The 113,834-nt window shown below is 41.8% G+C and overlaps 1 protein-coding gene across 5 annotated transcripts; it reads left to right on the forward strand.

The window, feature by feature from the left end:
- Positions 1-14,625: 14,625 nt before the first annotated feature.
- On the forward strand, positions 14,626-63,454 carry LOC135522615 (E3 ubiquitin-protein ligase RNF152-like). Of its 5 annotated transcripts, none has more exons than XM_064949048.1 (2): positions 14,626-14,825; positions 61,001-63,454. In XM_064949048.1, the coding sequence occupies exon 2, from the start codon at positions 61,415-61,417 to the stop codon at positions 62,048-62,050; it is 636 nt and encodes a 211-aa protein (XP_064805120.1). In that variant the 5' UTR covers positions 14,626-14,825; positions 61,001-61,414; the 3' UTR covers positions 62,051-63,454. The 5 variants fall into 5 exon arrangements, with proteins under 5 accessions (XP_064805120.1, XP_064805122.1, XP_064805121.1 ...); XM_064949050.1 differs by having other exon boundaries at positions 14,626-14,726; XM_064949049.1 differs by lacking the exon at positions 14,626-14,825 and adding an exon at positions 17,389-17,863.
- The last annotated feature ends 50,380 nt before the right edge of the window (positions 63,455-113,834 follow it).

Below are 113,834 nucleotides of genomic sequence, written 5' to 3' on the forward strand. Positions count from 1 at the left end.
CTGAGCGGAGGGAACGCAGGACTCGGCGAGCTGAGATGAGAACAGCGGAGGCTGGTACCCGAGGCTACACTGAAAAGGGGATAGACCGGTAGCAGACGAGGGAAGCGAGTTGTGGGCGTACTCTGCCCAGGGGAGCTGTTCTGACCAAGACGCAGGGTTACGAAAAGAAAGACTGCGTAAAATGCGACCAACAGTCTGATTGGCCCGTTCGGCTTGACCGTTAGACTGGGGATGAAAGCCGGACGAGAGACTGACGGAAGCCCCAATCAAACGGCAAAACTCCCTCCAAAATTGAGACGTGAACTGCGGGCCTCTGTCGGAAACGACGTCAGACGGAAGGCCATGAATTCGGAAAACATTCTCGATAATGATCTGAGCCGTCTCCTTAGCAGAAGGGAGCTTATCGAGAGGAATGAAATGAGCCGCCTTAGAGAATCTATCGACAACCGTAAGGATAACTGTCTTCCCCGCTGATGAAGGCAGTCCGGTGATAAAATCTAAAGCGATGTGAGACCACGGTCGAGAGGGAATGGGAAGCGGTCTGAGACGGCCGGCAGGAGGAGAGTTCCCAGATTTAGTCTGCGCGCAGACCGAACAAGCGGCGACAAATCGACGCGCGTCACGTTCCCGAGTGGGCCACCAGAAACGCTGGCGAATGGAAGCGAGCGTACCCCGAACGCCGGGGTGGCCGGCTAACTTGGCAGAGTGGGCCCACTGAAGAACGGCCGGACGAGTAGGAACGGGAACGAACAGAAGGTTCCTAGGACAAGCTCGCGGCGACGGAGTGTGAGCGAGTGCTTGCTTTACCTGCCTCTCAATTCCCCAGACAGTCAACCCGACAACACGCCCGTCAGGGAGAATCCCCTCGGGGTCGGTGGAGACCTCAGAAGAACTGAAGAGACGAGATAAAGCATCAGGCTTGGTGTTTTTGAGCCCGGACGATAAGAAATAACAAACTCGAAACGAGCGAAAAACAGAGCCCAACGAGCCTGACGCGCATTAAGTCGTTTGGCTGAACGGATGTACTCAAGGTTCCTATGGTCAGTCCAAACGACAAAAGGAACGGTCGCCCCCTCCAACCACTGTCGCCATTCGCCTAGGGCTAAGCGGATGGCGAGCAGTTCGCGATTACCAACATCATAGTTACGTTCTGACGGCGATAAGCGATGAGAGAAAAACGCGCAAGGATGGACCTTGCCGTCAGAGAGAGAGCGCTGAGAAAGAATGGCTCCCACGCCCACATCTGACGCGTCAACCTCAACAACAAACTGACTAGAGATGTCAGGTGTAACAAGAATAGGTGCGGATGTAAAACGATTCTTAAGAAGATCAAAAGCTCCCTGGGCGGAAACGGACCACTTAAAGCACGTCTTAACAGAAGTAAGGGCTGTGAGGGGAGCTGCCACCTGACCGAAATTACGGATGAAACGACGATAGAAATTAGCGAAGCCCAGAAAGCGCTGCAGCTCGACGCGTGACTTAGGAACGGGCCAATCAATGACAGCCTGGACCTTAGCGGGATCCATCTTAATGCCCTCAGCGGAAATAACGGAACCGAGAAAAGGGACAGAGGCGGCATGAAAAATGCACTTCTCAGCCTTCACATAAAGACAGTTCTCCAAAAGGCGCTGGAGGACGCGTCGCACGTGCTGAACATGAATCGAGAGAGACGGAGAAAAAATCAGGATATCGTCCATGTAAACGAAAACAAAAATGTTCAGCATGTCTCTCAGGACGTCGTTAACTAGTGCCTGAAAGACAGCTGGAGCGTTAACGAGGCCGAAAGGAAGAACCCGGTATTCAAAGTGCCCTAATGGAGTGTTAAACGCCGTCTTCCACTCGTCCCCCTCCCTGATGCGCACGAGATGGTAGGCGTTACGAAGGTCCAATTTGGTGAAAAACCTGGCTCCCTGCAGGATCTCGAAGGCTGAAGACATAAGAGGAAGCGGATAACGATTCTTAACTGTTATGTCATTCAGCCCTCGATAATCCACGCATGGGCGCAGGGACCCGTCCTTCTTCTGAACAAAAAAACCCCGCTCCGGCGGGGGAGGAGGAGGAGACTATGGTACCGGCGTCGAGCGAAACCGACAAATAATCCTCGAGAGCCTTACGTTCGGGAGCCGACAGAGAGTATAATCTACCCCGGGGGGAGTAGTTCCCGGAAGGAGATCAATACTACAGTCATACGACCGGTGTGGAGGGAGAGAAGTGGCCTTGGAACGACTGAACACCGTGCGCAGATCGTGATACTCCTCCGGCACCCCTGTCAAATCGCCAGGCTCCTCCTGTGAAGAAGAGACAGAGGAAACAGGAGGGATAGCAGACATTAAACAGGTTACATGACAAGAAACATTCCAGGATAGGATAGTATTACTAGACCAATTAATAGAAGGGTTATGGCGCACTAGCCAGGGATGACCCAAAACAACAGGTGTAAAAGGTGAACGAAAAATTAAAAAAGAAATGGTTTCGCTATGATTACCAGAGACAGTGAGGGTTAAAGGCAGCGTCTCACGCTGAATCTTGGGGAGAGAACTACCATCTAAAGCGAACAAGGCCCTGGGCTCCCCTAACTGTCTGAGAGGAATGTCATGTTCCCGAGCCCAGGTCTCGTCCATAAAACAGCCCTCCGCCCCAGAGTCTATCAAGGCACTGCAGGAAGCAGATGAACCGGGCCAGCGGAGATGGACCGGAAAGGTAGTGCGTGATCCAGAAGGAGAGGCCTGAGTAGTCACGCTCACCAGTAGCCCTCCTCTTACTGATGAGCTCTGGCTTTTACTGGACATGAGGTGACAAAATGACCAGCGGAGCCGCAGTAGAGACAGAGGCGATTGGTGATTCTCCGTTCCCTCTCCTTGGCCGAGATGCGAATACCCCCCAGCTGCATAGGCTCAGCATCCGAGACGGCGGAGGAGGGTGGCAGTGATGCGGCAGGTGGCAGTGATGTGGAGAGGGGAGCAACGGAGAACGTGAGCTCCTTTCCACGAGCTCGGCGACGAAGATCAAACCGTCGCTCTATGCGAATAGCGAGAGCTATTAAGGAGTCCAGACTGGAAGGAACCTCCCGGGAGAGGATCTCATCCTTAACCTCGACGTGGAGACCCTCCAGAAAACGAGCGAGCAAAGCCGGCTCGTTCCAGTCACTAGAGGCAGCGAGAGTGCGAAACTCAATAGAATAATCCGTTATGGATCTATTCCCCTGACATAGGGAAGACAGGGCCCTGGAAGCCTCCTCGCCAAAAACAGAACGGTCAAAAACCCGTATCATCTCCTCCTTAAAGTCCTGATACTGGTTAATACACTCAGCCCTCGCCTCCCAGACTGCCGTGCCCCACTCACGCGCCCGTCCGGTAAGGAGAGAAATGACGTAGGCGATGCGGGCTGCGCTCCTGGAGTAAGTGTTGGGCTGGAGAGAGAACACCACATCACACTAAGTGAGGAATGAGCGGCACTCAGTGGGCTCCCCAGAGTAACACGGCGGGTTGTTGATCCTGGGCTCCGGAGACTCGGAAACCCTGGAAGTGGGCGGTGGATCGAGGTGGAGTTGGTGAACCCGTCTTGTGAGGTCGGAGACTTGGACGGCCAGGGTCTCAACGGCATGCAGCAGACAATTCCTCCTCGTGTCTGCCTAGCATCGCTCCCTGGATCTCGACGGCGGAGTGAAAAGGGTCCGGAGCCGCTGGGTCCATTCTTGGTCTGATTCTTCTGTTATGAACTTGAGTGAAGACCCAAAAGCGGTTTTAACAGAAAACAGAGTTCTTTAATGAAAATACAGGAATGGCATAAATCCTCTTCCAACGTTGTCAGCGGAACAAAAAGAACGTTAGTATAGTGCAGGATGCTCCTGCCAGGCAGACTCCGACAGGACAGGACAAGGTGGAAGCAAACGAGACGACAGCTTGCTTCTGGCATCAAAAAACACAAACAAGAATCAGACACTGAAAGTAGCAGGAACAGAGAGAGAAATAGAGACCTAATCAGAGGGGGAAGAGAGAACAGGTGGGGAAGAGTGAAAGAGCTAGTTAGGGCAGATGTAGAACAGCTGAGGAATGAGAGACAGAGAAGGTAACCTAAAAAGACCAGCAGAGAGAGAGAATGAAGAGAAAGGACAGGAACAGACATAACAAGACATGACATTTACGTTCACTAGTTCCAAAAACATTTTACAGAAATACTCATTACAAACGTTGATAAATACAATTGTTAGACATGGAAATATAGATATACCTCTCCTTAATGCAAACGCTGTGTCAGATTTAAAAAAAAACTTTACGGAAAAAGATGGCGCTCAGAAAATAAATAAAATTATACGCCATGTTGGGGTCAGCAGAAATCAGAAATCACATTATAAATATTCCCTTACGTACTTTGGTGCGAAAAGTGCATATCAATCCCAGAACAAAAGCAAAAGACCCTGTGAAGATGCTGGAGGAAACAGATACTTTTGTATCTATATCCACAGAAAATTGAGTCCTATATTGACATAACCTGAAAGGCCACTCAGCAAGGGAGAAGCCACTGCTCCAAAACCGCCACAAAAAAGACAGATTTTGGTTTGCAACTGCACATGGGGACAAAGATCATACTTTTTGGGGAAATGTCCTCTGGTCTGATGAAACAAAAATAGAACTGTTTGGCCATAATGCCCATCATTATGTTTGGAAGAAAAAGGGGGAGGCTTGCAAGCCAAAGAACACCATCCCAACCGTGAAGCACGGGGGTGGCAGCATCATGTTGTGGGGGTACTTTGCTGCAGGAGGGCCTGGTGCAATTCACAAAATAAATGGCATCATGAGGACAGAAAATTACGTGGATATATTGAAGCAACATCTCAAGACATCAGTCATGAAGTTAAAACCTGGTCGCAAATGGGTCTTCCAAATGGACAATGACCCCAAGCTTACTTTCAAGGTTGTGGCAAAATGGCTTAAGGGCAACAATGTCAAGGTATTGGAGTGGCCATCACAAAGCCCTGACCTAAAACCCATAGAACATTTGTGGGCAGAACTGAAAAAGTGTGTGCGAGCAAGGAGGACTACAAACCTGACTCTGTTACACCAGGTCTGTCACGATGGGCCAAAATTCACCCAACTTATTGTGGGAGGTTTATGGAAGGCTACACGAAATGTTTGACCCAAGTTAACTGGGAATGTGATGAAAGACATAAAAGCTGAAATAAATCATTCTCTCCACTATTATTCTGACATTTCACATTCTTAAAATAAAGTGGTGATCCGAACTGACCTAAGACAGGGCATTTTTACTTAGACTAAATATGGTGTATGTAAACTTCCGACTTCAACTGTATATATATTTATGAAAAAAGTGAATCACAGTTTTATTTGGCATACCCGGCGGCATTTCACTTTCCCCAGTTTGGGAATACCTGGTGTAGATGAATAGGGGGAGACTCATTTTTAAGCCTTGAGGCAATTGAAACCTGAATTGTGTGTGTGTCATTCAGAGGGTGAATGGGCAAGACAAAATATTGAAGTGCCTTTGAACGGGTATGGTAGTAGGTGCCAGGTGCACAGATTTGAGTGTTTCACCTTCAACAGTTTCCTGTGTGTATCATTAATGGTCCACCACCCAAAAGACAAATTGGCACTGTGGAATGCTTTCGACACCTTGTGGAATGCTTTCGACACCAATGGATTGAGGCTGTTCTGAGGGCAAAAGGGGGTGCAACTCAAAATTAGGAAAGTGTTCCTGATGTGTTGTACCCTCAGTGTATATGTTTTTTCAGCGTTGAATCCAATTTATTTTGCCTGAATTTGGACTTTTACATTTTTACATCAACAAATAACCTTAATTTCATTTCAAGAAACCTATAAATACATTTACTCAATACCCCCCCAAAAAATGTAAATAATGTTTCTCAGAAACATTTGTATATTGTCCCATACAATATTTTTTACTAAATGTTTTGTTCCTAAAATAAGTTGTTAAAATAAGTTATTTTAATTGTATTTGTTATATTTTGGCCGCTTTGAATACCACTGATATACTGTAGGGGATAGGGAGCCATTTACAATACACACCAGGGACATTCTCACAAAATGACTATGATATTACAGTTTGACAAATGTGCTTTTCAAGTGTGAATTACATGGAACTCAACATTACAGCGCAATAAGACAGATAACCATGAATGAAAATGGGTGAAATTTCTATCTATAATAGTCGTAGGCCAAATGGTACCCTATTCTTTGGGCCCTAACCAAAAGTAGTGCACTAAATATGGAATTGGCCGGTGTGAGGGCCACGAAGGAAAAAGAGGAAGAGTGAGAGATTTACAGAGAGAGAGAGAGAGATGGAAAGAGAAAGAGAGAACGAATCCTCAGAATGCCAACTAAGCCTGCAATGGCTCGATAATTGTCACGATCTTGGACTGGGCTGGAGACTGGCATGTCAGACTATCTGACTGGAATGTCACAGTGCATGTGGTTGTTTTAATTCACCACCATCGGCACAACTCGAGCATGTTGGTGGATGAGGAGGGCTGCGTCCTAAATGGCACCATATTCCCTATGTAGTGCACTACTTTTTACCAGGGCCCAAAGTGCAATATACAGGGAATAGGGTGCCATTTAGGATGCAAACAAGGATGGGGTTGTGTGGATGAACCTGAACACATTTGTGGTTGCTTGCATATCAACGTTGTTGTGTTATTTTGTGGTACAGACAGGGGAGACAAAGGAAGAGAGATTGGAATAAAGAATTGCTTCAGTGCTTGCAGTTATTTGCGGAAAAATTAAGTTGATTTATATAGATGGTGCCACGAGTCTCTGTAGCGAAATTTGAGTGTAAAAGATGGAACTGAATCGTGAAAATTACTGCTAGCACATATAGATTTGAGTCATTTAACAGACACTCTTATCCAGAGTGACATACAGTTAGTGCATTCATCTTAAGAAAGATAGGTGGGACATTCACATATCTCAGTTATAAACCACGTTTTCATCCACAGTTTTTATGCGAGTGCGCCAACAGGAAAATCGCGTCAGTGACTCAACCCACTCTAGTGGGCCTCCTATAGATGGCATGAAAGAGCACCAGTAAGCCCCTGACTCAGCCCCTGTAATAGGGTTAGAGGCAGAGAATCCCAGTGGAGAGAGGGGAACCGGCCAGGCAGAGACAGCAAGGGCGGTTCGTTGCACCTTCACACGCCTGGGTCAGACTACACACAATCAAACACAATCAAACACAATCAAATGTCCCACTGAAGAGGTGAGTCTTTAGTAAAGACTTAAAGGTTGAGACCGAGTCTGCGTCTCTCACATGGGTAGGCAGACCATTCCATAAAAATGAAGCTGTATAGGAGAAAGCCCTGCCTCCAGCTGTTTGCTTAGAAATTCTAGGGCCAGTTAGGAGGCCTGCATATTGTTACCGTAGCGTACGTGTAGGTATGTACGGCAGGACCAAATCAGAAAGATAGGTAGGAGCAAGCCCATGTAAGGCTTTAGTTCTAGTCAGGATTCTAGCAGCCATATTTAGCACTAACTAAAGTTTATTTAGTGCTTTATCCGGGTTAGCAGGAAAGTAAATCATTGCATAGTCTAACCTAGAAATAAGAAAAGCATGGAATAATTTTTCTGCATCATTTTTGGACAGAAAGTTTCTGATTTCTGCAATGTTACGTAGATAGAAAAAAGCTGTCCTTGAAACAGTCTTGATTTGTTCGTCTAAAGAGAGAATAGGGGGAAGACGAACGCCGAGAGGTCCTTCACAGTTTTATTTGAGATGACTGTACAACCATCAAGATTAATTGTCAGATTCAACTGAAGATCTCTTTGTTTCTTGGGACCTAAAACAAGCATCTCTGTTTTGTCCGAGTTTAAAAGTAGAAAGTTTGCAGCCATCCACTTCCTTATGTCTGAACCACAGGCTTCGGGCGAGGGCAATTTTGGTGCTTCACCATGTTTCATTAAAATGTACAGCTGTGTGTCATCCGCATACCAGTGAAAGTTAACATTATGTTTTCGAATAACATCCCCAAGAGGTAAAATATATCGTGAAAACAATAGTGGTCGTAAAACGTAACCTTGAGGAACACCAAAATTTACAGTTGATTTGTCAGAGGACAAACCATTTACAGAGACAAACTGATATCTTTCCGACAGATAAGATCTAAACCAGGCTGCGACTTGTCCGTGTAGACCAATTTGGGTTTCCAATCACTCCAAAAGAATGTGGTGATTGATGGTATCAAAAGCAGCACTACGGTCTAGGAGTACGAGGACAGATGCAGAGCCTCGGTCTGACGCCATTAAAAGGTAATTTACCACCTTCACAAGCGCAGTCTCAGTGCTATGATGGGGTCTAAAACCAGACTGAAGCATTTTGTATACATTGTTTGTCTTCAGGAAGGCAGTAAGTTGCTGGACAACAGCTTTTTCTAACATTTTTGAGAGGAATGAAAGATTCAATATAGGCCGATAGTTCTATATATTTTCTGGGTCAAGGTTTGGGTTTTTCAAGAGAGGCTTTATAACTGCCACTTTTAGTGAGTTTGGTACAGATCCGGTGGATAGAGAGACGTTTATTATGTTCAAAATAGGAGGGCCAAGCACAGGAAGCAACTATTTCAGTAGTTGAGTTTGAATAGGGTCCAGTATGCAGCTTGAAGGTTTAGAGGCCATGATTATTTTCATCATTGCGTCAAGACATATAGTACTAAAACACTTGAGTGTCTCTCTTGATCCCAGGTCCAGGCAGAGTTGTGCAGACTCAGGACAACTGAGCTTTGGAGGAATACGCAGATTTAAAGAGGAGTCCGTAATTTGCTTTCTAATGATCATGATCTTTTCCTCAAAGAAGTTCATGAATGTATTACTGCTGAAGTGAAAGCCATCCTCACATAGGGAATGCTGCTTTTTAGTTAGCTTTGCGACAGTATCAAAAATAATTTCCAATTAAGCTGGAAAAATAGAATGATCAAGCAGCAGTGAGGGCTCTTCGATACTGCACGGTACTGTCTTTCCAAGCTAGTCGGAAGACTTCCAGTTTGGTGTGGCGCCATTTCCGTTCCAATTTTCTGGAAGCTTGCTTCAGAGCTCGTATATTTTCTGTATACCAGGGAGATAGTTTCTTGTGACAAATGTTTTTCGTTTTTAGGGGTGCAACTGCATCTAGGGTATTGTGCAAGGTTAAATTGAGTGCCTCAGTTAGGTGGTTAACTGATTTTTGTCCTCTGACGTCCTTGGGCAGGCAGAGGGAGTCTGGAAGGGCATCAAGGAATCTTTGTGTTGTCTGAGAATTTATAGAACGACTTTTGATGCTCCTTCGTTGGGGTCTGAGCAGTTTATTTGTTGCGATTGCAAATTGATGGATTGTAATAAAATGGTGGTCAGATAGTCCAGGATTATGAGGAAAAACATTGAGATCCACAACATTTATTCCATGGCACAAAACTAGGTCCAGAGTATGACTGTGACAGTGAGTAGGTCCAGAGACATGTTGGACAAAACCCACTGAGTCGATGATGGCTCCGAAAGCCTTTTGGAGTGGGTCTGTGAACTTTTCCATGTGAATATTAAAGTCACCAAAAATGTGAATATTATCTGCTATGACTACAAGGTCCGATAGGAATTCAGGGAACTCAGTAACGCTGTATATGACCCAGGAGGGCTGTAAACTGTAGCTATAAAAAGTGATTGACTGGAAGCTCAAAAGACGAAAATGTCTGTTTTTTTTTTTTTTTGAAATTTGCTATTGTAAATGTTAGCAACACCTCCGCCTTTGCGGGATGCATGAGGGATATGGTCACTAGTGTAACAAGGAGGTGAGGCCTCATTTAACACAGTAAATTCATCAGGCTTAAGCCATGTTTCAGTCAGGCCAATCACATCAAGATTAGGATCAGTGATTAGTTAATTGACTATAACTGCCTTTGAAGTGAGAGATCTAACATTAAGTAACCCTATGTTGAGATGTGAGGTATCACGATCTCTTTCAATAATGGCAGGAATGGAGGAGGTCTTTATCATAGTGAGATCGCTAAGGCGAACACCGCCATGTTTAGTTTTGCCCAACCTAGGTCGAGGCACAGACACGGTCTCAATGGGGATAGCTGAGCTGACTACACTGACTGTGCTCGTGGCAGACTCCACTAAGCTGGCAAGCTGGCTAACAGCCTGCTGCCTGGCCTGCACCCCATTTCATTGTGGAGCAAGAGGAGTTGGAGCCCTGTCTATGTTGGTAGATAAGATGAGAGCACCCCTCCAGCTACGATGGATGATCACTTTGCTCATTGTATATGTAATTGCTTCTTGCAACTATCTACTCACTCTCCTCCTCTCACATTTTCCCTTCACTTGTGGACTTTAGTGCACAACACGTCACCTGTCTGTGACCAGGCAAAAATCCTTTCCAAGCCAAACCTTCATATCATGACAATAACTGCTACACACATCCTACATTGCGGACTCGTCATAGTCAACATAGCTACTAGAACTAACATGTTAGTAAACCCACTACAGTCATGCAGTACAGTGTACAGTCAGAAAGCAGTTTAGCAGTTACACCGGAAGGTCCCGGTGGCAATAAATTAATAAAACCAAAAGGTTACCTTGATTTGGAAGAGTTCTGGTGTTAGATAGCCATAGATAGTTAGCTAACTTAGCATCCCTCTCTGTTTGACCCGGGTGTTTGAGTAGGCTGAACTAGCTAGCACATTCACTAGCTAAGTGAAAGTAAAAAAATATATACAACCAAATATATGTCTTAATTTTTGAATAAATTAACTATTGCCTTTCTCTCTCTTTCTGTCAACTTCTCACCACATTTTATACACTACAGTGCTAGCTAGCTGTAGCTTACGCTTTCAGTACTAAAATCATTCTCTGATCTTTTGATTGGGTGGACAACATATCAGCTCATTCTGCAAGAGCTCTGATAGGTTGGAGGACGTCCTCCGAAATTTGTTTTAATTACTTTGTAAGTCTGTGGAAGGGGGTGAGAACCATGAGCCTCCTACGTTTTATATTAAAGTCAATGTACCCAGAGGAGAACAGAAGGTAGCTGTCCTCTGGCTACATCATTGTGCTACCCTACAGAGTGCTTCTGAAGCTACTGTAGACCTTCATTGCAAAACATTGTGTTTTAATCAAACGTGATTTTTTTGTATAGTTTTATCTAAAACTTATAACTTTTTTAATTCACTGAGGAGGATGGTCCTCCCCTTCCACAACTGAGGAGCCTCCACTGACACACACACACACCTTCTCATGCCCTATCCAAGCCAAGTATGTAATCTAGTGAACCACTGCTTCTAGGTATCCCTATGGAGCCACTAAATTTGAGTAACAAAGTCAATATTATCATTTCAGAGCACTATCCATTTTCATTCACTCAATCTTCCATAAGCGTCGCATCCCAAATGGTACCCTATTTCCTTTATAGTGCACTAGTTTTAACCAGGGACCATTGGACTGAAAATAATGCACTAAATAAGGCATAAGATACCATTTGGGACACAAGCCAATCTTCCATTATATGTCCCAAACTCCCTTAGCCCCTTCAACAACATCACTCATTTACAGGCTCCAGGGTAGATGGCCATTACATAGCCTTGATTGATGCACAATGCATTAAAATTAGATTATCCTTCATCATTTTAAGCAAATATATCAAACAACAGCTTTCCACTGCAGGGTTAAGAAGAGAAAGGTCCAGAGGAAGTGATGTCATGGGTTCACCAGTGGACCTCACAGAGATGTTTGTTGGTTAATTTCCCAGACATCAGGCATTTATTCCCACAGCTGTAATGTTTTTTATTAACAATGAATACCAATTAAAACCATTTTCCCCACTCAACCAAGTGTAACAGTGTTTCACTACTAGGAATGTAATGTATGCCTATGCAGGAAATATATCATAAACTCTGACTAAACCATTGTCTCACTTAGATGAAGGTCGTATTATAATTTTAAAATAAAAAAGTGAAGTCAAGAATAAAGAAATTAATTGTAAACAAGAAACTGACAAATGGGAAGAATAAAGGACCAAAGGACCACCTACCTTGTGTCACACAAGGTGGCTCTCGCTACACACCGGAAGTGCTGAACTAAAATTGTATTTTTTTCACATTACCTAAGAATTAAACAGAACGGTATTGGTCATAAAGTAGAACGAGTAGCAGTAATTGGCTATCAGAGGGCGTATCAATCTTTCAGAAGATTGATCATCTATTAAAACTGAGAATAGTGGGGTGGGAGGGTCTGCATTTGGTTTAGTAGGAAGACTACAGTCACATTGTTCCCAGCTAGCACATAACGTTCTGAGAACAATATGTTTCTTAGAGCTTGGTGAGAGAGTGGTTGACCTATGGTTATTTTACATCAGTGGAAGCTGGTGGGAGGGGCTACAGGAGGATGGGCTTATTGTAATTGCTGGAATGGAATTAATGGAATGTTTGACTCTGTTCCATTTATTGCAGCCTGTCCTCTTATAGCTCCTGCACACCAGCAGCAACTGTTTTGTATACAAGCTTCCTACAGCATTCTGGGAATGCTTTGGAACATTCTCAGCACATTTAAGGAATTTGAAATATTTTCTTTGTATTTCATTACTTTCACATAACGTTTCCTAAAAGTTCAAACATGGATACATGTATTTATCATTTGGTAAGGATCTAGGAACGTTTTGCATCTGGTTTGGCATTGGGAATGGTCTCAAATAGTTCAGAGAACATTAAGAAACAAGGTTCTTCTGTGGAAATTTCAGTAGGGTACTTCCGTATACCATTTCCCATATGTTTTCTTCATGGTTCTGTGTAAAGTCATGTTCTCAAATTGCTCCAAGAACATTAACTTCTTGTCTTGAGCAATCCCGTATCCGGGACCGTAATCATAGCCTCAAGCTCATTACCATAACGCAACGTTAACTATTCATGAAAAACGCAAATGAAATGAAATTAATATATTGGCTCACAAGCTTAGCCTTTTGTTAACAACACTGTCATCTCAGATTTTAAAAATATGCTTTTCAACCATAGCTACACAAGCATTTGTGTAAGAGTATTGATAGCTAGCATAGCATTAAGCCTAGCATTCAGCAGGCAACATTTTCACAAAAATAAGAAAAGCATTCAAATAAAATAATTTACCTTTGAAGAACTTCGGATGTTTTCAATGAGGAGACTCTCAGTTAGATAGCAAATGTTCAGTTTTTCCAAAAAGATTATTTGTGTAGGAGAAATCGCTCTGTTTTGTTCATCACGTTTGGCTAAGAAAAAAAACAGAAAATTCAGTCATTACAACGGCAAACTTTTTTCCAAATTAACTCCATAATATCGACAGAAACATGGCAAACGTTGTTTAGAATCAATCCTCAAGGTGTTTTTCACATATCTATTCGATGATAAATCATTCGTGGCAGTTACCTTTCTCCTCTGAACCAAATGGAAAAATGCACGCAGCTGGAGATAGCGCAATAATTTCGACGGAGGACACCAAGCGGACACCTGGTAAATGTAGTCTCTTATGGTCAATCTTCCAATGATATGCCTACAAATAGGTCACAATGCTGCAGACACCTTGGGGAAACGACAGAAAGTGTAGGCTCATTCCTGGCGCATTCACAGCCATACAAGGAGACATTGGAACACAGCACATTCAAAATCTGGGGCACTTCCTGTATGAAATTTCATCTTGGTTTCGCCTGTACCATTAGTTCTGTGGCACTCACAGACAACATCTTTGCAGTTTTGGAAACATCAGAGTGTTTTCTTTCCAAAGCTGTCAATTATATGTATAGTAATAATTTCAGTACTTTAGCAAAATGTTGCCTACAGCTTCCTCATGGTTCTATATAAAGACAAGTCATCAACCTGTTCTGAGAAAGTTAAGAAAAGTTTCTATAAAAACCACAAGAAAAATGTAGTAATGTTTAAAGAATATTCTAAAAATGTTATTTAAAAACATACATTCTGTTCTCAGTATGAACAAAACTCTCTCTGTCATCTATTTTGTTGTGTGTTCAGGTATGTTTGCCACGCCCACTAATTGGCCACACCTGAGTGCATGTTTCCTCTGAAATGGGGTCTGTTTGAATAGGGTTAGACTAAACTTACATGGCACGCTAGCTCTATCCTGGTGGATCGGTGGACTAATTCCATTGCTAGAAAACAGAAGATTATAGGTTTGAATCTCACAGATACTGTGTCAAAACAAATGTGTTAGGCATTATTAATGCATAAGAAAATTTAATTGCATGTGTTCAATCTATGCTTGAATTTAAAAAGAGTTAACTCAAAATAAGCTAGCAGTGTTTTTCAACGTTTTTTTGAAACATTCAATTAAAGTTTTATGGAAGTATTTAAAAAACTTCCAAATAGCTTATAATTTCCGTTCTCAAACCTCCCAGGAAAACGCTCAAGGAATCACCCTGTATCCTAAAAAGAAACATTCCCAGAAAAGGTGAATTTTTCACTTCTGTTCCCAGAACATAAGAAAATTATAAGTTAAAAAAATATTCAGTTTTACCGGTCAGGAAACATATGGCTTCGTTCCCACAAACAATGTAAGACCAAAAACATACGTTCCCACAACTTCTAAGGAACCAAATCTGCTAGCTGGGTAACCACATACTAAACGGTCTTTGCTGTCACCACTCCGTGAAGTCGCCTAGTCCACCTTGATCAGGGGGGAACGCGGAGCCAGAATTCGCAATCGCTGCCAGTCCAGTCTAGTCTATGCTCGTTCGGAGGAGACAGAGCCCAGGTACAGACAGAAAAAAACTACCAAACAGACACTGAAGCCGAATGTGGATTGCTGCTGTAGGCTACTAAATGCATACATGACAAACAGCGGATATTAAAGGTGAGATTGAGATTATATTGTTGTCGTGCAAATTGTAATGTATGGTAGGCTATATTGATTCTAGATGAGAGAATGTTAGGAAGAAATATCATACGCTCTGTCTCGAGCCTGCAGCGCTCTGTTGGCTTGGTGCGTTGTCCTTTCTCCGATAATCATGTTAAAGGAAATGTTAACCATGCGTTATCAGACCGATTGCGAAAATAAAACATTGATTGCTCTCTGATGGACAGACATCTTTATTTTTTACACAAATAACTTAGCCTAGACTTCAAACTTTACGTGTTTTTGCCTATATTTCAATTTTGTTTACAAATACATTTATAATGCAATGCATTGATAGGTGAGGTCAAAATGAAACTAAATCAATAGTTTTTTTAGAACGCTAACAACTAATTCGAATGTTCTACCCTGTTCATAATTTGATGTAATAATTGTGTTATTCAGTTGATTTACAGTCTTTTTGTACTTGCGTGTAGGCTATTTGACTTCAGTGCCCACTCCGCTCTATATCCTCATTTCGCAGACAGAGAAAAGAGAAAGAATGTTGTCCCTTGCAATGTGTAGGCCTATGTGTTTCTAACTTGTATCTAGTCTTTGGAGGGCAAAGAGCTTACACTCCTTTCTTTACACACACAGACACACTAATGGTGCGCGGGTCAGCTGTTTGTTCACCCGCACCCACCCGCAATTGCTAATAACCCATCTGCAACCGCCTGACTAGGCCTATACAGTGTATTTGAAAAGTATTCAGAACCCATTGACTTCCACATATTGTTATGTTACAGCCTTCTTCTAAAATGTATTAAATCGTTTTTTTCTCATCAATCTACACACAATACCCATAATACCAAAGCGAAAGAAGGTTTTTAGAAATGTTGAAAGGCAAACTGAAAATAAACATTTCCAGTTCCCTTTACTCAGTACTTCTTGAAGCACTGTTGGGAGCGATTACAGCCTTGAGTCTTCTTGAGTATGACCCTACAAGCTTGGCACACCAGTATTTGGGGAGTTTCTCCCATTCTTCTCTGCAGATCCTCTCAAGCTCTGCCAGGTTGGATGGGGAGCGTCGCTGCACAGCTATGTTCAGGTCTCTCCAGAAATGTCCAAGTCCGGGTCCAAGTCCGGGCTCTGGTTGGGCCACTCAAGGACATTCAGAGACTTGTCCCAAAGCCACTCATGCGTGTGTGGCCGTGTGCTTAGGGTCATTGTTCTGTTGGAAGGTGAACCTTCGCCCCAGTCTGAGGTCCTGAGTGCTCAGGAGCATGTTTTCATCAAGGAACTCTCTGTACTTTGCTCTGTTCATCTGTCCCCTAATCCTAACTAGTCTCCCAATCCCTGCCACTGAAAAACATCCCCACATCCCCACAACATGATGCTGCGACCACCATGCTTCACCATAGGGATGGTGCCAGGTTTCCTCCAGATGTGACGCTTGGCATTCAGGCTAAAGAGTTAAATCTTGGTTTCATCAGACCAGAGAATCTTGTTTATCATGGTCTGAGAGTCCTTTAGGTGCCTTTTGGCAAACTCCAAGTGTGCTGTCATGTGCCTTTTACTGAGGAGTGGCTTCCGTCTGGCCACTCTACTATAAATGCCTGATTGGTGGAGTGCTGCAGAGATGGTTGTCCTTCTGGAAGGTTCTCCCATCTCCACGGATTAACTCTGGAGCTCTGTTAGAGTGACCATTGGGTTTTTGTTCCCCTCCCTGACAAAGGCCCTCCTCCCCCGATTGCTCAGTTTGGCCGGGTGGCCAGCTCTAGGAAGAGTCTTGGTGGTTCCAAACTTCTTCAATTTAAGAATTATGGAGGCCACTGTGTTATTGGGGACCTTCAATGCTGCAGAACATTTTTAGTACCCTACATTTCTAATACCCTCGACACAAGCCTGTCTCCGAGCTCTACGGACAATTCCTTTGACCTCATGCCTTCGTTTTGCTATGACATGCACTGTCAACTGTTAGACCTTATATATACATACACGTGTGCCTTTCCAAATCATGGCCAATCAATTGAATTTAACACAGATGGACTGCAATCAAGTTGTAGAAACATCTCAATGATGTTCAATGGAAACGGGTAACTACGCTCAGTTTCGAGTCTCATAGCAAAGTGTTTGAATACTATTTCTGGTATTTCTGTGTTTTTTCTTTTTAAGAAATGTGCTAAAATGCCTAAAAACCTGTTTTTGATTTGTCATTATGGGGTCTTGTGTGTAGATTAGATTGATTATATATATTTTTTGTTAATACATTTTAGAGTAAGGCTGCATCGTAAAAAATATACTTTCTGAATGCACTGTATGTGATAAAGTGAAAATTGGAGGATTTTCCCTAATTTAGATGTTTCTGTTTATAATCTCTGACATTTTTGGAGACTATTTGTTCGTCAACTTGTCTACAATTATATACATACTACTTCTCTTCTGTCATATGTTGCCATAGAAAACTAAATGAACCCTTGTTCACCAGAATAATGTCATAAATTATAGAATTAATGCTTCAATTTAGTTGACATCAGTTAAGTTTTCTCTGTGGTCTGCTTATTTCGGGGAGCAAAGACGTTTAGGGATTGGAGAGAAAATGCAATAGGTTATAGACCTACAGTCAGTTTCCATTTAACCCATCTGAACAGTAGGCTACAGTTCACTTGACATGCCATAGGCCTATTTGAAGTCCTGTCTTGTGACTGTCTAATTTGCATAATGCCTCACAATCATCACACATAACATACACTCTTAGAATTTGGATGACATTTTTTTAACACATCCTTGTGTCTAACTTTGGACGGCATGTGTTACTTTAAACACAATCACTGTGATTTGTGTCAATTCCTGCAAATAATGTGTTAAAAGCTGAAAAACATACAACACACCCTAGATGTTATATTATTGACCAATCGAATTGTGGATCCGAAGTCACCATGCATCTACGCTGTGGCCTCACACCCTGGCCTTCACACATCTTGAAAAGTGAAGTGACAACTGACAACCTGCAGTGAGCCTCAGCCTGCCAGCAGAAGGAATATGAAACATGAAACAAGGTAAATGTACTCTTTATCTGAATAAGGTGTACATTTGAGGCTAATGCAGAGCGTACACGGCAACTTTTTAGCCTTGATTTCTAAAAATGTAAGGTGTCTCAGATGAGTTTTCAAGAAGTTAGGACATTTAGGCAAATTTCTACCATAACCGTTATCATTATCATATTTCCCAGCATGTTCTATTGCAGGTTGATTTAGAAAAATCGTTTTTTATATCTGTGCTTTTGCATGTACATTGTTTGCGTCATTAATCGTATGCTACACTAAGATAAATAAAATACATTTTTCTAAACTAATCCAATCAGTTAGTTTTTGCATTTGTTACTGAAATCATTGTTCCAGTCTAAATGGAATGCGTAGTCTCCTCCCAGTGTTCCTAACCCTGGCAGTCATTCTGAATCCAGGTTGCAGGGGAATAAAAATCCCAATTGTTGGCTGTTCTAATGCTGGCTGGATTCCAATAGGAATTACACATCACTTTGCATAATGCGACTTGCAGGCAGGTTTGCAAAAAATCTGGTAATGTTCCCAAAGTTCCCAGGATTTTCAGCTATCCCACTTGAAAGCTTCATGGAAACTGGAGAGAATATTCAGGAAGACTGGACTCCTTTAACCACATTTCCCATGAAAGATACTCGAGTTTTCCAATGCTACTTGCAGACCAGATGCGGCCTGTAAAACCAATAGTTTCAGGCCACTATGTAAACTAATCTTGTTTTCAAAGTAAGGCCTTACAAGATTTGAATGAAACCACTCACCTAGAATCTCAATTGGTGATAACCACAGGCTTGATCAGAAACAAATTCAATAACCATGTCTGTATCACTAACAAATACAGTCATGGGTGGTAATACTACAATTCCCTCGAAAAGGCAAGGCACACTGGGAAATTATATTGGAGGCATGGCTTAGTGGGGGCTTGGCTTTCAGTTATCGCCTCTTGGCCACCTTTGAGTACCAGTTTAACTGGTCTATGGAGGTTTATTCAGTTGGAGGTGTGGCTTAGTGGTGGCGTGGCTTTCAGTTGGATATTTTTGGCCACCTGTCAGTGGAAGTGTTTTACCATTTTACCTGGTGTATGATAGATTTTTAATGTTTACCTCCTGACAAAGAATAAATGGCTACCTTATCGAGTCTGTTCTCCTGTATCTCCTGTATCTCATCATCATATCTGTTTTGTTATCCTTTTGGAGACAAACATTTATTCTCATTAAAAATCCTATTTACCATAACCCCTAACCCTTAACCTAACCTTAACTCCAAACCCCTAATGCTAGTTGTAACCACTTCTTTAGGACCTCTGGTACCCGCAAGGATAGTAAAACCACACCCGCACACACAGAGTTTTTATTTTCCTATCATTTATTGATATGCATACTGAGTGATATGTGCATTTTGAGGTAAAAGATACTTTAACATTACATTGTAAATAGCAGGAAATACTGTGGTTTGGGATTGGTTGTATTCTAGCCTTCTGTATGGACCAGAGGGAATGTCCCATTCCCTATTTAGGCAGCCTTGAGCTTGGCTTTCATGGCTTTTAGTCTGAACTGCTTTAAAAAAAATAGTACTGAATAATTGAAAGCCTGTTTAAGCTAGAGATATCTGTATTTTTATATGGGCTCAATCCACCACATCCGCCTAAGTTGGCCTTCCACATCTGCGGTGGAAAGTGGCAGAGCTACAGGGCTGTTAGTCAGACCAGGAGACATCCTGAAAATCTGTCTTTAACGAAAACGTCAGTAGAGTCCGAACTAATATGAACCCTCTATGGAAAGATGAGACTCACACGAACACGATGGTGTTCTCCGTTTTCTTCTACGACTTGTCTGAAGGTAACTCAGTACAGGTTAAAAAAATGAATGGAAGTATGGAAGTCGTTTTGTGCCCCCCCCCCAAAAAGGGGGTTAAATATGTGTAATATCTCTGGATATAGGACAGACACTTCAAAACCTTATGTGTTTCTGCCATTTATGAACGTGTTATTCAATGTGTTTCTATATTTCATCAAATAATTTTTTTATATATTCTTTGGATACCTAAAAGGGTTCTAAAATAGAGGTTAAACAGTAAAGGATACTCCTACAAACTGTATATAAGAGCCATGGAGGGAATTGACTTGTAAGCATAATCAGAAGTGACAGGGACAGCAGAACAAGAGGTGGTTTTCAAAACCAGATGTCTTAGAGACCCATACATGGCAGAGAGAGGCCACATGTTTGTGGAGAATTTCAGTTTCAACATTTATTTAGCCTCAACCCTCCGCTGTTTATCAAAACAAGGGGTGTGATGACCATTTTGTTGTATTTTGAATTGCAGATTGCCCATCTAAAGATCCACTCCAGTTAGGTATTAGGTGAAGATACAGTATATGTTTCTTTAAGACACTTCCTTTCATGTAAACCACAGTTTTCTGTGAATGATCACCCAGTAGCTTGGTTAAGCTTCAACAAATGTAGCTATAGTTGTGTTTATGTTGTGTTTTATTTCATCTGATTTGTCAATGTTCTACTATTTTAAGTAAGGTTTTGTGTCGCTTTCGGAGAATGATTCTGGGGATAGCAGCAAAGTAAATACAGCCTTGAAGTTGAGAGAGAGAGAGAGGAAGGGAAAATAAGAAGAGACAGAGGACGAGAGAAGAGAGCTTTTGACCGATCTGAGGCTTTGGAAATAGTCATTTGGAGTTTAATGCTCTGTGGCAGGTTATTTTGGGGAGGCTTTCTACCTGCTTTTAAGGTGAGTGGGAGAGACATTTGAAATCAGTCTGAGAGCTGTGATTGTGGCGTCAGGAAAGGTTCAAGCTTTCCTCTAGAGGTGACAAGCTGGATCCACCTGACAGGTGTTTGAGGATCCAGTTCTGGAGGTGTCGCTGAAAATGCAAGGATGTGGAATTTTAGTTCAACCTACTTTCTTTAGGTCAACCATGAATAGGCATGCATCTTTCTTAACTGTGTTTGCAAGTATTTTCCAATGAAACATTTCAAGGCTGTGAGGCAAGAGGGATGCTGGTCTGTGTTTGTGTATGTTCACAAAAGTGGACATGGCAATTTGGTCAATGTTTTTGCCTAGTGGCCTTTCTAAAGGCAAGATGCAGCTATACGTTTTGCGTGAAAACATGACAATACATAGTAGCTGAGTACTTTTTTTGTATTTTTTTATAAATGATTGGTCAGTGATTGACACCCACACTAATTTAATCAATGGGTCGGAAGGAGAAAATATGACAATTATAGAATACTAACTACATATGGGTTTCAAAATGAATACGCCTCTGTTGATTTTACAGTTGGATAATCTTATGAATAAATAGAGAAAGATTCAATGCCGGGAGTTATTACAATCATACATCCTTCTACATTCACACCCTTCAGGTGTGTGTTTGTCTAAGATCTCCTGGGATCCATCCATCCTCACTTTCTCTCCTCTTCTTGCTTCTCCTCTCCTGTCTTCAATACAACACTTTCACCTCTCTTTCTCATCACCCACCTCTCTCTCGCTCTATTTCTCTTTGTTACGTTTTCCAAAACTGCTCCTCCACCTCTGCTGTCCCCCTAATTAATTTCTACTTTCCCAAGATGGCAGGTCCTCTCTTTCCTCCTCCCTTCATACCCTCCCCCCTCTATTCATTTGCATCCTGGCTCTACGCTCCATGTGGCTGGCTGCCCAAGTATTTCTCCTGGAGTCAGCTGGCTAATTGGGTCCCATCTGTTGGGAGAGAGAGAGGTCTGTGCCGAATCCAGGCTAATTTGTGTCTGGATTTTTACCATATTGACTGAGTTCTGCTGGGCCAATGGCACCATGTTCACCGTTTCGGTGGTCTTAGACTCACAGAAACACCTAATTGTTTTTTTTTGTAGTTGCTCATGGACTCTGCCATATACTGACTGGGCATAAATGTTCCGAATAATGCTCCTTCCATCTCCCATTCTGTACGCTAATATTTTGAAGGTGTAACGATGAGTGGTGTTGGTAACCTAAACCTGGGTAAGACATTGTCAAGAAGGCGGTGATGTGTGTTTGCGAGGCAGAAGACGCAAGATCAATCCCAATAGTGTTTGTGATTGAGGGAAGCTATACTGTTATTTTAAACAAGCAACATGAGCCACGTTACATAAGGACTAGGCTGAGGCGCATACAGATAAAGGCTTCATCACGGCTGTGTTCTTGCTAAGTTATTGTTCCTGTTCTGTTCTGACCAAGTAAAAAACAAATATACAGTACTTCCTCCTACATGCTCTCTGCACTGCCTTTAATCTCACACTGATTGCATCAAGCCTCAGCAGCTCAGAAGCAGGATGCAAACTACCCGCAGTACCGAGGAAGTGGTAAGGTCTTCAGCTTGGTGATCTGCAGTTGGCATGCTAGCACCCTTAAAAACAAGAACTTAAAGAGGAGCCCAAAAGACACAACACAAAGGTGCCTGTTCACAAGAGCATGAGAGAAATGCCTGTCTATTTTAACCAAAGCGTTAACACTTCTAACAGGTAAAATAGAGGGGATAGCCTGTGTCCAAAAGGGCCCTGGTCAAAAGTAGTGGACTATAAAGGGAATAGGGTGACATTTGGGATGCAGTGAAGTTGGTGCTACAGGCTACCTACCTACGGGTATTATATTGGTAGTTTACTCAGTGCAGAGGCAGTCTATTGGATATTTGACACTGTGCACAACTTATCACACTGCAACTCTTGAATGTTCAATAAGACCATGTGCTGTGTTTGGCTTTCATTTATGTTCTGTTCTTATTAATGCATATTATGACTCCCTCGGGTTCTCTTGTAAAATCAAACAAATGCAACCTGTTTGAAAATGTGTTTGTACCAGTCATCTGTGAATCTGCAAGATAGATAGTTTGTGTGTTCTGCTTTTTTCATGCTATAATTGTATTTAGCCTGGGATACTATGGACCGTTACCAGTCTAGATGTCGGAGTTGACAGATAAAACCCTGTCACTTTATCTTCCACATCATGCGGACCCATCTCTCTCTCATATCTCTATTTTGCTCTCCCTCTCTTTTCATTCTCTCTCCCCCCTCCTTCTCTCTTTCTCTCTCTATGCCTGATGACTTTGATTCATCATGGTTCTCATCTCCTTCCCCTCTGTGGGAGCTGTTTGTAATAAATGTGTTTTATGAATATAAAAAAAAAATCTGACAATTGATGGGGTGCCAGCAATGACCTTCTATAATGATGGAACGTCTTTGTATCTTCCCTCTGAAAAATGAGTGAAATGTATGTTGCCGAGGTAGGGTGAACAGGCGGAATGAAACAGGGTGTAAGATATTTGGCCCTGTTATGTTACATCTCCTTTCTCAGCACAAAATTAATAAAGAGAGAAGTGAAGATTTCAATTGTGATATTGAGATGGTGAGAGAGTGAGGGAGAACTTTCAAAGTAAGAGACCACAAGGTTACCCGGCCGGTTTTGAGAATCGAGACATAAATTGAGGCAGAATGGCCCAGGGGACTGTACTGGTGTCGTTTGATGTTTTCCTTCATGTACTTTTTGGCACTTATTTGAATTGAGGTGATATTGAGGAATTTAGGCACCTTTTTAGAAGTGATATTCCAAGTCCACAACCTGTTAGTGAGCAGATATTGATGTGTATGTGTTTGATTCTTTGGGTCTCTCCCCGACATTCATTTTGTTTTCCCGCCCATTCTAAAATGAGCTTTCCATGCATACAAACACACAAGCATATTGCTACACCGGTTGCATCCCAAATGGCACCCTATTCCCTATATAGTGCACTACTTTTAACCAGATCCCAGGCTCTAGTCACATACACCAGATAAGTGCAGTGAAATGTGTTGTTTATCAGGGTCAGCCATTGTAGCACGGCACACTTGGAACAAATTAGGGTTAAGTGCATGGCTCAAGGGCACATTGATAGATTTTTCTTCCGAACCAACAACCCTTTAGTTACTAGCATTTACCCACTGACTTGGCCATCTATCCTTAATGACAGTTTTTAATACGTTTCTGAGGCCTTCCTTGATCTCCAGTATTTAATTGCTGTTTTTCTTTTGTTCACCTACTAGTTTTGCTGCAATGTCTTCAAATTAGATCACTCACCATCTTCCAGGTGTTCTTGTTTTAGATAACATCTCTTCCTGTTGATAAATTATGTTATTTCTAGCTTCCTGGATGTATTCTAAATCGGGGCTGTGTTTGAAATATATTCCCTACATGGTGCACTACTTTTGTCTAGAGCCCTATGTGGACCTGATCAAATGTAGTGCACTACATTGGGAATATGGTGCAATTTGGGATGTAGACAGTGTCTAATGGCGACGGTGAATGCATCCTTTTTTGTCAGATGAAAGTGATTTACTATGCTTCAAACCAGCCATTAAAGTTACACTATGCAGAAATGGCTCTGCCATTTCCTGGTTGCTAGAAAGCTAATAGTTTGCCTAATTTCAGTTTACGTGACAAAATAAGCAAGTATAGTGTAGAGAATCATTGTACCATCTAATCCGCTGTGAAATATATTTTCCATTACCAAAAATATTGTTGTTTCAGCTGTTTGAAGCTGGTGTAAAAAAAACGAAGGTAAAAGATGAAAAATCAAAACCTGAGAACGTGAAGCATAGAAATAGCGCGCATAGAACAGATCTACCAATTCTTAGACTTGCTTTCAAGTAGAATGATAGATCTATAACTCACATATCTAGGAGAATTTGTTCAAGTCTCCCAAAACGTTACATATTGCCACTTTAAGACAATGAGAGAAGGTAGATGTAGCATCGTCAGGGGTGGTAGTGATTATTTTAGCATTTAGCTGCAGCTAACCCATTACAACATTAAAAGGTGAAAGAACGCATAACCACAATCACGGTTGTTTTCCTAGAAAAGTTTCAGCACAGAGCACAGCATGGCCTCACAGCACTGTTACATTTTGGTTTGTATTGAACAGACCTTGTTGTTTTCAGAGTGTGTAAGTCGCTCTGGATAAGAGCGTCTGCTAAATGACTTAAATGTAAATGTAAATGTATGACCCCCCAGAATCAAGCCACCTAATAGACCTGTGAAGAAGAGATCATCTTCGACCTTGAGGGATTGCTGATGAGTGGGTAGTTAGCCAGTGTGTGTGAGAGAAAATGTGGTGGCAGTTGTGGCTGGTGAATGAATGGAATGGTTTGATAGCATTCCATTAATTTCACTTCAGCCACTACTAGGGGCCATCTCCCCCTTACCAGCCTCTACTGTGTGTTTGGTAGATTAATGGTGATCCCCAACTGAGTGTGTAGAGGGTACAGAGGTGAACAGTGTGTGTGGTGAAATGAGTGGTTCCCTGGAGCTCTCCAGGCTCTTTCAGGGGTGACTTATTTTCCTCCTTCGTTAGACCAGTCAGTCAGGCAGTCAGTAAGTCTGGCCACTGACACAGCTCATCGTTCTTATCAATACTCAAACGCCTCAGGATGGTGTTTCCTGCTTGTTTTAACACATACTCAGAAAAGTCCGGACAACTCTCAGGGCAGACAGTGGTAGAAATCAATGCTGTCCTGTCATCCACATCTGTATTTGGGCCATATGGGAAAATCTGTGTGTACCATCATGCCAACCCATTGTCACTTCTTTTCATGCCAAACAATGGAGTTGGCAAGAGAACAAACATATCTGGGACCGGGGTCGGAAACCAGTATAAAGGTCTCAAAATGTAAGGACTTTGGAGTTGATTGGGTTGCTTTCATGATCATCATCATTACCTAGAAGGAAGAGGCTTTTATTTTTATGTTGGAAACATTGTTTTTCAAATGATCCAGTAATGATTGATGGATGGAGTGTATGATGTAAGGAGGACGGTTAACATACAACGGTTGGAGAAACAGACCTTGAAGCTAGTACATGGCTGTCAATGAGGAATTTGTCATATGATAATTGAATGTTCATGTTGACTGGAAAATATTTCACTGTTGATTACAGTATATGCCAAAGAGAAACTGAAAAGTAAGAAGAGATATTTGAAGCACAGAGAGAGAGAGAGAGAGATGAGCGAGAGAAATGAGAAAGACAGAGAGAGGGTGATAAATGCCTGTCAGAGTAAGATTGATGGTTACAGTGTAATATCTCTAGAGCATCAAACTATAGAATGATGTTGTGACAGAGAAGAGAGATATGACCCCTCAGAGAGCATAATTTATTGCTTCCCAAATAGCACCCTAATTCCATTATAGGTCACTATTTTTTACCAGGACTCATAGGGCTCTGGTCAAAACTAGTGCACGATAAAGGTAATAGGACGGCATTTGGCACTCATACAGTGTCGTTTACTAGGTACAGTCGTTAATGTGACACTGCACACGTCAACCCATGACCTTTTTATTGACCAGATGATGAACTGCAGCCAATAGACTCATCAACCATAGTTCACAATGGCTTATTTTTTTCACCCTTGCTCTCTCTCCTTCTTTCTTTCTCTCTTTCTAGTGCACTAGGTAGGGAGTAGGGTGCCATTTTGGATGCAAGCTCAGTCTGCCTGACAGGCACTCACTCTCACATCAAATCAAATGTTATTTGTCACTTGCTTCATAGCAGTGGTGTGTTTGAGACCACCTAAACCAAGACAGATTCAAGACCAAGACAGGAACATATCGAGTCCGAGTCAAGACCAAGACCTGGATGGCGGACAAGGGGTCCGAGACAGAGTCAAGACCGAGACCAGAAAAATGCAAGTCCAATTCAAGACATGATTGTAATTTTGTAAAATCCCCACCATTAAAAAAGTAAAAACTGTCCACATTTCAGGACAACTTATGGATTCTTTAGACATTTAGAAAAAAATAAAAAATAATTCATGCTAAGGTAAATATAGAGCACAGTGGAGAACAATGGGCCTCCTACACATTCAGAGAAGAGCTAAGGATTTATATCAATTATGATTATATTCTTATTTAATTTTAAATGATGTTCTGATTTAAAAACTGTCTTCAGTTTTTGTTGGAAAGGGTTAACACAAAATATAAAAATTGTAACCAATCAGGATTTTTCATTGCTGGTCTCAAGGGAGATAAATCTGGCTAGCAATGTCAGCCATTGGCTAGGCCATCAGAAGCCAGATAAAGGCATCTGCCATTCAACTGTATTAGGGCAACATTTTGGGAGGGACAGTGGAATCAACCAATCACATTTTGACTTAATGAGTGGGACCATTTTAACAAAATTCTGCCTTCTTGAAGGCCAACAGGTCACTGCGCAAGAGCGAGCCGTAGTTTTTCCACGGTCTAACTAGCTAGCTTTTGTTGTCGGCTAGTTTGCAGTTTGAACCTTCACACCGGAGTTCCTCAAAAGCCTTTTCTGGGGGGTTACTCAAGGATCCTTTTCAATTGGAAAGGTTATGCCGGTGTGGCAACCCAAAAGGTTATTCCAGGCACCTTTACTTCTAAGAGTGCACAGTACATTTAGCATATAATCTCCTGGAGGTTAGTAGCCCTTCCAAAAATGCACACTATTCCCTATTAAGTGCTCTGGTTTTAACCAGAGCAAGTGCACTGCTTTTGACAAAAGAAAACAAATAGGAAATAGGGTGCCAGTTGGGATGTCAACAAACTTATGCATGAAGGAGGAATTTATAAATTGGTATGTAAGTGGGGTCCTGTTTTGTTTCTCCCTCCTGCCCTCTGTTCACTGGCCAGGTAGCTAGATATTTTATTCTCCCTCGCTTTCATCCTCTGCCTGCCAAGCCATAGGCATCTCATTTTACTTTCAGATTTGACTCGGGGAATGAATCTGAAAGCTATTTCCCCTACCGAAGAATTGTCTTGCTGTGGTGGTGGCATGGTTGAGCTGGAGTCAAACAGGGTAGGGTTTCTTGCTGGGTAGGACTGACTGAGTCTGTGGAGCTAGAAACGAGGGGTGGGGTTAGGGGAGTTGTGAACAGGTTGTTATCCCGAGAGGGAAGTGTGTGCCTGTGTGTGTGTATGCATGCATGTGTACATGTGTCCAAACTTTTGAGTGGTACTGTACACCTAGTCAATCAAAGGGTTTTTCTTTATTTTGACTATTGTCTACATTGTACAATTTTTGTGAAGACATCAACCGTATGAAATAGCACATATGGAATCATGTAGTAACCCAACTCAGAAAGATTTTAGATTTTTCAAAGTAGCCACCCTTTGCCTTGATGACAGCTTTGCACACCCTTGGTATTCTCTGTGTCCAAACTTTTAACTGGTACTGTTTGTGAATTTGTCCCAATACTGGTGCTCCCCTAAAATGGGGGGATTATATATAAAAAGTGTTGTAATTTCTAAACGGTTAACCTGATATGGATGAAAATACCCTCATTAAAGCTGACAATCTGCTCTTAAACCTCATAGTCATTCTTGAATTTAAAATCCAAACTTTTGAAGTATAGAGTCAAAAGAAGAAAAAATGAGGGCACTGTATTTTGAGCACACAAAGGCTTCATAATTCCTAAAGGATGTTAACTGATGGATAATATGTCAAAGAATAAAACATATGAGATATCCCAAGCCTGTGTTAACCTCAGACCTTATTTTCGGTATATATCTCAAAACCCATTTATTTTCCCCATTTAATATCTCCAATAGGAATGTTTTATTTGACCTGTATTTAATGAGGCAAGTCAGTTAAGAACAAATTCTTATTTTCAATGACGGTCTGCAAACCGCCTGCTCAGGGACAGAACGATAACTGTAGAATATTTTCCAAGCAACATTGAAGCTGCTCTGGCAACCAAACGCTCTATGAAGAGACAGGTTAGCGTTTTTCGTCATAAATCTTGCTCTGGAGGCAGCTCGGCACAGTGGTCACTCTCTGGCACGGCCACAAAGTCCTAATTTTTTTAAACCTAACCCTAACCTTAACCTTAAACTAAGCCACACTTCTAGTCATAATGCCTTACTCTGACCTTCAATAAAGACCAAAAAGTACATTTTTGTTTTCATGAATTTTACAATATAGCTAATTTTGACTTTGCAGCCAACCTAGTCGAGCGGAAATCACTCAGTTCTGCCTCCAGACAAAGACTCATGACAATAAAAGTTGACATTTTGATTGTTTTTAGTTTCTTTGGGCAGTTACCTGTACGTCGTTAATTTTTATGTAAGGCTTGTGAACCATGTACAAATGCATTTATAATGATTTGGAATGGAATCTAATACCTACCACAGTGTATTTTAGAGTTTTCCAGCACCATCATCAAAATACCAAATTATGAAATATCTGGTGGAAGAATGATGTATCATCCTTCCAATAGAATTCCAGACACATGTACAATGCCTTTGGAAAGTATTCAGACCACTTGACTTTTCCCTAATTTTGGTAGGTTGCAGCCTTATTCTAAAATGTCATTAAAAAAACGTATCCCTCATCAATCTACACACAAGACCCCATAATGACAAAGCAAAAACAGGTAAAAGATTTATAAAAATATAGCATTTACAGATGAAGTTGGAAGTTTACATACTCTTAGGTTGGAGTCATAAAAACTATTTTTTTCAACCACTCCACAAATGTGTTCATGTTAACTCTTGATACTACCCATCCCGGATCCGGGAGCGAAATCATCGCCTAATTAGCATAACGCATAACTAATTAGCATAACGCAGCGGACATATATAGCCCTAGAAAATGTTCCTATTCATGAAAATCATAAATGAAATATATTGAGACACAGCTTAGCCTTTTGTTAATCACACTGTCATCTCAGATTTTCAAAATATGCTTTACAACCAACGCTAGACATGCATTAGTTTATCATAGCCTAGCATAGCATTATGCCCTGCTAGCAGCAGGCAACATTTTCACGAAGATAAGAAAAGCAATCAAATTAAATCATTTAGCTTTGAAGAACTTCGGATGTTTTCACTCACGAGACTCCCAGTTAGATAGCTTTTTTTCCAAAAATATTATTTTTGTAGGCGAAATAGCTCCGTTTGTTCTTCACGTTTGGCTGAGAAATCGACCGGAAAATGCGGTCACTACAATGCCGAAATTAGCTCCATAATATCGACAGAAACATGGCAAACGTTGTTTAGAATCAAGCCTCAAGGTGTTTTTCGCATATCTATTCAATAATATATCCACTGGGACAATTGGTTTCTCATTAGAAGCGATTGGAATAATGGCTACCTCTGTACTTTACGCAAGATTTTCTGCGGGAACCATCATGTGACCACTTGCTCAATGTGGTCCCTTACGGCTATTCTTCAACATAAATGAGTAAAAATACGTCACAATGCTGTAGACACCTTGGGGAATACGTAGAAAGCGTAAGCTCATTCGTAGCCCATTCTCAGCCATATAAGGAGTCATTGGCATGCAGCGCTTTCAAAATATGGGGCACTTCCTCATTGGATTTTTATCTGGGTTTCGCCTGAAACATCAGTTCTGTTGCACTCACAGACAATATCTTTGCAGTTTTGGAAACGTTAGAGTGTATTCTATCCAAAGCTGTTAATTATATGCATAGTCGAGCATCTTGTCGTGACAAAATATCCTGTTTAAAACGGGAACGTTTTTTCATCCAAAAATGCAATACTGCCCCCAGAGTTTCAGAGTTTCAACTATAGTTTTGGTTCAGTTAGGACATCTACTTTGTGCAAGTAATTTTTCCAACAACTGTTTACAGACAGAATATTTCACTTATAATTCACTGTATCCAGTGGGTCAGAAGCTTACATACACTAAGAGCGACTGTGCCTTTAAACAGCTTGGAAAATTCCAGAAAATTATGTCATGGCTTTAGAAGCTTCTGATAGGCTAATGGACATCATTTGAGTCAGTTGGAGTTGTACCTGTGGATGTATTTTAAGGCCTACCTTCAAACTCAGTGCCTCTTTGCTTGACATCATGGGAAAATCAAAAGAAATCAGCCAAGACCTCAGAAAACAAATGGTAGACCTCCACAAATCTGGTTCATTCCTGGGAGCAATTTCCAAATGTCTGAAGGTACCACGTTCATCTGTACAAACAATAGTACACAAGTATAAACACCATGGGACCACGCAGCCGCCATACCGCTCAGGAAGGAGACGCGTTCTGTCTCCTAGAGATTAACGTACTTTGGTGTGAAAAGTGCAAATCAATCCCAGAGCAACAGCAAAGGAACATGTGAAGATGCTGGAGAAAACAGGTACAAAAGTATCTATATCCACAGTAAAACGAGTCCTATAGCGACATAACCTGAAAGGCTGCTCAGCAAGGAAGAAGCCACTGCTCCAAAACCGCCATAAAAAAGACAGACTACGGTTTGCAACTGCACATGAAGACAAAGATCGTACTTTTTGGAGAAATCACGGATGAAACAAAAATAGAAATGTTTGGACATAATGACCATCGTTATATTTGGAGGAAAAAGGGGGAGGCTTTCAAGCCAAAGAACATCATCCTAACCGTGAAGCACGGTGGTGGCAGCATCATGTTGTGTGGGTGCTTTGCTGCAGGAGAGACTGTTGCACTTCACAAAATAGATGGCATCACGAGCCCTGACCTCAATCCTATAAAACATTTGTGGGCAGAACTGAAAAAGTGTGTGAGCAAGGAGTCCTACACCAGCACTCAGGAGGAAAGTTGTGGGGGTGCTTTGCTGCAGGAGGGTCTGGTGCACTTCACAACATTGATGGCATCATGAGGACAGAAATTGATGTGGATATATTGAAGTAACATCTCAAGCCATCAGTCAGGAAGTTAAAGCTTGGTAGCAAATGTTTTTTCCAAATGGATAATGACCCCAAGCATTCTTCAATAATTGTGGCAAAATGGCTTAAGGTACAACAAAGTCAAGGTTCTGGAGTGGCCATCACAAAGCCCTGACCTCAACCCTATGGAAAATATGTGGGCAGAACTGAAAAAGCATGAGCGAGCAAAGAGGCCTACAAACCTGACTCAGTTACTCCAACTCTGTCATGAGGAATGGGCCAAAATTCATCCAATTTATTGTGGGAAGCTTGTGGTAGGCTACCGATAATGTTTGACCCAAGTTAAACAATTTAAAGGCAATGCTACCAAATACGAACTGAGTGTATGTAACCTTCTGACCCACTGGGAATGTGAAATAAAAGCTGAAATAAATCATTCTCTCTCCTATAATGTGACATTTCACCTTCTTAAAATAAAGTGGTGATCCTAACTGACCTAAAACAGAGATTTTTTACAAGGAATAAATGTCAGGAATGATGAAAAACTGAGTTTCGACTTCAACTGTGCATAAGCATTCAGACACTTACTTTGTTGAAGCACCTTTGGCAGAGATTACAGCCTCGTCTTCTGCTTGGCACACCTGTATTCTTCTCTGCAGATTCTCGTAAGCTCTGTCAGGTTAGCTGGGCAGTGTCGCTGCACAGCTATTTTCAGGTCTCTCTAGAGATGTTCAATTGGGTTCAAGTCCGGGCTTTGGCTGGACCACTCAAGGACATTTAGAGACTTGTTCCAAAGCCACTGCGTTGTCTTGGTAGTGTGCTTAAGGTCGTTGTCCTGTTGGAAGGTGATTCTTCTTCACAGTCTGAGGTCCTGAGCGCTCTAGAGCAAGTATTCATCAAGGATCACTTGCTGTACTTTGGTCTGTTCATCTTTCCTTCATTCCTAACTAGTTTCCCAGTCCCTGCAGCTGAAAAACATCCCCACAGCATGATGCTGCCACCACCATGCTTCACCGTAGGGATGGTGCCAGGTTTTATCCAGAAGTGACGCTTGGCATTCAGGCCAAAGAGTTCAATCTCGGTTTCATTAGACCAGAGAATCTTGTTTATCATGGTCTGAGAGTCCTTTAGTTGCCTTTTGGCAAACTCCAAGCGGGCTGTCATCTGCCTTTTACTGAGTAGTGGCTTCCATCTGGCCATTGTACCATAAAGGCCTGATTTGTGGATTGCTGCAGAGATGGTTGTCCTTCTGGAAGATTCTCCCATCTCAACACAGCAATTCTGGAGAGTCTTAGAAGTTACATACTTCTTCCATTTAATCAATGGAGGTCACTGTGTTCTTGGGGATCTTAAATGCTGCAGAAATGTTTTGGTACACTTCCCAGATCTGTGCCTCTTCACAATCGTGTCTCAAAGCTCTACAGACAATTGACCTCATGGCTTGGTTTTTGCTCTGACATGCAAAGTCATCTGTGGGATCTTGTATAGAGGGGTGTGTGCCTTTCCAAATCATGTCCAGTCAATAGAATTTACCACAGGTGGATGCAATCATGTTGTAGAAACATCTCAAGCATGGTCAATGGAAACAGGATGCACCTCAGCTCAATTTTGAGTCTCAGAGCAAAGGTTCTGAATACATATGTAAATAAGGTTTTTCTGTTTTTTTAAAATACATTTGCAAAGAAAATGGCTTCATCATTATGAGGTATTGTGTGATTAGGATAAGGCTGTAACGTAACAAAATGTGGGAAAAATCGAGGGGTCTGAAAACTTTCCCAATGCGCTGTATAATCTATGCCAAGGCGCATTGAAGCTATTCTGTTCTGTTGGCTCGTGGTGGACCAACGCCTGGTAGACCAACGCCCTTTAAGATACTTTATGGTGTTTTTTCCTTTATTTGTATGTGCACTCTTGGAAAGATATTGCCATCTAAAAGAGTTCTCCGGCTATCCTCTTAGGAGAAGCCTTGGAAGATGCCTTTATTGGCTCGAGGTAGAACCCTTTTGGGTTCTTTGGAAAATAATCTTTCCCCAGAGGGTTCTACATGGAACCCAAGAGTTCTATCTGGAACCAAAAAGGAACCCTTTTGGAAACCCTTTTCTAAGAGCGTGCAGTAAAGCATGCAGTAAAGAGCCATGCACACACACAATTAGAATTAAGTGGACTGTAATCTAATACCTAGCACATATCTCTATCCCAAATGGCACTACATTCCCTATATTCTGCAGTATATAGTGAGTAGGGTGTCATTTGAGACACAACCCCTGTCATTCTGGCTACAGCTGCATATAAATTTATATAGCAGTTTAATCTGAATACTAAATGTTATTATTAAAAGCTTTTCCTTCCCTCCTTGGTACAGGACAGGGACTGTGTCCCAAATGGCACCTTATTCTCTACATAGTACCCTACTTTTGACCATAGTACTATGGGCCCGGTGAAAAATAATGCACTACATAGGAAATAGGGTGCCATTTGGGACACATCCTGGGAAAGTGTATACCTGGTAATGAGGAGAGCACCCCAGGGCCTATTGCATTCATTGTGCAGCAGGCAGCAACTAGAGTGGTATAATTCAGTAATGAATTGCTTTAGTGCCTGGACAGCACTGTAATGGTTTTGGAGATTAACAATTAGGCTTACCTGTATGTACAAGGTGTGTGTGCGGTGTCCTTTTTCTATCTCTCTCTGTCTCGCTCTTTTTCTCTCTTTCTCTCTATTTATCTACCCCCCCCCCTTCTCTATTTACCTACTTCCAGAGAGACGATCAGTAGGGGATGACAAAATGTAAAAAATCCATCTGCACTTCACAGAAGCTTTGGTGAAATCGTTGAGCTCTAGGTAACAAGAGCCGGGAAACGTTAGATTGAGGCTAGCCAGACCTGTCTGGCTGTGTCTAGACTTGACAGTTCATGAAGCTTTAGTAATCTGATCAGAGAGTTCTGATCATGGAATTCTGAATGCGTCATGCATCTACATCTACACCTACTGTTGAAGTCAGAAGTTTACATACACTTAGGTTGTAGTCATTAAAACTAGTTTTCAACCACTCCACAAATATCTTGTTAATTAACAAACTATAGTTTTAGCAAGTCGTTTAGGACATCTACTTAGTGCATGACACAAGTAAGTTTCCAACAATTGTTTACAGACAGATTATTTCAGTTATCATTCATTGTAACACAATTCCAGTGGGTCAGACGTTTACGTACACTTAGTTGACTGTGCCTTGACACAGCTTGGAAAAGCCTAGAAAATGATGTCATGGCTTTAGAAGCTTCTGATTGGCTAATTGACATCATCTGAGGTGCACCTGTTGATGTATTTCAAGGCCTACCCTCAGAATCAGTGCCATTTTGCTTGACATCATGGGAAAATCAAAAGAAATCAGCCAAGACCTCAGAAAACAATTGTAGACTTCCACAAGTCTGGTTCATCCTTGGGAGCAATTTCCAAATAACTTAAGGTACCACATGTACTATTGTTTGTACAGATGAACAAGTATTAACACCATGGGACCACACAGCCATCATACCGCTCAGGAAGAAGACGTGTTCTGTCTGCTAGAGATGAACGTACTTTGGTGCGAAAAGTCAAATAAATCCAAGAACAAGGACCTTGTGAAGATGCTGGAGGAAACAGGTACAAAAGTGTCTATATCCACAGTAAAACGAGACCTATATCAACATAACCTGAAAGGCTGCTCAGCAAGGGAGAAGCTCCTGCTCCAAAACTGCCATAAAGGCCAGACTACGGTTTGCTGTCTGCACATGGGGACAGAGATTGTACTATTTGGAGAAATGTCCTCTGGTCTGGTGAAACAAAAATAGAACTGTTTGGTCATAATGACCATCGTTAGGTTCGGAGGAAAAAGGGGGAGGGTTGCAAGCCGAAGAACACCATCCCAACCATGAAGCACAGGGGTGGCAGCATCATGTTGTGGGGGTGCTTTGCTGCAGGAGGGTCTGTTGCACTTCACAAAATAGATGGCATCATGAGGACGGAAATTCATGTAGATATATTGAAGCAACATCTCAAGACATCAGTCAGGAAGTTAAAGCTTGGTAGCAAATGGGTCTTCCAAATGGACAATGACCCCAAGCATACTTCCAAAGTTGGAGCAAAATGGCTTAAGGAAAACAAAGTATTGGAGTGGCCGTCACAATGCCCTGACATCAGTCCTATAGACATTTTGTGGGCAGAACTGAAAAAGAGTGTGCGAGCCAGGAGAGGAGGCCTGCAAACTTGACTCCGTTACACCAGGGGTCAGGGGGAATGAGCCACAATTCACCCAACTTATTGTGGGAAGCTTGTGGAAGGCTACCCGTAATGTTTGACTCAAGTTAAACAATTTAAAGGCAATGCTACCAAATACGAATTGAGTGTATGTAAACTTCTGACCCACTGGGAATGTGATGAAAGAAATAAAAGCTGAAATAAATCATTCTCTCTACTATTATTCTGACATTTCACCTTCCTAAAATACATTTTTGATCCTAACTGACCTAAGACAAGTAATTTTTACTATGATTAAATGTCAGGAATGGTGAAAAACTGAGTTTAAATGTATTTGGCTAAGGTGTATGTAAACTTCCGACTTCCGACTTCAACTGTACATTTAGATGTGTCTACCGTGTCCACAGTGTGTCCGGATTCCCTTTTCCCGTGTTGTATTCAAATGCCAGTATACATTCTGCAAACGGTGGAAGAGGTAAAATATAATAATAACACAACAACAATTGATGGCAGTAGCTAACTGCTGTAGCTTACAAGACCGCAAACGTCTGTAGCTTGCCAGCAAGCTAACAAGCAACGCTAAAGGGATTGCAAATGGGTTAGCATAACGCTAGCCAATCCCCAAATTATTTTTCTAAATATTAGCTAGCTGGCTAGAGTTTGAGGCCAGCAAACATGTTCCTCACACACTTGGATTGTATTACCTCCAATGTTATAATGAAAAGGTGCCTCTCAGTCCTAAAACACAAGTTTTCTGGAGACTTGTGGGAGGAGTGCTGAAGATGTCGTCCACTGTATGATCTTTCCTATCTGTGCCCCAGCCTGTTAGCATCCAGACTGAGGAGAAATCCTCACACACAGCACCCCCGAACATGTCCTGAAGAGGTCAGCCAGATCTGAACGCAATCAGACCACAAACGGACTGTTGTGCATCGAGACCCATCTTTTCAATGTGATCTTCTGATTCTGATAGTAGATGTCGCATGTTAGTGTCAAGTGTCGACACGACCTATGTGGGACAGCTAACTCTTCTGGTGTTGATTGTCATTCCGAACATGTAGCCAGAAAGACAAGGACGATTGAGGAGTTGGCTGGGGCACAGATAGGCCTAGATCTAGCAGGATAGGGAAATCAAATGTACCTTGGTTGTGTGATAGAATTCCTTCCCACAGATCCCAAGTCCAATAGTCATTCTGCTACAGGGTCTCTTTCTCTGTCTTCTCTCCCTCCCCTCGCCATTCCCTCTAATCACTACAGACAGCTGGGCTGTAGAACCAAAGCCTATTAGACAATGCAGATGACAAGAAAGAGATGGAGCAAGAGAGAGAGGAAATGAATGAAAGAGAAAGAGAGCAGCAGAAAGGGAGAGCTGAGAGAAAGGGAGAAAATTAGCTGTGGAAAGGAAAAGGCCAGGGACGTAGAATAAGCCATGTCTGGCTTGTCTTAACATATCTGTGTCCCAAATGACACCCCATTCCCTACATACACTGTAAAAGATTTCCTGTAATTTTTACAGCAAATTAATGGCAGCACAGTAGCCTGTAGGTTATTGTAAATTTACAGTAAAATACTTGCAGCACAGAAGCTAGTACATTTCTGTAGATTTACAGGACCTTTACTGAAACACAAATTTACAGCATATTACTGTAACGCCTGACTAATGCAACATACTGTATATCTAGAATTTACAGTGCATTACTGGAAGCACAGTGGTTAATATACTGTTTCAGATTTACATTGTAGGCAGCTAATGCTAACGATGGGCAGTATTTCTGTTACATATATTTGATAGGTAGGTATTTCAATAGTTTCAATACCTATTTTTTAAAATTGTAATTCACTGGCCTGAAGCACAATTCATCTATTTTGTAAATGTTTTATTAGAATACATTTATTTTGTATTTTCTAAGTAGCCCGCTTAACTACACTAACAGTCTTGGTAACAGTAATATGATCTTTTTACTTGCTATGACTGTTATATGTTCTTGTTTATATACCTTAGTTCAATTCACTAACTGTAAGTTGCTTTGAATATGAGCGTCTGTTGAAACAAGGCCAAATTTGATCAAAATACAAGTCATTTGAGGGTGGGGCTCACTAGAATAATACCCAGCAGTGTTCATGTTCACATTTATATTTTGGGCATTTAGCAAAATGTACATTTTGTCCAGAGCTATTTACAGTCAGCATTAATCTAAGGTTGATTAAAAAATATATATCTCACAGTCTCTGTAACCGTTACAGAGGATGTTGTTGTAGTTAAAGCAGGAATCCACAGGTTGTTTGCAGCCCTATGTTGCCATACTTTTTCTGTAGGGTTTTCTAGTGATGGGGAAAGGAAGCTTCCTGAAGCATTGAGGCTTTCCAGCCAATTGTCTTGAAAATTGGTTCATTACTCATGACTTCAATCAACACAGTATACACTAGTGGCACCTGCTGGTCAAAATAATTTTGAGAAGCCAACTTATTATTGATGACGTCCCACACGCTGTAGCGTGTGCGCGGAGTAGCCTTTTTATCCTCTACTAAACCAATACCAAACCAATCAGTTGGTTATTCAACAAAACAAAGCTTCAAACGTCATTGTTAAAGTGATACAGGAATCGCCACACTTCTTCGAAGGAAATTGCTTAGCGACATCGACGCATGCCTCAGAGCTCTGTTATCAAACGTAACATCACTAGTGTTTTCACTTTGAACGAAAACAAGGGGGTTGAGCCCTGAGCCACCTTGAGCTGACCTCCTGGGCAATATATGTCTTTGCGTTAAATCCCACCTAATCGAATGACCCTGCTGCACCGGAGCTGGAGAGGAAGTGAAAGTCACTTTTATGAATCTTAAATGAATCTTACACAAGTGTCTAGGCATGAGTTTAAGGACCTGGGAGTGGGCAATATGTTGATCATATTCCAAAAGCTCACTAGTATCAATGCCATCATGTTCTATGCTGAGAATATCTTTCAGGGAGCACATTTTAAGAACAGCAATGTTGCTACGGTGGTAGTAGCAGCAATCCAGGTAGTGGTCACTGCTGTAGCAGCATTGGTCATGGACTGCGCTGAAAGAAAGCTTCTCATCCTCTCAGGGGTTTCTATGTGCCTCAGCACTGCTGCATTTGGTGTCTACTTCAAGTTGTCCGGTGAAACCCATGGTAACTCCTCAGGACTTTGCCTAGTAGAGTCCCCTAGCAGAGGACCTTGCGGCTGAGCTGTCCTGGCTCGCACTGGCCGGCATGGACTTCTTCATCACCCCCAAAAAATAGCTGGAAAAAAAATTCCTCGAGTAGTTCAGTTCACACATCACACTTGAAGATTCACAAAATATGTGTGCACCAGAGATATCTGTCAATTTGACCTACAATGCTTGCATTTCATTATGTTTATGTATTTTTTGTTGTTGTTTACAGTACAAGAACAGTTTACAACATTTTAAAATTAAGGCTATGTATGTGCATGTAAGTAAGAATTTGGCCCATAATGACAATTAGATAGTTTACTGATTTAATGTTCTCTTTGTACCATGAGGGTATACATTTGTGAGTGTGCACAAATGTCCTGTTGGACTTATTTGTCATGTTTTTCTTCTGAAATAACTCATGTTTTCACTAAAACATTTTAGAAAGGTGGAGAAAAGTAAGAATGGCTGTGTGAATACACATGCAGTGTCAATGCACAGTGTAATATAATGTGGTACACTATTACTGGTGCCAAAACATTCAAACTGAATGTGCAACAGTAGTGAATGGTCATATCATGCTAATAAAAGACTTGTCTATTTAAAAAAAAAATGTCTTGGCATAGCCCAATGTTGGGATAGTTTTAATATTTAAGTGTTACTCATTTTTTGTTAAGAAATTTAATGTGCAGAACTTTTGAAGGAAAATTAAGAGTTGTAGTGAACCAACTTAAGATGATGAACATGAATGACATTTACTCTCACGTTTGGCCAAAAATTAACTATATGAAAGCCACGCCCCCAACAGGTCACGCATTTGGATTATCCAAACAATTGGGGTTTTATTCACTTTCATGCTGGGTTGACCCAGCATATGGATATTTTTTTATATAATCCATAGGTTATTTTCAGGAGGTGTGGTCTATTGGGGGTGTGGCTTTCAGATTGGTCTTTATGGACACATTCTTTGCAGTATTACTTTATTGCCTTGTTGCAAACAGGATGCATGTTTTGGAATATGTTTTATTCTGTATAGGCTTCCTTCTTTTCACTCTGTCAATTAGGTTAGTATTGTGGAGTAACTATAATATTGTGGATCTGTCCTCAGATTTCTCCTATCACAGCCTTTATACTTTGTAACTGTTTTAAAGTCACCATTGCTCTCAATGTTGAAATCCCTGAACAGTTTCCTTCCACTCCGGCAACAGAATTACCAATCTACCAATAGGTGCCCTTCTTTGCAAGGCATTGGAAAACCTCCTTAGTCTTTTTTGGTTGAATCTGTGTTTGATGTTACCTGCTCGACTGAGGAGACCATATAGAATCTCTGGGACCTTACAGGGTCATTCTAAAATCATGTTAAACACTATTATTGCACACAGAGTCCATGCATGTGACTTGTTAAGCAGGTTTTTATTCCTGAACTTATTTTGGCTTGAATACAAATTGACACAAGACATTTCAGCTTTTGTAAACATTTGTCAAACATAATACTGCTTGACATTATGGGGTATAGTGTGTAGGTCAGTGACAAAACATCTCTATTTAATCCATTTTAAATTCAGGCTGTAACACACCAAAGTGTGGAAAAAGTCAGGGGTGTGAATACATTCTGAAGGCATTGTGTAAGACACCAGGGATAGTATAGATCAGGATTTATAGACAGAGAAAGATAGAAAGAGAGAAAAAGGACAGAGGGAGGGGGAGAGCGAAGGGGTGGGAGGGGGAGGTGTAGGGAAAGAGAGAGGGAAAGAGAGAGAGGTTGGGGGACAGAGAAAGGAGAGTGAGAGAGAGAATTGAATTGTACATTGAATTGAGAGAGAATGAGAGAGTGAGAGAGAAAGAGAGAGAGAGGGTGTTTTTTTTGAATCTCTCTATTCCTCCTTCCCGTCCACCAAAGCACTAACCACCATCGTCTCATCGCCTCATATCATACAGCTACAGATGCACCGCTGTCTCACAAAGGATAGCATATCTATCCGGGTGTTCCTTCTTATCATCTTCCTATGTGAGTATATGTTTCTATTACCAATTGCGTTCGAATAAATAGTAAACCAATGTGAGTGAGTCCAATAAGGTTTGTTTGAACAGCCTGCCTGCTCCGCTCCATCTGTGGTGGTAGCTGACCACCCAAAGAATCTGCAGATAACCATCAGCTCTCTATCCAAGTTCGAAAACCCTGTTTGTAACACATACAGAATTTACAACAAAATAACATTAGAGTACATGGGGCTTTTACTAATGAGGATATACATATTTTATTTTGGTTAATAAGTCATAGAATTGATCAATCTTATTTTTTGGGGGGGTCTTGTTACCATGACAATGACTGCTCCAAACGACAGGCGAAATTGAGGTTATCTGGAGTCCTCTGACCCCAGGTTCAGTTTTCAGATTCAACCTTCAATTTTAACATATCTCCTGTGTTATATCCCCAAGAGATACATAGCTAGGATATAATTAGGAGTGTTTCTATTGTGACAGACAGCAGCTGGACTGGGATGTATGGTGTGTGTGTGTGTGTGTGTGTGGGTGTGGGGGGGGGGGGTACCTGACTGACATAGTATGACTTCCCCCTCTCTGATTATGTGTGTGCCGCTGCTCCACATTGATTGGCTTTGCTGACTGTGCATTCTATAGTTCCTCTATGTGTCTTTCATTGACTGTGTGTAGGCTGCGGTGTGTGTTTTATTGACTCCTCTCTTAATGTGTTTTTGCCTGGCTCTTTAAAGACCAGCTCATAGTGTGTCATTCCCACTGATTAGTTCACTAAATGCTTTTGTTACTATGCTGATTTCTGTCTCTCACACTGCGGAAGTGTGTGTGTGTGTGAATGAAGGGTAGCGTACAGTGGAAACAGAACTTTCGCCGTTAGCACTTTCATTAGGGTCCATTCAGACTGATGCTGCTGTGGTTGCTTTCAAAATGGCACTATATTCTCTATATAGTGCACTGCTTTTGAGCAGGGTCCATAGGGGCCTGTGTAAGGCAGGTATTCCCAAACTGGGGTATGCGCAATGCTGTCGGGGGTACGTCAAATAAAAATGTGATTCACGTGTTTTTTTTTGTTGTTTAAAAAAAAGATTCTTCACATTTTCAAACATTCCATATATGTCTTCCAACAGGGCTAACCATTTGGGGGAAGTTTTTGTCTCGCCTGAGTAGCCTTGTTTTACTACCAATAAAAATTAAACCATATATAGTGTTCAGCAAAATAACAATACAATGTAAATACAGGTAGCCTAGTCGAATAATTAACATCCAATCACATTAACCGTTACTCTCTCTCGGGAATTCCACTACCGGTCCGTATGTAGCCAGACGTAGCTGCTGCTCTTTCCGTTTGCTCGTAGATGGATTAATGGTTAAAAAAAGTAAGGCCCGCGTCCATAGACACATAACAGCTCTACTGGTAGTACTGCTACTACCAGCAGCACTACACCTGCACCTATCGACGACACCAGTTGTTCTGCTTCCACGAGCACATCCAATGCTAGCATCAGTAATTTGACATTTGTTGTTAGCCCAGCTGGCATGGACACTGACAGTTGTGAATCTGATGCAGCAGAAGAGCTATTGCCCCCTTGCCCTGGAAAGCACCAAACAACAGACAGGGATGTTGGACCATCGAAGAGGCACAAATATGATTAGAACTACATTGATTTGGGGTTAACTTATATTGGGAGTAGTGCCTTTCCTTAGCCATAGTGTGTCATATGTGCAAAAGTACTATCTCACAACTCGATGAAACCTTCACACTTGCGCAGACATTTAGAAACAATGTATAGAAACAAAAATAAGCCGCTGGAGTTTTTTGAGTGAGAATTAAGACGACTTTCGAGTAGTAAGACATGTATAAAAGCAACAGATACCATTAAAATGAAGGGTCAAGAAGCATCTGATATGGTGAGCTACCGAGTGGCTAAGACAGGCAAGCCGCATACTATTGTGGAGGACTTAATTATTTCTGCTGCCGCAGATATGGCTGGGACAATGCAGGGGGAAAAGGCCCAAAAAACTATACAGACAATGCCTTCATCAAACAACACTGTTTCATGACGCATCAGTGACATAGCAGGATATGTTTTGAAACAATTAATGCTTCACATACAAGCCAGTGAATTCTATGTGTTACAGCTGGATGAGTCAACAGATGTGGTGGGCACAGCTCCCGGTATTTGTCTATTACGTTTATGGGAGGTCAATTAAGGAAGACATCCTCTTCTGCAAACTCACTGGAAACCAGGACAACATGAGAGGATATTTTTAAAGTACTGGACAGCTTTGTGACATCAAATTGAATTTGGTGGTCAAGATGTGTTGGTACCTGTACTGATGGCCATGACATGCAGACATAGTGGAGTGGTAAGGCGCGTGCAAGCAGTTGCTCCCGAAGCTCTTGGTGCTAAGGGAATGCCTGACTTTTTGGATACTACAGTGAAAATGGTTAACTTTGTTAAATCAAGGCCCTTGAACTCTCGTGTATTTTCTGCGCTATGCAATGATATGGCCAGCGACTATGTACCTCTTTTACAACATACAGAAGTGTGCTGGTTATCAAGGTGCAAAGTATTGATACGTTCTTTTGAATTGAGAGACGAGCTTAAAGTTTTTTTGACTGACCATCATTTTCACTCGTCTGACCGCTTGCATGATGCCCGAGTTTCTCACGTGACTTGCCTATCTGGGTGATCTTTTTTCTCGCCTAATGACTCTCCGCAACTATGTTCAATGTGCTGGAAATAATTGAGGCTGTGATTAAGAAGTTGGAGCTGTTCTCTGTCTGCATTAACAAGGACAACAGATAGGTCTTTACATCATTGTATGATTTGTTGTGTGCAAATGAACTCAGGCTTACGGACAATGTCAAATGTGCTATAGCGAAGCACCTGATTGAGATTGCTGCTCAATCACTTAGGTACTTTCCCAAAATGGATTCGTTCTCCCGTTCATGCCCTGCCTCCAGTCCACTTACTGATATCTGAACAAGAGCGCCTCATGAAAATTGCACTAAGCGTTTCTTTGAAAAACATTTTTTTATCACAAGCCACTGCCAGATTTCTGTATTGGGCTGCGCTCAGAGTATCCTGCCTTGGCAAATCACGCTGTTTAGACACTGATGCCCTTTGCAACCATGTACCTACTGTTGAAGTCAGAAGTTTACATACACTTAGGTTGGAGTCATTAAAACTCATTTTTCAAACACTCCACAAATTTCTTGTTAACAAACTATAGTTTTGGCAAGTCGGTTAGGACATCTACTTTGTGCATGACACAAGTAACAATTGAATGGCTTTAGAAGCTTCTGATAGGCTAATTGACATAATTTGAATCAATTGAAGGTGCACCTGTGTATGTATTTCAAGGCCTTCCTCCAAACTCAGTGCCTCTTTGCTTGACATCATGGGAAAATCAAAAGAAATCATGCCAATACCTCAGAAAATAATTGTAGATCCTTGAAAGTCTTGTTCATCCTTGGGAGCAATTTCAAAGTGCCTGAAGGTACCATGTTCATCTGTACAAACAATAGTACGCAAGTATAAACACCATGGGACCACGTAGCTGTCATACCGCTCAGGAAGGAGACACGTTCTGTCTCCTAGAGATGAACGTACTTTTGTGTGAAAAGTGCAAATCAATCCCAGCAAAGGAACATGTGATTATGCTGGAGGAAACAGATACAAAAGTATCTATATCCACAGTAAAACAAGTCCTATATAGACATAACCTGAAAGGCCACTCAGCAAGGAAGAAGCCAGTGCTCCAAAACCATCATAAAAAAGCCAGACTACGGTTTGCCACGGCACAGGGGGACATAGATCATACTAACGAATGTCCTCTGGTCTGATGAAACAAAAATAGAACTGTTTGGCCATAATGCCCATTGTTAGGTTTTGAGGAAAAAGGGGAGGCCTGCAAGCTGAAGAACACCATCCCAACCGTGAAGCACGTGGGTGGCAGCATCATGTTGTGGGGGTGCTTTGCTACAGGAGAGACTGGTGCACTTCACAAAACAGATGTCGTCATAAGGATGGTAAATTATGTGAATATATTGAAGCAACATCTCAAGACATCAGTCAGGAAATTAAAGCTTGGTCGTGAATGGGTCTTCCAAATGGACTATAACCCCAAGCATACTTACAAAGTTGTGGCAAAATGGCTTAAGAACAACAAAGGCAAGGTATTGGATTGGCCATCACGAAGCCGTAACGTCAATCCTGTAGAAAATATGTGGGTAGATCTGTTAAAGCGTATGTGAGCAAGGAGTTCTACAAACCTGATTCAGTTACATCAACTCTGTCAGGAGCTTATTGTGGGAAGCTTGTGGAAGGCTACCCAAGTCAAGCAATTTAAAGGCAATGCTAGCAAATACTAATTGAGTGTAAACTTCTGACCCACTGGGAATGTGATGAAATAAATATTTCTTAATAAAAAGTGGTGATCCTAAAACAAGGATTGTTTACTAGGATTAAATGTAAAGATTTGTGAAAAACTGAGTTTAAATATATTTGGCTTGGGTGTAAACTTCCGACCTCACCTGTAGCTGTACCATGATATTTGCATTGTTACTAAGTAAACCTCCAATTGTTCTCCACCATTCCACCCGCTAAAACCTACACCTATCCCAAGTTGGGTTGTCGTCCCAGTGACCGGCAGACCACCCCGGTCCCCCCCGGATCCCAGGGACCCCAAGAGACCTGGAACCTATCCTTCAAAAATAGCACACAGTGCCACCCACATAACAGAAGCACATTAACTGCCAAAATCATTTCCAACAGCCTCACCTCAATTGTATTATATACAGTTACTTAAAACATATACTCCACCGGTCAAACATTTTATAACAACTACTCAGTCAAGGGTTTTTCTTTATTTGTACTATTTTCTACATTGTTGAATAATTGTGAGGACATCAAAACTATGAAATAACACATAAGGAATCATGAAATAACCCAAAAAGTGTGAAACAAATCAACATATATTTTATATTCTTCAAATTGCCACCCTTTGCCTTGATGACAGCTTTCCACACTCTTGGCATTCTCTCAAACAGCTTCATGAGGTAGTCACCTGGAATGCATTTCAATTAACAGGTGTGCCTTCCTAAAAGTTTATTTGTGGAGTTTATTTCCTTCTTTATGCATTTGAGCCAATCAGTTGTGTTGTGAAATGGTGTTGTGAAATGGTAGGTGTGTATACAGAAGATAGCCCTATTTGGTAAAAGACCAAGTCTATTTTATGGCAAGAACAGCGCAAATAAGCAAAGAGAAACAACAGTCCATCATTACTTTAAGTCGTGAAGGTCAGTCAATACGGAAAATTTCAAGAACTTTGGAAGTTTCTTCAAGTGCAGTCACAAAAACCATCAAGCGCTATGATGAAACTGGCTCTCATGAGGAACGCCACAGGAATGTAAGACCCAGAGTTACCTCTGCTGCAGAAGATAAGTTCATTAGAATTACCAGCCTCAGAAATTGCAGGCTAAATAAATGCTTCACAGAGTTCAATTAACAGACATCTCACATCAACCATTCAGAGGACAAAGTGTGAATCAGGCCTTCATGGTCGAATTGTGCAAAGAAACCACTACTAAAGGACACCAATAATAAGAAGAGACTTGCTTAAGCCAAGAAACACGAGCAATGGACATTAGACCCGGTGGAAATATGTCCTTTTGGTCTGGAGTCCAAATTTGAGACTTTTGGTTCCAACAACTGTGTATTTGTGAGATGCGGTGTGGGTGAACGGATGATCTCTACATGTGTTTTTCCCACCATAAAGCATGGAGGAGGAGGTGTTATGGTGTGGGGGTGCTTTGCTGTTGACACTGTCTATGATTTATTTGGAATTTACACTTAACCTTCATGGCTACCACAGCATTCTGCAGCGATATGCCATCAAATCTGGTTTGGACTTAGTCCCACTATCATTTGTTTGTCAACAGGACAATGACCCAACACACCTCCAGGTTGTGTAAGGGCTATTTTACCAAAAAGGATAGTTTATTTTTATTTTATTGAATCTTTATCAAACTTGGCAATGGAGTGCTGTATCAGATGACCTGGCATCTACAATCCCCCGACCTCAACCAAATTGAGATGGATTGGGATGAGTCGGACAGCAGAGTAAAGGAAAATCAGCCAACAAGTGCTATCAGCCAACAAGCCAACAAGTGCTAAGCATATGTGGGAACTCCTTCAAGACTATTGGAAAAGCGTTCCAGGTGAAGCTGGTTGAAAGAATGCAAAGTGTGTGCAAATCTGTCATCAAGGCAAAGGGTGTCTACTTAGAAGAATCTCAAGTATAAAATATATTTTGATTTGTTTAACACTTGTTTTGGTTACTACATGATTCCATATGTGATATTTCATAGTTTTGATGTCTTCAATATTATTCTACAATTTAGAAAATAGTACAGATCAAGAAAAACCCTTGAATGAGTAGGTGCTCTTAACTTTGACTGCTAGTGTACATAAAAAAAAATCTTGCTATTCTTAATTCCCACAATTAATGAACACTATGCGTAATAATGTAGGCAGGTAATGCGAAGGATTTTTACCTACAACCAGGATTGTCATTACAAAAATGACATTTTTGGCAAGCAATTATTATTTTAGAAAACAATTATTGTGATTCATCCTATATTGTCCCTAACATCTTTACCCCATAGCAACAGGTGTGGGATACACACACACACACTCATACACACTCATACACACTCATACACACTCCCCACCCTTCCTCCACAAACAACCACAAGCTCAGATGTTCAACAGTTGTTCTAACCCCGAGCCTGTAGGAATTGATGTGCAAATGCCTATTCAGTTGTAGCTGTTTGAGAAGGCATGCAAAATTGAGCAAGAATGGGGAGAGTTGATTAACCAATGTCCTATCTGATGGAGCTCCGATACATCCCTTTCCCCTGAAACACACACACGCTGGTCCCCTGTTGTGACCATTTCCCCAAGCATCTCAGTGCAGTCAGACCTTTAATTATGTTGTGCCACCAGGGCCACAATAATTTGCCCCCTTGTCAGAGTGTGACCCCCTCCCCATGGGTTAGTGCAGCTAGTGTTGCCAGCACTGCCACTACCTGGGTTGGGGCACCCCACTGGAATCCCTACCGGCTAGGTTTAAGGTAGTCAAGGTTCTCATTAGCAGCTTTGAGAAATTCCTTGTATATTATGCTCACCCATCTGGGGGCTTTGGCTCTGTTAGAACCAACTCTGCCAGGCAGGCTCAAAATCTTGAGGGTGCGGTGCTGCTTTAGTGAGTCTCTGACCACATTTATCGTTCTGTCTTGGCTGCGTATAGAATACTTCATCTAACAATGAACTTAGCCTTATTATCCTTTTGGGAAACTGGTGGCAGGTGGCAGCTGATGAACCTCTTAGCAGAGAGGACAATCTGCTGCAGTTTGACCTTAGAGCGGGCCTACTCATTCCCTAACGAGGAGGTGAGGATGGACTTGATGATGTTTGTGTAGAACCAAATCACTATTGTTCACAAGAGTTCGAATTTCTTACCTGTTTGGGTTGGTAATTTCTTCAGAGTTTTGCTGGGATATCTGTCAGGATGCTCATTGCTTTGACGTTGTTGCTTTGTGCCCGTTGTCGTGCAGTTTGGAGAAATCACGTACATCACAAAGGCCACCTCATCTGTCAGACGAGAAGAATAGACAGCACTCATTTTTCAGCGTTTGAGTTTGCCAGAAACGAAGGGGGATACGAGATGAGATGAGGGGGTAGAGGAATATTAAAGGCTGTTGATTTGCCAACATCTGGGAACGTTTTCAGTGGGAATGAAAAGGAAGAAAAACGCTTGATAGCTGACTGTCCTCAAAAAGGAATTAATAGCTGCAGGGTCCCAGAGGGTGGAGGATTTAAAGCGCTAGGAAAGCTAATTTATTGTCACTATATATCAATGTTAGCCTTTTTCTACGTTTTCCCATTTCACTTACAGAGGACGTTCCCTCTGGAAAGATAGAAGTGGTTTTAGTAGCTTTCATCACTGTATTTTCATGTGTGTACTAGGGTGGATAGAATGTGTACCCAAGGATCTAGGATGGTGTTAAATAGCATGTGTGTGTTTGATAGTGTTTGTGTGAATTGGCCTACATGATGGTCTTGTTTGAAGTTGATTGAGATGAGAGGGGGGGGGGGATGTGTTTGCATCCCAAAAGGCACCCTATTCCCAAAGGGCTCTGGTCACAAGCAGTGCACTATATAGGGAATATGATGCCATTTGGGACAAATCGTGGAGTGTCTGGGCTGCCCAAGGGCCGGGATTGTCGTATGGTGCCAATCGTCTCATCGATCTGTTTGTGTTTTCACCAGCCAGAGCTGCACGCCAACCAGTCAGATGAAATATCTCTCTCTCTCTCTCTCTCTCTCTCTCTCTCTCTCTCTCTCTCTCTCTCTCTCTCTCTCTCTCTCTCTCTCTCTCTCTCTCTCTCTCGAGAGAGAGAGAGAGAGAGAGAGAGAGAGAGAGAGAGAGAGAGAGAGAGAGAAGAGAGAGAGAGAGAGAGAGAGAGAGAGAGAGAGAGAGAGAGAGAGAGAGAGAGAGAGAGAGAGAGAGAGAGAGAGAGAGAGAGAGAGAGAGAGAGAGAGAGAGAGAGAGAGAGAGAGAGAGAGAGAGAGAGAGAGAGAGAGAGAGAGAGAGAGAGAGAGAGAGAGAGAGAGAGAGAGAGAGAGAGAGAGAGAGAGAGAGAGAGAGAGAGAGAGAGAGAGAGAGAGAGAGAGAGAGAGAGAGAGAGAGAGAGAGAGAGAGAGAGAGAGAGAGAGAGAGAGAGAGAGAGAGAGAGAGAGAGAGAGAGAACTATGATCCACTCATAATTTCATACTGGACATGAATAGATCTATGAGCAGAGAGTTACTGTTATCCAAGCTATTCCATATACAGTAGCAGTGCTCTTTAAATCTATTTTTGTGGGAGCAAGTAAAGGCAGAATGCATGCGCGACAGCTGAACGCTGTTTTCTCATGATTTGATTCATGTTTGTCAAGATAGCCTTACTGAGAAAATTACCCTCTTAAATTAGGGTTTAGAATTGGTTTATACTCAAAGAATGATCGGCTATTTTAACTTAGAATAACAAATATACTCTATAGACACATTGTTTTCCTTGAAATTTAGGACTGTTTAGAATTAATTTGACTGCATGCACACACACAGGGACAAGCTGGGATATTTTCCTACTGAAATAGCCATTTATAATCCACTCAGTGAGCTAACAATCCGGTCTCATTGACTGATTAATGAACAATCAATGCTGCTATTCCGTTGATCCCCATTGGTGTATCTGGGTCCTAAATGGCGCCCTATTCCCTTTATAGTGTAGTACATCTGGTCGGGGCTTAATTTGATCACCCTCTTGCAAGAGAACTTTCCTGCAATGCAGGACATGTAAAACTCGTTGTGTATTTAATGTTTAAAAAGGCTTCTGATGTTTGTTATTTCCGCTTTGAAAAGTCACACTTCATTTTCTATTACAAAAAATGTATCAACCCCTACAAAAATTGCCATTTGGAATGCAGGTGTAAGTCTTTAAAGCCCACGGTAAGGCCCTGACTTAGTAACTAACGACAGGGGATATAGCTGTAGCCTACCATTGTGTTTGCCTCTGAGCTAAGATAAGCCTTTGTCTGCATCCCAAATTGGCTGCGACACTATCTATGCTCTATGTAGTACACTACTTTTGACCAGAGCCCTATGGGGCTCTATGAATATAGGGTGCCATTTGGGACATAATCGTTGACTATATTATCTCTGGGTGGTTGGCTGTTGATTGGTTAGTAAACTGGCTAGTTGTTAAGTAAATAATGTCTATGGGTGGCTCCCTTTACATGATAGGAGGCTCAGTATTCGGTACACAGAGCATGGATTTTTATCTCTAGTAGCTAGCTACCTCTGCATCAGTTTCACAACACAAGGATCTATGGTGCTTTTGCTGTCGTTGTGCTACAGTAAAGAGAGAGAGAGTATTAGCACAGTAGATAGTACAGTATACATATATAATACAGTATCAGCACTGCATATAGCGGTATTCAGGGTATACACAGTACAGTGTATAGTGGTAGTAGTCAGGGTCTACATGATACAGTTATATAACTGTAGTCAGTGTATGCATGATGCTGTTTAAACCAGCTCTACAGCCCTGGGGAAGAGCTAAGCGGCTCAGGTAAGGTTCTAATATGAGATTATACTAAAACTCTCAGGCCTGCCTCGGTTTGTCTGTTTTTCTTTTCCACTGCCTGGCAACAGAGACGTGCGTGTGCGTGTGCGTGTGCGTGTGCGTGTGCGTGTGTGTGTGTGTGTGTGTGTGTGTGTGTGGTATGGAGAGACCTGAAGGGAAATATACGTATTTGATGCGATTGTTTAAGAGGACGCCCTCTACTTTCACCATACATGTCCCTTGACAACATGTATAATCTTGATATCTCTGGCAGTGTTATTTCAAAGATAATCTAACTATGGTATGATCTTGAAATATCCCTGTGGGCAAAACTGTTTGAAATGGCACCTTTTCAGCTTCAGAACCTGGTTGAAATGACATGTTCCAACCAGTTCTGCCCACTATGATAGTTTTACACTGACGAGGGACTTGAAGGGTTAAGAGTTGTAGTATGTGTTACTGTTACTATGATTATAATGACAAAGTGACAATGTAGCTGGTGTTGATCTTGATAAGGTGACAAGAAACCGTTTCAGGGCAGGCAACTCTAAAAATGTGCTACAATATCCATTCTCTCTCTTGATAATATATCTTTACTCCTTTCCAAGAACCGCCAGCAACATTACACTCAAGTAATGTGACAGTTCTTGTCTTTGAGCAATGAGTTAGATCTCCTCTCGCTTCCCTCTGTTTCTAGATATCATCTGTTTGACTGACTTGCTGAGGAAAGTTTTGCCTCTCGGGGATGTTATTGAACACTAGAATAGATGATGTGTTAAGTAAACAAGTTTTGAAGGGGGTGTGTGTTTGAAGACTAAAGTTTGCGTGTGTGTTAAAAGCTGTGTGTGTTTGAGAACTGTCTGATAGCAGAGTGCGTCAGAAAGACATTGAGAGATCAAGCATTTGTAGAACATCAAGTGTATGTAGTCTTCTCACGCTGTAGTGCTGTGCTTGGAGTAAGAAGCTCAAGCCGTCTCTTTCAGAGTTTGTAAGCTTGCATGTGCGCACACGCACAGGTACACACACCTGATTCAGGGGGGTTGGGTTAAATGCGGGAGACATATTTTGGTTGAATGCATTCAGTTGTGCAACTGACTAGGTATCCCCTTCCTGTTCCCATTCACATACACTATTGTTGCGTTGCCTGCCGATGTGTGAATGATGTCATTCCCAGTCCTAAGTGAAGTGTGTGTTTGTGATACCCGCTGGTTAGCAGCAGAATGTATGCACTTTGTTAAAAATGGTGGTGTACACACGAGGAAACGACAACCCTTATTCACATTTTTAGCAGATATGATTAATGCTTAACGGTCAGCTAAATTTGAGTCAAAAACGGTGAGTTCATTTCTAATAGGATCAACTTTTTCCAAGCTGTCTGGTTCAGTTGTGGTTTCCTTCACATCTCCACAATCAGTAAATATGTCTGGCAGATAGTAGATAGAGTCACCCATCCTCTCCTTTCAACTGTTCCTTTAATCACAGAGATAGTAGTTCTACTATCTCTACTTCTCATCAGTGCTGTCTGAACTCGCCTTTCATCATCAGACAAAGGGATTGCAATGCTGTTGATAATTAGGATGCTTTGCGCTATAATTCCATCATAGAACAGGTGGATGCCATTGCGTGTAGAAGACAAACATTGTATCATCCGTTGGATCTGGTTAGATATTACTAGGATATTTAATATTTCAGTTTCAAGATATACAAAAAATGGCAATCTTGATTGCTTGTAAGCCATGACTGACATCAAGGAAAGGATACTAAACCTGGATGTATTTCACAGAGTTCACAACATTAAGGCTGGGATTCAATCCGGATATGCTTTGTCAGCTATGCACCTGTCACAGGCAATGTTCCCACGTTCGTGGAGACCTCATTCACAGTGAATGTTACATATCTTGGAAATTACCTTTAAATGTCAAACCTGCTATAACGCGGATCTACCGCTGATCGGATTTAATCCTGACCTGAGAGACCTTGAGAAGAAAGATGAGTATTTATTTTATTTGGAGATTTTAGACTCCAGCTTGCCTTGTTTTACTTCTCTGCACAACACACAACCCAGCTCACTGTCATGACTGAAAGCATTTTGAACAGTCAGCAGGCTACAATTCTGAGTAGACATGAATAGACATAATACCATAAAGGGATTTGAATTGGTCTGATTTAACAAAACATAAAGATATTTGTTTGGACAGCACAGTTGATAACATTTATCATGCTCTTGGATGCATAGACAACACAGAAAGACCCTTCTCTCAATTGATTGATGTCACTTCATCAGTATTTCTTCGTGTCATGATATCTGTATCGACATTGAGTGTACAAAACAGTAGGAACACCTGGTCTTTCCATGACAGACTGACCAGGTGAATCCAGGTGAAAGCGATAATCCCTTATTGATGTCACGTGTTATATCTACTTCATTCAGTGTAGATCAGTAGGGGCTTCTGAGGGCAGGAATGGATAAAATGGAATGGCATCAAATACCTGGCAACCATGTGTTTGATGTATTGGATACCATTCTACTGATTCCGCTCCAAATAGTCTGGGTAGCCATTTGACTAGATGTTCAGGAGTCCTATGGCTTGGGGGTAGAATCTGTTTAGAAACCTCTTGGACCTAGACTTGGAGCTCCGGTACCGCTTGCTGTGTGGTAGCAGAGAGAACCGTCTATGACACGGGTGGCTGGAGTCTGAGTGCCTTCCTCTGACACCGCCTGGTATAGAGGTCCTGAATGGCAGGAAGCTTGGCCCCAGTGATGTACTGGGCCGTTTGCACTTCCTTCTGTAGTGCCTTGTGGTCGGAGGCCGAGCAGTTGCCATACCAGGCAACCAGTCAGGATGCTCTCAATGGTGCAGCTGTAGAACCTTTTGAGGATCTGAGGACCCATGCCAAATATTTTCAGTCTCCTGAGGGGGAATAGGTTTTGTCATGCCCTCTTCACTACTGTCTTGGTGTGCTTGGACCATGTTAGTTTGTTGTTGATGTGGATACCAAGGAACTTGAAGTTCTCAACCTGCTCCACTGCAGCCCTTCGATGAGAATGGGGGTATGCTCGGTCCTCCTTTTCCTGTAGACCACAATCATCTCCATTATCTTAATCACATTGAGGGAGAAGATGTTCTCTTGGCACCACACGGCCAGGTCTCTGACCTCCTCCCTATAGGCTGTCTTGTTATTGTCGGTGATCAGGCCTACCACTGTTGTGTCATCGGCAAATTGAATGATGGTGTTGAAGTCATGCCTGACCGTGAGGTCATGAGTGAACAGGGAGTACAGGAGGGGACTGAGCATGCACCCCTGAGGGGCCCCTGTGTTGAGGATCAGCGTGGCGAATGTGGTGTTACCTACCCTTACCACCTGAGGTCGGCTCATCAGGAAGTCCAGGATCCAGTTGCAGTGGGAGGTGTTCAGTCCTAGGCACCTTCGCTTATTGATGAGCTTTTAGGGCACTATGGTGTTGAAGGCTGAGCTGTAGTCAATGAATACCATTCTCATATAGGTTTTCCTTTTGTCCAGATGGGAAAGGGCAGTGTGGAGTGCAATGGAGATTGCATCATCTGTGGGTCTGTTGGAGCGGCATGCAAATTGAAGTGGTTCTAGGGTTTCTGGGATGATGGTGTTGATGTTAGCCATGACCAGCCCAGGCACTTCATGGCTACAGATGTGAGTGCTACTGGTCGGTAGTCATTTAGGCAGGTTACCTTATTGTTCTTGGGCACAGGGACTATGGTGGTCTGCTTAAAACATGTTAGTATTACAGACTCGGACAGGGAGAGGTTGAAAATGTCAGTGAAGACACTTGCCAGTTCGTCAGCGCATGCTCGCAGTACAGGTCCTGGTAATCCGTCTTTCCCTACGTCCTTTTGAATGTTGACCTGTTTAAAGGTCTTACCCACATCGGCTGCAGAGCGCGTGATCACAGTCTTCAAGAACAGCTGGTGCTCTCATGCATGTTTCAGTGTTATTTGCCTTGAAGCGAGCATAGAAGTAGTTTTGCTCATCTGTTAGGCCCATGTCACTGGGCTGCTCTCGGCTGTGCTTCCCTTTGTTGTCTGTAATGGTTTGCAAGCCCTGCCACATCCGACGAGCACCAGAGCCAGTATAGTAAGATTCGATCTTAGCCCTGTGTTGACGCTTTGCCCCCTTTGATGGTTCATCAGAGGAATTAGCATGATTTCTTATAAGTCCCGCTCCTTGAAAGTGGTAGCTCTAGCCTTTAGCTCAGTGTGGATGCTGCCTGTAATCCATGGCGTGGGGACAACGTCATCAATGCACTTATTGATGAAGCCAATAACTGATGTGGTGTACTCCTCAATGCCATCGGAGGAATCCCAAAACATATTCCAGTCTGTGCTAGCAAAACACTCCTGTACCTTAGCATCTGCTTCCTCTGACCACTTAATTGATCTAGTCACTGGTGCTTGCTGCTTTGATTTTTGCTTGTAAGCAGATAGGTGGTCCAGAGTTCTTTTTCCTCTGTTTGTACATTTAACCTGCTGATATAAATATGTTAAAATGGATTTAAGTTTCCCTGCATTAAAGTCCCCAGCTACTAGGAGTGCCTCCTCTGGGTGAGCGTTTTCTTGTTTGCTTATGGCGGAATACAGCTCATTTAATGCTGTCTTAGTGTCAGTCTCTAACTGTGGTGGTATGTAAATAGCTACAAAGAATACAGATGAAAGCTCCCTCGGTAGGTAGTGTGGTCTACAGTTTATCATGAGATACTCTACCTCAGGCGAGCAATAGTTCGAGACTTCCTTAGATATCGTGCACCAGCTGTTGTTTACAAAAATACAGAGACCACTGCCCCTTGTCTTACCAGACGCCACTGTTCTATCCTGCCGGTACATCGTACAACCAGCCAGTTGTATGTTAATGTTGTTGTTGTTCAGCCACGACTGATGAAGGGGAAGAGAAAGGTTACAACCTTAGAGCCGATGTCCGCACCCACGCTGAAATCAAATTAGCATAATAAATCCCCATGAAATCCGTCAGGTTAAAGAAGGATTTTTAAGCCTTGAGACAATTGAGACATGGATTGTGTATGTGTGCCATTCAGAGGGTGAATGGGCAAGTAAAAATATGTATGTGCCTTTCAACAGGGTATGATAGTAGGTACCTGGTGCGCCAGTTTAACTGCAATGCTGCTGGGTTTTTCACACTCAACAGTTTCCCGTGTGTATCAAGAATGGTCCACCACCCAAGGAACATCCAGCCCACTTGACACAACTGTGGGAAGCATCGGAGTCAACATGGGCCAGCCTTCCTGTCGAATACTTTTAACAGCACATGCCCTGACACATTTAGGCTGTTCTGAGGGCAGAAGGGGGTGCAACTCAATATTAGCAAGGTGTTCCTAATGTTATGTGCACTGTGTATATCCCAAATCAAATTAAATTGTATTTGTCACATGCACCCGAATACAACAGGTGTAGTCCTTACAGTGAAATGCTTACTTACAAGTCCTAACCAGCAATGCAGTTTAAAAACTAAGAGGCTGCCAAATAAAGGAACACTTGATTAAATGAGGGCTACAAAGTATATTGAAAGCTGATGCTTCTTCACTGGTGTGGTTCATGAGTTAATTAAGCAATTAACATCCCATCATACTTAGGGTCATGTATAAAAATGCCCAGTTGCCCATTATTTTGGCTACCATGGCTAGCAGAAGAGATCCCAGAGACTTTGAAAGAGTGGTCTCAAAGGAGCGTAGGGGGGGGGGTGTTAATTGCCAAGAGTGTGCAAAGCTGTCATCAAGGCAAAGGGTGTCTACTTTGAAGAATCTCAAATAGAAAATATATTTTGATTTGTTAAACACTTTTTTGGTTACTTACATGATTCCATATGTGTTATTCCATTTTATGCACTTATCATTGCCCAAATCAACCATTTTCAACCTGTATACAGGTACAAGTGTAAAGGGCTACAACACTTTATGTTTGTGTTTCCTTTATTTTGGCAGTTACCTGTATCTCTGATAATGCAGCCAGCTGCTAGATAGACATTGATTAAGACAGAACAATGTGAGGTGTCTGTGTTTCAGGATCAGGGAAATTCAATCAGTAAGTCTGGTCCTAGTGTTGTATCTATTCTCTCCAGTTTTCCACTAGGGTTTGTTGATAAGAAAGGAAAGGTAGCCAAGGACATCGTCAAATATTGGCTTTGGAGAATGAGATGCAAGCTCCTCAAGAGATGTATGATCGCCTCCCTCTCCAGGTCATACACACACATGGACACACATACTCACACACCTCCCCCTCAGCTGTGTTACTGATGTATCCGAGAGGTAGTGGATTGTGTGTTTGTTGGTCACGCTCATGTGGGTGTGTGGGACAGAGTTTATAGTACTGCTGCCTGGCAGGCACGTCTGTGGATGGGGACTGTGGGCGTGTGTGCGTGTGCGTGTGTGTGTGTATGCACGTTTGCTGATGGGGGACTAGGTCCTTAAGATGGAAATTGCCATAATGTGTCCTGCAGCAGTCTGCTGCACAGGCCTCTGGACTCACACACACACACACACACACACACACACACACACACACACACACACACACACACACACACACACACTTTTCATCATCGAGGTACACCTTTCTCAAGGGCAAATGTGGTCTTCTCTGTTCGCTTGTGTGCTTCACTTGCGAAATATAATACATTTTTTGTCTTATTGAGATTAATTGTTGAGTTGCGGATTAACTAGGAGTGAGTGTGGAGCGTAAAAGTACTTGGCAACTTAGTCAAGGGTTTGTCCTAGACCTAGCCTGTAATGTAATGTAATGTAATGTCAATTAACCCCTAGTGTCAATTTACAGAGTAACTGTTTCTGACTGTGCCAGAGTTTTTAGTCTTAGTACTGGTAAGTGGCCCACCCCGTGTAAGTGGTGTAATATCAATGCCTTTTCATGCATACATGTACATAGTAATGACTTTTTGTGAAAGTGTATGTTATTTTGTTGGATGGCCAGCCTTTCTTTCAGAAAAGGGAACTATTTAGTTTTGATGCATGTCTAATGTCTATGCGCATCCCAAATGACACCCTATTTCCTATTTAGTGCACTACTTTTGACTGGAGCATATAAGGAAATAGGGTGCCATTTGGGATTTTATTTATTTAACAAGTATTTTTGCCTGTAGTCTCCACAGTGAGGGAGTTGGGAGGCAACATAGTCTCCACAGTGAGGGAGTTGGTTTAGAACAAATTCTTATTTACAATGACAGGTGTTAACCTGTGTTTCTGTGCCCTTTCCCTCCTCTCCTCCTTTGTCTTCCAAATCCCCTGCTACTTGTTACCCCCCCTCTCTGACTTGCTCCAACCAGTTTATCATTTTTGGGAGTGTGTGTGTGTCCTTTCCTTGGTTATTTTTAGCCGCTGTCTTTAAGGAGGAGTGAGCTTTTTCCTTCGGCTGATTGTGTGTGCTGTGGAGCGAGGCAGGGGAGACTGGAGGGACAGAGTGTTTGTGTGTGTGCATGTGTGTGTGTTCCAGTTATGCTCAGCGAAAGGAGTGTGTCTGTCCTTTTGGATGGTCCCAGGGGGCCAAAGGGGCTCTGGACAGGGATAGGGGTTCCAGTAGGGAACTCACCATCATTAATTAATCCTATTCCCTTCCTACAGTCATATGATATGACGGACCAAACCTTGTATTAAGACTTTTTTGCAGAGGATGTTCAGAAATTAGATTTGCCGTACCTCCTATAGTTATGCTCAGTGACAGTGAGGTGTGTTTTCTCTCCCACACTAGGTGAAATATGAAAATGGGTCACAAAACTATAATGTGAAAGAGCGAGAGAGAGAGGAGTAACCTAAAGAAAGGTAGACAGACTAACAGTCGTGAAATGTATTTAGAGAGAGTAAATAACAGAGGATGAAGGGGAAGAGAGTAAATTATGAAGGAGGGAAGGAGAGGAGCATGAAATAATGAGTGTATGGGAATATTGAGCCACAAAGCATTTTCGTCAGATCAAAGCTAATCCTTATCTTATGAAGGGTTTTTACTAATACCCCTGGTTGTCTTACCCATCAGGCAGGTCTCTCTCTCGCTCTCTTTTTCTCTCTTCATCTGCCTCCCTTACTTTCTCTCTTTCTCTCTCCCTCTGTATCTTCCCCCCCCCTCTCTCTCTCTCTCCCTCATCCCCGTTACTAAAATTACTGCCTTTTCTGCATTTTACTTGACTTTGAAATGGTGGTATAGAATGCAGAAGGGTTTAGAGAAACTAGGTCAAGCAGAGAGTGAGGAGTGAAGGGGGTATCACATCAGAACCAAAACAGAAAGATACATTTTGCCTGGGTAGGGATAGAGGGAGAGGAAAAGAGGAGAAGGGAGGAAGTGGGTGAGGTTCGGTGTGTGTGGTGGAGACGCTAACCGCTGCAAATGTGTTGCATTTACAGTGGATTTAGAAACCTAACACAAGAAATAGATGTTTCAGTCCCAAAAGGTGGAGGGACAGTGACATGGTACCCTGTTCCCTAAGTAGTGCAGTACTTTTGGCCCAGACTCATAGATAATAGGGAGCCATTTGGGACACAACCGCTATGTCACATGGATGTCTTCTCTATGGCTGTAATTCCATTACAACGTGTGAGCAAACAGCTGTTAGAGCTGAGGAGTTTAATTAACAAGGTATAATTTGACTATACAGTTGACATTAATAGTATCTATGGTCACCTTGAAATGAAAAGGTTTCACGGTTGTTCCATGTCACTGTCCCTCTGTCAGTCAGTTACTAAGACATGTGCCTACTACCGTACTCTATGCACAATGACTACTTAGAAAAAGGAGTAAATAGTAAATAAACAAAAAAATCTGGATAAAGTGTGCAACGTTTTGCAACATAATTACGGTAACATCTTGTTAAAGTAGTCCTTGTGCATAGAGCTGTGTGGTTTGTTAAGCTTAGACATCAGTGTTTTTTTGTTTGGTTTACATTTGAAGTGAAACATTTTGAGTCTGGGCGTGATTCTGTTCCCATGGAATTGCCCTAACTAACATGGCTGATATGATTATGTAAGAAGAAGAGTGGGAGAACAAACTTTCACAGAGCCTGTGGCTAACTAATGCGTATGTTGATTTTGATGTATTCTGTGTAGTGTGATGACCAAATTAATTTCCGGCTGTGGCTGAAGATAAAAAGTAATTAGCAATATTATGAAAAATGCTTAAATCCCACCCACTATCAGATCTCCTCTGCAGGCCTTAGTGCCCTGAGTTACCCTATTGTGTCTGATGTGGATATGTCATGGATGATAATAATGTCACTTTCCATCACGTGTGGTTGTGGCATGACAACCTCCCTCCCTTCTCTTTGCTCTGTATGATGTGGCATGTATGAGCTTCCTCACACGTTTCTGTAATGTTAGTTATTTCTCTGTCGTGTGTCTGATAGAGCTGAGAGCTAAGTGTGTGTGTGTGTGTGTGTTTCCTTTTGATGTTAAAGCCAGGCAGAGAGGCAGAGCGTTGATAGGGGCAGGGCAGCTAGCTGATTTATCTGTGTGAAAATGAATGCGAGAGATCCAGGCTGATGAGCCAGCCCCAGGGGGATTGAGGGGGTCACAGGCTACACCCTAATCCCCATAGGGCTCTGGTCAAAAGAAGTGCACTGTATAGGGAATGGGGTGCCATTCGGGACACACAGAGCCTATATGCCTGGCTGCCCGCTACACTGCCCATGCCATGCCCGTACTCCTATTTCTGATCCACAATCAGTGTTGAAGCCCACTTCTATTCACACACACACAACCTCTCTCTCTCTCTCTCTGCTCCGTGAATCTCTCTCTCTCTCTCTCTCTGCTCCGGGAATCTCTCTCTCTCTCTCTCTCGCTCTCTCTCTGCTCCGGGAATCTCTCTCTCTGCTCCGTGAATCTCTCTCTCTGCTCCGTGAATCTCTCTCTCTGCTCCGTGAATCTCTTCAGCCCGTTAACACTGCGGTCTTCTCTCTTGTTTCACAGATGAACCACCGTGTGACCTCAATCATCCTGTGACATCGCACCGACACTGAGACGGTCAGGTGGGTGGAAGGACTCCGAGCAGGGGCTTTGAACTCAAACAGCACAGCTTTGCTCTGAGGAGGAATCAAGTGCCTTGTAGATTATCTGGATTTCATTTAGCTTCCTGCTACTACAGTCAAATAATAAGAAACATTCTTCTTTGTTATCCTGGTTTGTGTTGCAGTACACAAAAACAGCCAGTTACATCAAAGGGTTATAAACACCGTTTCACTTGTTTATGCAAGAGGATAATAATTGAGCACGTTCTCTCCCTTCTCCTGAAACTATAAGCACCTAGCCTTGTGAAACCAGCCTATTCTCGTGATTGCTCGTGATTGCTACTATAAAGGACCCATAATAACAATCCATAACAAAATGGAGACTCGGTCTCTCTCACAGGACTCCATCTTGGAGTGTCAGATCTGTTTTAACTACTACAGCCCGCGAAGGAGGCCCAAGCTGCTGGACTGCAGACACACGTGCTGCTCTGTGTGCCTGACCCAGATGCGGTCCAGCCAGAAAGAGATCCGCTGCCCCTGGTGCCGTGGCGTCACCAAACTCCCCGCTGGCCTCTCCGTCTCCCAGCTCCCCGATGACCCTGACATCATTACCGTCATCGCCATCCCGCACGCCTCCGAGCACACGCCCGTCTTCATCCGCCTGCCTAGCAATGGCTGCTACATGCTGCCCCTGCCCGCCGCTAAGGAGAGGGCGCTGTTGCCTGGCGAACTGGGCTGCCGGTTCCTGCCAGGTGGCAGCGGGCAGCAGAAGGTGGAAGTGGCGGTGGTGGCCATGCCTGAGCTGCAGCCCCTGGGGATGAGTCTCGACGTCCTGGAGGAGGCAGAGAGGAGGGGAGCCGGGGGAGGAGGTGGTGGAGGGGGGAAGGGCTCCACTTGGTCCGGGGTGTGTACAGTGATCCTGGTAGCCTGTGTCCTGCTCTTTCTCCTGGGTATCGTGCTCCACAACATGTCCTGCATCTCCAAACGTTTTACTGTCATCTCCTGTGGCTGAGGGGAGGGGCCAGACATCATGTCAATCACCATGTTCCCTCCCACTACCCCCTGCTGTAGCTCCGCCACCCTCCTCAGCCTGGATTATGATGAGGATAAAGGATTTTATACCTATCATAGATGGTCAAGAAAACAACAAACAGACCGAGACAGGGAGTGAGGGGGTTGCTACAAATAGACTGGGGACTGAAACTCATTTTCTCCTATTATTGATTTGGAGATATTCTGAAGACACAAAACACACACCCCTTTCCATCAACTTGATGTACCCCTCTACTTCCCAAACCCCATTACACTGCCCCCCCCCCCATCAGAAGGAGGGCCTCAGCCTCATGGAATTCTCGTGGAAATATGAGGTATCCTTGTGGACCTATGGACCCGAGGACCTAATTTGGGGACCCCTGGGGACTGGTGGTGTCAGTACTGAGCATATACAGTGTCTCCAGCTGGAACTGCAATATACAGTGTTTGGACCTCTTGGTAGACCTGGGATCAAATACAGAAATGTGGATCTTTTCAAATACTTTGAGTGTTTGGTTAAGTCTGCCTGGCATGCCAGATGGGTGGGGTATGACGTTTTGGGACTTTTCTATTGGTTTATTAAGTAAGGCAATTTTAAACAGATAGGTATTTCAATTGATTTTCCAAGTATTTGAAACCCAGGTCTGCTTTCTTTATTTCTGTCCTCAGTACTGAGGCGAAACAGACAGTGAATCCAGTAATTACTGTATGTGGAATCCACTAAACCACCTCTAGCCAAGGGTTGTTCCTAGAGGGACTGATCAATCAATACTGGTGGTGGTTGTTTGCTGTGGTTCTGTCCCAAATGGCACCCTATTTATTATATAGTGCACTATGTAGGAATAGGGTGACATTTTGGGGAAGCGCTTGCTGTGTTTCAAATTTTGTTAGAATCTCTCTAATGGTCTTAAAACAGAATGCTTACTTACTGTTGCTCCAATATATAATGCAGTACTGTATGTATGTGGTGGTATTTTGATCAATGATGTTTTAAAAACAAAAACAGGGAAATATGTGATCTCTGTGTTGTATTATATACTTATAAACCAGCCTATATTTGATAGAAAGCACATACTACATGTCTTCAGTAGCCAGCCAGCCTAAAGTAATAATGATTGATGTAGTGTTGCAATGATTTGTCTATCCCCAATGCCCTTCACTGAGAACAGATGGTCATTGCTTTTAATATTGAGGTCTCTGGTCAGTATTAACATGAAGGAAGATCAGTGCGAGAGAGAGAGCACGTGGCGTGGGCATCCGTGATAACCAGGGCTCAAGTCATAGGCAAGTCAAGTCGCATTCTCTCTCTCTCACACTGATCTCCCTTCATGCTAATACTGTCTTTGATCTTCATGTGGGGCTGTGGGGTCAGAGTAAGGTGCTGGGAGGGGTTAAGAGTGGGCGGGCTTGAGGGTCCAAGTCTTAATGCTAATCGCATTGATTTATGAAGAGATATAAATATTTTCTTCTTCTTCATGTTTGTGTCCCAAATGGCACATTATTACCTGTCTAGTGCACTGCTTTTGACCAGGGCCCATAGTGACCTGGTCAAACAGTGCACAATATAGAGAGTAGGGTGCAATGTGGGACACAATATCTTTGTTGTTGTTGACAAAATTATTATGATCCGGTATCTACTGTATTAAAGCAATTGAGTGTAATCACAAACAAACAGTGTGAACTGTTTTGTATAGCAGCCATGTACAGACATGTACAGAATGATTGTATTTTTCCTTGTTGTCCTTCTTTCTATTTGTGTTTACATGTTTACTTCAGTCTGTCTGTAATAGTAGCCTGGTCTAGAATCAGTTCTTATTGCAGCAAGTTAGAAACCTTGGTGGACAGTGTGAAGATTCGTTCGGACTGGTCTAGAATCAGTGCTCAAGACAGTGGGTTTGTTAGGCTCTTTGTTAAGGATGCATAATTCTGTACATTTTTCCAATATTCCCCAAAATTTCCAGGAATCCTGGTTGGAACCAATCACAGCCAGAGAGGAGGAGGTTGGAGAAATGAGAGATTCCAGGTTTTGTGGGGATTGGCTGATCAGCGCTTACCTATAGATAATTGTGGCTGCTATCAATCTGGTGCTGGAACCACCAACGGCCAAGATGGAACCTCTGCCCAAGCATTCTGTATGCATCCCAATAGTACATGATATAGAAAATAGTGTGCCATTGGTCACAGGCTGTCTCTATCCCCACTACCATGTAAAAAATCGAACAGACCTGCTGGGCTGCCACTGTGATTGACCCCAATGTAACTCAATATTGGACTCCTTAAAAAGGCAGTCAGTGAGTGAGAAATCTCAGTTTGATAGCCACAATTATCCTTAGGTAAGAGCTTAACAACCAATCCCCAGGACAACTGGAGTGTCTCATTTCTACAACCTTTTCCTCTCTGGCTGTGAATGGTTTCCAACCAGGATTTCTTGAAAACCAGGGAATGATCTAAAAGTATTTATGCCACGCTGTGTATTGTTATCTTAGACAAATACTGAAGATTTAATTTTAAAAAATGATGTAAATTTATGGTGCCAATAAACCAGACGAGTCTAGTTACATTATCTGTAGTAGGGATGTTAATAGGGATGCAACCCAAAATGTCACCCTATTCCCAATAATGTTATAGTGCACTACTTTTGACCAGAGTCCTATGGGTCCTGGTAAAAAGTAGTGCACTATTTAAAGGGTTTTATTAGGTCAGTGGTAGGTGGTGAGGTGGTGAGGGGAGGAATTTATTAGAACGGTATGTGTATGATGCCGTTCAATTTATTCCATTCCAGTCATTACAATGAGCCCATCCTCCGGTTTAACGTGGCACCAGCCACCACTGCTTTAGGTCAGTGTAATTGTATTTATTAATACATACAGCCAGTAAAATGATTTGAACCGATGGACTCAATGTGTTTGAAACCCCTGTTGTACTGCCAATAGATCCATTGTTAAAAGATGCATGATGTGATTTTGCTTGGATGGAGTCAGTAGAGGATATGGTTTTATATGCAAATGAAGGTACAGAGGAATGTCAAATAGTATAGTTTAAAAGGTGTCTGTGCATAATGAAGCTATGAAACATTAGAATGGGGATTTGGGGATTTTTGCACTATGTCCCTGGGTAGATCTATCGTGTTTCCCAAATTGACCCCTATTTCGTGCACTACTTTTGACCAGGCCCCATAGGAATAGCGGTGCTATTAAGTACAGCACCAAGATGTTTCTTTCCATGCTACAGTAAAGCCTGTTTTTAAAACTGGAATCATTTTCAGAGGACACTGTTTACTTTCAACAACAGTCCATGTACAAAGCCAAGGACTACATCCTGTAGCCTTAACCTTTTACTGCAGTGGGCTAAATCAGGGTCACACCGAGTGTTTCTTCGTAGTCTTAAACAAATCTACTTTGAAACAAAAGTATACACCTCACACACATGGTTCTGGGCTTAAACAATAAGACATCGGTACCATGTCAGATATAGAGTTGAAATGTATTACATGTTGAGTTTGCATCACATTATTACACTTTATATACATCACAGAAGACTAAAAATATATATATTTTTAAACGTTTTTAAATTTCATAATTAATAAACAATGATTTTTTTAACTCCGAAAAGCCAATGTTTATATAAACATTGGATTTTCGGAGTTAAAAAAATCATTGTTTATTAATTATAAAATTAAAAAAAAATATGAATAACATTCCACCCATGAGGCCACTAACTCATTTGACTGCAGGAAAGGGCTATGCTGCGATTCAATCCGATCATGATTTTTCGGCAATGCACATTTTTAAGGCAATGTTCCCCGTTCGTGGACACCACATTCACGGTAAACACTGCATATGTCGGCTCAATCAGAAATGACGTATAAATTGTTGCATTGACCAAATTAGCAATCAAATTGAATACCAGCGTAACGTTGGATAGGATACTTTTTTTATTCCAGTGTTTATTTCATGGCTCTGATCATTTGAAGCGCCCTCTATTTTCCTTAACAGACACACCAAGTGGCATTTGAATATGGGTAATTTGGTAAGAAGACTAACAGGGAATGTTTTTGTTCCCATCCAGTCATGCCTGCTGCTCCTATGTCAGAAACACAATGTGTGTCCCAAATGGCACCCTTTTCCCTATATAGCTCACTTTATAGAAAATGCAGTGCCATTTGCAACACATTCACCTTTCTATCTCTAGAACACATGTTATGTATGAGTGTGTATGACACAGAGAGAAGAAGACCAAGGGTTGTCAAGTCTGTGCCTGTGTGTTTGTCAGTTAGTGATGTAAAGTTCCAGTTGTAGTTTCTGTTTGTGTCAGGTTCGACAGACACACACAGCTGTTTCAGTGATCTATTAAATAAACTGTCTGAAAATCACCTGCAGTCTTATTGAGTCATTTATTTTTTCAACAAATACTTGTTATTTCAAACCAAATAATACTCTTGTTAAGAATAACGGACCCAGCAACCTAGTTAGTTTGGTTTTGGAGCGTACAGTTGGGGAGCATACAGTTGGAGAGCGGACGGAGTAGAGTGAAAAATAAAAGTGATGACGGAAAAAGGGTTGTAAATTAAAAACAAAATGTATTGACAAAAAAAATCTACATTTACAAAAATTATCCAACATACTTAGGCTACTGTAGCAAGATAACGGATACAAAGTTAAAACGCCCAAACACTGCAAAAAACTGCAGAAAGACTCAAGTCTAATACCTGAAAGCTAAAGCAACAGCAGCACGTTGTCTAAATACGTCCATCCCTCTCGACCAATCAGAATCAAATGGCTCAAATGGGCTAAATAGCCTGAAACCGCAAATGGTTATGTAGGCCTACCAATGGCAGGGCTGTTGAGTACACAAAAAAAGTGTGCAACATTCAATTCTGTTCTGAACAACCAGTTGAAAAACGGGGAGGAATTGGGTTGTGTGTTCAAAATGCACCTTTGCCCTTTAAATATGTCACTCATTGCTTCAAGCCACACCCAAAAAATAGAGCAAACGTACCTCAAAGTCTGTTCAAGAACTTTGAAAAACGTTTTGGGGGAACGTGTCATTCAGTACATACAGTCAAGCCACTTAGCAAGCATTGCACTGAACGTACCCCAAGTGGATCCACACATGAAACAAATGCACCTCAAAGCTAGATAAAATAAACCTTTATTTCAAGTCAACAAAGTAATAGTCATTGGAAATAGTGTAATGAATTTTAATGATCACAAAATGTAATATTATGTCACTGACATTTTAGAATGGATTACCCCCAACAAATTTCTTTTAACCATCTAGTGTTCAGTGAAATAACAACACAATGTCAAATACAGGTAGCCTAGTCAAATAATTAACATCCAATCACATTAACTGTTACTCTCTCTTGGGAAACCTTCACTCTTGCACAGACATTTAGAAACGAAACATGACAATTTGAAAAATAAGCCACAGGAGTTTTATGAGCAAGAATAATGATGACTTTTGAGTAGTAAGACATGTATAAAAGCAACAGATAACATTAATAAAGTGCTAGAAGCGTCTTATATGGTGAGCTACCGAGTGCCTAGGACGGGCAAGCCCCATACTATTGTGGAGGACTTAATTCTTCCTGCTGCCACGGATATGGCTGGGACAATGCTGGGGGAAAAGGCCAAAAGAACTTTAGAGACAATGGCTTCATCAAACAACACTGTTCACGACACATGAGAGACATGGCAGGATATGTTTTGAAACAATTACCGCTTCGCATACAAGCCAGTGAATTATATGCCTTACAGCTGGATGAGTCAACAGATGTGGCAGGCCTGGCACAGCTCCTGGTATATGTCCGTTACGTTTATGAGGGGTCAATTAAGGAAGACATCCTCTTCTGCAAACCACTGGAAACCAGGACAGCATGAGAGGATATTTTTGAAGTACTGGACAGCTTTGTGACATCAAATGGACTTTGGTGGTCAATATGTGTTGGTATCTGTACTGATGGCGCTAAAGCCATGACAGGGAGACATAGTGGAGTGGTAACGCACGTGCAAGCAGGTGCTCCCGACGCCACTTGGGTACACTGCAGCATCCCCCGAGATGCTCCTGCTGCCTAGGGAATGCCTGACAGCTTGAAAGGCATTTTGAACACTACAGTGAAAATGGTTAATTTTGTTAAAGTATTGCGTATTTTCTGCATTATGCAATGATATGGCTAGTGACCATGTAACGCTTTTACAACATACAGAAGTGCACTGGTTATCAAGGGATAGTATTGACACGTTTTTTTTAAATTGAGAGACAAGCTTAAAGTTTTCATTACTGACCTTAATTTTCACTTGTCTGACGGCTTACATGATGAAGAGTTTCTCACACGACTGGCCTGTCTGGGTGATGTTTTTTCTTGCCTGAATGATCTGAATCTAGAATTACAGGGACTCTCTTATAATATTTATTCATTATTATAATGCTATTATTTGTTCCCTGGTCCTACGGGTCTAGGCATCCCGTCAGCGGGACACCTTTCAACAACTTCCGGAGAAATTGGAGGGCGGCAATTCAAATAATAATCATAAAAATGATGAATATTAAACATCTAGGTACATACAAGTGTCTAATATCGGTTAAAAGCTTAAATTCTTGTTAATCTAACTGCATTGTCTGATTTACAATAGGCATTACATCGAAAGCATTCCATGCAATTGTTTGAGGATGGCGCCCCACATCAAAATATTTTTCAAACAGCACAGAAAAATCACAAATAGCGATTAAATATTCACTTACCTTTTGAAAATATTCCTCTGATTTGCAATCACAGGGTCCCAGATACAACATGCATGGTCGGTTTCTTAGATAAAATCCTTCTTTATATCCCAAAAAGTCTGTTTAGATGGTGCCATTGATTTGAGTAATCCACTCGTTCAGCATGCAGATAAAGGAATCCAAAAGGCTAGTGCTAAACTTTGTTAAAACAAGTCAAAAAACATTTCTATTTAATCCACAGCTACCCAAAAAATGGAATTGAACTATAATATTTCATACAGAAAGAATTATGTTCAATAGAAAAATAAAATTTGTAAGTGCGCATCCTCTTTCTTTATTTGTAAGCGCGCACAGACTGATTTCCAACTCTGGCTCCCAGAAGTAAAACTCAAAATTCTTCCTTGTTTGGGAAGAAACAAGCCTGAAACTTTTAACAAAGACTTCTGACATCTAGTGGAAGCCATAAAAAATGCAATCTGGGAGCTGGACTTGCATAGGACCCATAGCTTTCCATTGAAAAGCATGGGCTCTCACAAAACAAAAATAATTCCGGTTGGTTTTTCTTTGGATTTTCTCCTACCATATCAATTGTGTTATATTCTCGTACATTATTTAACATTTACACAAACTTAAAAGTGTTTTCTATCCAATGGTACCAATTACATGCAAACCTGGCTTCTGGGCCTGAGCAACAGGCAGTTTACTTTGGGCACGTCAGTCAGACAGGAAGTGGAGAAAAATCGATCCTAGCCTGTGTCACTTCCCAAGAGCCGGGTTGTGACATAATTCTCTTTCTTATGTTTAATAGATGTATCATATAGTGTGTGTGTGGCAGGCTTACAATGATGGCAAAAAACAACATTTGAGAGTGCACTGGAGGGGGTACGCATCTGGAGGTTGAAGGTTTGAAGGGGTACGGGACTATAAAAAGTTTGGGAACCACTGCTCTAGAACACCCAACGTGAGACCCTCAAGATGTTAAGTTGCAGTATAAATGTTACTAACTGGTTTTTGGGCAAACTAAGGAACTTAATGACCCAATCCAAGCATGAATATAAATAAGTACTATTGCTAACAAATACACGTGAGTTCTTATCTGAACATGAATAAATATGCAACTTTAGTTACATGTGAGAGTGCAACCTCAACTTAGGGATAGACGTAACATGGTAAATATAAGTCTGTCTCCCTCCATTTAGTATGATATGTTACGTTTCACATTGGTATGTATTAATTTGTTGATGTTCATCCCCTGTTTCACCATATATCCATTTCACCATAGATACCATATATCTAAAACACAAAATCTATGTATAAATATGTCTGTAGTGTGTATGTTATCATGTGTGTGTATGCATGTGACTGTGCCTGTGTGTGTCTCTTCACATATTTGCTCTTGGTACAATATGTGACGAATATGCAATCCGTATGTTGCTAACGTTAGCTAGCTAAGTTACATTTTACTTTATGGGTTGGTTAGGCTTCTTGTAACCTATTGCTTTCTATTATAGATAATAATATGATTAGGCTATACAGTATCTTTACATTAAAAACCAGTCTGTCAGATGTCCAGTCACTCCAATTACTTGAATACCCCTGGATCTTCAAGAATAGGACTTCGAAATATGAAAATATACATTTGCCAAATAGTTTTACCCGGACATAATCTAAAATCTAAGGATTTATTAGCCTACTATGTTGTTTATGATTTTGTTGGCATGGAGGACTGATTGGGTTGATTGCTTCAAGTTGAGACATCAATTCTGCTCTCATGGAGTGGCATGCTTTGAGCACGACCAGAAAGTGTTTTTATTATGTAGAAAATTCATGCCATGTGCTGCATTTGCAATAGGCCTATTGTTCTCGTTTTCAAACTGCTTCAATTCAACCATTATTGGGTTAATATACACATACATTTGTGAACAGCCATCCACAACAACCACAATCCTTAAGCCGCAAATAGCTAATTGAGAGAGCAGCAGTGTGATTCACTGCTGACTAGATATCAATAAAAGGGATATCCGTATAGCTTGTAGGATACACCACTACTGTCATCCTTACCTCCAAGCGTTTATTTAAATTGGATAATCTTTGGATGCTGCTGACAGCAGTCACACCTTGGACTGTAGCCTACAAAAGCCTATTTCTGCTCTTTTCCCGCTATCCATCAAATGCATTTGGTGTGTCAACATATTGGTCTCTGACTTGTGCTCAGACTCGCTCAGGTGGAACAAACTTAAACTTGCGCCTTTTTTCAAAGATGATTTCAATGTTAATGAGAAAACAGAAAGGTGTCAAAAAAAATTGCAAACAGATTTTCTGAATAATCCTAGAAGTAATCATCTAGTTTTTCAATAGTGTCTGTAATCTGATTGCAGTATGTTTGCTGGTAACGTGTTGCATTACGGTTACAGTTTGTTTTGTAATCCCTTACTCCCCAACCCTGGCTAGGGGGTTAGCGTTAGGGCTTAAGGTTAGGAGTTAAGGTTAGGGTTAGCTAAAATGCTAGGGAGTTGCAAAATAGGTAAAAAGTTGTAAGTAGTGGCAAAGTTGCTAAAATGCTAAAGTTGTCTGTGATGAGATTGGAACACACAACCTTTGGGTTGCTCGACACTTGCGTTATACACCCGACCAACCTCCCCCCTTTCATGTTTGACTTAAGTAACCTTCTGTCTTCTGTAACCATACAGATGTAGGATCTTCATTTCATCACATTTTTATTGCTGAGGTGTCACGGCTTTCTTCCTGGGAAGGAGAGGCGGACCAAAATGCAGCGTGGTTATAGCTCATGGTTAGTTAATAAGAGACACTTAACATGAACACAACTACAAAACGTGAAAACCCAAAAATAAGAAACTTGAAACCAGTCCCGTGTGTCACTGACACAGGAACCAATCAACCACAAAATACCAAAGAATATGGCTGCCTAAATATGGCTCCCAATCAGAGACAACGATAAACACCTGCCTCTGATTGAGAACCAATCCAGGCAACCATAGACTTACCTAGACACCTAAAAGAACACAACCCCATAAATCTACAAACCCCCCTAGACAAGACTAAACACATAAATCACCCATGTCACACCCTGGCCTAAACAAAATAATAAAGAAAACAAAGATAACTAAGGCCAGGGCGTGACAAATGTTGGTTTTTTAACACATCCCTGTGTCTAATTAGGGATGATGCAAGTTGTGTTACTTTTAACATAATCACCTTGTTGGCACAACATGATTTGTATACATTTTTCAACACAATTAATTTGTAAAAAGCTGAAAACAAATACAACACACCCTAGATGTGTTAGATTAATGACCAATTACATTGCAGATCCATGGAGTATTTAACATGCAGCCTACATTTCCAGTACGGCGGTCGAGCTGGCCGAGCTGGTCTTATATTTGAACAACTCCCACTTTCTCTCTGAATTTAACCAATAAAAATGAAATATACTAGCTATTTACTATGGATTCAAATTAGTGCAACAAACATGTCTGATTAGTATGTTTTTCTTGGCTCACATCCTTCCATTTTCTGTTCATTTCACCTCAAATATTTATTGATATTCTGTCAGGAAGGTAATTAACCACCTCCATTTGTTCCATTCAAACAGCTCTTTCCCTCAGAGGGAGAGGCAGAAAAAGGGAGAAAGAAAGCGAGAAAAAGACAGCGAGAGAGAGTGTGTTAGCCCCTAATTATGTCCACTGCTTAGAGAGGCACGGAGAGGGCCTTTCACTTATGACACACGTCAACAACCACAATGGAGCCAGTTAAAGCTGAACTACATAACTATGTGTGTACAGGGTTCTTTGAAGACCCCTCTGGCAAGAATGCAGTATTTTTTCAAGATTTGAACATGATTTCCCAGAAACCACGGCTCTCGTGAGTCGTCGGCTGGGAATTAAGTAGTACTTCAACATTCTCTCTGAACGGTCTAGGCTGTGAGAAATTTGAGAGTACGGACAAGACCTTTGTGAAATAGACAATCATTGATAAATGTGCAACAATGGTATGAGTATGACGTAGCCTAATCATAGACAACATTAGATTTTGTTTTATATTTATCAAAAAGTACTGGATTTTATTTGGTATATACACGTTGTTATTTCATTAGCTCCATTGTTTATCAAGATGTTATGTAGCCTATTGATTGTAGAAGTACAATACTTGACCCTTCTGCATGAAAACCATTATCAGTCATACATTCTTTAATAGACCATGTACAGAAAATTACAATACATTCCTAAGTAACAATGTTGTTTACATGTGTATTCACTGTAGGATTCCAGTTTTGAAGAGTCGCAGTCCTCATTCAGGGGAAGCTATCACAGGATCTCCAGACATCCCAGCCCGAGGACAGCCCCATTGGTGCACCTGCCTGAATTGTCAGGAGATGGCCACTGACCTTGAGAGGAAGTGCTGAGGTGCATGGAAACATTTTGCTGGGAGAAAGGAATCTTGCAGCTTGTCCGGTCTACCAGAAATTACATTTTGGCGTTTGGCTGATCTGCAGGATCCAGGCACCGATCACAAGGACTACAGCCATGCAGCATAAAGACAGTATGTTGTTTGGCAGTATGGAACACTGGCACAAGAACAGAGTGATGATTCCTAGCTGTTGTGACTGGCACGTTCGAGACAAGTATCCAGATCCTGGAGGGCAATACAAAGGCTTCATTCCTAATAGGCTGTAGAGCTCTGATGTCTTCACTCCAGATGACAGCACAGTACAGCATAGAAGACAGCACAGCACAGTATGGGGTGGCAGGTAGCCTAGCGGTTAGAGCTTTGGGCCAGTACCCGAAAGGTCACTTTTTCAAATACCCGAGCTGACAAGGTGAAAAATCAGTCGATGTGGCCTTGAGCAAAGCGCTTAACCCCAATTTGCTCCAGGGATACTAGTTTGGTTGAACTTGTGAAATAACACATTTCACTGCACCTATCTGCTGTATGTGGCAATAAAAATAACTTCTGGCACTTTCACAAGAAAGCTTATAACAACATGGACAATAGCATTTACTTTCCAGCAGGACCACCAGAGACAGCTCCAAGTTCTGCTACCATTTCACCACTGCACTATTGTATTTATTTATTATCAAGTAAATTTACATAACAGTTGAAGACTTTCCATGACTACACTGTAATTTATTCTTCATTCGGATCCCAATTAGGAAAAAAATATTCAATTTGGTTGTCACGGATCCCTCTGGAACTTTCATTGCACACATCTGGCCCCCATTCCCACTGATTGTAATTATATATACAGTGGGGCGAAAAAGTATTTCGTCAGCCACCAATTGTGCAAGTTCTCCCACTTAAAAAGATGAGAGAGGCCTGTAATTTTCACTATAGGTCCAAATCAACTATGACAGACAAAATGAGAATACAAATCCAGAAAATCACATTGAAGGATTTTTTATGAATTTATATGCAAATTATGGTGGAAAATAAGTATTTGGTCACCTACAAACAAGCAAGATTTCTGGCTCTCACAGACCTGTAACTTCTTCTTTAAGAGGCTCCTCTGTCTTCCACTCGTTACCTGTATTAATGGCACCTGTTTGAACTTTTTATCAGTATAAAAGACCTGCACCAGGCAGGAAAAACTGAATCTGCAATAGGTAAGCATCTTGGTTTGAAGAAATCAACATTGGGAGCAATTATTAAGAAATGGAAGACATACAAGACCACTGATAATCTCCCTTGATCTGGGGCTCCACGCAAGACGGGGTCAAAATGATCACAAGAAGAGTGAGCAAATATCCCAGAACCACACGGGGGGACCTAGTGAATGACCTGCAGAGAGCTGGGACCAAAGTAACAAAGCCTACCATCAGTAACACACTACGCCGCCAGGGACTCATATCCTGCAGTGCCAGACGTGTCCCCCTGCTTAAGCCAGTACATGTCCAGGCCCGTATGAAGTTTGCTAGGGAACATTTGGATGATCCAGAAGAAGATTGGGAGAATGTCATATGGTCAGATGAAACCAAAATATAACTTTTTGGTAAAAACTCAACTCGTCGTGTTTGGAGGACAAAGAATGCTGAGTTGCATCCAAAGAACGCCATACCTACAGTGAAGCATGGGGGTGGAAACATCATGCTTTGGGGCTGTTTTTCTGCAAAGGGACTAGGACGACCGTGTAAAGGAAAGAATGAATGGGGCCATGTATCGTGAGATTTTGAGTGAAAACCTCCTTCCATCAGCAAGGGCATTGAAGATGAAATGTGGCTGGGTCTTTCAGCATGACAATGATTCCAAACACACCGCCTGAGCAACGAAGGAGTGGCTTTGTAAGAAGCATTTCAAGGTCCTGGAGTGGCCTAGCCAGTCTCCAGATCTCAACCCATAGAAAATCTTTGGAGGGAGTTGAAAGTCCATGTTGCCCAGCAACAGCCCCAAAACATCACTGCTTGAGAGGAGATCTGAATGGAGGAATGGGCCAAAATACCAGCAACAGTGTGTGAAAACCTTGTGAAGACTTACAGAAAACGTTTGACCTCTGTCATTGCCAACAAAGGGTATATAACACTATTCAGATAAACTTTTGTTATTGACCAAATACTTATTTTCCACCATAATTTGCAAATAAATGAATAAAAAATCCTACAAGGTGATTTTATGGATTTTTTTTCTCATTTTGTCTGTCATAGTTGAAGTGTACATATGATGAAAATTACAGACCTCTCTCATCTTTTTAAGTGGGAGAACTTGCACAATTGGTGGCTGACTAAATACTTTTTTGCCCCACTGTATGTGCCCTTTGTTCCCCATGGTGCTGTTGATTATCGTCACTATGTCCGTTGGTGTGTGTGAGTACCTGTGATGTGTGTTTTGGGCTTTTGTGCCCTTGTGGATTGGGCATATGATTACGGTCTTGTCCCATGTGTTAATCAACGTGCGCGTGTGTTATTTATTCAAGGTACTCCTCGCTCTTTTGTTTGGGTTTCAACCCTGTGTTATTGTTAAGTGATTGTTTGGTCTTCATCCCCGGCACACTGTAATTTGAGCGAAATAAAATTAAATATTATGCATTCCTGCGTGTGTTGATCCTTCATGCCAACGTGACATTTGTAAGTACACTGTAAAACCATAAAATGTGACATATTTATAACCTAAACAAATGTCATTGTTTAAAACTTTAGGCATTTAGGTTTGCCAATTAAGTGATATCTTAAACACAGGTGTTTAGAAATACAAGATTACACATGCCAGTCAGTTTCCAACCAGGACAACACCTACGATATATCTCCTGTGTTCAGGTTTTAAACGTGTTTACTTCCCCATCATCCTTTTTAGAGTGCATTTAATTATTAGAAATGTACGTGACTTTACATGCCTTTTATTCAGATCAGCATTAGGAACGTTTGTCACCTTACCTACATTTCAGCACAAATGAACAGGACATATAATTCATGAAAGCTTGTTAATTCATGATGTTGCTTCTCAACTGTTGAGACGGCTAAATACTTCAATCCAAAAACACACGCACCTTACAACACACAATATGATTTGCAGAGTTAATTTCCGTTAACCCTCATAGAGTGAAAAGGATGCTAAATTATTATATTTCCCAGCATGCTGTGTTACAAGTAGATTTTTAGAATATTGTGTTTTAATATCAATTTTTCCTTATAGACATTGGTTGATTAATTGATCATATTTTTGTCATTGCAACCTAATCCAATCTGTGAAGGGTTGGATTTATTGCTCCCGTTCCTGAGATAGTTGTTCCATTTTAGGTGGATAAAATAGTCTGACTTTTTTTTCAATATCATAGCCAAGCATTGTGTGTGCTGTTGGAAATGAATTATTCAAATTGTTGGCTATCCTCCCAATGGCTGGGTTCTAATAGGAATTACTATTCACTGCATATACACATTTTAATATCACTTGCACCTTTGTTGCCCATGAACCAGGACTTTCAGACTATAATGTTGAGAACAACTATGCCATGACTGAAGTTATTATGAATTCAAAACTCAGCAAATAAATGAAATGTCCTCTTTCTGCCAACTGCTTTTATTTTCAGGAAACTTAACATGTGTAAATATTTGTATGAACATAGCAAGATTCAACAACTGAGGCATAAACTGAACAAGTTCTACAGACATGTGACTAAAAGAAATGAAATAATGTGTCCCTGAAAAAATGAGGGGTCAAAATCAAAATAACAGTCAGTATCTGGTGTGGCCACCAGCTGCATTAAGTACTGCAGTGCATCTCCTCCTCATGGACTGCACCAGATTTGCCAGTTCTAGCTATGATATGTTACCACACTCTTCCACCTAGGCACCTGCAAGTTCCCAGGTATTTCCGGGGGGAATGGCCCTAGCCCTCACCCTCCGATCCAACAGGTCCCAGACGTCCTCAATGGGATTGAGATCCGGGCTCTTCGCTGGCCATGGCAGAACACTGGTATTCCTGTCTTGCAGAAAATCAAGCACAGAACGAGCTGTATGGCTGGTGGCATTGTCAAGCTGGAGGGTCATGTCAGGATGAGCCTGCAGGAAGGGTGCCACATGAGGTTGGAGGAATTCTTCCCTGTAATGTACAGCGTTGAGATTGCCTGCAATGTCAAAAAGCTCAGTCCGATGATGCTGTAACACACCACCCCAGACCATGTCGGACCCTCCACCTCCAAATCGATCCCACTCCAGAGTACAGGCCACGGTGTAACGCTCATTCCTTCAACGATATACATGCGAATCCGACCATCACCCCTTGTGAGACAAAAACCGCGACCCGTCAGTGAAGAGCACTTTTTCCAGTCCTGTCTGGTCCAGCGACAGTCGGTTTGCGCCCATAGGTGACATTGTTGCCGGTGATGTCTGGTGAGAACCTGCGTTACAATAGGCCTACAAGCTCTCAGTCCAGCCTCTCTCAGCCTATTGCGGAACGTCTGAGCACTGATGGAGGGATTGTGCATTCAAATCAAATCAAATGTATTTATATAACCATTCTTACACCGGCTGATATATCAAAGTGCTGTACAGAAACCCAGCCTAAAACCCCAAACAGCAAGCAATGCAGGTGTAGAGGCACGGTGGCTAGGAAAAACTCCCTAGAAAGGCCAAAACCTAGGAAGAAATCTAGAGAGGAACCAGGCTATGAGGGGTGGCCAGTCCTCTTTTGGCAGTCCCGGGTGGAGATTATAACAGAACATGGCTAAGATGTTCAAATGTTCATAAATGTCCAGCATGGTCAAATAATAATAATCACAGTAGTTGTCGAGGGTGCAACAGGTCAGCACCTCAGGAGTAAATGTCAGTTGGCTTTTCATAGCCAATCATTGAGAGTATCTCTACCCCTCCTGCTGTCTCTAGAGAGTTGTAAACAGCAGGTCTGGGACAGGTAGCACGTCCGTGGAACAGGACAAGGTTCCATAGCTGCAGAAAGAACAGTTGAAACTGGAGCAGCATCATGGCCAGGTGGACTGGGGACAGCAAGAAGTCATCATGCCAGGTAGTCCTAAGGCATGGTCCTAGGGCTCAGGTCCTCCAAGAGAGAGAAAGAAAGAAAGAAAGAAAGAAAGAAAGAAAGAAAGAAAGAAAGGAGAGAATTAGAGAGAGCATACTTAAATTCACACAGGACACCAGATAAGACAGGAGAAATACTCCAGATATAAACAGACTGACCCTAGCCCCCCGACACACATAAACTACTGCAGCATAAATACTGGAGAAAGAGACAGAGGGGTCAGGAGACACTGTGGCCCCATCCAATGATACCCCAGGACAGGGCCAAACAGGCAGGATATTACCCCACCCACTTTGCCAAAGCACGCCCCCCACACCACTAGAGGGATATCTTCAACCACCAACTTACCATCCTGAGACAAGGCCGAGTATAGCCCACAAAGATCTCCGTCACGGCACAACCCAAGGGGGGGGCGCCGACCCAGACAGGAAGACCATGTCAGCGACTCAACCCCCTCAAGTGACGCACCTCTCCTATGGAAAGCATGGAAAAGCACAAGTAAGCCAGTGACTTAGGCCCTGTCATAGGGTTAGAGGCAGAGAATCCCAGTGGAAAGAGGAGAACCGGCCAGGCAGAGACAGCAAGGGCGGTTCGTTGCTCCAGAGCCTTTCCGTTCACCTTCCCACTCCTGGGCCAGACTACACTCAATCATATGACCTACTGAAGAGATTAGCCTTCAGTAAAGACTTAAAGGTTGCATCTCTCACATGAGTAGGCAGACCATTCCATAAAAATAGAGATGTATAGGAGAAAGCCCTGCCTCCAGCTGTTTGCTTAGAAATTCTAGGTACAATTAGGAGGCCTGCGTCTTGTGACCGTAGCCTACGTGTAGGTACGTACGACAGGACCAAATCGGAAAGATAGGTAGGAGCAAGCCCATGTAATGCTTTGTATGTTCGCAGTAAAACTTGAAATCAGCCCTTGCCTTAACAGGAAGCCAGTGTAGGGAGGCTAGCACTGGAGTAACATGATCAAATTATTTGGTTCTAGTCAGTATTCTAGCAGCCATATTTAGCACTAACTGAAGTTTATTTAGTGCTTTATCCGGGTAGCCGGAAAGTAAAGCATTGCAGTATCCCACCTAGAAGTAACAAAAGCATGGATGAATTGTTCTGTATCATTTTTGTCAGAAAGGTTCTGATTTTTGCAATGTTACATAGATAGAAAAAAGCTGTCCTTCAAACAGTCTTGATTTGTTCGTCAAAAGCGAGATCCGGGTCCAGAGTAACGCCGAGGTCCTTCAAAGTTTTATTTGTACAATCATCAAGATTCATTTTCAGATTCAACAGAAGATCTTTGTTTCTTGGGACCTAGAACAAGCATCTCTGTTTTGTCCGATTTTAAACGTAGAAACTTTGCAGCCATCCACTTCCTTATGTCTGAAACACAGGCTTCTCGTGAGGGCAATTCTGGGCTTCACCATGTTTCATTGAAATGTACAGCTGTGTGTCATCCTCATAGCAATGAAAGTTAACATTATGTCTTCAAATGACAATCCCAAGAGGTAAAATATATAGTGAAAACAATAGTGGTCCTAAAACGGAACCTTGAGGAACACCGAAATATACAGTTGATTTGTCAGAGGACAAACCATGCACAGAGACAAATTGATATCTTTCCAACAGATAAGATCTAAACCAGGCCAGAACTTGTCCATGTAGACCAATTTGGGTTTCCAATCTCTCCAAAAGAACGTGGTGATCGATAGTATCAAAAGCAGCACAAAGGTCTAGGAAAACGAGGACAGATGCAGAGCCTCGGTCTGACGCCATTAAAAGGTCATTTACCACCTTCACAAGTGCAGTCTCAGTGCTATGATGGGGTCTAAAACCAGACTGAAGCATTTCGTATGCAGTGTTTGTCTTCGGGAAGTCATTGAGTTGCTGCGCAACAGCTTTTTAAAACATTTTAGAGAGTAATGGAATATTCGATATAGGCCGATAGTTTTTAAAATATTTTCTGGGTCAAGGTCTGGCTTTTTCAGGAGAGGCTTTATTACTGCCACGTTTAGTGAGTTTGGTACACATCCGGTGGATAGAGAGCCGTTTATTATGTTCAAAATAGGAGGGCCAAGCACAGGAAGCATCTCTTTCAGTAGTTTACTTGGAATAGGGTCCTGTATGCAGCTTAAAAGTTTAGAGGCCATGATTATTTTCATCATTGTATCAAGAGATATAGTACTAAAACACTTGAGTGTCTCCCTTGATCCTAGGTCCTGGCAGAGTTGCTCAGTTGTCCTGAGTCTGCACTTTGGAGGAATATGCAGATTTAAAGAGGAGTCAGTAATTTGATTGAGCAGCGGTGAGGGCTCTTCCATACTGCACTGTACTGTCTTTCCAAGCTAGTCGGAAGACTTCCAGTTTGATGTGGCGCCATTTCTGTTCCAATTTTCTGGAAGCTTGCATCAGAGCTCGGGTATTTTCTGTATACCAGGGAGCTAGTTTCTTATGACGAATGTTTTTAGCTTTTAGGGGTGCAACTGCATCTAGGGTACTGCGCAAGGTTAAGTTGAGTTCCTCAGTAAATTGTAAATTGAAATTTGCCATCGTATATGTTAGCAATACCTCTGCCTTTGCAGGATGCATGGGGGATATGGTCACTTGTGTAACCAGGAGGTGAGGCCTCATTTAACACAGTAAACTCATCAGGCTTAAGCCATGTTTCAGTCAGGCCAATCACATCAAGATTATGATCTGCCTTTTAAGTGAAGGATCTAACATTAAGTAGCCCTATTTTGAGATGTGAGGTATCACGATCTCTTTCAATAATGGCAGGAATGGAGGAGGTCTTCTTCTAGTGAGATTGCTAAGGCGAACACCGCCATGTTTAGTTTTGCCCAACCAAGGTTGAGGCACAGACATGGGTCTCAATGGGGATAGCTGAGCTGACTACACTGACTGTGCTAGGGGCAGACTCCTCTAAGCTGGCAGGCTAACAGCCTGCTGCCCAGTCTGCACCCTATTTCATTGTGGAGCCAGGGGAGTTAGAGGCCTGTCTATGTTCGTAGTATCTATTTTGGGAGGGGCAGAAAACAGTTTTCAACTAACTGGGAGGGGGCCTGAGACAATTACTCGATGCCAACACATCTCTCTAGCTGATTTACATACTGAAGCTATGTTGCGCTTGGTGACCTCTGACTGTGTCATCCTAACCTCGTTGGTGCAGACATGGATAACAATATCTCTATACTCTCTACACTCGCCAGTTTTAGCTTTAGCCAGCATCATATTCAGATTAGCCTTAACATCTGTAGCCCTGCCCACTGGAAAACAGTGTATGATCGGACATTTATTTTTCGCTGTGTTCATAATATGTGGTCGTAAAGGGTGCACTTTAAATTTAAACACATTCAATTAATCGGCAGGTGTCAAACTCATTGGTTTTGGTTTCTCCTTTCAATTTACACCTACACAACCAGGTGAGGGGTGTTCCTTACTAATCAGTGACCTTAATTCCTCAATCAGGTACAAGGGAAGATTGGAAACGCGCAGTCACTCGGTCCTCCTTGGCATTAGTTTGACAGGTGACTTAGGCAGTCACTTGGTGAAGAATTCAGAAATAGAAATTATTGAATGCAACAATCATGTCTCAGTCAGCGGTGGGTATCTCTCACATTCACTTGAAAGGCATGCTGGAAAGTGTGTGTGTGTGCATGTGCGTGTGTCAAGCATCGATTGATTATTAACAACAAGCTAAACTGTGTTTTGTATATTGTACTTGTGATTTCATGAAAATTAAATATATGTAGTAATTTATTTTGAATTTGGCGCTCTGCAATTCAGCGGATGTTGATGAAAATGATCCCGCTAAAGGGATCGGTGCGCCAAGAAGTTTAACAAAGTAAACTCAAAGTTTACTTAGTGAGCTTACTTACTTTGTTTACAATGGAGATTAAGCTCACTGCCTCAGATTCTGAGATGTTTTCAGACGAAGTTCAACATTCTCCATTATCAGGGACACACAATCTCAAACCAGATTGTTGCGGTCCATTGTCTCAGTCGTCCGTCACCGTTCCAGCCCTCACAAAGAACCAAAATGCCGTGGTCAGACTGATCTCTCCACTGCCCTACTCACCGGAACTCACCAGCCTTTCCGCATGCGTTGAAGGCTTGGTCGTCCAGCATCCTACCCATCTACAAAAGCTCTCCCCTCTGCTTCCGCTACTACCACTAAGGCATTCAAATCCAGGCGTCCAGTGCTGTCATACTGTACCATTTCCAGGTTACAGAAGAAGTAGGGGGGTAAGCACACGGCTTCCACCCAGAAGCAGCCAGTAAACTCTGGGATGTCGTGGCTCTGGCCTTCCATCTCTCACTTTGTCATCTCCTTTTCTACGTTATCGTCAGCTCTTCCCACTCTCCACCCCTCCCTCCCCGCCCTTGTCTTCTCCTCTGCCAGTAGTGCCCTCCCCACATTGTTTGTTTGCTCTGGCCCCCTTGCCTCTTGTTCCTACTTTTATCTCCAGCCTCACTAGCCCTGTGACACTTAGGCAGTGTCTCAACCACTCTCTATGCCAGAGACCACCTCTCTCTCAGTAAACTGCTTATCCCCCCCCGACCGGTCACGCTCTGTCTCTGCCAGCGTCGCAACTCGTTTTCCAGGTGCCTGCTCTGGCCTCCTGGCTACCTTGCCTGCATTATCTTCACAGCCTCTGGTTCTCCTCCCCACTACAGATCCCGCTGGCCCCATGACCACTGGTCCAGTAGCAGCTCACCCTCTCTCTCTGCCAGTGTCAACCTCTTTCTTTCAGGTCCCGCTGCCACCACTCTTTCTCTCATGTCACCTTGTCTCTTTGCCAGCATTCCCACCTACAGCATTCCCACGGGACCGCTGCCCTCCAAGCTGCAACCCTGCCCCAGTCTTCACTGCCGACGGTATCCTAGCCCTGCCCTCCGGCCCACCACACCACGTCCTCCCTCTAGAGAATGTTCTGCCTCCTCTGGGAGGAAGGACTGCCATAGTCAATCTGTGCTTTTCGATTTCCATAACTACGTATGCATTGCTTTCACATGCAAGCTCAGCACATTTTGTAGTGGTGCCTACACCCGCACCTCAACACCTTAAAATAAATGATTGCTGGCCAACCTCCCCATCAACGTCACTGCCATGGCTGCGGACTTGGATCTTCACCCTGATCACTAATTAGTCCAATATTTGCTAGACGCCCTGAATTTGTTTTTTTTTTCTCCCGGCCTCATCTCTACTCCTTACTTCTGCTCCAAACTTCGCTCTGCACATGACAAGCCAGAAATCATCTCCTCCCTAAGAATTCTGGAAAGAAGCATATCATCCATCTCTCCAACCCCCCACAAATCTTCAGTCTCCAGTGTCAACAGCCTCATCCCAAGTACTGACTTTTTGCAGTATGACACTGTCAATCATGCCATCACTTTCATGAAACGTGCTGTCCGTAGCCTGGCTTGCCAAGGTTGACATTATGTCCACATTCATGGTGCTTCCCCTAAATGCCGACATCTCTTTGGGGTCTGCTGGGAGGACCGGTACTACTTCTCTCTCCGCCTGACTTTTAGATCCAAGAGCAGCCCTCAAATATTCGACCGCTTAGCTGAGGCACTCTGTTGGATCTTGCTCAATGATGGTTTTCTCACTATTGGCTCCCCTTTATCCACTCCTGCCCTGAGCCTCTCCACCTTCAGCCATCTTGGCGTACCTTTTCACTGAGAAGAAGACAGAAGGCCCCTTCACTCGCCTCAAATTTCTCGGGATCATGCTGGACACAGTCTCCTTTCAGGGCTCCCTGCCTCTCAACAAACTTTCAGTGCATTTCCCTCCTGTCACATTACTTGGAATCACCCCCCTGCACTAAACATCAACTGCCAACTGCTTTCACTGCTGGGCCACCTGAGTTATGGGGTTCCTACAGCAGTTGTTGGTTTGCTGCCATATGGCCTCCCGAACTCTCCTCCTCTTCTGCGGCCCCCTCCTTCAACCTTTAATGAGTTGTACCCAAATATCATAGCAGCCTCTCTGGGGGCGTGAATGGTCTATACTCATTGATTCCGACCTTTCGTTGTACACATCATTAACAAGGGTGTAACGGTTCTCGTCTGTCGAAGGAGAAGCGGACCAAAATGCAGCGTGGTATTGTTGCACGCCCAATTTTTCAGTTTTTGATTTGTTAAAAAAGTTTGAAATATCCAATAAATGTCATTCCACTTCATAATTGTGTCCCACCTTTTGTTGATTCTTCACAAAAAAATACAGTTTTATATCTTTATGTTTGAAGCCTGAAATGTGGCAAAAGGTCGCAAAGTTCAAGGGGGCCGAATATTTTCGCAAGGCACTGTAATGGCAGCAGATGAATGGCACAACAATGGTCCTCAGGATCTTGTCACGGTATCTCTGTGCATTCAAATTGCCATCGATAAAATGCAATTGTGTTCATTGTCTGTAGCTTATGCCTGTCCATACCATAACCCCACCACCACTATAGGGCACTCTGTTCACAATGTTGACATCAGCAAACTGATTATCCACACTACACCATACACGTTGTCTGCTGGGTACAGTTAAAACCTGGATTCATCCATGAAGAGCACACACTCCAGCATGCCAGTGACCATCAAATGTGAGCATTTGCCCAATGAATTCAGTTGCGATGCCGAATTGCAGTCAGGTCAAGACCCTCTTGAGGACAACAAGCACACATCAGACAGTTTCTGACAATTTGTGCAGAAATTCTTTGATTGTGCAAACCCACACTTTCATCAACTGTATGGGTGGCTGGTCTCAGATGATCCCACAGATGAAGAAACTGGATGTGGAGGTCCTGGGCTGGCATGGTCACACATGGTCTTTGGTTGTGAGCCCAGTTGGAAGTACCTCCAAAATCTTGAAAACACCGTTGGAGGCGGCTTATGGTAGAGAAATTAACATTACACTTTGGTGCAACAGCTCTGGTGGACATTACGGCAGTCAGCATGCTACTTGAATGAGCTATCAAAACTTGAGACTTCTTTGACCTTTTATTTTCCCCAGCACAAGGTGCCCATGTGCAATGATCATGCTGTTTTATCAACATCTTGATTTACCACAACTGTTAGTTGTATGCGTTATCTTGGCAAAGGAGAAATGCTCACTAATAGGAATGTAAACAAATTTGGGCGCATAAATTGAGAGAAATATGCTTTTTGTGCATATGGATTTTTCTGATTTTCTATTTCAACTCATAAAACATGAGACCAACACTTTACATGTTGTGTTTATATTTGTATTCAGTGTAAATAACCAATGTGACATCACAGCAAGGTATAGTAGCTATGTCTTACCTTTTTAAATGTGGAAGACACATTTCAGTTGAATGCATTCAGTTGTACAACTGACTTGGTATCACCCTTTTCCTTTTCAGCAGGTTGATGTTGAATCCCTTAGCGAACTAGTTAGCTAGCAAGCTCTCTGTGAATGTAAATGTGACTATCGTCTTAGCCCCGGCTCTATCGTTTTCACTTTTAACCTGTTGACTATCCAAAGTTCCCTGTTTCTTTGGGTTAGATGGGGAGCTGCTGGGACCAATGAGCTATAAAAGAATGGGACAGGTTGTGTGCTACCACATCTCCCAGCAGCTCCATTTAAGTACTTCTGGCCTTAAGCTGTTCTTGTCTGTTAATGCTCTTTATTATGCAATGTTTCATGGTTTTTTTGTGGAAGAGTAGCTGCTATCGCAACAGCTAAAGGGGGGGTCTTTGGTGGATAAGTGGATGTGTGTTGGTTAATGTAGATGGTCCTCGTGCATGGCAGGGGATAATTTATGATGTTATCGGGTACCGATGGGAGGCGGGGGGGGGGGGGGGTGTACTGTATATGGACGTAATCTGTCAGACCCTGTCACAGACCGGTTCTGTCTCAATGGAAACCACAGCAGGGAGAGCAGAACTAGGGAACAATATGTATGTCCCAAATGGCACCCAATTACCTACTGTATATAGTGCATTATATTTAACCAAGGCCCTATGGGCCCTTTATCAAAAGTAGTGCACTATATAGGTAAAAGGATGTCATTCGGAGCGGAGCCGATAGGTCGGTCAGTCAATAAATGGTCAGAGAAACACCCTAAGTATCCAGACAAATACAAGCTACTGTATGTATCCTACAGACAAATACAAGCTACTGTATGCATGAGTTGTAATAGATGTGTGGCACTCCAACCATCATTTTTATATAGAGAGTCAATATGTACTTATTCTGTTTCTTCTTATTCTTGAATTTCTCAAGAGTCCCAATCAGAAAAAATAACCTTGTCCTTTCCACACGCAACCCCACCCTCTAATCTTTTCAAATATTTAACTTTTCAGCAACCTGACATAGCATAAGAAATGTTCTTTGAAATATTGATATTGCTTTTTTTTCACCTCGTTGCGTAATGTCACCCAACACTGCTTTCAACAAATAGATATCAAGAAGCACTCTCCTCTACATCTTCCATATTCCAAAGATAGATTGGTAAAATGTATCTGTATGCCATGAACCATCATACATATTCAACAACTCCTGCATATGCAACATATGACTGTTAGCCAATGTGACATATAACTACAATGGAGAAATGTCACTATATTGACATGTAATGAGACCATGTTAAATATGCTCAAATACATACCCCAGATAACAACTGACATTCACTAAGAACTTCAATGACTCCTGATAGATGTTCACTCAGCCACTGACCTCACACAACACACACACACACACATACATCATACCACACACCACAGAAGTCACATAAACCATTGTTTGAAGGCAAAGACATTTAGGGGTCCATGTTTTCACTGCTTTATTGCTTCCTTATCAACTGTGAGTGTCACTGCCTGCTTGGTAGTACTTGTTGCTTCCCATATGGCACCGTATTCCCTATATAGTGTGCTATTTTTGACCAGGGCCCTCAATGGCAGGATAATGGTCAAACAATATGTGCTATTAAGGGAATAGGGTGCAATTTGGGACACATAAATACTCTTAGAAAATATGAATATTTTTTTTAACACGTGTGTCTAGTTAGGGATGGTTGTTTTACTTTTAACACAATTACTGTCTTGGCACATTTATCACATGATTTGTGTAAAATGTTCAACACAGTGATTAAGTTAAAAGTGACACTTGTCATCCCCAACTAGAGACACGAATGTGTTAAATCATTTTTTTTTGATATATTGTGTTATAATCTACCTTAATTATTTAGAGTCTATGATGTGGGGGGGGGGGGTGCTAAGCTGACATATGGAATTGTTTTAAGATGGTCATGCTACGGATCATTTAGCGATTTGATTTAGAATTTTGGGATCAGGTCATAGGCACCACGTCATTTAGGTATTTGTTCAAATGTTTTTTACAGGCCTTTACGACTAAAGCCCATAGAAAATAACACATTCATGAATGGCAAAAAGGACAAAAATAAAAAGTAAGAAACCAGATTTCTCTGTCCTAAAAAAATAACTACAGATATAAAAAACTACTGTTTTTTCACCCACCTTTTTTGGGTTGGCTCAAAACTCCCTTCATACCTACATGGTCCGTGACACTTGTGGGCGTTGTAGAGCAAAAAGTATTTATTATTATTTTTTTTTATTTTTTTTATTTAACTAGGCAAGTCAGTTAAGAACAAATTCTTATTTACAACAACGGCCTACCCCGGGCCAACGCTGGGCCAATTATGCCTCGCCCTACAGTGGCTTGCAAAAGTATTCACTCCCCTTGGCATTTTTCCTATTTTGTTGTCTTACAACCTGGAATTAAAATAGATTTTTTGGGGGGAGGGTTGTATCATTTGATTTACACAACATGCCTACCAAACAAGAAATTAACAAGAAATAAGACAAACAGAACTTGAGAGTGCATAAATATCCCCCCACCCCCAAAGTCAATATTTTGTAGAGCCACCTTTTGCAGCAATCACAGCTGCAAGTCTCTTGAGGTATATCTCTATAAGCTTGGCACATCTAGCCACTGGGATTTTTGCCCATTCTTCATGGCAAGACTGCTCCAGCTCCTTCAAGTTGGATGGGTTCCGCTAGTGTCCAGCAATCTTTAAGTCATATCACATTCTCAGTTGGATTGAGGTCTGGGTTTTGACTAGGCCATTTCAAGACATTTAAATGTTTCTCCTTAAACCACTCGAGTGTTGCTTTAGCAGTATGCTTAGGGTCATTGTCCTGCTGGAAGGTGAACCTCCGTAACCAGACTCAAATCTCTGGAAGACTGAAACAGGTTTCCCTCAAGAATTTCCCTGCAATTAGTGCCATCCACCATTCCTGCAATTCAGACCAGTTTCCCAGTCTCTGCCGATGAATAACATCCCCACAGCAACCAAAATGGTATACAGATCAGGTGTGTGTATATATACTGAAATCATGTGACAGATCATGTGACACTTAGATTGCACACAGGTGGACTTTATTTAATTATAAATAGTCTATTTATGTGACTTCTGAAGGTAATTACCTGCACCAGATCTTATTTAGGGGCTTCATAGCAAAGGGGGTGAATACATATGCACCCATGTGCACATATGCACCCAGCACTTTTCAGTTTGTATTTTTGTTAACAATTATTTTATTTCACTTCACCGATTTGGACTATTTTGTATATGTCCATGACGTGAAATCCAAATAAAAATCAATTTAAATTACAGGTTGTAATGCATCAAAATAGGAAAAACACCAAGAGGGTGAAAACGTTTGTAAGTCACTGTATGGTACTCCCAATAACGGCCGGATGGGGGGAGACACTCTAGACCCAAACTGCTACAGACCTATTTCTATTCTACCCTGCCTTTCTAAGGTCTTCGAAAGCCAAGTTAACAAACAGATCACCGACCATTTCGAATCCCACCGTACCTTCTCCACGATGCAACCTGGTTTCAGAGATGGTCATGGGTGCACCGCAGCCACGCTCAAGGTCCTAAACGATACCATAACCGCCATCAATAAGAGACATCACTGTGCAGCCATATTCATCGACCTGGCCAAGGCTTTTGACTCTGTCAATCACAACATTCTTATTGACAGACTCAACAGCCTTGGTTTCTCAAATGATTGCCTCGCCTGGTTCACCAACTACTTCTCTGATAGAGTTCAGTGTGTCAGATCAGAGGGCCTGTTGTCCGGACCTCTGGCAGTCTCTATGGGGGTGCCATAGGGTTCAATTCTTGGGCCGACTCTCTTCTCTGTATACATCAATGATGTCGCTCTTGCTGCTGGTGATTATTTGATCCACCTCTACGCAGATGACACCATTCTGTATACCTCTAGCCCTTCTTTGGACACTGTGTTAAATAAACTCCAGATGAGCTTCAATGCCGTACAACTCTCCTTCCGTGGCCTCCAACGGCTCTTAAATGCAAGTAAAACTAAATGCATGCTCTTCAACCGATTGCTGCACGCACCTGCCCGCCCGTCCAGCATCACTAATTTGGACGGATCTGACTTAGAATATGTGGACAACTACAAATACCTAGGTGTCTGGTTAGACTGGTTAAACATCTCCAATCCAAAATGTAATCTAGAATCGGCTTATTTCTCAACAAAGCGTCCTTCACTCATGCTGCCTAACATACCCTTGTAAAACTGACCATCCACCGATCCTCGACTTCGGCGATGCCATTTACAAAATAGCCTCCAACACTCTACTCAGCAAATTGGATGCAGTCTATCACAGTGCCATCCGTTTTCTCACCAAAGCCCATATTCTACCCACCACTGCAACCTATATGGTTTCACACACACACTTATGCCTTTTTAAAAATGTATATAGTTCTGTATTATGTCATTCTGTGTTATGTTTCGTGTTTGTGTGGACCACAGGAAGTGTAGCTGCTGCTTTTGCAACAGCTAATGGAGATCCTAATAAAATACCAATACCAAATGAGATGTTAATCTTGAAACATACACCCCTGCCCTTCTTCTTCTCGGAGAGATGTTTATTCCTGTCGGTGCGACGCACAAAGAATCAGGTGGCTGTACCGACTCCGAGAGAACCATGTTTCCACGAAACAGAGTATGTTACAATCCCTGATGTCTCTCTGGAAAGCAACCCATGCCCTAATTTCATCCACCTTGTTTTCTAGAGACTGGACATTAGCGAGTAATATACTCAGAAGTGGTGGGTGGTGTGCGCACCTCAACTTCTCCTTCAGCGTTGTTTTGGGTCAGCCTCTGAAATCAAATGACCTGGGTGGTTCGTACAAAGGACCCACTTCCGGGAAAGCCGTATTCCTGGTCGTAGTGCTGGTAAATTGAAGTCGCTCTGGCATCCAATAGTTCTTCCCGGCTGTATGTAATAACACTTGAGATTTTATAGGCTAACAATGTAAGAAATACATCAAAAAAAATAATACTGCAAAGATTCCTAAGGTTTAGAAGCGAGGCAGCCCTCTCCATCAGTGCCAGTTATTGTGTTTAAAGTAACACAACATGTGTTGTCCCTTACTAGACACACGTGTAAGAAATAACACATATGTTCTAAGAGCGTAGTGATGGATGGGCTTAGCTGACTAAAAGTGTACGTGCAATGGTGCAATGGTACCCAGCTGCTAACATTATTGTCCTTGAAATTAAACAAATGCTGCTTTCTTTAAATAACAGCATACAGTCAGAACAAACATATATATGAGATTAGAGGAATACATTACGTGGGATCTTACACCATTCCTCCATAGAGAATCTTTCCAGATCCTTGATATCCTTTGTCTGCGCTTATGGACTGCCATCTTCAATTCAAACCACAGGTTTTCAACGGGGTTCAAGCCCAGAGACTGAGATAGCCAGAGCAAAATGTTTATTTTTGTGATATATGGACCCTTTCTTTGTGAATTTTGATGTGTGCTTGTGGTTATTGTCTTGCTGGAAGATCCACTTGCAGACAGGTTTCAGCCTCCTGGCAGAAGCAACCAGGTTTTTGGCTAAAATGTCCCGGTGGTACTATGTAAAGTGGCACTGGTGACTTCTACAAGGGCCCCGTGACGAGTTGAAGATCCACCACCATGTTTTACAGTAGGTATAGAGTTATTTTCCGCTTATGCATCCTTATTTCTATGCCAAACCCACCACTAGTGTGGTTGGCCAAAGGGCTCTATTTTAATTTCATCTGACCATAGCACCGGTTCCAGTCCAAATGCCAAAGACATTTAGCAAACGCCAGGCGTTGACATTTGTTCAATGACATGAAAATAGAGCTCTTCGGGCCACACACACCAGTGGTGAGTTTGGCGTAGAAATAAGTATGGCTTTGAACCCAGTCAGTCCCAAATACTATACCTTCTGTGTCTTACCTGTGTCTTGTATCTTCTGTGTGTGTGTGTGTGGTTAGATTTACCCGTGTTTCTCTTTAGGTCTGTCTCTCTACGGAAGCCCTGAAGCCCAAGGCAACAAAATAAAAATTGATATCTTAGTATCACGCTTGAACGACTTAGTGTCTAGTTTGAACGACGATGTAAAAAAAAGTCATTAAAATGAGATACTAAGTTGCTCAAACAAGATACTAAATTATTTGAATGAATTATCTTGTTTGAACGACTTAATTGTCAATTTGTCTAATTAGGCCTAATGTGTTATGCACCTTGTCAGACCGTGTAATGGTTGCTGCAGCCATTCATTCATTGATTCCATCCATTAATAAGATTATTAATTGAGAGTTCTTTGATAGCCTAAAGCAGTACTGCTTTTGAATGCCAAAGCATGTAAATGGGCGTGTGTAAATTGAGGAGCAGAGCGTAATTAGAGGAGATTAAGAAAATGGTGTCAGCCTTCTCTCCAGCTACAATTTTGCTCTGGTACTTCTCAGCCACATGCTCTGTGCATGCATTTAATTAGGGCTATTTGGTTGTAAGTATTAAGCCTATTCACCCACAGTAGCCTATACCTAGTTTATATTCCACTTTCTAACATTAGGATTTGTTGTTATTATTTTGAAGTGTAAGTAATGGTTGTTTCAGTAGGCAATAAATACTGTAAAATGTATTTTGTTTTTCTTGGAATAGAAACAACATACTATTAAACAATTTATTTAAGGTCAAATATCTGAAATAAATTGTAAATAATAAAGACCAGTATCAGCTACTTTTCATTAATAAAAGGGAATAAATCATCTCAAACTGCAGCGGTCAAGATATTTGAGCACAGAAGCAAGCACCAACAAGCTTCACGTGCATGGAGCATGGGAAATTAAATATTAGTATAATTATGTTTATTATAATAATAAAAACAGAAACATTAACATGTAAAAATGTAATTACATAAAGGAATGTTAGTGGGAATATAGCCATAATTTAAACAAGAGAAAGGAGAATGGAATATATTTGAAAAGCCTCAAATTGAAAAATACTTTAAGGTGAAGCCGCCCCTGTGTGTGGATGCTAATTTCTCCAAAATGTTGATATTTATTAGGGTCTAATTGTGCACTTTATTTTTATTTTTTTGGAAGAAAGAAAATGATTAGGCAGTACGGTGCAATAAACTTCATTTAAAAAAATTTAGGGAGGATTTATCAAGCCTGTCAGTTGACAAAGACTGCCATGTAGAGTATTGTCGTTGGTCACTCAAAGAGACCAGCATCACTATCTAGTGATAGGCGAGGGGGAGGGGGAGGGAAGGAGGGACAGAGAAATCAAGAGGTGACATTTGTGAGACAATTGAGGCCATGGGCGTGTGTGGTGACATTCAGTTGTGGATGGGAAGTGAAGAGAACAAGTCAGTGTGACTGAGGGCCATCAGGAGAGGGTGCTGAAGGACTGAAGCTTGACAAGGACCAGACTTAGACTGCGTCACAAATGGTAGTCAAATCTAGATAGAGGGTGTGAAGAGATTGATACACTTGACAGTTGACTGTTTAAGTTGTTAAGTTGGGAAAAAACATTGTCAATAAAGAAAGAAAGGCATCTGTTTAAACAACAACAGTTTTAACAATGCTGTGTGGAAAGTAACTACTGCATTTTTGCGGGGGAACAAATAGTTACTTTGGAGGCGACTACAACAATTTGAATACAAATGTCAAAAAAATGACTCGGATTTAAAACTATTTGAATACAGATCTCAGAAAGTGACTACTTTTCAAAACTATTTGAATATAGATATCAGAAAGTGAATACTTTTCTGAAACTATTGGTTTGGCTGCCTTCAACTGATAGCAAGGCTGTATCTATAACTGCATAAAATAGAATGAAGTGCGCACATAGAAGCTCAAGTACTATTCCAATCTATCAACATGCAGCAGCAGGACATGTGAGTTAAAAAAAATTGTAGTGGAAATTACAAACTTTGGAAGCCTTTTTAAACCTTGAATACTCTACAAGTTTGCATTTCCTGCTGTACAGGAAATGTCCCGCAACAACAGGGTGGCTGAATTAAGATCCTACATCCATAAACCTGCAATGCTTGATGATCTTTCTGTTCAAAGCCTTGAATGTTCATCCAAGCCCCATTTTACAAAGATGTGGTGTCACATTTTATTTCGTCCACCTTCTGAATACAGAAGTGAATTGCAAGTACAAGAAGGACAATATTGATTGTCTGCTACTTAGTCCCTAGTGGATTGTCTAAATGAATTTAACAAGATGAAACCAACAAACCTAATCCTAATTAGATTATTTGTCCATTAAAATTTGATGTGGCAAAATTACTACCCTAAGGGAAAAATGTTTTTTTTTCGGTGCAATCAGCTGACATTTTTCATTGTATTAACAATGTTATTTACATTAATCCATTTGTCCCAGACATGCAACATTCCACATTTTATGCCATTGGTAAGCCTAAAATGTAATCCATATTTCTTTTCTTTTTTTTATATTGAAAAAACACTGTAAAGGGGTTACCGGGAATTTGATGATAGCTTTCAGGTAGCTCGGTGACAAGTGCAATTCTGTATTTCATATTACAGCACACCTATTGTAATATACAGTGCCTTTAGAAAGTATTCGTTACCACTTTAATTATTTCACCTTTTATCGTGTGACAGCCTGAATTGAAAAAGTATTACATTTGTGTCTTTTTGACATTACACACAATACCACCTAATGGCAAAGTGAAAACTTGTTTTTTGAAATGTTGGCAAATTTATAGAACATTTTATACAGAAATATCTGATTTACCTAAGTATTCACAGTTGTGTGAAGTACTTAATTAAGTAAAAATACTTTAAAGTACTACTTAAGTCGTTTTTTGGTATATCTGTACATTACTTTACAATTTATATATTTTTACAACTTTTACTTTTACTTTGCTACATTCTTAAAGAAAATAATGTACTTTTTACTCATTACATTTTCAATGCTTAGCAGGACAGAACATTTTTCAAATTCATGCACTTATCAAGAGAACATCCCAGGTTATCCCTACTGCCTCTGATTTGGCGGACTCACTAAACACAAGTTTTGTTTCTAGAATGTGTATGAGTGTTGGAGTGTGCCCCTGGCTATCAGTAAAAAAAAAATATTGTCTGGTTTTCTTAATATAAGGAATTTGAAATGATTTTAACTTTTACTTGTGATACTTTTGGACTTTTAGACTTTTACTCAAGTAGTATTTTACTGGATGACTTCACTTTTACTTGAGTCACTTTCTATTAAGGTATCTTTACTTTTACACAAGTTTGACAATTGGATACGTTTTCCAACACTGACTATTCACACCCCTGAGTCGATACTTTGTAGAAGCACCTTTGGCTGTATCAGATTTGCGCATCTGGATTTGGGGATTTTCTTCAAATCTTCCTTGCAGATTTCCTCAACCTCTGCTAAATTAGATGGGGAGCGGCAGTGAAAAGCAACCTTTAAGTCTTTCCACAGATTTTAAGTGGGGATTCAAGTCTGGGCCCTTGGCTGGGCCACTCAAGGACGTTCACATTCTTGTTCTGAAGCCATTCCAGCATTTTTGGGGCTGTATGCTTAGGGTCATTGTCCTGTTGGAACCTAAATCTTTACCCCTAGTCTAAGGTCATTTGCACTCTGAAGCATGGGTGAGAAAAAAAATCATATTTAATCCATTTTGAATTCAGACTGTAACACAACAAAATGTGGCATAAATCAAGCGCTATGAATACTTTCTAAAGGCAATGTAAATACGACATCAAAGCAAGTACTGTGTAATGACACTAAGTACAATATCGTAAAATTGACTGTATTATACTGTAAAGAAATGTAATGCTATCGTAATCAGAATGAATGAAATTCAGTGAGGGAAGGGGTTTGCATTTCACAGTGTTTTGGGAAAGGATTGGTGCAAGCAGGTTGGCTGCCTCTAAAAGTGTAAACTAACATATAGAATTGTTTTGAGATTGTCATACCGTGGATCATTTAGCTATTTGATTTGAGTTTGAATTTTAGGACCCGTGCAGGTATCCCCCCAAAAAATGTTTTTATTATTATGTGTTGAATTTGACCTTCACTACTGTAGCCCATAGACACACAATAAGAAACGCATTGAAAAACACATTCATAAATGGCAAAACAGACAGTCAAAAAATAAATCATAAGTAATAAGGTTTTGAAGTGTCTGTCCTATATCTAGGAGATATAAGAAACCTCAGGAAATATTTTAGTTTTTTGGAACCACAAAACTACCTCAATACTTCCATTTTTTTTACCAGTACCAGGTTTACATTCAGAAGAGTCCCGTGGCACCTGAGGGGGTTGTAGAGCAAAATAGAGAACACCATAGTGATATTAGTTTGTTGCCAAAACGGTTCAGATGCCAGTCTAACAAATGGATCACTAGTCACTTTATTAATGCCACTTTAATAATGATGTTTAAATATATTGCATTACCCATCCCATATATACATATTATATTTTATACCCTCTATTGCATCTTGCCTATTCCGCTCGGTCATTGCTCATCCATATATTTATACAGTTGAAATCTGAAGTTGACATACACTTAGGTTGGAGTCATTAATTAAAACTCATTTTTCAACCACTCCACAAATTTCATGTTAACAAACTATAGTTTTGGCAAGTTGGTTAGGACATCTACTTTGTGCATGACACAAGTCATTAACCAGCAATTGTTTACAGACAGATTATTTCACTTCATTGTATCACAATTCCAATGGCTCAGAAGTTTACATACACTAAGATTATAAGTGAAAAAATCTGTCTGTAAACATTTGCTGGATAACGCTTTTTGTTTTTTTCCCAGAAAATTATGGCATGCCTTTAGAAGCTTCTGATAGGCTAATTGGCATAATTTGAGTCAATTGGAGGTGTACCTATGGATGCATTTCAAGGCCTACCTTCAAACTCACTGCCTCTTTGCTTGACATCATGGCAAAATCAAAAGAAATCAGCAAAGACCTCAGAAAATAAATTGTAAACTTCCACAAGTCTGGTTCATCCTTGGGGGAAATTTCCAAGCGCCTGAAGGTACCACATTCAACTGTACAAACAATATTACGTAAGTATAAACACCATGTGACCATGCAGCCATCATACTGAAAAGGAAGGAGACTCATTCTGTCTCTTTGAGGTGAATGTACTTTGGTGCGAAAAGTGCAAATCAATCCAAGAACAACAGCAAAGGACCTTGTGAATATGCTGGAGGAAACCGGTAGAAAAGTATCTATATCCACAGTATAACGAGTCCTATAAAGACATAACCTGAAAGGCCACTCAGCAAGCAAGAAGCCACTGCTCCAACACTTCCATAAAAAAGCCAGACTACGGTTTGCAACTGCACATGGAGACAAAGATCGTACTTTCCTCTGTTCTAATGAAACAAAAATAGAACTGTTTGTCCGTAATGAATATCATTATGTTTGGAGGAAAAGGGGGAAGTTTGCAAGCCAAAGAACACCATCTCAGCCATGAAGTGGGGGTGCTTTGCTGCAGGAGGGACTGGTGCACTTCACAAAATAGATGGCATCATGAGGACGGAAGATGATGTGGAAATATTGAAGCAACATCTCAAGATATCAGCCAGGAAGTTAAAGCTTGGTCGCAAAAAGGTCTTCCAAATGGACAATGACTCTAAGCATATTTCCAAAGTTGTAGCAAAATGGCTTAAAGACAACAAAGTCAATGTATTGGAGTGGCCATCACAAAGCCCTGACCTCAATTCTATAGAACATTTGTGGGCAGAACTGAAAAAACGTGTGCGAGCAAGGAGGCCGACAAACCTGATTCAGTTACACCAGCTCTGCCAGGAGGAATGGGCCAAAATTCACCCAACTTATTATGGGAAGCTTGTGAAAGGCTACCCTAAACATTTGACCCAAGTTAAGCAATTCAAAGGCAATGCTACCAAATACTAATTGAGTGTATTTAAACTTCTGGCCCACTGGGAATGTGATGAAATAAATCAAATCTCAAATAAATAATTCTCTCTACTATTATTCTGACATTTCACATTCTTAAAATAAAGTGGTGATCCTAACTGACCTAAGGCATGGCCTTTTTACTAGGATTAAATGTCAGGAATTGTGAAAAACTGAGTTAGAAATATATTTGGCTGAGCTGTATGTAAACTTCCGACTTCAACTGTACATTCTTATTCCATTCCGTTTCTTAGATTTGTGTGTATTAGGTCGTTGTTGTGGAATTGTTAGATTACTTGCTGATATTGCTGCACTGTTGATATTGCTGATCTCGAAGCACAAGCATTTCGCTACACTGGCAATAACATCTGCTAACCGTGTGTTTGTGACCAATAAAATTTGATTTGATTTGAGACAGAATTTGGCACATCAGCGGTACCAATGTTCATGAGTGTCATCCATCCATTGAGTGATCATATATTTTTTTTATGCCAAACCATTCGGATGCTACAGATGTTCCCAAGTAAAAAAATAGAATATATGTTTTATAGCACTTGCATCGCTATATTCCTTAAAGACTTCCAAACTGGTAGTAACTACCAGGCAAAACTGTCAAATAGGACATGACAAAATGCTCACCGAAGACTTGCTGCTACTCCAATCTATCCCTTACACATTTTTAGCTGATGGGTCACAATTTGTATTTATTTTTGAACCTTTATTTAACTAGTCAAGTCAGCTAAGAAACAATTCTTATTTACAATGTCAACCTACCGGGGAACACTGCCTTGTTCAGGGAAATAACAGCATTTTTACCTTGTCAGCACAGGGATTTTATCCAGTAACCTTTCAGTTACTGGTCCAAAGCTCTCACCACTGGAAAAGCTACTGCATCAATTACTACATACTAGTTAAATTGGTACAGCATTCTCACTCATGGATGCTACAACTATAGCCTACAACAAGGTGCGTCTCAAAAGATGTCAATGATCCTGAAATAACAATACCATGCACCCCCTTGTGGACAAAAAGGTTATTGTTGCACCAAAGATGCGGTATGGTACTGTACCATACCATTGAAAATACAGCAATTATTTTCCCGCCCACAACTTTTTCCCACTACGCACCATAATATACAGTATGCTGTAAAACATTTCACAGTATTTTACTGTATTTACATTTTTACATTGAACAGAAAATATGAGTGCAACATGTAAAGTGTTGATCCCATGTTTCATGAGCTGAAAAAAAAACACAGACATTTTCCATTCCTGGTTTGTATGAATGTTGAGGCTAGGGCACTAGGGTAAACCTGTATGTATGCAAATGAATTTACCTAGTTTACATGAGGAATGCGATGTACTGATGTGTGTTCCTCTGTGGAGAATGGGAGAACCTTCCAGAAGGACAACTATCTTTGCAGCACTCCACCAATCAGGCCTTTATGGTAGAGTGACCACTCAGTAAAAGTCACATGACAACCCACTTGGAGTTTGCCAAAAGGCACCTAAAAGACTCTCAGACCATGAGAAACAAGATTCTCTGGTATGATGAAACCAAGATTGAAATCTTTGGCCTGAATGACATGCGTCAAATCTGGAGGAAACGTGGCACATTCCCTACGGTGAAGCATGGTGATGGCAGCATCATGCTGTGAGGATGTTTTTCAGCGGCAGGGAGTGGGAGACTGAAGTACAGAGAGATCCTTGAGGAAAACCTTGTCCAGAGTGCTCAGAACCTCAGACTGGGGCGAAGGTTCACCTTCCAACAGGACAACGATCCTAAGCACACAGCCAAGACAACGCAGGAGTGGCTTCGTGACAAGTCTCTGAACTTTCTTGAGTGGCCCAGCCAGAGCCAGGAATTGAACCCGATTGAACATCTCTGGAGAGACCTGAAAATAGCTGTGTAGCTACGCACATCTAAACTGACAGAGCTTGAGAGGATCTGCAGAGAAGAATGGGAGAATCTCCCCAAATACAGGTTTGCCAAGCTTGTAGCGTCTTACCCAAGATGACTCAATGCTGTAATTGCTGCCAAATACCCAACAAGATTCAAGGCTGTAATTACTGCGAATGGTGCTTCAACAAAGTACTGAGTAAAGGGTCTAAAATTATTTTGCTTTGTCATTATGGGGTATTGTGTGTAGATTGATGAGAAAAATAAGACTATAACGTAACATAATTAGGAAAAAGTCAAGGGGTCTGAATACTTTCCGAATGCGCTGTAGGTGTTTGTGTGTGTGTCTGTTTAAGTATAAGTTTGTGAAAGAGAACATCATAACTGTGGGCACAGCATTGGTTGATAGGTGTAGGTTGAGGAGGGATTTTCTCTTTCTGTATCCCTGTCCTGGCAGAGGCCATCGCTGCCCTCTCTCTTGGAATGCAGGAAGTAGTGTGCGTGAGTGTGTGTGTGTGTGTGTGTGTGTGTGTGTGTGTGTGTGTGTGCGTGTCCGCGCTTGTAGTAGGAAGTAGTGTGGAGTGTTTACCAGTTTCCTGTCTCATTGTTTACAAAACACACAAGGGAACATACCTCTATTCCAGGCCTGGTCAACCACATCCCTAATTACTCTCTGTTCTGAAAACACAATCAGGAACATGTAACACAAGGCAGACAACAGAGAATTGGCGATGGCACGCAAGTCATGGCAGGGCACCAAGAATGACGTGTGTGTGTGTCTGTGTGTGTGGGTATGGGGGGGGTTGGCCTGCATGCAAGCAGATGAGTACTGTCCTTATGTGTGCATCCTGCTGCCCTGTCGTGCGTGAGAGATGCACAGCTGGTGAACATGAACATGTGGTGAATGTCACTTCATGGCTGTTGCATCTCATGCCCTTCCTCCCCTGCCCTGTTACATCTAACATGTTCCCAGGTGTGCCCATACAGTTTTGGCCTGACAAGCACCTAGATGGCTCTGTATACTATATTCTATATTATACAGTATATCTCTATGGTATGGCCCACATGGACTAAGGGCCTGGTGTTGTATATGAGGGACAGAATCTGAGAGAAACAGAGAGGACTAAAGAAGGCTAGAGAATGCTTGAAAATGCATGAAAAAGTAGGTGTCAGCCTTCCACATCAGTAGTGTTGTTTCTCTATCAGATTAGTGTTTTTTCTCTATCAGATTTGTTGTCTCTTTTTGCAATATGAGATGCACTTGACCCTGTTGGCCACCATGTTTGCTGTGTCTATTTCTACCTGTGCCAATGGATGGCCATCGATCTGTTTATGCCTTCAGAACGGAGCATTAATGAATGCACAGGGGAGACTGGGGCTGTGAGCCATGCACAGGGGAGGCTGTGGGAGCTGGGGGTGACAGGCTGGATTAAAGGAGGTCACGCTCATAACAAATGCACCTAATCCTGGGAATACACATTGTGCTGCTCTGTGTACTCGGCCCTGACAGGATGCTCTATCTTAAACGCTGTGTGCGTGCATGAGTGCATGTGTGTGCCAGCTCTCCTCACCTGTTACGTTTAGACAATAAGTTATTCTATCTGGGCCTAAATGTCAGTGTTCAGCTCTGAAACTCCAGATAGAAGCTGTTTATTGGAATAGTCTGGCGAGGTAATTCACCTTGATAAAGTGTGGCTATTATATTCATTAATTGCCAATTATACGCTGCGTGTACACAATGGCTGCACACGGTAACTTGTCGTCTGATAAGTACTCAACACATGATTATAGAACAGACAACACCTGAGGGTAAAAAGGGGAAAATGTATAATTAACTTGTTTTTCTACTCTCAATCTTTTATTAATTTTTTTTTTTCATAGCCAAAACAAGCCTTCAACACACTCTGTATAATGATGTTGATTTAATGACTTATAGCCAGTTAGTGAATGAGAAAGTATTTATCACATACAGAGCAGTAGTTAAAGCCTACTACTAAAATCACCTAAACCCGTCATAGCCCACTGTGAATGAGGAAACTATAATACTGTTATCGGAATGATGTCATTTCCTCCAGTTTTGTCCACCTGGGTATTTGTTCATTTCTGTGCAGAAATGCAGTAATTGTCCTTTTCTGCCCATTTGAGTCCGAAACCGTAGAGACAGGCCACATTGAGAGATGTGACATGACACAACCCACCATCACTGACCACGACTCACAGCTGACCCAGGAGTGAGTGAGTGCACGAGTGTGTGTGTCAGGTTGTACCCAGGGGTGTACGTATGTAGGGTGTAATGTCAGGGATGTGAGGCGTGATGGATCACTTCACTTGTTTCACAGAGAGAGAGAGAGAGAGAGAGAGAGAGTAGAAGAATATCTAATAACTGTCAATTCAATAACAAAAGAGTAAAGTATAAAAACATTGCCTAAAATAACATAGATTTACACACTGAGAACTGAAATATGATTATATTTATGGTCTCTCTCTTATGCTGTCTCTTATTGGACGAGCCTTGTCACGTGTGCTGACATGATATTTCTGGTCTACAGTGATGTGTTGAGTTCAGGCCATGCTTTCTCAGAAACAATCCTGGAGTCATCATGACAAGTCTCTCGCACGCTTCAGTGCCTTCTGAGCCTGGGGTGAGCCCTCTGCCCCGACCTCCCCGTACCCTTCCTCACCTCCTCCCCGACCTCCCCACCCTTCACCACTTCCACACCCCTCCATCACCTAGCTAAACCCCCAACGACGAAGAAGATCTTGTCATGAAACAACCTCTGCTGCTCGATCCACAGTACGGGGAAATTAATTTTACACGTAGGTCCCAAATAACACCCTATTCCCTATGGGCCCAGGTCAAAAGTAGTGCACAATATTGGGAATATGATGCCATTTGGGACGCAGGGAGTGCCCCCCCCCATAGAGAAAATCCCAGTCATGAACATCATCTTGACCTGACTTACTCATTCTGACACATTTAAGGAAGATTAGCAGAACAGTAAAGCCACTACAGTGTGTTGAATGATATATAGAGGAGAGGAGAAGTGAATGGAAGAGTTTTTTTTTCCTTCAATGTCATGTACTGTAAAAACATAAAACATTTGAAACGGTTATAACCTAAACATCAGTGTTCCTAACTTAAACATTAGGCATTTAGATTTGTCAATGCGTTCTCATTTTAGGCATTTAGAATGAAGATTAAACATGATAATCAGCTTTTTCCAGTCTGTTTCCAAACAGGAGAACACCTATATCTCCTAAGTGTTCAGATTTTAAACACTAGTGTTAACTTTCCCATCGTCCTGTTTAGAGTGCATTTAGTCATTAGAAATTGTTTTTACTTTCCATGCCTTTTATTCAGATCAGCATTAGGAATGTCTGTCACCTTGCCTACACACCTGAAAATGACATTTGTTTCAAGAAATCGTTCCAATCACGTGGTGTTTGTTGTTACTCGACTTTGTTTCTGTTAACTCTCTTAAAGTGAAAAAGACTTGGGAGTGGCCTCATTGTCATATTTCCCAGCATTCTTTGTTGCAGGTTGATGTTTAGAATAGCGTAAGAACTGTCCATGGTCCTGGTGCTGGTGAAGGGTTAGGTACTTTCCAGCGATGCGACGGGACAGAAGCGATCTCTGGACTGCTCAAACATTAACCTGTTGAAACTCTAGGGGCGCAATTTCATTTTTGGATGAAAAACGTTCCCGTTTTAAACAAGATATTTTGTCACAAAAAGATGCTCGACTATGCATATAATTGGTACCTTTGGAAAGAAAACACTCTGACGTTTCCAGAACTGCAAAGATATTTTCTGTGCGTGCCCTAGAACGTGAGCTTCAGGCAAAACCAAGATGAAACGGCATCCAGGAAATGAGCAGGATTTTTGAGGCTCTGTTTTCCATTGTCTCCTTATATGGCTGTGAATGCGAGAGGAGTAAGTCTGCCCTTTCTGTCGTTTCCCCAAGGTGTCTGCAGCATTGTGACGTATTTGTAGGCATATCATTGGAAGATTGACCATAAGAGACCACATTTACCAGGTGTCCGCCCGGTGTCCTGCGCCGAAATTGGTGCGCAAAAGTCAGCTGCAAGTATTTTTCCATGGAATTTAGAGAAGAACGCAGGCTTCCACGCACGATATATCAATGAAGAGATATGTGAAAAAACACCTTAAGGATTGATTCCAAACAACGTTTGCCATGTTTCGGTCGATATTATGGAGTTAATTCTGAAAAAGTTTGACGTTGTAGGTGACTGAATTTTCGGTTCGTTTCGGTAGCCAAATGTGATGTACAAAACGGAGCGATTTCTCCTACACACAGACGCTTTCAGGAAAAACTGCGCATTTGGTATGTAACTGAGAGTCTCCTCATTGAAAACATCCGAAGCTCTTCAAAGGTAAATGATTTTATTTATTTGGCTATCTGGTTTTTGTGAAAATGTTGCGTGCTAAATGCTACTCAAAATGCTAAGCTAGCTTAGCATACTCTTACACAAATTAGTGAATTGCTATGCGATTTTCAGAAATCGTTAACGTTGCGTTATGCTAATGAGCCTGAGGCTTTAGTCACGATCCCGGATCCGGGATGGGGAGTTTCAAGAAGTTAACCCCTGCCCACTCTCCTTGTTCCTCTCGTTGGGGTCTTTGTGGTTCTTGGTTTACTCGTTATACTGCGTTGTACGTCATTGTAGCACACTTCATATAGTTAATTTATTTTCATGCAGATTGAGTTGTGCTTTAAATCTTTGCTTCCCTCATTGCCTTTTCAACCAAAGTGGAGTTGGATATCAAACCACACTTTTTTGTCTCGCCCCGCAGGTGTGTCTGGGTCTACTGCACTGGAATTCTTGATCTTCTTATAGTCCTGCTGACTGATGTACGCATGATGTTGTGCTTTGTCCTTCCCCTGTTGCCACATCTGTTTGACTTTGCCCACAAAGACATTGTTGGACGTTGTGAACCCAGTCTTTCATAAGACACCAAGAAAGGCTGAGAGGAGGGATGTTGATGTAACGGTTCAACCCGGCACGGAGACCCATGAAGCTAATCAGAACGTACACTTCCCCCTTAGCATTCCTTATACTCCCATAATACTCCTGCAGGACAGCATTTAACCCTTCCTTTTTCATTGTCTCAGACTCAAAAGAGAAACATTTCACTGCCCAGTTAGTCTGTTTAACTGTGTAGGCTTCATTACGACTCTTTTACAGGGAGTCCAAGGTGTTTTCCTGCACCTGTGTGTGTTGGCTGGTTATTTTTGGAATTGTTGCCCCCCTCCCATATCCTGTTCCCACCACTCATTAAAATCCATGTCTCTCTAAAGAGTTTCTTTTGTAGGTTAGTAGCCACACTGCGCTGGTTAATGAATGAATGAAATTCTGAGTGTTTATGGGGAATTATTAGTTTAATGTTCATTCTTGTTCTAGCCAGCTTACTGGCATGTGTAAAATTATACATTATTGCACAGGTCGTGGAGGCAGACAAGTAGATTTATACAACCCCCAAATGTTTTTCAAACCAAATAGTACCATGGGAAAACAATGTCAATGATGAAGTTTATGGGATGCCGGAGAGTGGAATTATGACATTAACACATCATGGTATTTTCCTGGAGTCGTTTTCCCACAACAAGAAATGTATAACATGAGTTAATAAAGGGTTTACTTTTAATTGAAACACATTCACTTAAATAAGAATTTGTTCTTAATTAACTGACTTGCCTAGTTAAATGAAGGTGTAACGGCGTTCTTGTTTAGTTGAAGGAGAGTCGGACCGAAATGCAGCGTGTAAGTTACTCATGTTTATTGAGTGAAGACAAAACGAACGAACTAACACGAATAACTAATAAATACAAAAGAAACAACAAACAGAACGAAACCTAATACAGCCTGACTGAAACTAACACAGAGACAGGAACAATCACCCACGAAATGCAAAGCGAAATCAGGCTACCTAAATACGGTTCCCAATCAGCGACAACGAGAAGCACCTGACTCTGATTGAGAACCGCCTCAGGCAGCCAACCTAATTAACCACACACACACCCCTAATCAACTAGAATCCCAAACACTACAAACCCCAAAACGAAAATACAATACATAATAACCCCATGTCACACCCTGGTCTGACTAACTAATAAACTAAAACACACAATACTAAGACCAAGGCGTGACAGAAGGTTAAATAAAACATTATTATTATTTATTTATTTATTTATTTATTTAATAATTATATTATTATTATTAGTGAATTAATTATTTAAAACCTAGGCAGTGACTTTGTGAAGGAATCGGGAATGGAAGTTACTAAATGCAGAAACCATGTCTCTGTCACGAGCAAGCTGTACTTTCACTCAAAAGGCATTCTAGGAAACATGCAAATACAGCTTTACACCCTGTTAAAACAACAACCCACGTGTTCATGTGTTTACAAAGTGTTACAGAGAATAAACACGTTCTGTTGTTAACAGTCTAATCACTGTGACTCCTTTTCATTTACATTGACATTTTAAATACCTTGATCTATTTAAAAAGCGTTAGAGAAAAGTGTTTCCGATCCTTAACACTTGGTCTTACAGTGTAATGAATGTTCAGGTTTTGTTTTGTCTGTAGGTGTTTTTGAAGGAGACAAAAATACTGATTCTGTAGAATGCCAAACATTGGCAGAGCTAACAGGAAAAAAAACATTGTCACGCAATCTTCCACTTCCTGCACAATCACAGACAGACAGCCTATTGCTAAAGAGTATGTGAGGACAGAAGAAGCAAGATGTTTCCATAACTCCAGCCGATATCGTAAAATTGCCTCGGGAGGAACGGGAGCAATTGATTTTTTCTGGTAAACAGACATGAGAGGATAAGAGGAGAGGAAGGGACAGAGGAGAGAAGAGTGGAGAGGAGCTCGTAATAACAGCCTCACAGAGACGGACAGGTTGATTTCACTCTTCCAGATAACCATCAGACAGAAAAACATCCAGGCCCACCAACACAAACCCCTGCCGCTGCCACGGACGGACTGACAAAATCAAGAAGCACCAACAAAACAAATGCTTCTTCTGGCAGAGGGCTTTATGAGATTGGCAGCTCAATAAAAACATTATTCGGTGTGCGCTGCATACATACCCAAAGCTGAACACGGAGCCATATCCTAATCTAACACACTGTAACTCATAAAACGTATAACTCATAGAAGAAACACTCCCACAGCCACAGATTTCTCCATTTGTTGCAGTTTTCCTCCACTGCTTTTCTATTTACATGGAAGTAGCATTCAGTCGTTGGGGGAGTGGGATATTTTTCAGATTCTGACATCAGAGAGCAGCTCTGGGTGCATCGGTGGTTTGATTGACACTAGCAAACAAAAATGTGTTATTTTGGAGAGGTGGAGGGGATGGAGAGATAGAGGTGGAGGGAGTGGTAGAGAAGGGTCAGAGGGCAGTTAGATACAGTATCTGTTTAATTTAGTGACAAATGCAGTTAACGCCCCACAGATCTCTCTTTCTCCCCTTCTATTCCTCTTCTATTCTCTTCTTTTCCACTCATCCTTTCCATGCACTTATGTGGCAGCAAGATACAGGTGTATGTGAACAGCATTAATATTCAAAGTGCAGAACTGGTACTGGTACATCCTCCACTCTTCTGGGAAGGCTTTCCACGAGATGTTGGAACATTGCTGCAGGGACTTGCCTCCATTCAGCCACAAGAGCATTAGTGACATCATTCACTGATGTTGGGCGATTAGGCCTGGTGTTCCAATTTATCTCAAAGGTGTTCGATGGGGTTGAGGTCAGGGCTCTGTGCAGGCAAATCAAGTTCTTCCACACCGATCTCGATAAACCATTTATGACTGGATCTCGCTTTGTGCACGTGGCAATTGTCATGCTGAAACAGGAAAGGGCCTTCCCCAAACTGTTGCCACAAAGTTGGAACCACAGAATCTTGTAGAATGTCATTGTATCCTATAGCATTAACGGGCCTAGTCCGAACCATGAAAAACAACCCAAGACCATTATTCCTCCTCCATCAAACCTTACAGTTGTCACTATGCATTGGAGCAGGTAGTGTTCTCCTGGCATTCACAAAACCCAGAATCATCTGTCCAGTTTCACCAGATGTTGTTGGCTTGTGTCCCGCCAGCAGGACGCCTATCCCTAATGAAACAGGGCAACATTCATCTGGGCAGGGCCAGATGGATTACCAGGACATCTACACAGAGCATGCGCGGACCAACTGTCAAGTGTTTTCACTGACATTTTCAACCTCGCCCTGACCGAGTCTGTAATACCTACAGTACATATTTCAAGCAGACCACCATAGTCGCTGTGCCCAAGAAAGTGAAGGTAACCTGCCTAAATGACTTCCACCTTGTAGCACTCACGTCGGTAGTCATGAAGCGCTTTGAAAAGCTGGTCATGGCGCACATCATCCCAGAAACCCAAGACCCACTCCAATTCACATATCGCCCCCACAGATCCGCAGATGATGTAATCTCAATCACATTTCACACTGCCCTTTCCCACTTAGAAAAAAGGAACACGGATGTGAGAAATGTTCATTGACTCCAGCTCAGCATTCAACACCATAGTGCCCACAAAGCTCATCACGAAGCTAATGACCCTGATAGTAAACACCTCCCTTTGCAACAGGATCCTGGATTTGGCTGGCTGCCCCCGGTGGTAATGAAGTCCTGTGTGGCTCAGTCGGTAGAGCATGGCGCTTGCAACGCCAAGCGTTGTGGGTTCGATTCCCGCTGGGGCCACCCATATGTAAAAGTAGTGGCCCCAGCCGACTTGTAAGTCGCTTTGGACAAAAGCGTCTGCTAAATGGGATATTATTATTATTATTTGGTAAGGATAGGCGACAACACATCTGCTACGCTGCTCCTCAACACTGGGGCCCCTCAAGGGTGTGTACTTAGTCCCCTCCTGTACTTCCTGTTCACCCACAACTGCGTAGCCAAGCATGACTCCAACACCATCATTAAGTTTGCTGATGACACAACAGTGGTAAGCCTGATCACCGACAACGATGAAACAGCCTTTATGGAGGAGGTCAGAGACCTGGTAGTGTGGTGCCAGATTAGCAACCTCTCCCTCAATATGAGCAAGACAAATGAGCTGATCTTGGACTACAGGAAAAGGAGGGCCGAACAGGCCCCCATTAACATCGACGGGGCTCTAGTGTAGCGGGTCGAGAGTTTCAAGTTCCTTGGTGTCCACATCACCAACAAACTATCATGGTCCAAACCCACTGTTACGTTCCCCAGTTACGGTCTTGTGATTTGTGTATTTGTATGTATGTGTGTGTTTCAGGATGGCTTACTGAATTCCACGAAGCAGCTGATTGGTCAGCCCCCATTGCTAATTGGAGAACTGACCACGCCTCCTCGTCAGGATACAGCAGTAGTGGGTAGGCAGGTAAGGTAGGAGAGGGGGCTTTGATATTTACTTTCTTTGCTTTGGGTCCATCCAGACCCTTTTCCCAAAAATTACCGTGTGACGGAATAAATTCCCTGTAAACGGTACCATTCTCTGCCTTTGTCATCATTTCTCGCACCTACAGTTCCATTCCTCTTTCACTTCACAGGGAGTTGAATTGTAGCAGGGTGTTGCGTTCCCTCTTCCTAGAGGCTTACGTAACTCCCACCAAGGCAGTCATGAAGGGGGCATGACAACACCTTTTCCCCTCAGGAGACTTACAAGATTTGTATGGGTCCCCAGATCAAAGTTCTCCAGATATGGCAACTGCTCGGCATCTGACCGTAAGGAGTTAGAGAGTGTAGTGCGTACGTCCCAGTATATCAGAGACCAAGCTTCCTGTCATTCAGGACTTATATACTAGGTGGTGTCAGAGGAAGAACCCAAAAATTCTTAAAGACTCTAGTCACCCGTCATGGACTGTTCTCTCTGCTCTCTCTGCACTGCAAGCAGTACTGGAGCGCCATAGTCTAGGTCCAAAAGTTTCCTTACCTCTTGCGACGAGCAATCCTGTATCCGGGATCGTAATTATAGCCTCAAGCTCATTACCATAACACAACGTTAACTATTCATGAAAATCGCAAATGAAATGAAATAAATATATTAGCTCTGAAGCTTAGCCTTTTGTTAACAACACTGTCATCTCAGATTTTCAAAATATGCTTTTGAACCATAGCTAAACAAGCATTGGTGTAAGAGTATTGATAGCTAGCATAGCATTAAGCCTAGAATTCAGCAGGCAACATTTTCACAAAAACAAGAAAAACATTCAAATAAAATAATTTACCTTTGAAGAACTTCAAATGTTTTCAATGAGGATACTCTCAGTTAGATAGCAAATGTTCAGTTTTTCCAAAAAGATTATTTGTGTAGGACAAATCGCTCCGTTTTGTTCATCACGTTTGGCTACGAAAAACCTGTATCCAGGAGTGTAATTATAGCCTCAAACCCATTAACATAACGCAACGTTAACTATTCATGAAAATCGCAAATGAAATGAAATAAATATATTAGCTCTGAAGCTTAGCCTTTTGTTAACAACACTGTCATCTCAGATTTTCAAAATATGCTTTTGAACCATAGCTAAACAAGCATTGGTGTAAGAGTATTGATAGCTAGCATAGCATTAAGCCTAGAATTCAGCAGGCAACATTTTCACAAAAACAAAAAAGCATTCAAATAAAATCATTTACCTTTGAAGAACTTCAAATGTTTTCAATGAGGAGACTCTCAGTTAGATAGCAAATGTTCAGTTTTTCCAAAAATATTATTTGTGTAGGACAAATCGCTCCGTTTTGTTCATCACGTTTGGAAAAAAAAAAACGAAAATTCAGTCATTACAACGCAAACTTTTTTCCAAATGAACTCCATAATATCGACAGAAACATGGCAAACGTTGTTTAGAATACATCCTCAAGGTGTTTTTCACATATCTATCAATGATAAATCATTCGTGGCAGTTGACTTTCTCCTCTGAAGAAAATGAAAACGCGTATGCAGCTGGAGATTACGCAATAATTTCGACTGAGGACACCAGGCGGACACCTGGTAAATGTAGTCTCTTATGGTCAATCTTCCAATGATATGCCTACAAATACGTCACAATGCTGCAGACATCTTGGGGAAACGACAGAAAGTGCAGGCTCATTCCTGGCACATTCACAGCCATATAAGGAGACATTGGAACACAGCGCATTCAAAATCTGGGCCATTTCCTGTATGAAATTTCATCTTGGTTTCACCTGTAGCATTAGTTCTGGGGCACTCACAGAAAATATCTTTACAGTTTTGGAAACGTCAGAGTGTTTTCTTTCCAAAGCTGTCAATTACATGCATAGTCGAGCATCTTTTCGTGACAAAATATCTTGTTTAAAACGGGAACGTTTTTTATCCAAAAATTAAAAGAGCGCCCCCTAGCAGCCATAAGACTGCTGAACAATTAATCGGATTGCCACCCGGACAATTTACATTGACCCCCGACCCCCCTTGATTTTACACTGCTGCTAATCGTTGCCTCGTTATGGTTATTTTACTTTGTACCTTTGTATTTTATTTTAGTCTAATTTGAAAATACATTCTTAACTCTATTTCTTGAACTGCATTATTTGGTTAAGGGCTTGTAAGTAAGCATTTCATGGTAAGGTCTACACCTGTAATATTTTGTGCATGTGACATAACGTTTGTGTAACGGTTTTCTTCTGGGGAAAGAGAGGCGGACCAAAATGCAGCGTGGTTAGTTTTGTACATCTTTAATAAATATGAAAATACAACAATCTACAAAACAAGAAATGTGAAAAAAACGAAACAGTCCTATCTGGTGCCACAAACAAAAAGACAGGAACAATCACCCACAAGAGACCTAAAGAATATGGCTGCCTAAATATGGTTCCCAATCAGAGACAACGATAAACACCTGGCTCTGATTGAGAACCACTCTAGGCAACCATAGACTTACCTAGAGTACTACTCTAAACACAATCCCATACCTACAAACAACCCCAGACAAAACAAACCACATAAATCCCCATGTCACACCCTGGCCTAACCAAAATAATAACAAAAACACAGAATACTAAGGCCAGGACGTGACAGTTTGATTTGATTTGGATGGGGAGCGCTGCAGCACAGCTATTTTCAGGTCTCTCCAGGAATGTATATTTGGGTTCAAGTCCGGGCTCTGGATGGGCCACTCAGGGACATTCAGAGACTTCTCCCAATGCCACTCCTGAGTTGTGTTGGCTTTGTGTTTTGGGTTGTTGTCCTGTTGGAAGGTGAACCTTAGCCCCAGTCTGAGGTCATCAGCGCTCGGGAGCTGGTTATCATCAAGAATCTCAGTAAATTCATCCTATCATCTTTGCCCTGATCCTAACTGGTCTCCCAGTCCCTGACACTGACAAAAATCCCCACAGCATGATGCTACCACCACCACACTTCACTGTAGGGATGGTGCCAGGTTTCCTCCAAATGTGACGCATGGCATTCAGACCAAAGAGATCAATCTTGGTTTCATCAGACCAGAGAATCTTTAGATGCTTTTTGTCAAACGCCAAGCATGCTGTTGTGCTTTTTACAGAGGAGTGGCTTCCATCTGACCACTCTACCATAAAGGCCTGATTGGTGGAGTGCTGCAGAGATTGTTGTCCTTCTTGAAGGTTCTCCCATCTCCACAGCGGAACTCTAGAGCTCTGTCAGAGTGACCGTCGGGTTCTTGGTCACGTCCCTGACCAAGGCCTTTCTTCCCCGATTGCTCAGTTTTGCCAGGCGGCCAGCTCCAGGAAGAGTCTTGGTGGTTCCAAACGTCTTCCATTTTAGATTTATGGAGGCCACTGTGTTCTTTGGGTCCTTCAATGCTGCAGACATTGTTTGGTACTCTTCCCCAGATCTGTGCCTCAACACAATCCTGTCTCGTAGCTCAATAGACAATTCCTGCGACCTCACAGCTTGGTTTTTGCTCTGACATGCACTGTCAACTGTGGGACCTTATATAAATAGGTATGTGCCTTTCCTAATCATGTCCAATCAATTGAATTTACCACAGCTGGACTCCATACAAGTTGTAGAAATATCTCATGGATGATCAATGGGAACAGGATGCACCTGAGCTCAATTTCAAGTCTTATAGCAAAGGTCTGACTACTGATGTATGTAAACATTTCTAAAAAAAAAAAATTCAATATGGGGTATTGTGTGTTGATTACTGAGAATTATATATCAATCAATCAAATGTATTTATAAAGCCCTTTTTACATCAGCCGATGTTTCAAAGTGCTGTACAGAAACCCAGCCTAAAACCCCAAACAGCAAGCAATGCAGATGAAGTAGCACGGTGGCTAGGATATATATATATTTTTTAGAATAAGGCTGTAACGTAACAATGTGGAAAAACTGAATACTTTCCAACAGGCACTGTAGTGTAGCTGATAGGCTTGTTTGTTGTGATTGTGGGGAAGTAATTCATATGAATACAAAGAGAAAGCTTTCATTGGGTTAAAGTCTGGGGTACAGAAGAGGAAAATGTCTTCTCTTGTACAGCCATTACTAGGAGGAGATCATCCCTGGTACATATTCAATTATCCATATATTCTTTTTTTTGTTGGGGGGGGTACTTCGATATAAGTATTTATCATTATAATCAAATTACAGAATCAAAAAGAAAATAAAGTATGCAAAGGAAAAAAAAACTAAAAGCGAGCCGCCACCCACACCCAGCCAGCCAAAAAGTCTAAAAAGTCCAAATCTACTCACAGACTCCAACCTTGACTTCCTCTGCCTCTCAGAGACATGGCTCCATAAAAACACTCCATATGCTGCTTTGATTGTGCCTGGCTACAATGTTTTCAGGAGAGACAGGATTGAAGGAAGAGGAGGGGGTGTGATAATTTACATTAAAGAACATATCCGATGCAAACAAATTGAGTGGTCATGTGGTAATGAACTAGAATGTATTGGCCTGAACGTTACATTGTCTCCCCAAATGTCTTTTACCCTTATTGGAATGTATAGGCCACCTTCCACCAAAAGAGTGTTTTTTGATCAGTTTAATAACATGCTTAGGGAATGTGATTTTGGGAAAGAGGTCATCTTAATGGGAGATTTTAATATTAATTATGAAGACAAGTCTTGTAGGAAAACCCTCAAACGGATTACTAATACCTTTGACCTTACACAGCTAGTTAAAGGGCCGACCAGGCTGACTTGTTGCTCTAAAACACAGATTGATTTGGTGAGTGACTGAATCATTCAATATGGTTACTGGGCTATCTGATCATCATCTGACATTTATAGCCAGAAAGCTGCCTAAGCGCAGGTTTAACCTTTCTACTGTTAGAAAGCTGGATCAACTAAGAATACCTAAGAGTGAATTAAACTATTTTGAAAAAGCAATTAAGGGAATTAACTGGAATGATCTATTGTTCTATACAGATGTGGAA

Source organism: Oncorhynchus masou, chromosome 30 (assembly GCF_036934945.1).
Source record: "Oncorhynchus masou masou isolate Uvic2021 chromosome 30, UVic_Omas_1.1, whole genome shotgun sequence".
NCBI lineage: Eukaryota > Metazoa > Chordata > Actinopteri > Salmoniformes > Salmonidae > Oncorhynchus > Oncorhynchus masou.

Coding starts and splice junctions, on each gene's coding strand:
- LOC135522615 (XM_064949048.1), top strand. CDS start 61,415: ATGGAGACTCGGTCTCTCTCACAGGACTCCATCTTGGAGTGTCAGATC.